This window comes from Diplotaxodon limnothrissa, linkage group LG6, assembly GCF_057381915.1.
Source record: "Diplotaxodon limnothrissa isolate DT_005_m linkage group LG6, D_limnothrissa_male_GT1.1, whole genome shotgun sequence".
In the NCBI taxonomy this organism is placed as follows: domain Eukaryota; kingdom Metazoa; phylum Chordata; class Actinopteri; order Cichliformes; family Cichlidae; genus Diplotaxodon; species Diplotaxodon limnothrissa.
The window spans coordinates 29598720-29742898 of record NC_140601.1 but is presented as its reverse complement, the minus strand read 5'-3'; the positions used below and the strand labels follow the sequence as shown (position 1 = coordinate 29742898).

The 144179-nt window shown below is 40.6% G+C and overlaps 5 protein-coding genes and 1 non-coding gene across 6 annotated transcripts in view; 3 read left to right on the top strand and 3 right to left on the bottom strand.

The window, feature by feature from the left end:
* cygb2 (cytoglobin 2) overlaps window positions 1–9196 on the bottom strand; it is a 34832-nt gene extending 25636 nt beyond the window's left edge. The window contains exon 1 of the mRNA XM_085356117.1: window positions 9003–9196. Coding sequence (XP_085212243.1) covers window positions 9003–9196 — 194 coding nt within the window. The remainder of the gene's footprint in view (window positions 1–9002) is intronic.
* Window positions 9197–26236: 17040 nt separating this feature from the next.
* Window positions 26237–91397, top strand: LOC146630812 (myosin-10-like). Its single transcript, XM_085354970.1, has 45 exons — window positions 26237–26380; window positions 32192–32573; window positions 38699–38855; window positions 54048–54075; window positions 58706–58808; window positions 59569–59598; window positions 59796–59810; window positions 61178–61195; window positions 63608–63700; window positions 64269–64332; window positions 64618–64716; window positions 64956–65099; window positions 65851–65946; window positions 67645–67763; window positions 68552–68704; window positions 68855–69028; window positions 69513–69686; window positions 72043–72157; window positions 75100–75293; window positions 75406–75527; window positions 75987–76056; window positions 76976–77136; window positions 78419–78527; window positions 78908–79039; window positions 79198–79404; window positions 79921–80058; window positions 81608–81731; window positions 82140–82311; window positions 84502–84714; window positions 84868–85012; window positions 85108–85314; window positions 85402–85506; window positions 86051–86203; window positions 86570–86818; window positions 86902–87114; window positions 87256–87468; window positions 87584–87745; window positions 87832–87960; window positions 88056–88144; window positions 88286–88409; window positions 88729–88818; window positions 89373–89491; window positions 89584–89692; window positions 89784–89956; window positions 90905–91397. Exons 2-45 carry the CDS (start codon window positions 32229–32231, stop codon window positions 91050–91052), a joined length of 5997 nt encoding a protein of 1998 aa, XP_085211096.1. The 5' UTR covers window positions 26237–26380; window positions 32192–32228; the 3' UTR covers window positions 91053–91397.
* A 6714-nt stretch (window positions 91398–98111) lies between these two features.
* ubn2a (ubinuclein 2a) lies at window positions 98112–120634 on the bottom strand. Its single transcript, XM_085354968.1, has 17 exons — window positions 120066–120634; window positions 119135–119251; window positions 117499–117600; window positions 116545–116655; window positions 114524–114627; window positions 112388–112940; window positions 110846–110916; window positions 110419–110548; window positions 109313–109419; window positions 108679–108789; window positions 107983–108126; window positions 107627–107677; window positions 107465–107507; window positions 105455–106942; window positions 105168–105375; window positions 103879–103947; window positions 98112–102227 (listed from the first exon to the last, which is right to left on the bottom strand). Exons 1-17 carry the CDS (start codon window positions 120366–120368, stop codon window positions 102181–102183), a joined length of 3759 nt encoding a protein of 1252 aa, XP_085211094.1. The 5' UTR covers window positions 120369–120634; the 3' UTR covers window positions 98112–102180.
* A 3130-nt stretch (window positions 120635–123764) lies between these two features.
* On the bottom strand, window positions 123765–138167 carry ift56 (intraflagellar transport 56). The gene is made up of 18 exons (XM_085356622.1): window positions 138090–138167; window positions 135831–135974; window positions 134539–134631; window positions 134291–134405; window positions 133287–133336; window positions 132128–132273; window positions 130444–130615; window positions 129979–130053; window positions 129695–129797; window positions 128391–128446; window positions 127858–127911; window positions 127708–127771; window positions 127536–127624; window positions 127204–127287; window positions 127047–127116; window positions 125558–125664; window positions 124031–124164; window positions 123765–123879 (listed from the first exon to the last, which is right to left on the bottom strand). The coding sequence occupies exons 1-18, from the start codon at window positions 138165–138167 to the stop codon at window positions 123765–123767; spliced, it is 1749 nt and encodes a 582-aa protein (XP_085212748.1).
* Window positions 136928–137000, top strand: trnar-ccu (transfer RNA arginine (anticodon CCU)). Its single transcript has one exon. It is a non-coding gene; the product is annotated as a tRNA-Arg (tRNA).
* A 4886-nt stretch (window positions 138168–143053) lies between the features above and the next one.
* On the top strand, window positions 143054–143449 carry LOC146630808 (dromaiocalcin-1-like). Its single transcript, XM_085356621.1, has one exon. It carries the CDS (start codon window positions 143054–143056, stop codon window positions 143447–143449), a length of 396 nt encoding a protein of 131 aa, XP_085212747.1.
* Window positions 143450–144179: the final 730 nt, after the last annotated feature.

Below are 144179 nucleotides of genomic sequence, written 5' to 3'. Positions count from 1 at the left end.
ATGACCAGGACAAAAACTGCATTGTTCTGAGGTTCAACTAACAGACGGACTCTCTTTTCCAGTACCCTGGTATAGACTTTCCCAAGGAGGCTGAAGAGTGTGATCCCCCTATAGTTGGAACACACCCTCTGGTCCCCCTTTCTTAAAGATGGGAACCACCACTTTGATCTGCCAATCCAAAGGTACCACCCCTGATCTCCATGCAACGTTGTAGAGGCATGTCAACCAAGACAGCCCTACAACATCTAGAGCCTTCAGGAACTCAGAGCGAACCTCATCCACCCCAGGGGCCCTGCCACCAAGGAGTTGTTTAACTGCCTCAGTGACCTCACCCCCGCAGATAGACGAGTTGATTTAAGGAGGTCCTCGAAGTACTCCTTCCACCTTCGGCAATGGAGGTGCTGAACATGGTCCATTCTGACTTAATGTCCCTAGTCTCCCTCAGAATGCCATTGAAGCTCTGTCGGAGGTGTGAGTTGAAGATCTTGTGAACTAGGGCCTCTGCCAGGCGTTCCCAGCACACCCTCACAATATGTTTAGATGCACCAGGTCTGTCCAGCATCCTCCCCTGCCACCTGATCCAACTCACTACCAGGTGGTGATCAGTTGACAGCTCAGCCCCTCTCTTCGCCCAAGTGTCCAGAATATATGGCCGCAGGTCTGATGACACAATTACAAAATCGATCATTGACCTACAGCCTAGGGTGTCCTGGCATCACGTACACTTATTGAAACCCCTATGTTCAAACATGGTGTTCATTATGGACAAACTGTGGTTTGCACAGAAGTCCAGTAACAAAACACAGCTCGGGTTCACATCCAGGAGGCCGTTCCTCCCAATCACATACATCCAGGTCTCACTGCCGTTGCCCACATCTGTTGAGTGTTGAAGTCTCCCAGTAGGACAACATGAGTCCCCAGGTGGTGCACCCTCAAGCAGCCCGCCCAGGGACTCCAAGAAGGCCAGGTACTCTGAACCGTCATTTGGTGCATAAGCACAGACGACAGTCAGGACTCGTTCCCCAACCCGAAGGCGCAGAGAACAAACCCTCTCATCCACCAGGAGAAACCACAACTTACAGGCAATAAGCTGAGGTATACTAGGGTACCCACCCCAGCACGCCGCCTCTATTAATGTTATTTACAAATCAGTAGCTATTATCTATCACCTACTCTAACATAATGTTTGTGTAATCAAAGTGAACATCTGTAATGCTACCCTTATGTGATTTTTACTGCACTACGAACTTTAAGTAATTTTAAAAGAACAAAGAAAACAAATTAAATATATACAAAACACAATACTATTCCCTTAAAAGTAAATAATGCTCAAAGCGAGCTGCTTGCAGAGGTGTGCTTCTGGTGTGCTTTTTGTTGATTTTCTTTTTTTTATTTACACAAATAATGTTTATATCTAAACAAAAGTTATTTCCAGACTGTGACTAAAAGTTATTTCTCAAATCCAGGAGATCAAATTACAAAGAGGTAATTTCACAGTGCAAAAAAGGTTTTAAAAAGCAAAAGAGGGGTTTTAGAAGATTTATGGCTTTATTGCTGGTCTTTTTGTTTTCCAAAAGAAAGAATATTAATATTTTAAAGTGTGAATGATTTTGGGTGTCATGGTTATTTCTTTTTGCTTTTTTTCAGGGGGGAGGGTAGATGACTTTTAATTATAGAAATTAAGGTCAGATATATACAAGAACTACTTGTAAGCCTGTTGAGTCAGATACACGGTCTGTGGACTTTATACTTTTTACTGCTTGCACAGTCTGCGTAATGTGTAAATAAATAAACTAAACCAAGAAAATGATAGCACGGCTGAGCTTTTTCCTTTTCTCTTCATTAGTTATTGTAGTTAAAAACTACAACCACTTCCTAAAATACAGCAGAGCAATCACCTACAAATTTAGTATACATACAAAAAAATTTGTGAAGTTAATCAAATGATACCATCTTCTTCTTAAGAATGAAAATGTCATTGATTCCTCCCATCAGCACCATACCTACAACAATGCTATGCGAGTCAACGCACTCGGAGTCTAATTGTATTCACAAAGCTGCCATATGCACTGCTCTGACAATGCCTGGGGCGCTCTCACTTTTTGGTGCAATTGCATTTGTACGCACTGGTGAGATCAGCTGAGGCTTTTGTCGCTGTCTGTTCACTCAATGCAGCCGGGCAGATGGATTGACATGAAAACATTAACTCTGTGTTCTCGTGGCAGATGTTGTGCACTGCTCACAACAAGAAGATTTCAACCGCCCCAAGTGTTTGACCCAAGCCGCAGACTGCATGCCAGCTATTGACGATTTCACTCTTTTCTGTCAGGGGAGTTTGAAACTTGAAAGTGTCTCTCATCTTATGGACTGCTAATAAGTCCACTCCCTTGGAAGAAGAAAGGAGCTCCTAGTGTTAAACTAAACTCAAAGAAAAAGGACATGAGCGATGCATCGGACAGATCTACTAGTCACTGAAGCTTCATCAGCAATAGTCTCAGTGGAAGAGTGGATATCAAGACGCAAAGAACAATGAGAAACAAGGAGAAAAAGGTCAGGAGCAAGTATTTAGTATTAGTATTTAGTATTTATTTATTTATTGTCATTGTCAAGAACAATGAAATTGCACTAAGAGTTTGCAGCAATCTGTGAAAAACTGTGGAGGCTCTGTCGGGGCTGGGGAGCTTGTTAAAATGGATCCAATCATGAACCCCGTAAGTGCCATCAAATTTTTATCCACCATGTAATACCATCTGGAAAGCATCGACTGACAATGGCTTCATTTTTCAACATGACACTACCAATGCAGTAAATGCATACCTGGATAGAAAAAGACGGACAATAGAGCACCATCAGTCATGGACGACTTCAACATTATTGAAGCAGTGTCGGATCATCTTGACAGAGAACGGAACAAAAGGACATCCAACATGCAAAGAAGAGCTTTGAATGTCCTTCATGAAGCCTGGAGAACTGTTACTGAAGACTACTTAAAGAAATTACAATAAAACTGAATAAGAGTTTAGGCTGTGTTGTCAAATACAGATGATCATACCAAAATGACTTTGAAGCTCATTAAAACTGTACAAACTCTGGTTTTGTCTCTTATACTGTATTTCTATGGATGTTTGTACAGTAAATTTAACTCACTTCACATGTTCCTGTTAAAGTATAAAGAAAGGTAGCTCAAGAGTTTGACACTGTATATCTGTGCAGGTCTGCTTTTTGTTTCTTCTCTCAGGTTGTTTTCACTTCTTGATTACTTTCATCTGTGTCTTGCTCTCCTGTGTCTCATCATTAACTATAGAGTTTATCCACTCCTGTCTCCTGTCTCTATTTCTTTGTGGGTGTTAGCTTGTCATGTTACATTACTTATGTAATGTGTTTATGCTGTGTTTTTTTCCTGTGGATATTTTTGGACAATATGTGGCTATTTTTGATTCTACTTCAGTCTGATTAATTAGACTGAATCTGTATCCTGCATTCGGGGTCCTCTCTACTCATTACTGTAAGTTTACATGTTAATTAGTCCTCAGGTCATTCTGTAGGTTTGTGTGGATGTGAGAGTGAAAATTTCATCTCTATGGAAGAAAAATAGAAAAATATTTGCACAAAATAATTTTTGATAAAAACTATTTTTACATGCTTCCCAAGTTGAGTATATTCTGATCCTGTTTATATGGCAGTAAATTAACACTTTATGTGGGCTCTGCTGTTTCTAAGCTACAAGAAACGCTAAATTGTCAGTATATTAAAAAAAAAAAAAAAGAATTCGTGGACAGGTGATGTGCCTGGCAGCTTTGACTTAACGGATTAAATGGTCATCATGGTTTAGCTGAGATTTCAAAGGAATACCCATGTCACCTTTTAGAGGGGGAAAAAAGTAATAAGAAATGAAAGGAGCGACGTCAAGGAGAAGAGCTCTGCAGAAGCACAGAACGAGGCATTCAAGCGCCAAAGCCTGTTGCTGTCATCCACAGATAAGAGCACACGAAACACACACACACACACAAGATGCTCTCTGCCCCATCTGCTCCCCCTCGGGGGATTATCGTCACCTCCAACCGAAAATCAGTTTGTCGCAGTCACATCAGTCTCCTTGTCTACGACTCGCTGTTCATTTTAACAAGCCCTTAAGGTCTCAGTGACACTGAGACAGTTTAGCTGAGGATTTAAATAAATTAAGCCTCTCTTCTTTGATATATATTTTTTATTTATTTATTTTTTAAATGGAAAAAGGAGAAGCGCCGTTAGATCCTGTTGGTCTGCAGCTCTGTAGAGTGAAGCATTACAGAAGATTGTTCGATCCTGGAAAAATGTTTAATTTTCACATGACTTAAAAAGACAGCAGCAGTGAAAGAGAGAAATGTGAAATAAAATATAAACAAGGTGAGAACAGGTCAAATTTAAGGTGCCCTTTTCACAGTTTTCACTTTACTTGTGAGATGATGTGGTGTATGGAGCCGTCTCAGCATCTTAATGAGTGAGGAACTTGATGTTCCCTCCTTTCCTGCACTTGTCACAGTTCAGTTATTGTTGAGAGGCTGAGGGATTTGGTGCAGAACATGGTGTGGGTGTGCCTGTTGTGGTGAAAAAAATCTGTTTGTGCCGTCACTTTGGGATCTGCCTTCCTTCTGGGGAAAACCAAGTTCTTATAGCATAGCTCATTACATCTGGAGAGCAGACTGCAGGCTCATAGTTAGAGTTAAGCGTCTGGGAAAGATGAATACATGTGTGCTTCTGTTACTGTCTAATACAAAAAACAACATGAAAGCATTAACACAAAGTATTAATTCAGTACTTTGTGTTAACTGAGACACAATAGGGATTAAACAGAAGTTTTTGTGCATCATATCAAAGAGACCTGAAAAAAACTGCATATCAGAGCGATACGTGGTGCGATGTCTGGTGCGATGCCTGGTGCGTCACCACGTGCATTGCAGGCTGAACAATGCTTCAAGCTAAATATTGAAGAGATGCTACAACAGGCTGCTGCCGATCATCGAAATGATGACATCCGTATCTGGTACCATACAGACGCGAGCCTATTTAGTCCGTTGTGATGGCAGGCCAACACAGTGATGGCAAGGTTTACCCCTTCTGGTCTGCTTCCAAGTTTGTTGTGCCTGGAAAAATTCCAGAAGGATTTATCCAGGAGTCATACTACTCACAAGTCTGAGAATATGGATACACTGTCTTTGCACTTATATGAATTTGAGTGTAATCCCATTCTTAATACGTAGGGTTTAATACGATTTTAACCCATCTTTGGCAGCTATAACAGCTTCACCTGTTCTGGGAAGGTTTTCTACAAGGTTTAGGAGTGCGTTTATGGGAATTTGGCTCATTTGTGAGGTCAGACAGTGATGTTGGAGAACATCACAACAACAAGAAGGTCTGGCTCACGGTCTACTTCATTTCAGAGTTGTGCTAACCCAGATTTGTCCATTGGATTGGCAGATGGAAAAGTGTTATTCATCACTCCTGAGAGTGTAGTGGTGATGTGCTTTACACTGATGTATCCGACGCTTTGCACCTCACTTTGTGATGTAAGGCTGGGATGCAGCTGCTCGGACATGGAAACTATGAAGTTCTCTACACACTTTTCTTAAGCTATTCTGAAGGCATCATGACTCTGTGATTTTTACGTGGCCTACCACTTCATGGATGAGTTGCCGTCATTCCCAATCATTTCCACTTGGTTATAATGGCACTAACAGTTGACTATGGAATCTTTAGTACCAAGGAGATATTCCGACTGGACTTGATGCACAGGTGGCATCCTATCACAAGCCCACACTGGAGTTCACTGAGCTCCTGAGAGTGACCCATTCCTTCAAAAATGTTTGTAGAAGCAGTCTGCATGCTTAGTTGCTTGATCTTATATACCTGTGGCCATGGGAGTGATTGATACATCTTAATTCAATGATTTGGATCGGTGAATGAATACTCCTTGAAATGTAGAACATCTCAGAATAGAATATCTATTTCTGAGTCTGAACCTGTTGAGGAAAAGGTTTTCAGCCACATTCATCTGCAACCTTATTGTTTCGGCTTCCCAGACATGCCATGAGGGAGGGAACCTACAGTGATGGTAATTCGAAGGGTTTGCTTTCCAGCTCAGCTCTCTTCAGTACAAAGTTTGGAAAAAATGCCCGCACTAGTTCACTGGTCCCATCAACAGGCTCTCAAAATACTCGATCACCCTTGCTTCACGCTAACCCACAAAGAGCAGTGCACCATTGTACTTGAGTGTTAGCCACCTAACACTGAGGGTTACATTCCAGGGACGCCAATGGAGCCAAAACAGAGTGAATCTCATCCCTACCCGTCCTTTTTCACTGAAGAGCTTTTTGTGTACCTCAGCAACGTCTGTCAGGAGATGAGGTGAGGCCACCCCTATATCTTCAAACTGCCTTCGAGACTGAGGACGTGCTCATCCGGTTCAGGAGCACCTCAAAGAGCTCTTTCCACAATATTCCAGTAAGGCTCAGCAGTTCTCGTCTCTGACCAAAAGCTGGCCTGAGGCTGAGCCAAGTCTGCTTTTCTTATTTCCTGCTCCTGATTCACCAGACAGTTTGCTAGGAGCCATCTGAAAGTCCTTCTCACTGAACTCTTCCCAAGCTTGAGATTTTGGTTCTGCCACAGCAGACGCGACAGCCCTTCTGACCTTTTTTTGGTACCCAACGGCCCTTTAATAGTTATCTATTCCAGCTGACCATTAGGTGTTGATCAGCTGACAGCTCTGTTATCCCTACTGCGTCTTGTCTCCTTAATGGCAAATAATTGTCCTTGAACTTTCTATCATTATTATTGTTATTATTATTTTATAGTATTGTTCTGTTTATTTTTATCCTCCTGCTGCTAAACTAATTTCCCCTTGTGGGACAATAAAGAAATTGAATTGAATTGAAATTGAATTGTTCCTCTCTTCAAGAGTGAAGAGTGTCTTGGCAAATACATCAACAACACAGATCAGTGACCTTTCGGTTAAGGTTATCCTGGATCAAGTAAATTAATGCGTGACATTAATTTGTGTCTTTTCTTTTCCAGTCGACACTGTTCAGATTTCTCCAGTCTCTGGATGGGACACCCCCCAGGATCCCACCCAGAGACTGCAACAAGCACGGGTATTCTGAACTGCTGTTTGGTGGATAAGCACAGACGTGATCCTCAAGTTTGGCCAGAAGCTTGTTAGTGTTGGCTTCATGTTTCTGGTCCAAAAGGTACATCCAGCCTTTATACACAGTCAGTATTCAAACCCGTGAGAAGAGCAAAGAAAAAATTGATTAAAACTTCACATTATTAATGGAAAGCTTTTTGGTGGAAATATTTTTAGCTTATGTAATATCCTGCTGCTTGCAGTAATCGGATGATTTAGGATTGTTTCCAGCATCTCAAGATAAAAAATGTTGGTAATTCTTAAAATCTGCACCCACCTAAACAGCCAGTACTGTAACTTCTGGTTTGCTGAGACCAGAATTATTGACCTTTATACATTAAATATGCATGAATGATGTTAAATCTCTGTTTGATATTTCCTTATTTAGGTGAATTTTATGGTGCAAGGCGATTAAAGATTTGTCCAGATGTTTCCACCTTTTGAAAAATATCTTTACTTTGTGTGTTTTTCATTGTGATTACAAAATAAAAGAATGACAAGAGCAGAAAACAAATGAGATCTTAGCAAGAGCATCTAAATTGTACCATGTGTTCTTTCTTTTTCTTTTCTTTTTTTTGGTCATGTCTCAGATGATTTGACAGTTAATTGGAAGAACAACAATCAGACAAACTTGCTAGCCTGCTGTGCACCCCGCTTTAGTCTCTGATCAGCTAACCTAGCGGAGCAGAGCATCTCGGGGCTTTACTCGTTTCTCTGTAAATCTGAGCCATGTTGAAGAAGACTGAAGTGGCGAACAGCTGGATTATACAAACAACGGGGAGAGGAGGGCTCATTAAACCGCAAGTCATTTGTACTTGTGGTTTTGGTTATTTAAGATGATCCAACTTTCTGCCTTTCACTGCTGCCTGCATGTGTGATTAAATTAAGGTCTAATGTCTCGTCACATTGCACCATGTTGTGATTTTAATTAAAAGTCCTCCTATTAAAGGTAAAAAAAAATGTCCTGATCACTGTTAAACTGCAGATCATCAAATACAGCAGCAGTTGGGCTATAACAAAACAATTTATGATGCTATTTTGTGAAATGTCATATTTAATTTCTCATCACTTTAAAATGAGGCTCCGAGGCGAGGGTGTCTCATTTGGTTAAACGTCTGTTGTCTCGACTCCTCTCTCCTCGTGTCCCTCCCTCACCTCCTAGTCACCTCAATTCCTCCTGACATGTCTGGTGGGAGGGGCTAAGAAAGGGGAGGACAGGAGCTGAGGATATGTGGTGTGGGAGAACTGAGAAAGGAAAGCCTCTTTCAGGGCTGTGAGAGTGAAATCAAAATATTTAATACATCTGATAAACCATAATCACGGTTAGTTAGCTAAAACTAAACTATAACTCAGTGTGGGAAATTGTTTTAACTGAAACATACATAAGCTTGTTTTTTTTGGTTTTTTTTAATTGAAATAATATCGTGCATAAAAAAATATACAGGAAAACATTTTTCGTTTGTCAGGCTGGTGTTGTTATGAGTTCCAGGGATGATTAGGGTTTTTCCAGTTTTCATTATTTTTGCACTGTAGTTTTGCATTGTGTATTCGTGATATTTGATTTTGTTGTTGCTTTCTGTTATTTCTTAGTGTTTACCTGTCTTGGTCTTTCCTTTAACTGATTCAAGTTCGTGTTAGGGTATTTCATGGCTTCAATTCGGTGCAGCAAAAATGTTTTCTATCAGTGGTCAGCGGGATGTTGCTCAGGGGAGCAGGAAGGTTTGCATGTTCGAGCTCAAGCAGCAGGAACACTGAGCAGTGTTACATCAAAAGACACGAATCAACCTTGGGATCTTTAAGCGTGGAGACTTTCTAAGTTCACTCGCGCTGACGGAAAACCCACCTTATGAGAACAGACACCCCCACATCCTCACAGTTCTTGTAGACGTGCCCCCACGTGTCCTGGACGATCTCCCTCTCGGTGTCGGACAGCGGCTCCGCGCGCTCCGGATGGTCCTCGCACTCCACCTCTCCTCTCTGCACTCCCAGCAGCTGCGGAGGTGGCGAGGGTGGCGGCGGAGACTCCCGGCGCGACATCCTCCTGCGGCGCAGCAGCCCGGAGGCTCCCAGCAGCGCCCGGGGGAGGTAGGGAGCGAGGGAGGGGGGGAGGGAGACGGAGAGCTGAGACCCCACGGCGGGAGCTTGGAGGAGAGACGGGATGAGAAGAGAAGTAGAGAAGAAGAGGAGGAGAGCGGGAGGAGAGAGGAGGCAGACGGCACTCAGAGCCAAGAAAAGGAAAGGGAAAATGAAGCTCCACTGCCACCCACCGAGCTCTCTCACTCCAAACTCTCACTCGCTTGTACTCCCTCTAACTAAAAACTTCTTTCTCACACTGTTCTGCTCTCTCTCCCCTCCTCCTCCTTCCCCCTTTTCCCTCCCTCTCTCTCCCTCTCCCGGTGAGGGAGATGCTTGTCGGTGATGCTGATGTTGTTTTCCCGTCACTTCTCCTTTGCTTCTCTCTGATCCACTCGCTCTGGGTGGAGGAGATGAGGCGTGCTGAGGCTGTGTTGTGAGGACCTGATGGAATGAGAGCAGGGTGGGGAGACGACAGGAGAAAGAAACAGAGGGGTGGAGAGACCAGGAGAAAGGAGGGGGATGAAAGAGGAGGCGAGAGAGAGAGGAGCACATATCTTAGTGCATATGTGGACACATGCAAAGAGTGAGGACTCATTTCTGTCTACATGGTATATTTTCTTCTACATGCCATCAAAACATGTAAATATATGATTATTAGAGGCAGCAGTGCAACGTTAGCGCAGCAGAGAAACCTTTGCTCTGCATGAGTCTGTGTGGGACTAACAGGATCCCAGTGTCTCAGCATCTCTCAATGATTTAAAGCCAACAACTTTATTCTTTTGTCACTCTTTGCACAGTGCTGTCTTTTAGAGAATAAACGGTGCTAATGAATGAACACAATCTCCTCAGCAACAAACAGAAAAGCCCCTTTATTAGATACAACTTGCTAGTACTGGGGTGGACCCCTTTTGCCTTCAGAGCCACTGCTTCATGGCTGAAGCTGCTTCATTCATCAAAGTGCTGGAAGCATTCCTCAGACATTTTTGGTCCATGTTCACGTGATAGCGTCATAGATTTATCAGCTGCATGGTGTGAATCTTAAAACAATGTTCAGGTAGGCTGTGGTATTTTAATAATGCTGAACTGTCACCTAGTGTTGTCTTCTGCTGCTGCATCTTACCTGATTCGACGTGTTGTGTCTTTAGAGATGCTCTTTCTCGTGAATTGATTGTAAGGAGTGGTTATTTGAGTTACTTTTACCTCTGGATCTGCTCAAAGCAAATCTATCCATGCTCCTCTGACCTCTGATGTCAACAAGGTGCTTTTACCAGCTCACTGGATATTTTTTCTTTATCTGAAAGTTCTCTGTAATCCCTAGAGATGGTTGTGCAGGAATATCCCAGCAGATCTGTGAAGTACCAAGACTAGGCCAATTACATCGTGTTCAAATTCACTCAAATCCCCTTTCTTCACCATTCTAATGCTACAGGTTAAATGCATTGAGTTGATGCAATATGATTGACTGATTACACATTTATGTAATCAACGCCTATTCAATGAGTAGTTGAATAGGTGTACCTAATAAAGTGTCCAGTGCAAGTTTTTCCACTTGGGAGCTGGTGGAAAAATCAAAAGCAGAGAAAAAGAGAGCGATGTTGGGAATTCTCAATTGTTGCTAAATGTCTGATGCTTGTATATAAAACTGCTCACTGATGCTCTGTCATTTTAATGCCTGGTAATTCATCCACTTGGGGCCTTTTTAACCTGGAGCTGGTAGAAAAAATATGAGCAAAAGACATTTCCATTCTGAAACCAGTTAATTAATAACAGTCTTAAAAACCCAGACAGCCTGGCGTTCATATACATCACACCTAAATAACCAGTCTGTCAGCATGCAGGGTGGGGTTAACTTGCCAGATCTGACATTTATCTTTTACATTTTTAACATGGAGCTGTGCAAAAAGCACCATGAGTGTGCAGGGTTGTACAGTGAGCATGTGCAATCCTGCACAGCTTCCTTGTATAAAGCTTGATTTTGCCCATGTGAGAATAAGACAAATAACAGTGCTGTGTCTTTTTCCTGCCCACTCTATGCAGAAAGCCTGACCTAAACCAAGTGATGTCTTTCCAATGAGGATGCATTTGAAGCGACTTCAAAAAATGTCAGTCTGATTCTCCCAACATTATCTAGAGGTCATGTGTGAAAATGGCATTAGAGTAGTTTTACGAGCTCCAGCAAAGAGGCAGGAATTAATTTGCATACCTAGAGATCCACGCATGGAAAGAAGCTAGCAGCGTGCAAGGCCTTACATCAAGGCCATTTAAGACATTAATGGATTATAGTCATAGTCAAAAATAGTTCTATAAATGTATTTTGATAAACTGAGCTTAGCTTTTAAGGGTTCATTAGTGCCAAGTCAGGAAGTTTAAGCTGACCTTGCTAACACCGTTTTTCATAGTTTTCTTTTAGAAAACTATGTTGAACAATCTCAGTAAAATTAAACTGTGAAGTTGATAGCCATGAACGTAAAACAATAAAATATTCTGTAGAGTCACTGCTGTCGATCCAAGATTAATAAAGGAACAGAACCCTTTCACATTTAATCCGTTTTTCCAGAAATAATAACGTATCCTCGTTTACTTCAAGCTTTGAAATCAATCTTTGTTCTACTGCCTCAAAGTGGATTAGGAAAAACTGCACATTCAAGCTCCCTCAACAATCATAAAATGTTACCTGAAAATAAAAGCAAGGCTATTAAACAGATCCAGAGAGGTGGATGATGAGGTGCTTTCTACTCATGTGACCACAAATTGCTCACATCATCTAAATATGTAAGATTTAAAACAAAAAAAAGACAGAGAGAGAGAGAGAGAGATCTGACACTTCTTCTCACTTGTTTTCGGGATTATAGAGGTAAAAATATCAAAAAGCTGCTCCCTCCACTTTCAGCCTGCCAGGTTTAATTTACCATGCTTTCATCACTGGAGATAATTACACTTACCACTGCTTTCTATACGGTAAAGCTGGTTGACCTTCCCTATCTGAAAAATCTAATAACCACCAGTACTCATACAATGGGATAGAAAATTGCCATCTTATATTTCATCTTTGCTACTGCTGGGACTGCGACACATATTTAAACCATTTCACTGACTGGTTTAATGTATCAGGAGCCCTGAACCAGAACCGATGTAGGAAAGCCTGTCTTTGCAGTTTGAGCAGCAGTCTCATGGATAATATACCACATCATGTCCCCTCTCTGTACCTCAACAAGCCAACAACAACCTCCACCTGCCTGCGATTCCTTTACAAGCTTGTTTAGTGGAATATGTCTGCTCTTATTGCTTTTGTAAATGATGGCAATTTAATTCAATTCTGTTTTATTTATACAGCACCAAATCACAACAAACGTCACCTCAAAACACTTTACATAGTAAGGTAACGAAAGAAATCCCACAATCACATGACTTGGGAATAGTGGGAAAGAAAAGCTCAATTTTCACAGGAAGAACTCCCAGAAGAGCCTAGTTCTGCTAGAATGCTCACCTAACAACTTGTCACCTCACATAAAAACAAAACCAAAAAACACATTTTAGAAAAATTCAAAAATTCACATTTTTATACCCAAATTTGAGTATAAAAGATTACATTAAAAAATTTCTGGATAGCAACAATAATCATATTTTTATATGATTATTTACCATTTAAAAATATCATTTTAATTAAAGAGCTTGCACCTGCTGGTGGATTAACCAATACAAGGACGTAAAAAATGATTTTGGTCGTTTCCAATACTGTTAATTTAGGGTATAAATCTTAGATTAGGTGGTGGTCTACCACATTAGTTAAGCATTGGAAATGATGATAATAATGAATATGATCAAAACTGAGTCCTGTTTCAGAGCTTTGTCTTGAGCATTTTGGCTGCATCACAGGTCACTCGGCCTTAGAGAACTCCTTTCTCTATATTTATGAATTAAATTTAAAACAATGACAGATATGTTGTAGTCAATAGAACTTGAAACTTGCAGCTGAGGCTATAATATCATCAGGAAAGTGTTTTAATGAAGTTATATGTGAAGATACCCAGGTACTGTTTTCCTATAGACTTCAATATATCTGACCTTTTTTTTAAAAAAAAAAACACCAGAAGAGTCGCCCCCTGCTGGCCTTTAAGAAGACTGCAGATTAAAGGTGCTGCACATTCAGTCTATGTCTATCATATTTATACAATCACCATGGCAGCCTGTGGCTACATAATGACAGGATATGATGTGATAGGAGTTTCCTGTATGTTCATTTTGTTATCATGGTTATTTTATTATTATTATTATAACACTGTGAACATTGTATCCTCAAGTAGCCAGTTAACAGTGTTATCTTTAAACTGTCAGGACTTAGTGATAGATTTAATTCGGTTATATTTAAGCAGAGGCAACTCACTCATAAAGCGCCACATTTTAAAACAAACAGTTCATAATATTCCCCAGAGCCCAGGGCGAGAGATGAAGTATTCAGATTCTGATGTTTTACACATCAAACAATCATATTTACCATTTCTACAAGAGCAAATGTCTGAAGTTTTGCTTGTAAAATTAGTGAAACTGTGACAATACTGTTTTTTAATTAAAAACAGCTACTGTTTAAAGATCTCCAGACTGACGTAAATGATCGTCTATTTTCTTATATAACCATTTTGCTTGCTCTCGTATTGAAAAAATAAATATATTCACTTTTCGTGGCAATAAACAGAGTAGGGCCAACTTATTATTGTACAGATGAGCTGCAGGGGCTATTGTCAGAGGGCACCAGCATAGAAATGAGTCATAATGTAAAGATGGCATTGAGACAAAGAAAACAGTACATGCTTTAAAACTCAAGGAGAAGGTTCTGCTTATACACAAACTCTCTCTGGACATTGCAGTAGACAGTTGAGCAGGTCCGGAGGAAGCCGAGAACAACATGGCCCTGGAAAGGAAAGAGACCAGACCAGAATGTCATTAAAGTTAATGCAGGCTCCTGCATAATCACCATTTCTTTCTCAATCCTTCAAATAATATTCGAGCTACTCCGAGTGCTGCTCCATCATGTTTAAAGCCTGTAAATGCCTGTTTTCTTAGATGTGTGCCACCTGTATTTTACCGCACAGCCTTCACTACGGGCTTTCGGTACAGTCAGGTCTTTTAAGAGGGCCTTCCAGATCATGACCTCAGCGTCCTGGAAGGTGGTTGTTTTCAGGAGAAGCTTTGTGTTCGTGAGTGGTAAGAACTGCTGCAAAAATGGGACTGAATAAAATAAAGAGACTCGACTATAAAAATATTTCAGACTCATTTGTGTGTGCTTTTTTTTAACTATTTAAAAAACTGTTTTGATCCGGTGAAGAAAATTTGATTTTCAGAACTCAGTGATAGAGAAAATTGCTTATTAAGATGTAGATTTTTGCAATGAGCAAGCGCCAAGAGAGCACATCAATCTATATTTGTGCAGAAGACTGAAGGCTGTGCCCGAGGAGGAGGTCAAACATTTATCTCAATCCAATCTGCCATGGTGGTATTGAAAACGCCACATTTGGCATTCCTTATTTAAAAAAGAAAAAAACTACTAAACTGCTGTCTAGACAAAAGCAGCAGAGGGGTGGTGGAGGACGATGCTGCTGACAGGTCTATTATGCCACAGAGGCGACTGGAGAAGCCGACAATCGAGAGATGGAGCTGTCACAGCATTTTTCAAAATGGCAGATTTCACTGCAACACCAAAGGGTGTCACTCTGTCACTCGTCAATGCACGATGCAATAACTGCCTCAGACGTCTTGCATCTGTCACAGCTATGCTGGTGCTCACTATGTAGCATGAAATATTGAAAAAGAAGAAAACTGCTATGTGTACTGTGTTGTGAGTGCCAAAGCTGTGTGCGTTGCACGACTGGGACATTTATGAAGGAGGACAAATGGATAGAAAACACAATCAGAAGCCTGACAAACTCCCCTGAGCATGAAAATCACCATGGTCAGTCTGTCTTGTCTCTGCTAGCCAGCTAACTAGGCCTCTTAGTTAGCTAGTTTAGTGTTTTCTGTTAATTTATGTTGTAAATTTATGTTGCATGTAGCACCTTGGTTCCTGGAGGAACGTTGTTTCGCCTCACTGTGTACTGTTAAACTGTATATGGTTGAAGTGACAATAAAGCCAACTTGACTTGACTTGACTTGAAGTGTAGTTTTGACAATACATAAAGTATATAATCATGTATTTGTTAAGCACTACACAACTCAAAGAGTATGTGAGTAACAAAGGCTTTAGCCACTGACTTCAACTGGACCCATGAGGCTCAAAGTCAGCAAAGTTTTAGTTTATGCAACTGCTGCCCTCTACTGTCTGCTGCACCCATAGTAACATGAGGCAAGTGTACCAAAGACTTTGAAAGAGAAAATAAGCTGAAACCTTTGACTTCTTTCCAAAAGACTGGAGGTCCACACTGAGCTGGTCTGGTCTCTCTTTATTTTAAAAGTCCCTTGATGAAGTTGGGAAAAAAATTAACAACACTACAAAATTTACAATATTATATTTTTAAAAATTGTAGATAAGATAGTATTTACAAACACTATGAAAATAAAACTCAAATTTAAAAAGTAGACTATATCATTTTGATCCACTGTCAAATACTTTAGTATTTTTTAATTTAGTTTTTTTACAGTAAGACGGTATAAATGTTAATAACTTCAGTAAATACCTAAAGATTTTATTTATTTTTCATTCATTTTATTTATTAGCATTGAGATTATTGTTGAGAAGTATAATTACATTTATGATATGACCTTAAAAATGGTTAGAAAAAAATATTAATAAAAGCATGAAAATTTACTCTGAATCCTCATGTAGCTAACATGTTAGCAAGATGCTACATGAATAAGATACAACTTTTACTGCTTTACTTGTATGTCAGTGCATAGCTGAGTTAGATATTAGGCTATTTTGGGCATTTCTAGTTGGTGTTCTGTTAGATAGTTTGTGTTTACTGCCGTGCTATGGAAAATAATCTGGTTTGGCGCTGTTTTATTTATTTATTTGATGCTAGGTTTAGCCTTAATAATGTTTAATCAGGAAGCACCAGCTGAGGCGTGATTAGCTTTGAATACGTCACTAAATTTCCTGCTCTACTTGGCTGACTCAAAGTCTTCATATATCACTACAAACTCTTAATTCTGTGATTTCCAGACCCGGTCTGGGAAACTTTGGGACATTTTGTAAAGTAATTTGTATCAGCATCTCTGATGAATTTCTCAGGGTAAGCACCAACTCTCTGACTCCATCTTGTGGTCAGTTGGTGTTAATGCAGAATGAATAAACCAGGCTCTTCACCAGTACTGAACAGATGCAGAGAAGCGCAGTTCCTACAAGACAAACATGCACAATCGTATAGGTCGTTTTTCTATTTTACCACTTAGTAGTTTATTATAACAAACTTTAAGAATCTGTCTGTGGAGCAAAGAGATTACAGAAGAAGTGAAGAGGCACATACAATATATTTACACTTAAGTATTTTTTTTAAAAACTAAATACCTTGTTTTTGTTTCACTGATTTATTCAAATATTTGTATGTGAAGCAAGTGTTTACTAAGACAATGTGGACTTTTTCTTAACAGACGTACTCAGTTACTTGTGCTTTGTTACGTTTTTCTTTACTTTTTTCTTATGTTTTTTTAAATACTGGAAGTGTCCACAGTCAGCTCACCAACTTAAAGTTAAAATCTGCACTCTTTCAGGATTGTACCTGTGGCAAAACATCAGTTAATTCCACCTTTAGTTATTTCTATTATTAATTAATATTATGTTCAGCGGTGCTAAAGTATTACTCTTATTTAGTTTAATTTTTTTAGTTTAGTTTTTTTTTTTTTACTTCTCCAGATACAAAAGGAACAACAGATATATTTTTTAAACCATTTGGTTTGACAGATGTTCATGAAGGAATAGTACAGGTGTATTTGGGATAATACTGGAAAATTATACCTGAGGGAAATGCTAAATTTAAAGCAATTTTTTTTTTTTTTTTTTTTTTTTTAAACGTATGTTTATTTGTTTTTTCAACAGTATCAACACCAACATAAAATGAACGCATGGCAGTCATTAAAATAATAATAATAATAATAACAACACTAATAATAATAATAATAATAATAATAATAATAATAATAATAATAATAGTAATAACGATAATTGAAGTGTTAATCCTAAAGGGTTCCAAATAAATGCATAGTTAAAAAAATTAAATTAAACCATACAAATAAATACAATTAAAAAAAATAAATAAATAAAAATAAAAATAAAAAAATAAATCATAATATAGGTTACATAGTATATTCCCAACAGCAAGTCAGACATTATTCATTATCTAGTTGTCTTATTCACTCACCGCCCCCCCCCCCACATCCCCACTCCTCAGTAGATCCAAAAATATCTTCCAGATGTTGTAAAATTCAGAAGCCTTCTTTCTAACAATATAGGTCAGTTTCTCAAGAGCTAAACTCGATGTTAAATTATTTAACCAGTGGTTAAAAGAGGGGCAACCAACATTCTTCCAGCATAAGGCGATACAGCGTTTGGCCTGTAGCAAACAAAGATCGACCATTATTCTTTCCTCACAAGACAGAGTACAGTCATCTGGATACAAGCCTAAAATGCATAACTTAGGGCAAAGCGGTACAGGAGAAGTTGTGATCTGAGAGATATATTGTAGCACAGAGCTCCAAAATTTTTGGATCTCTTCACATTTCCATAGGCAGTGATATAGTGTACCCTGATGCCTATTACACTTATAGCATAGATCAATTATATTAGGATCAAATTTATTTAATTGTACAGGGGATATGTATGTTCGCATTATCCAATTAAATTGTATCATTCTCAAACGAGTGTTAATGGTCTGAGTGTGTGTTTTTGAACATATTTTACCCCATTCAGTATATGAAATATCTTCTTGTAAGTCACTAATCCACTCCCGTCTTTTACTATCAGAGTTATCCTTATGGTGTTCAACTAACAGGCTATAAAACTGGGACACCAGTCTTTTACCAAAACAGTTTTTTGTAACATGAGTTTCTAGGATGGAGAGTGGGGGTTGGTGCACTGAATTGTTTAAGTGTGCCAGAATAAAACTTCTAAGTTGCAGATACTTAAAAAAGTGTTTCTGCGGTAAATCAAACTTTGCCCTTAATTCACTGAATGACATTAGAGAATATTCCTCATATACGTCCTGTAGTTTCGCAATGCCCTTGTTCAGCCAAGCTTTAAAGCCCATGTCATTCTTAGCCGGGGCAAAGAGTTCATTACCCCAAATTGGGGAGAAACAGGACAACCCAGAAGAGTCATTCAACATTTTTTGTACTTCATGCCAAACAACAACAGTGTTTTTTACAAAGGGATTAGTAGTAATTTTCTTTAAAGTTTTAAAGGGTGCTGAGTATAAATAGCTATTTAACGACAGACCCTTTGAGGACATTCTTTCAGTTGCTAACCAGGGAAGGGAAATATCGTTTGAAAACCAAAACATAGTGGTCCTCAGCTGAGCAGCCCAATAGTACCATTTTAAATTTGGAAACTGTAGTCCTCCCCTATCATATGGTAAATACAAGAGGGAGAGTCTGAGTCTTGGCTTCCTATTGTTCCAGATGAAATTAGAAAGAAGCTTTCTGGTCTTGGAAAAAAAAGAAGGAGGAGGGGCCAGCGGAATTGACTGAAAGATATATAGGAATTTAGGTAATATAGACATCTTTACTATGTTTATTCTTCCCAGTAAAGAAAGAGGCAACGATATTAATCTAGTGATCTCATCCGACAACCCTACCACCAGGGGCTCATAATTGGCTGAACTAAGATTGCTTATCGTTGGGGTTACTCTGATGCCTAAATATTTAAATCCCTCTGCGGCATTCACAAATGGGTGGGATACAACTGGTTTCAACCTCTCGTTCATATTTAAAAACATAATGGATGATTTTTCTTCGTTCACTTTGAACCCAGAGAAACTGCTAAATTGATCGAATAGCTTCAGGAGAGATGGGATTGATTCTGCAAGGTGTGATAGAAACACAACAGTATCGTCAGCGTACATTGCAATTTTGTGTAGCATCTCCCCGATTTTAATACCATGGATCGAGGGATGTGATCTAATTGCTATCGCTAAAGGTTCCATGGCTAGTACAAAAAGCAGAGGTGAAATCGGAGACCCTTGCCTGGTGCCTCGAGATAGCTCAAAAGGACTAGAGATGAGATTATTGGTAGATACCATTGCAACCGAATCAGCAAGTAAAATTTCAATCCATCGGCGGAAGTGATCACCAAATCCAAAACGCTTAAGCACCTCAATTAGATAGGGCCATTCAACTCGATCGAACGCCTTCTCCGCGTCGAGTGATAGTATTGCAGTATCAGGTAACTCTTCACATTCGTGGATTATATTGAGAACTCTCCTCACATTGTGGAACCCCTGGCGATTTTGAACGAAACCATTTTGATCTCCGTGTATAATGGCTGGAAGAGCCCTCTCCAGCCTCATAGCCAAAGCCTTAGCTATGATTTTGGAGTCAGAATTTAACAGCGATATGGGTCTGTAAGAACCCCTTTCGGCTGGCGCTTTGCTCGGTTTTAGAATGAGAGTGATCAGGGCACTACGAAATGTAGCAGGGAGGCGACCTGTTTCATAGGATTCCAAATAAACATCTAATAATGGGGGAATTAATTTTGCTTTAAATAGCTTGTAAATATCTATCGGAAGCCCATCAGGACCCGAAGCCTTACCACCTCTCATGTTCGTAATTGCATCAGAAACGTCATTGAAATTTATTTCTCTCTCCAATTCATTTTTCACATCCTCAGAAATACAGGGAAAGATCAATCTATCCAAGAAAGCATTTTGGCTTATCAGGTCCAGTGGGCTGTCAGATTTATATAGGGTTTTATAATACGAGACAAAGGTGTTATTAATTTCTGTGGGATCTGTAGATAATTCCCCTTGATCGTTCCTAATTATATTAATGGCTCTGTCAGATTCAAGTTTCTTTATCTGCCAAGCTAGTAGTCTACCCGGCTTTTCACCCTGATCATAAAACGTCTGTTTCAATCTTATTAAACCATCTTCAGCTTTAAGCATAGACAGCTCCTCGTATTTAGCTTTAAGAGTCAATAACTCCTGTTTTTTCTGTGTTGAATCATCTATGTTACCTTCTCTCTCTAATTCTCTAATTTTATTGTCTAATTCGTTCATTGTCTGTTTGAATTTGTTAAATTTAGAACTGGTGAAACTTATCATTTGTCCTCTAATATATGCCTTAAAAGCTTCCCACCTAACGGCTGCAGTTGTTTGAATTGTATTAATTGAGAAGTAGAGATCAATGTGTTCTCCTACAAATTTCATAAAGTCAGAATCATGTATCCATTTAGGGTGCAAGCGCCACTTGTTTGAGCGGTTATTCACTTGTTCTACCTCATAAAATAGTGAGGTTGGGGCATGATCTGACAACACAATGCTGTCATATATACACTTAGTTATATTGGGTAGCAAAGATGAGGAAATTAAAAAATAATCTATTCGGGAGTGGGATTTAAATACTGCTGAATAGCATGAGAATTCCCTTTTATTGGGGTTTTGAATTCTCCATGGATCACAGAGGTTCAGATCTTTCAAATATTGTTGTATTTTTTTTCTTGTTTGAGAGTGTGAAGTGTCTATCCCTGATGAGCGGTCAAGCTTCGGGTCCAGAGTACAATTTAAGTCACCTGCCAATATTATCCTACCAGGAAGGGTAGCTATCAATAGAAATAAATTCTCAAAAAATGAAGGGTTATCATCATTAGGGCCATAAACATTAACTAAATTGAAATTCTCTTTCAAGAGAGTTCCTTGAACCACCAAAAATCTGCCAGCTTTATCATAAACAGTGTTATTTACTTGGAAAGGCACTGAATTATGAATTAACACCATAACCCCCCTCGCGTGCGAAGGGCAACAGGATGCTAGCACTTTGCCTGGCCATCTCCTACGTACTTTCACCAGATCCTCTCTGAGTAAATGGGTCTCTTGGATAAACGCTATTGATGACTCAAGTTGTTTAAGCCTGGTAATAACCTGTTTTAGTTTAACCACTTTTACCATTCCTCTCACATTCCAAGAAGTAAATTTAAAAGTCTTATATGAAGTCATCTATTCTTATTAATACAACAGATTGTGCAACATAGTATCTTCATTTGGTTGTTGGTAAACCTTTCAGTATCTCTAACTGTTGTGGTGGGAGTAAACCAGTAAAAAGCAACACGTTGTGAAAGATACAAAAACACAAAGAAATAACACAAAATCTGCCATAAATGAACCCCCTTAGCTGTCAACCTGAACCGGACAGCCCCTCGCCCTACCCCGCCCTCCCCCTGACCTTGGGGTGCAGTTAAGTGCACACGCTGATCCAATGTAAACAAGGGAGCAGCTAGACCAAACCGAGCTGACATGGTCAAACAAAACCAAACCACCTGGACAATTGCGTCTCCTGACGAAAATGTATATCCTACATGAACAAGTATGTATACAATGATCATTACAAACTTTCTTGTAGCATAACTCTCATCCCGGAGAGCCGACTGTATGTCGAACAACCAGTACTCCAAGACACAAATGAAAGCCCAATCAACAAGTGGGCGTGGCTAGTTATCTATAAGGGATAAATAAAATGCCCAATACAACTGAGGAGAACGAAGGAACGGTAAACCAAAGTAAATACAAAAAAGAAAAATACTCTCCCCAAAAAATTCAACAGTAAGGCTGAGCGATATTGACCATTAAATCCAACAATTTCAAACTACAGTTGTTATGGGCAGATAGTGAAGGATTCGGCAGTCCCCATCAGATAATCTGCTAGTCCTCTGTATTCTGCAAACCTCGGATGAACTTTTCCGCATCTGCTGGGGTCTCAAAGACATGCGTATGTCCACCAGATGACACTCGTAGCTTCGCCGGGTAAATTAATCCGTAACGTACGTTCATCGCCCTGAGCTGCTGTTTCACCCGGTCGAAGCCCCTCCTCCGTCGGTGGAGATCTGTAGAAAGATCCGGGAAGAACATGACCTCTTGACCCCCGCAGATAACTTTCCCTTTGGCCATAGCTGCCCGCATCACCCGAACCTTGTCTTGGAAGTTTAAAAACTTCACGATGAGGACTCTCGGTGAGGGTGGTCGGTTGGGTTGCGTCCGGCCGGGCAACCGGTGAGCTCTTTCGATGAGAGGTTGTCTCGGGAATGTTGCTGGTCCCAGCGCTTCGGGGAGCCACTTCTCTAGGAAAGCCACCGCGTCATGTCCTTCTATTTTCTCCGGCACATTAACTAGTCGTAGGTTGGAACGACGAGAGCGATTTTCGAGGTCCTCGAGTTTGTTCGTGAGGAGAGCCACTTGTTTAACTAGCACATCTATCTTGCCTTTCTCTGAGTTAATGGCGTCCTCCACGCTGCTAATGCGCATCTCTGCCCCATCCATGCGCACCGAAAAGTCCTGCACGTCTCTTTTAACATCTTGGATCGCTGACAGGACCACATCAAGTTTTGTGGAAAAGTCATTTCTGATTCCGTCGAGTATTTGAATAACATCCATGTTATGGGCCATTCCAGTACTCACGTCCAGGAGACTCCCAGGGCTAGCATCACCTGCAGAGTTAGCTTGACTGCTAGCATCAGAGACGACGTCTTCCTCACTCAGAGAAAAGTGTGCCTTAGATTTATTTTGTGCTTTCTTAGCCGGCATAATGTCGCGGATAACGATAATAACTCGTTACAAGCAATAGTTCTCACTGTTCACGCAGTTAAAGGACAGTTTTCAGGAACTTACTAAAATATCGCCAGGAGCTCACAAAAATACGTGTGCCTAGTTCAGCGCCATAACCACGCCCCCCCTTAAAGCAATTTTTACTAATAATATCCTCAAGAATTAGCAAAATTCTGTGTGGGTGTTGTTGCTGTTAGTGCTGTGAATAATATTGCCATATTAATTTTGCACACATGCAATGAGTTCATAGTCAGATTGTTCTGATTAGTTGTTTTGACCGAGGCGTTTCCTGAATCTTTCTAATGTATATATATAAGAATTTTGTTTGATATACCTAAAGAAGGTCTGATTGACTGTACTTTAATAAATATACCAGCAGTAACTTGGCCAGTAGGCGGGAGTTATGTTTAACTGTTTTTATGAGATTTCTCTGTGTGGGCTCATGTGTATTTGTCAGGATGGAGCTGAGCCTAAAAATAAAACATTGAGGTGAATGCCAACAGTGTAAGTTTATCCTGCTGCTAGACTACAGGAAACAGCAGGAGGAGAAATGAAAAGCAAAGTGTGAATTACGAATTTCAGCTTGTATTAGGAACATAACTGCTGTTGTGGTGGTACATATAAAAAAAAACAGAATAGAAACATAGCTACAAGTTTATAAAAGAAAGAAAAAGGCTATCCCACAAGGCCTGTCTATATAGGTAAGTGCATTTATTTATATTGAGTATTTCAAGATACAAATCATTGGGTGCTTCACAAATAAAATCATAGCACTTTAACAATTTTTTAGGGGTTTTGGGGTTTTGTTTTGTTTTGTTAGGTTTCCCCCCTCATTATTGTGTTATCTTATTTTCATCTATAGATTACGGTTTATTCATTATTGTGCATTTTTATTTACCTTGACTATATTTTATATTACATTTTATAGCTAGCCTTACTTTATATTATTTTACTTACATATTTTTACTTCATTTTTTATTCGTTTTCCCATTGTTTTTCATTTATGTACCCTTACTTATCGACTTTATTATTTTTTCTTATTTTATGTTGCTTATTAACATAACTGGTTTTGCTTTATTCTTTTTCTGTCTTACTATCTGCTTGTCAGTCACCTGCAAAGCTGAAAGATGGTACAGAAAGTCTGATTGATTGAAAGTTTGATTTCCGTGTAAACAGCAGCTCCAGTGGCTCTACACAAGAATCTGACTGAGGCCAGTTCAGAACTGGTTAAAACCAGCAGGTAGACACATGGACATCAAATAATATATGACTGGGACTGGGATTTATGTGATTGTTATGACCGATCACATGAATCACAGGTGGGCAGTATACAGCTGGCTATACATACAACTTTCTGTGCTATATAGATGTCTATAAAATGGCATGGTCATTTAATGGGCTTAATGTGTAATATGAAAAGCAAAATATTGTATATAGCTACATCTCAATGTAGGTGAAAGTGTGTACAAAGCATGAACTCTATGAAAAGCTGAAGCAACAAAAACTATGCAGATAATGTCATAGAGCAACTGTGTGGACGTCAAATTTAGTTCACAAATAAAGAAAACAGACACACTGCTATGAACTGCAACATGACAAAAGGCAATGGGAGAACTGAGGCTATGAATGCACTAACTACAAGAAGTGGACACACCTACGGAAAAAACATGGGTTAAAAAAAAATCAGGAAGACAGAACCAGACACAAGACACAGGAGATAAGTATTACCAAAATAAACAAATAACTTGAATACAGAGGTAGATACACCTGCACACAGCAACTTTAAGCTATGGGAAATGTGGGCGAAGACTGGGAAACCTGAACAAGAAACTCAAAGAAATTCATGCATCAGAAAAGCTCCAAGTATTCACAAACTCTTTCTTAATAATAACAAGGTGGTTACCATAATGACTGCAATTAAAACTAATAAGCAAATAATTCATGCAAGATACACTTAATTTTAAAAGTTACCCTACGTTAGAGCCAGAATAGAGCCAGTAAAAGTTAATGAGTAAAATTATGAGCCAGTAAAAGTTTGAAGTAAAAAACTAAACATTGTTGTTCTTATTTCCCTCCTAACATTCAAAACGTTAATTATATAAATCAGGAAATATCAATTTTCTGTCTTTTGCTAGTCATCAAAAAAAGAAAAGAGCGGCGACATGAAGACAGGACAAAAAAGCATCTATGTACATAAGGTGATCAAGCGACGAATGATACACCCTGTAGTAGTAGTAGTAGTTTTTGTTTTCCTCTGACATCGTCTAAGCAATGGCACTATCTTTTTAATGCAACAGGGGGCGCAGTAAACACAGCGAATTGTTCCACCACTCTGAACAGATAAGACAGAGCACACAGAATAAATCTAACTATAGTAGAATAACAAGCTTACTCGATTTGACTTGGTTATCAGTTTAAGTGTTTGATTATTTAACAAAAAACAATAAAACATGCCATAAAAAGAAACAAGAATGACACACATGTAGCCAGAAGGTTCTGTAGATACTGGCAAGCTAAACGTTATGATATTACTAAAATTTAATGCAAACAGGATTTTAAAAGGGCAAAGTAAATATAAAACACAGGAGGAAAAAAACTCATATCCAAGAAAGATTTCCATAATTTCTGCATAATAAACACTACAATACCACTACAATACACCACTACATGGTGTATTCTATGTATGAATAAACAAAAGAAAATACCATTATACAATAAATAAAAATTGTACTTAATCAAAACCGAATATTGTTGCTTAAAACACTGCAACACTGATATAAAAGTAAATGAATATATATATATATATATATATATATATATATATATATATATATATATATATATATATATATATATATATATATATATACACACATAGGAATTGCTTTGTCACAGCGATAGAGTGTAAACAGGTTAAAGGTGTTGTAGCTCGGTAAAACCAAATACATAGTGTATTTAATGAATACACATAAATGTTCCAGATTTTTTTTGTCTTAATAATTTGATATGGTTCTACTACATCCCACTGGAGCAGCATCCAACGGTCTGCAGGTGTTCATTTATTGGCCACAGACAAATGGCATTTGGGCGGCAGTTGTCGACTAACTAAGCTAAAGTTTCGGCATGGGGAATTGTTTTTTCACCAATCGCATAGAGGCATCAGACTTTGACAGCCAATCATATTCCTAGTAGGCGTTGCCTTAGAGGAGTGCGGCGGCGGCGGTCGTGCTGTGCATCTTCTCGGGCCCGGTAGAGTTCGGTTGAGCGGATGCTGGATGGTGGGGGAGTACCACTGATGAGAGAGAGCGGGCCGGAGAAGGGACTGTTTAGCACGTTTCGGGGGACTATTGCTATCATCTGCTGGACACTGATAAACACTCGGGTCGGGTTTCTTCGTCTATTGCGGGAGGTAAGCAGAGCAGAGAAGCCGGGGACGGGAGTTTTAGTGGGGATGTGGTGGTTAGCAACAGTAACCGTTAGCTAGCGGATTATTGTGGCATGACTTTCTAATGATGGAGGACCATCAGCTTGGCTAATGCTAGCCGCTGTCCCGGCGCCCCGGACCCAACATACTGTTTTTGTTCACATATAGATGAATGTGTTGAAGATTTTCCGTTTTCAAGTTTGATCTTCAAGGGTTTAGTCTGAAACAGCGTGGTCATTGTCCGCCTGCTTTATCCCCACCCAGACGTCTTTGAGCCACCCACACCCATGATGGGATTGTGCCTTAGGAAGCTGCACAGTTCATCCCTAAAACTCCCATTTGCGCAGACTATTTAGGAATCTCTCTTACCTCATCGTCTTAACGTTATAAGAGCAGCGGTTCAAACCAATTCAATTGTGTACAGTTGGCTAAACAGAGCAATGAGTCCTTGTAGGTATCTTTTTTTTTTTCCAGTGGGTGGGAGGTGAAGCACAGCACGCCAACTTTGAGCTAATGTTAGCGAGCTAATCTAGCCAATGCAGCTGTTTGGCCTGGCCCGGTACATATTTGCAGCCCTTTACGAGGGGGTTTCACGGCTACTTGCAATTTCACAGCTCTTTATCTTACCGGACATGATGAGGACAGGATATTGCCAAGCTGAATGAGAGTGACTGAGGGGATGGAGCAACAAGGCAGGCGCACTGATCCCGCTCCATCCCGTGACCTGACCCAGATTTGGCTGCAACAGCGCCTGATTTAAGCATGGGACTAGATTGTTGTGTAAATATCTTTAGGAATACATAATTTCCTCGGGGATTAATAAAGCATTCTAATTTAGCTGAGGTTGAGTTAGATTAATAAGATGCATCCAGACTTGTCTCCGCGTCAGCTGTTGAAAGCATCCAGTGCCAAGGTTTACAGTTATCCCGCTCTCTTTCATTTCTATCTTGATGTTATTTTGTGCCCACAAGATAATTGGGTGCACTTCTGAAAGATTTTTTTAAATTATAAAAATATAATGAAGTTGAGTTAAAAATGTAAAAGATATAAGATCATTATAGACTGCTGCAGGCATGTTTATGTGTTGAACTGCAGCTGATGATTATTGTAATTATCTAATTGTCAGGTGATTGTTGAGTGTATAAAATTATAGTTTTTTTAGACTTGCAATGATATATCTGCCCGATATTGGTATGGACTGAAATGTAGCCAGTGGGCAGTAGTTTACTGGCACAGCCTACATGGTCAAAAAATGTGAAAAGAGCAAAAAATATTTTTATGTCAAGCTACTTTTATTCATATAAAACATGTAAATTAAAAACAACAGGATCTGACCCAAAGTCCTGTCCGGTTGTGTCATACGTATTAAGATCAAATCTCTAAAAACAAATCACAACACCCACATTAACAACATTGTTAAAATGTAATGAGTAATAATAAAAATGTTATAGGTCAATGTAATGTTAAGTAAAAATTTCTTTTTTCTTTTTTAATTGTAAATAGTTGAGTCTCTAGAGCTGTACTGGACAGGTCCTTATGTGGGATAGCAGACTGTTTAAGAGGCTGAAGGTAACAACGGAGAAAGCCCGGTCATCTTTGGTGTTTCAGTGAGAGGTGACCTTGAGGCAAAATGTGGAGTTAATAGATCAATAATATGTTGTGGAGCTGACCCAAAGAGGGGTTTACAAAATAAACATTTAGGGGCAGATATACTGACTTGTAGCAGCACAAACTGGGTAGAGTTGGTATTTAGAAAGAGATTGCAGTGACAAGATTGTGTGTCAGGTATGACTCAAAATGTTGCATATGCATTTCTGCGACTTCGTTTCTCGAGGCAGAAAATATAAAATGCTCAAACTGATTTAATGTGTTTGCAAAATAGCTAATTGTGCCTGTATTTAATGCCAAAAAGCATGTTTTTGAACTTGAAATTGAAATGAACTGAAAAACTAAGCATAACTATTAGCGCTATTTGGGGATTACACTCACTTGATATTTTGCACCATTTAATATATTTAACCCTTAAAATCAGTTTTATGTTTCACAGTTAGGCAGCGAAATGTAGCCAAAACAGTCTGGGTATTTTTGTTTTTGTTGACTTAAACATTGATTTCCTAACTTAGTAAATAAGATTAAACAAATGCTTTCATAAATAGTCGAAATAAAAAAAACAACATGGAAGAAAATATCAATAATCATGATAACATTTTAAATTGTGATTTAATAACCAAATATTCAATATAAATATAAATATTTATTACATTTTAAAAAAGACAACACACCTGAATCTTTTTGAGGAAAAAAAGACCTAAATCATAAAACTTTTTTCTCAGTTACCAAATCTGTTAACAGGCAAATATTTTTGCTCTGATTATATGGTAATGGTATTAAATTATTTCATTTACTTAATTTTTCTATCAGACAGAATAGTCAGGGTTTCTCGTTTGCTTTTGAAGCGGCACAGATAGTGACGTTACTCTACATGTGGGCTGGTTATACTCAGGTAGGAGGCTTGACACTCACACACAATCTGTCTGAGCCTCCTGCAAATGATTTGGAAAGCCCTAAATTCATGTGAATAAAGTAACTTAAACAAATTAAATGGCAGAATAGAGATAATTCCGCATTATAGGTTCGTATAGTTTAAAATTCTCTCATTAGAGTATTAGACGCTCCCTCTCATGATTTAACTGTATCTTTTTATAGGTGTAGATGAATCACCCCTCTATATGTAAATTGCTCTGCACTAGTATTTAAAATCCATTTTGTTTTCTTTATTGTCGACAAACTGTAGAAATCTAAGTGTTTTCTGATAGGTTATACATAATAATAATAATAATAAGACTGGCAATCATAATTCACAGCAAACCTATGACAGACAAGCAGCAACATAGACATTAACAGATAATGTGTTTTTTATATTTTAATTCTCTGATTGTTTAAACTGATTGATCAGTGTTTCCAGTAGAGGTCAGTCATTTTAGCTTTTCCCGAACCAGTACACACGTAGTGATCAAGGAGACCGATAGCTTGATATCAAAATTCATAATAAAACTAACCTTTGCTTAAGTTTTTAAATTTTGGGTATTAAAAAAAATGTTATGTCGGTAAATCTGTTATTCAGTGGTTATTGAATATGCTTATTCATTGTAATTATTTATAAATATCTTAATATGTGCATGCTAATATAGTTTTTTCTACTGTCCATGAACTTTCGTATGCTTAATTTATCACAGGTTTTTTTTGTTTTTTTTGGGGGGGGGGGGGGGGGGGAGTTTTTTGACATATGACATATAGTTTGCATATGTTTTGTTGTTATTCTACTACTATTTGTTGATCAAGTGCTTGTGTGCATTTCCTTTTTTCCCTTTTTAACAATACATGCCTCTATTTGGGGCTATAAATTAGCCTGTATTGCTAAATCTGGCACTTGTACAGACCTGAGTGTTTGTATTACATAATGTGCACTGCCCCACCTTAAATAAAAGATAGCATCACAGTGTCACATGTTTTTTTATATATGCTCCTCTTGCGTTCTTATTCCTTGTTCCCATTCTGTCGCTTTTATTGCTCACTAAACAAAAAACATCTTAAAATATAACCCGTTAGGGTTTTTCAGCAACCTTTTACGTGTAGTGTTATTTGGCTTTTAGGCTTTCTCGTTAGTGTAGTCTTATGGCCTGTTTATTCCCGCTGTTTTCAAGCAATTGTGGCGTCACTTTTGACGTGGAGCACACTTTGGTGTAGTTTCATCGTGTGGTGCACCTCTAGATTTTTATGACCGGCCATGTACACCCAGTGTACGAGTGCATTGGTCCATACTGTCATTTCACTGTAGGAGCTCAGAAATCTCTAGTTTATAGAGTGGGAGGTGCTGCAACAGCTTGAAAAGATACAAATTGCCTTGCTTCCTGTTTCTAGCACTTGTGCTCCTATATTATGGTAAATGGTAAATGGACTGATTCTTATATAGCGCTTTTCTACTCTCCCGGAGTACTCAAAGAGCTCTATACAATATTAGCACTAATGGTATAGGATAACAGGTATCAACTTGGAGAATACTGTAGCACGTCAGACAATGGTTATGGGGCTGTGATCACATCACGGTTGGCATGTGCAACAACCAATGCAGTGACTATAAACAGAGCTTTAGTCACTGTGATCCGCTTTCCTTATTAGAGCTCATGGATTGAGCTTGTTGTCCAGTTTTTGCAAGACGGGTGTGTCTGCTACAGACCTGTAAGTCAGTTAACACAGCCTGACAACAAGCCTGTTAACAGTAGCTTTGCTCAGACTTTACTGTTTGCCACAAATTATTGTGGTATTTGAGCTAATTGATGTAACTGCACAATCATCCATATTGTCCTGACTGAAGTGTTGATTGCAAGATTGTGTGGTCAGGTAGTTATCTAGCCAAGTTCTTTCTCTAACACACCAGATTTGATAGATGTCATCAAACCACATAGGTGTTCCCTATCCTGTCCAACTTTGCCCTTAACCTATTCAGTAAATCAAAATTGACAACAAAATAATGTTGTCAATTTAAGTTAATGTTAAAAATTTAACTAACTGCTTGTTTATAGAGTATTTAGCTTCACATTGGCACAACCAATCATAACCACAAACCAAAACTGTAAAATGTATTATCCCAGTAAAAGCTACTGTTACAAATCAGAAACAATGACATAAATTATTAAGAACACGGCTTTGTTTTGAAGAAGCTGATAGCTGTTGTTTTCAAAAGGATTCCAGTCATTACCATCTGAGCTTGCTAAGAGCCAACATTTAGCAGCCATTACAAAAGCTGCATCATCCGAGAAACATTTAACCACCGCCAGCACTCAACTATCTGAGTTACATCTTGATGGAATCATGTCATAACTGAAATTGTTAAAAGTGAATGTTGATGTGACGTTATATCAACCATCTTTACCAGTTTTAGTCATGCTAAGTTAGTGTAAACTGGCTTTACTCACATACAGCCGAATTGTAAATGTTTATGATTCATATCACAAGTGAAGACCCATCATTATGCACAGCAATCCATAACACCACTGACTCTAAACCTAATAAATGCTCTCATAGCCCTCATTACAGAAACTGCTACAAATGGAAACTGTTTGCCTTACTGCCTTACTTGTTTTGTTAAATTTCATTGCTAAAGTAATAGATTACTCTGTGAATTTTATGTCATCCATAGTTATTACTCTTCTGCTAACAGGGAGTCAGCATTTATGCTGCATTTTATATCTTAACTACTACCAGGTTTTTTAGTTTTATGGCAAAATCTAATATTTGGCTTAAAATTGCAACTCGAGTCAACTTGGTAATAATCTGATTTGAGTGAAGTCCTACGATTACTACTGAAATATTGACGTAGCACAGATAGATGTTTGTTCACAGAAGCCATTATGGCTTCTCCCACGAGGAAAGGCAAAGGTGTAAACAGCGATATTGGTCAATTTCTCGTTAGCTCACCTGTAGTGTTGTGCATGTTCAATTTCAGTTTCTGCCACACTGTCATGTCCTACTGAGACCTGCCTTTTGTAACATGTTTTTAATAGTTAATTGTTTCACATTCAGCTAACTAGCAAAAGGTCCCTGGTTCAACTCCAGGAGGCGGCAAGTCCTCTGAGCAGCTAAAAGTAGCTTTTCCTACTAAATTCAGTTATCTGCCTGAAAAATGGCCTTGGTGTTTGAACTTTTCACAGATCTTTAAGTAAGGGTACTAGTCACAATTGAGTGGTGAAATTGGTTACATTTTGATGAACTTCGTGCTTTGCTTGCTCTCTACAGGTGGCCTAGAGTGCTCTGCTTCTGGTTTCCAGCAGCAATGACACAGAGGAGTGGACAGGAGGACCCGGAGCGGTACCTCTTTGTGGACCGCGCTGTGGTATACAACCCGGCAGCACAGGCCGACTGGACTGCCAAAAGGTTGGTATGGATTCCATCAGAACGCCACGGCTTCGAGGCTGCAAGTATTCAACAGGAGCGTGGAGATGAGGTGGTGGTGGAGCTAGCAGAAAACGGGAAGAAGGCGGTGATCAACAAGGATGACATCCAGAAGATGAACCCGCCCAAGTTCACCAAGGTGGAGGATATGGCTGAACTGACCTGCTTGAACGAGGCATCCGTGCTTCACAACCTCAAAGACCGCTACTACTCCGGCCTTATTTATGTAAGTATTTGTACGTTATAAAGAAGTTATATTCATAAGAAATGTCTTCTTCAGCAGTTCAGTTGTCATAATTTGACATGACATGACTTACTTTACTATGACTTGTCAGTATAGGTTTGGTTAGGTTGGTTAATATTACTGTAATGTTAAAAATCCCGCAGAGATAACATTTTAAAACTGCATGTAAGTAGGAGAATAACTATAGTCAATTATTTTTTGTGATTATGATCAGGTGCTTCCCACTTTCTTAGCAAAGAGTCATATCTATTCTGTGTCGCTGACATGTGAGTCTCAGGTGATAGTTTTGCTAGCCAAAACCAGTGGCGTTTAACAGTGAGAGAGAGGGTCAACTGGAATACCTAGTTCCATTCATTTTACAAGGCTTTAAACAGAAATGGTGGATTCCTGGTAAAAACTTTCATGGAGAAACATCACTACCCCCCCCCCAAAAAAAAAAAGCTTGGTATACAATAACTTTGCTAATTTAATGTCTTAGAAGTTGTTTTACTGGGTTCGTTATATAATAAAAACAAAGATTATTAAACATGTGGTTCATTTTAACCAAAACAAAGAAAAACTATACTTCCTCTATTTCACACTTGATTTTCTTAATTCAAGAGTCTAAAAAACACATTTCCTTCAATGGGCAAGCCTTCGTGTCCCATATTATCTGCTGATTTCCCCTGTGATTATTACCCACTTAATGATACGCATTCCTGGAATAGCACAAATGCAGAGGTTGTGGGCCACCTGAGACCCAGGAAGGAGGTACAATTCGGCTGCCATGTTCACACTTGAATGCGTGGTTAGAAATTGGAGGTATTGTACTTAGAGCAGAATGTACGTTTGTGAAGGTTCTCAGTCATCCAGGTCATCGTAGTCAAAGGAGCTTGCAAAGAAAAGCGTCTGGGACTCTCCACCATTTGACCTTAGAACTGAAGAAGCTTCTCGGATGAGAGGTGAAACGTCTTCAAGCAACTTAAAGAAGTCCAGACGCTTTTCTTTGCAAGCTCCTTTGACAGCAGAATGTAAGGCTTGTGCAATTGTGTTTTTTTCTTTTAGTTCATAATATTTTATAATTTACCTTGAAATTATTTGGTTGAAAATTATTTCAGATTGTTTGTCTTGTTTTGAAAAGTGTAAGTGTAGCTGAGACTGCTTTCGGCTCAGCGATTTGTCCCTTGTATTTTTTGGGCTCCGATATGTTGCAGGAGTGACATCACATGGTCATGATCACTTTCTTTCTCTAAATCCGATCTGCTCTGCTACTGAAATTTGGCACCCATTAATTTAATATAAATCTGGAATTGGCAAAGCCAATTTATTTGGTCAGTAGCCCCAAGAGTACAGAGGTCTACCTAGCCCTGCTAAGCAAAAAAAATCAATCAATCAATCAATCAATCAATCAATCAATCAATCAATCAATCAATCGTTAACTGAATTGGATATTTTTCCTTCAGCTATTTTGGTGTATTTTATTAAGTAACTTGTTGGCAATAAAATGCCTTGACATTAGTGTATGCTGGGAAGGATTTAGGATTATAAGTTTTGCCATGTGTTTGGACAGCATCAGACCTTATGAGAAAAATCAAAGGACATTTTCTAATGCAGATCATATGTAATCTCTTTGTAGGTCACTAAAAAAATGAATAATCTGTTCCAGATTTTCACTCTGTATGTGCTGTAAAAAACAACTCAGTGTAAAGTGTGACCTAAAAGGATAAAGTGTAAAAAAAAAAAAAAGCCCAAGTGTAAAAATAAATAAATAAAAAAAGCAGAAAACTCCAAATGCTCTTCTAAAAAATGTGTTTGTATATTTTAAAGAAGGCTTATGAGATTCAAAGAAATTACCCAGGCCTCATGTCTTTGCTCAGGGATGATCAGTGCTGAGTCACACTGTATCCAAACTGCCTTAACAGAGCTCTTTCTGTTTACTGATAAGCAACATCTGTGCGTTCAAATAACTGAAATTTCTTTTACTGTGAGAAAAGTGACTTTTAATTAACAGCCAATGTGCGTAAGCTTTTTGCTGTTATTGCTTGTTCTGGAGGCCCATAGAAATGCCTTACTGTTAATCTCTGTGGTACAATTTGTGTTGCTAAGTTATCATTTATTTTTGATTTTTCCACAAGGCCAGTGTTCCCCAGTGTGAAATTAATAAACAAAGGGTTTGAAGAGATTTGAGTTGGATGCATGGGGCATTGTGTTTGTCAGCTGCTTTAGCATTCCTGACTCTGCATGTTTTCCCGTCCTGCTTTTGAGGATTGTATGACCTTTTAAGTCAGGCCAGCATAGCATAGCGCTGACATAAACCTCTTTGCAGAATGTAAATGAGATAATTCTGTGTCAAACATGCTGCCATGGGGCAATGTGGAAAGAGCTCAAGAGTGTGTGGACTGAAGGAAGGTTGCACGCTGGAGATGGCATGCTAACATCACATACGTGTTTCAGTTACTCAAATTCTGATAAACGACCCGCTCTGCCACGTGAACCACAGCCACCGCTCGACCCTAACAGATTCATATTCACATCACTACAGAAGTGTAAACTAATGGTAGCTTTGCCTGGATTCCAATTTTAGCCAGTTGTTTGGGTTTTCTCCGTTAGTTGACCCAGTGCCTTCCATAGGTCTGCATGTGGATGTTTAATGAGATATTTGTGGTTGTTGCCTCTTACCTCCTTAAGACTTATTGTCTTCTGTGTCACAAGGTGACTTCAGCTATTATTCCTCACATTTTTATTTAGGGGGGGGGGTCTCAGCTATCACTGTTGCTTGAATGTAAGTTAGCCCACAGATTCCTATATTTTAATCAAGCTGCTGAATGAGATTAGGAGCACCTAAAGATTTAGAGCACACTTAAATCTTCTATCCAGACACAAATGGTTATAATTAAAACATGCAAATGCATTTGCTATTTTTTGTGTGAAGTCAGCAAAGACTAGAGCCCAGTTTGCCCCGCTATGTCAGAGTGGAAAGCTGAGACGCCAGAAATCTTCTCCCTTTTTCCCACCAAGTCAGATCCTGTTGCTAAGCACTGCATAGTTCACAGAAATTCATCTGGATGTTTCTGAAGAGCCAGAAAGCCCTTCAGACTGTGTTTAAGCTTTCTCTGTTGGCCAGAGTCTCTCAGGGTACTGGGCACAGTTTATGAACACTACAATCTGAGATGCATTAGTTATGGTTACCCGATTCTATACAGGGTTGTTTAAGTGATTGAATTTTATTTTCATTTGTACTTTTAGCTTCTTTTAGCCCTTCCATAAAAGCCCAGATCCACTCTTAGCTAAGCTGTGGTGGTTTTAGTTTATTTTGATAGTTTATTTATTCAATGAAGTGTTGTTGGTTGTGTAGGCAGCCAACCCTTTTGCCCCTGAGCCCCACTAATCTTGCATATACCCCCTGAGGTCCACCATGAAGGACAGCCAGCTGAGTCATCCCTCTCCCCACTGCCTGTGGACCACGCTGGTCAGGATCACTGATCTGTCTGCTTGGCGCTGTGCCCACTGTAGGGGGTCTGCGAAGTGGATATAATGACTGTTTCCCTCAAATACATCCTGTAAGCTCAAGTTACCTTTTATAGTTGATGGCATTTAGCAAAGTATATAAGTGTTAGGTGGAGGATTGTCAGTGCCAATACTGTATAATAATGTTGGTGTTCAAATACTGCTAATGTTGCCAGAGAAACAAATCTCTCGTTGGCCAGATTGTAGCAGAGTTGTGTCTACAGCATCTGTGCACATAGAGTAGGTGGGGAGGATGGGTTGTTGGCCATCTGGTGATGTTACTCCACCCTCCAGACACATGGGCTTCAGTGATACTGTGTGTAAGTCTCAGGGGTGTTTGCATTTCTGGGCAGGTTTTAGTTTTGACTCTGTTTTAGCAACTTTAGCAACTCCATTACCAGCAGTGTTTGAATTTAGTGTGTGCTAAGTTGTGCCAAGATCTTAGGTTCAGTGGCTATTTGGGCAATATGGATCAGATCTTAAATCATAATAATCTTTGGTATTCATATGCATGGCTTTGGTTTATGAGCATTTCCAGTGTACTGTACAAAATAATACTTTAAAGAAGTACACTTGTTTTAACTGATAATGGGCTGTTGAATCAGACTAGGGCTGATTCATTATGGCAAAAATCCTAATCAGAGTCATTCTGGCCAGTGTTGACATCATTATTATCCAACATGATCACTTACAGGCTTTCTGTAAATTTATTGAATTTCAAAAATGGTAAAAATGGTAAATGGCCTGCATTTGTATAGCGCTTTTCTAGTCCATAGGACCCCAAAGCGCTTTACACTACATTCAGTCATTCACCCATTCACACACACAATCACACACAAAAACAAGAGGTGGATCTCGATTAACTCGAACTCCAATCTAACTTCAGAAAAAAATTAAGTAAATGTGAACACTGTCGGTTTTGCATTTACATGAATGTGTGGTGTGAAACTCCAGCCGAGGGGAAGGCTTTCTCTCTCTCACTGACTTGCATGTACAGTCCAGTCTGCACCCAAAACATGCTTTGCTTTCATCAGCGTTGTTCCACTTCAACAACTGGGTTAGCGGGGCCACAGGCTGCTGCAGACAACATCATTTAAAGAGTGTGGCTTCTCAGCCCAGCCAAGCGCATACATTAGAAAGGTAAAAGAGACTCAAAGTACAGAGAAAAAGGAGTAAAAGCTTAAAAAGGGTTGTGAGGAGGAGAGAAGAGAATAAAGTGTCAGGCAGGAACAAAGCCGTATTGTTACTATCTTTGCAGCTTAATTTTAGGTTTGATCAGGACTGATAGATAATTAATCTGCTTTCATGTGCTCTTCACTCTGTACCCCACACAGTTTTTAGTTAATGTTCTAGCAGCAGCAGCAGACATGTCAGGGATTAACCCTGCTCTGGCCTGTCTGCATTTTTTAGCTAAAAGGCAGATATTCTGTTGTGGATTAAAATCACCTCCCGCTGCCTCTGATTTTTGTTGTTAGTCAAAGGATTTCTGGGTAAACCTGCCACCAGTTTAATGCAGAGAAAAACATTATTTCTACGTATTAGAAAGAAAACTGGGAAATCTCCAGTTGTATACCGTTTTTAATATATGCACCACAGTGGGACTTTCAGGACATTTTGTATGTTTGTTCTTAAGTAAAATTGATTTTTAGAGGATTTGTAGTATTCACAAATTGTCTGATAGGAAACATTGGACTAGATCAGACTTGTATGTTCCCATTTGCAAAAAAACCTGCCTGTTAATACAGGGAAACAGTTATTTAAACAATCACATCTTTCTCTGAATAAATTGTGTGTTTTTATCTTTCTGCAAAATAAAAAATCAACATATTGAGCAATGTAGGATTATGTTAGCAAGCATTATGGCTTGACAACCTACTGCTGGTTACATTCCTATTGTAATAAAAAAAATCCCATGCAAGATAGAATTTCAGTTCTATATCTCTATATAGACCCTACAATAATTCAAAGCAGAGAAAATAAACATATCTGAATTCATTCCATGTACTGGTACTGTACAGTACTAATGGAAGTATTGCACATCACAAGAAATAGAAAAAATAGAAGTCTGTTGATCTCTATGTTAAACTGTTAATTCGAACCCTTAGCTCAAAATGAAGCTAACTTTGGTTATGCTCATCACCACAAACAAGAAAAGCACATCGCCTTATGAACAGGTGGAGCTCATGAGCGTAAAGGGAGTGAATTATGAATATGCTGTTCAGACAAACAGATTTTGCCACTCAGACTAAAGAACCAAGTTATTCATTAAAAATACGTAACTTCATTAAGGTTAGGCATTACCGTCTACTAGGTTAGGTTCAGAAAAAGATCATGGTTTGGGTAAATATGCAACTATTTCAATTTAAAGGTCTGTTCTCTTAGTTGGCATAGTGACGTGTTCCTGCTTAAGTGATGCGGACGACACATGTACTGCAGACACAAAATATACTTCCTGTTGAAGCACATTACTTACAAATTTGTCCTTACATCCAAATCCTTGCCCATTTACTGCCCACTCTAATCAATACATTTAAGGTAATATGATATATTAATCATGTCATAAATGTTGCATTAGGGCTGCTGAGGAATTAACACTCGACCATGTTTTCTTTTCTTTGTAGACGTACTCTGGTCTCTTCTGCGTGGTCATAAATCCCTACAAAAACCTGCCCATCTACTCCGAAAACATCATTGAGATGTACAGGGGCAAAAAGAGGCACGAAATGCCCCCTCACATATACGCCATCTCAGAGTCTGCATACAGATGCATGCTCCAAGGTAAGTCTTCTTATCTACAATCCACAACCCTTACAGAAAATACCACTTTACTGCACTTTAAAATGTCATTGAATGTCAGAGTGTTACTTCTAAGGATGTCTGTATGGTTGGAGCTTTTTTTTTTTCTTTTTTTGTTAGTGCATTGAAAGGTCACATCTCCTCACAATATGTTCAGTGTCAATCTAGAGATGGGATTATCAGTATTATCACTTGTGATTTTTAAACTTTTACCAGCCTTCACAAACACAGGAGCTTTCTATAGCCACAAAATTGCAATTAAGTTTGTATTAAATAAAATCACAACAAACACTAAGCAAAAAGCTTGAGGTTATGTCTTGAGACAAGACAATAACACTACTAGAAAGGTTTCTCCATAAACACATCTATCAGATTGTATTTTTGTCCTTGACATAGTTGACAGTTTAAATCGTAGGATCACAGAATCTTGTGAGTGACGGCTGTCCAGGCTCAACGTTGTCTGAGAAGATCCTTGTAGCTGGAAAGCGTCCAGGCTCTATGAGCAGTGACTGACTAGGATCAGACCAGCGAGAACAGAGAGGGTGACCCCATTGTGCTCGACAATAGATCCTTTGTGTGATTGCGAGGGCTGACTGGTGGGGGTGGTGACAGACTGGACAGTCCCGTCGGTCCTTTTAGGCTTTGCTGTGTCTCCATGTTGGTACACAGAAAGCGTCAACAAGCAGCTCTGCCCTCTTTGAATAAAAGAACATGGGAACATCATCATGCTGATGTGATTAGTGACAAAGACATTTTTTCTTTAAACCCCAGATGTTTTTATGTTTTTTTTTGGGGGGGGGGGTTAAATGACATAAAGGCTATGGGATATTTTCAGTCACTTCGGCAACAATCTGTCATTGAGCCCAGCGAGTTTCTTGTGATTGAAGCCTTTTCTTCACACCCTCTGTTTCCTAAAAACTGTGTTTCTGCTTGAGTGGGCGTGGACGCATGGTGGTATTTCCCCCTAGATTGACTGCTTTTGGAGGGGGGGTGCAGTGGGGGGGAGTAAAGGGGTGTTTATTTCACTGTGGGCTTGCATCTTGGGGGTTACAGCTGTAACATTATCAGCGCAAGAGCCGCTAGTACAGATATTTTGGGCTGACTTTGAGATGGTTGCGGTTGACTCAAGATTTTTCCACATTTATTTTCAGACAGTTTAACATTTGTTGGTTTTTGTTGTATTTAGAGAGCGAGCAGAGAAACTAGTGTGATAGTGAACTGCAGTAAAAACTGTCAATGAAGTGAAACAGGTGCACATAAATTAGATAATTAATATGAAATATATATATATATATTTATTTGTAGAAGGAGAGGGCCCAGTAACACCCTAGGGCAGTGGTTGGGGATGGGTTACAAGACAAGTCAATTAGTAAAGCTTTGATTCTGTCATATTTTTGTGGGTTAAATGAGGCAGTTGCCCCGCTAGCATTCTTGCCTGCTTTTACTGTCTGTGTCTAAAGCTCACAGATGGGGCCTGCAATTTTTAATGCTAGTCCAACCCATTTGTGTTCATATCAGAATAAACAGTTGTGATTGAAAAGGAGGTTTGTAGGTTAAAGATTAGTGAAAGCCAGCTGCTGTTCAACCTTGGCCCTGAGCATTTCGGCAGCCTGGTTAATAAAAGAGAATTTCTAGCTGTATACACTAGATTAGGATGGGTGTTTTTCTTCTTTCTCTCTTCTCCAAGCTGGCAGGAAACTGTAAAGTGGTTTATATTATCAGATTTCCTGGTAGGAGCAGGCAATATGCATGAAATTCCCAACGGGGTGTTTATACTTTTTAAAATCTGAATATAGACATATTGTGAAAAAAATATTGCTGAAAGTCTTCCTTTTTTTTCTTTTTTTTTCTTCTTTTTTTTAGAAAAAATATTTAATTCATCAAATAGCAGGAATGTCTGTTTTGGTTCTTTCATTGCATGATGCAAAAATCATAATCCAATATTGCTGACATTGAGTACAAAGATCAGATGAGGACATTTAGAGCTTTTTCTCTTGAATTGAATCCCCAGTGGTTAATTAAGTCTGGGCACAATGAGGGAAAATGTTTTCATGTTAGTTGATATCAATATATATAACATAACATGACATGAATCAAGTGACATGCCAGGATCAGTGATCAGTTTTGGCTTAAATATTTTTCCGGTAAATGTGAATATAAGTTGAATTTGAGAAGTGTACTATAGATTTCTGTATAACATATAACACATATACTTAATGATGATTTGTTAACTGTAAAAACACGTTTTAGACATTAAGTCTGGATTTAAAAATAGATATAAGTAATGAAACTATTCTGTGAAAGGGAACCAGTTTCTCCACTTAACTGTAATTTGTTTGAATAAAAATGTCAGGTGCTGTGGTCGGTCTAGATGCCACCAGTGGGCAAAAATGTCTTTAGAAATACAATCAGAAGAAGAGCTGACAATGTTTCAAATGACTGAAGCTATTTTATGCAGATATGAAAACAGCTGTGTCAAGAAACATATATTAGCAAATTGGTATTAGATGTCACTTCCAGCCTCTGTTATGTCAAATTGATTTATTGAAATTTCACTGATTTACACCCAACCTTTCACTTTTAATAATTATGCTTTGCAGTGGCAGAACAAGAGACAGGTGAGAAATCATTTGTTGGGTGTAATTTATGACCTTTGGAGCAGAGCTTAGTGTCATTAACGACTCACGGTTGTCTGAAGCCTGTCATTGCTCAAATGGGAGTTTAAATGAAGTGTTATCTAACAAAGTCGGTGCGTGCAAGCTGACCTCTGAAACTCACTGCACATCTGTCATTGATTACAGGTCCAGATATTTTACATAACTGTCCTCTTTTTCACTCTTGATGTTGACTCACTGATGTTCGTGAAGCTAATTTTATTATTTATTTATGTATAAATGTGTTGTGAGGAAATATTGGAAAAAAACACATTAAAGAAAGAAAAAGCTGTCTTACATTTCAACAGTCTCCATGCAACAACACCACTCTAAGTGTCCCAGGTGGGGTTACGAAACAGGAGGTCTTTGTTTCAGTGGAAATGAAGAAAGACCCCGTTCTTCAGTCCCTCCCTGGTGTTTAATCAGGGCATTAGGTCAGCTCTAGCTAGATCCATCTTGGCTTATTGAGGTTTTTCCCAAAGCGCAGCTCTTTGTTACTCTTTAACACAGGTCAGTTTTATAAAGAAAATCAGAAGTTTATAGTAAGAAGTGCTTATTATAAACCACAATGTCAAAAATGTGTGATAAAACCAGCTCAGTAAAGTTTATAGTGCCGCAACGTACAGTCTAAATGAATGTAGTTCCACCTGACATTGATCAGATCTGTAGCTGTAATGGCTTTGGTGACTTTGTGATCTGAGGCTTGATGCTGGATTCTTTCAACCTTAAACTCCTTTCTGTACATATCAGTCCATTTAAAGCAAGTGGGAAGTATTTGCTCATTATTTTTAATCAGTGGTCCAAAACATCTACTAAAGATGCTCTTTTTTAAAATCACAAAAATTGCACTTTTATCCCATTTAAAAATGCACAAGCAAATGTGTTTGTGAGCACTGAAACATCTAACTCAGGTTTTATCCTAAAGGGTTTTTTCACAACTGCATCTATAACTATCACTGCTGTTCCGTCGATGGTTGCTCTTAAATGTTCTTGTTCACCCTTTTCAGCAGAAACTAGAAAATCACTTATTGCACTTTGCTAGCTTATTGCTCTTTTGTTGCATAGTTGTAGGTCCACTGTACAATATCATTTTTGGCATTGTCAGCAATGTGAGTTACGTAATTGTCCACTATTATTATGAATCTAGTATAATGAGTTAAAAGAGAACTGATTTGTACTGGCTTTTTCCCCTCCTTTTTTCCATCCTTTAGTATGTCTTATTTTCCCTTTTACTCTCACTGATTTCTTGCTGTTTTCTTTGCTTTCTTTTATTTCTCTTTGGCTGCCACTCTAGCTGTCTCCACTGATTTATTTTGCACCTGATGTGCAGACTACCTGAATGATTTCCATTACTTCAATTTGTACGAATACTTTGAATAAAATTCTAAATCTTCTTGTCAGTTTTTCCCAAACACAGTAAATCTTCCTTTCGGATTTCATTACAAACTTCCCTTTTCAGAAATGCTCCATGAAACCAGACTCTCAAAAACTCATTCGATTTGTTTCCATGCGTAAGTCCTTGGCTGAACCATCAGCCCCAGTTCTGCCCACAACAGAGTCCTTTGCCATAATAGCCCTAAAATGGTTTGAAATGATTGATTGCTTGGATGTTTTGGGTTTAAAAAAATTTACTGTCAGATACCTCTGTGCTAAGGGATACCCTGGTGCCTTTCACCAGTAGTAAATGGTTACCTCATATTTACAGGGTGTACTCATGATGATAGACAACATTTGGTGCAGGGCACTGAAAGCAGGACTCAAACTTTTTAACGGTCTGTAAAAGTCCCTTTGGCGCCTCGTCATAATTATAACTGCTCAGAGGCATTGAACTAATAAACAATGAAAAGCCCCTTCTGTGTTACGAAATAGCTTCCCATGCCAAACGCTGCAGTGTTCTTCAGAATCAGCAATAATTCAGATGTCTATTCTGTAGTTATAGCTCAGATTCATCCCAACACATGGCGCCATCCAAGTCAGTATCATCCAAAAAGCAGATCCTATAGTTTCCACACGGGATGCAACCCAACTACCTGAGTTTAACTGGAAAAGTAAATATGTGATAGTGAATATATAGTCGTCATATTGTTTTGGAAAGGTTTTTCTGTCTGGTACTGATTATTACAGACCTAAACCACTGCATTAAATGATGACAGAAACACTGCATTTCAAGGAGCTGGGTGAATTTGGAGTGGTGGTAGAAAAAAAGGTTAGAGAGGCAGAAATGTGCCTAAAAGGATGGCTGCTTTATCCATTTTCATCCTGCTGGTCTGTGCGTTTAGCAGAAGCAGTTGGATGGAGGTGTTGTAAGGTCAGACCATATATGTTATTATTACAGGTGTTACTCTTCCTGCGGTGTCAATTCTTCATAGACTGCAATTTTTCAAAGTTAGGAATTCACTGGCTGTTAAGTTCCAATACAGTCTTTCATTTTCGATAGGTAATATTTGACTTCTCTTCTGGTCCGTGTCGGTTTGAGCCAGTTGTGAGTGGCATTTTCCTGACCCTTCTGATGGTCTTGAGGTCTGTCGTCTGGTCGTCATGGGCACTGGACAGAGCCTTTTAATTGTTCTAATAACCATTTGAGGTACAACCCGGTACTAGAGAGCAGTGTAGTTCATAGAACTCAGATTTTTAAGGTCATTTTAATGCCTACTATGGAGAAAGCTCTCAGCATAGGAGAACATTTGAATGATGTAGATGGACTGTGATTGGTCCACAGATAAGTGTTGTTGATTGCCCCAGCAGTATTTTTTTTTTTTTTTTAAACAAGTGTAAACAACGGTTAAATAGCCATGTAACCTAATATACCTAAACCTAAAATAATGAGAAGTGATCTGACAGTGAGGTTCAGGCTTTGTTTTGCTTAAATGCAGCGAGGAAATACAGTGAGATATTGACTTCAGCCAGTCCTGTGTAACTCACAGTTGGGTTGGAGTCTAAAGAGTTCAGCCTAAAAGACGGACCGAACAAACTGTGATGTCACCCACTGGTTAGTGAAGCCTTGAGATGAGGGTTTGTGCCATCGACATCTTGGTGTTTTATAAATGGATGTGATGAATGAGGAACAGAGGTGACTGAAACCACATGCTCAACTTTCTAGTCACAAGTCACAACCTATCTTCTGTAGCGCTTCACTGTGATGACAACCTGTAATTCGGTAACTCAAATGTATAATTAATGTGTTTAAACCTCGGTTTTCAATATTTACTTATACTGAAGATATAAGGTACATGATAGTCAGAGCTAATTTACTGAAATTTGTTTTTACTGATAGATAATGTCTACTTATCTACTCTGTTAACCTAATATATCATAACATTATAGCTTCCTTTTTCTTCACAGACAGTATAGAGACATTAAGCATGCACTTCCTCCTGCTAATGAGACAGCTTTTAGGTTTGCCTTTATTACCTTGACCATTCAGCTAATGGGTTTCCCTCCTTATACCACTGTGATTTTGTCCCACTGTGACACTTCAGTAATGGCTTGATTCCGTTTGCAGCCCTGGTCTCAGAAGTGAGTTTATTGCCGCTCCTAAATACAGGCATTAGTCCTCGGTGATGGTCGCTGGCCCAGGCCCAGCATGCCACAGCATCACAATGAGCTCACTGTCGGGAGCTAAGATCACCTCCCGTTCTTCCCGTCTCTCACTACAGAGTGAAACGCCACATGCAGAGTTTCTGTTTTTGTGTCAGTGCTACAAGACATCGCCAGATTTTTCACTGTCAACAGTTTGTAACGGAATCAATGCCGACCTTTTCAGGCGTCTAATTGTATCATCGTCAGTGTAGTTTATTGTGCTTACGTAATATCTTAAAATCTTTGGATTGAAAACACTCTGGCTTTTCTTTTTTTGTAATCTGATCATTTTCCCCTCCATAATTCTAAATCAAGCATTCAGAATTATTTTCAAACTCCTTTACTTAAGCTAATAATATTATATGTCCTGCGGGAAATCTCCACTGCCTTTCATCAGCATGGAGTCATGTGAAGTTGGCAAGGGCATCAGTAATCATGCGAAACCCACAAAACAGTTCTTATGACCAATAAGTAATGTCACCGAAATAACAGCCGCTGGTAGGGGAGGTCTCATCTGAACAGACACAAGTCCATACCGAGGCCTTCCCAAAGCAGCTGAGAGATGTAAGCACTCCAGGGTGTGCTGGGTCTGCCCTGGGGCCTCTTCATGGGAGGACATGGCTGAAACAACTCAACTGTGGAGCCTTTTGATGTGGAGAAGTAGGGAGTCTAATCTGACTCCCTACTGGATGATTGAACTTATTCTGTCACTAAGGGAGAGCCTAGACACCCTTTGGAAGAAGCTAATTTCTTCTATTTGTATCCATCGTCTTATTGTTTGGTCACTACTCAGGACAAGTGAGAGTAGGGTTCGACCAGTAAATTGAGCTTTCATGCTCAACACTCTTTTTTACCACAACATGCTGATACAATGTCTGCATGACTGCAGATGCAGCACAAATCCATCTGTCAGCCTCATGCTCCACTCTTCCTTCACTTGTAAACAGGATCCAGAGATACTTTATTCTCCACTAGTTGCCATAGAGCAAGAAGCAAGCAACACAATGGACAGGTCAGTAGTGTGTTGTTGGGCTAAAACAAAAAGACAAACCACCATTTACACCTCTGATTAACCTAACCCCACTAATTGTATGTTCTTTGGACTGTGGGGAGAAGCCAGAGTACCTGGAGAGAACCCAGGCAGCTGCAAATTCCACACTGAAAATCTGCTGCCAGATGATGGATTTGAACCCAAAGCCTTCTTGCTGTAAGGCAACAGTGCTAACCGCCATGCCACTGTTATATTTATAAAATTAGATTGCTTACATTTTTGATGTATTTCAGCTCTCCATATGTCTCTGGCAGTAATCAGCAGTTCACAGTCTGAGAAGGTTTGCAGATCACAGCCCAGCTGTTAACTCAATGAATGTAAGCAGGCAGCCTCACGGTGGATCATATCTTTCCTCTGTGTCTGCAGCCAGTCTGATAAAGGAGACACCCCTGCTTTCTGGGGGTGTTCTCTTTGTGTCTAGGTCAGATAGGGATGTGAATGTAAAGAGAGATGTGTGATAAAGGTAGGCACTAACGAGGGATTGTATCATTGCAGTTAACTTGAACACATGAGAGATCCAAAAGGATCAGTGTAGCTTTAGTCCATGTGCACATGGCCTGTTATCCTTGTTGGAGTCTATTACTGCAGGAAGTTTCTGGTCAAAGCCAGGAAACCCAGGTTGTCCTTGATGAGCCATCCAGCTGTGTCCTCAGTCAGATAACCTTCCACCATTGTACCCCAAAGGAACGCAGTCAGCACTTTAGGAAACCTTCACCTCTGGCACAACAGTCCAGCCCAGGACACAACATGGACAAAACGAGTCGGGATATTAACTTTCATGGATAGTGTAAATTAGAGTTCTAGAAGTCTTAAGCCAAAGAAAAGCATCTACAGTTCCATAATTGTGTCCCTGGATTTGGGTATACTTTTCACCTTTTTTATAATTAACTCCCCAGCCCTGGAAGGCTGATGAGGTGTTATCGTCAGCTCACCAAGCGGGCAAGCAGCGTGGACACCCAGTTTGTGAATACGATAGGTCAAGAACAAAGCGAGTTTAAAATTGATACCAAAGGTGCATCTATTAAAAATCTTTTACAAGATTGAGTGTCGGTGGCTTTGACTTTAAGGTCAGACGTCGAGTTTTCTGAACATTTTTTGAATGGCAAACCTTGAACAAAATGATGTAGGAGTTTCAAAATAATAATAATACGTGTATCTGTCTTGTAATCTCGGACAAGACAGATACACAAGGTCAAGGTCAGAGGTCAAGTTTTCTGAAAATCTTGTAAATGCGATAACTTGACAACAAGGCAACGTAGGATTTTGAAATTGATACCATAGATGTATCTACTAGGAGACTAGGGTTAACACTGGCTACCACCATTATTTATTTATGTTAATATTCTCAAAGGTTATGTACAAAATATGCAATAAAGAGCAGAGAGCCATCATATGAACCATGTGTTAATAAATTAGGCCATCATAGTGGACTGTTAAGTAAAAAATGTGCTCATTGTTGTTGCCCTCGTGTATATATGAGAGCAACACATCTCGGTCTTTTGCCATCACAAAGCATTTGTTTCCACCCACAAGGGGAGTGTGGGTGGGAGGACTGTAACATATGACTGCTGTCCTGTACACGGATGTCCACTAAAAGTCATTAGGAGGCAAAGAATTAAAGTGAACAGTCTCTCTTTAAAATTTCTAAATGCTTTGTTGGAGCATGGATAGTACATTTAAAAAATGTCAAAAAGTAACACGAATCAGTGTTTTCATCTAGTTTCACAGACAGTGTTGCTAAAATAACAAATTTAGAGAGTGGGATCTATGGTGTAAATTATTCTTAGTGCATGTAGTTTCCATTTTAAAGTCATTACTGCTGATGTGCTTTGTGGTAGGGTGTGGTTTTGGTTGATTGCACAATTTCTACTTGCGTGAGCGGTCTTGCTGGCCTATGTACACAATGGACAAGCTGTAGACACTTGTCTGTGACTAGGTCGATATCCACAGGCATCTCTAAAGTATGCATAAAGATTTCCAGATGGCACGTCAAATTTCTTCAACAGTTGGAAAAGAAGGACAAAGGAAAAAACTTCTAATTTGTCTTTTGCTTTTTAAGGGGTGTAAATTGTTTCTCTTAGCAGCAACTCCTGTCCTTATGAAAATGCTACAAAAAGAACAAAAGGTTATGATTGACGTCACATTTCTCTTTTGCAGTGTTGGATTTTTCCAAACATTGGTATTGGTTTTAGTATTCAGTGTATTCATGTACGAGAAATTATACTTTAATATTGTGTTTTCCTGCAATGTGCTTAGAGCAGTCACATTATGCTGCTGAATTATTTCAGAGAAAACCTTTCTTCGGATAAGCCAGGGCCAGCTCATTCAGTTAGCTGTGGTTTAACTAAAAAAAAAGATTAGTCTTTCCCTGAGTTATTGATGGCTTTCTTCACCCAGCTCAATCTCCTAATGGATCAGCTGCCAATCATCAGTCAGTGTTAAGTCCTTCATTTAACAAACGTGCAGACTTTGCACTTCAGTCACAGAATTAACGACCTCAGAGATTGGACCCTTTAATGAACAAGTTATTGCTCATCAAGAGATAGAAGAACGTACCTTAGTGAGAATGAAAGAAGATAGAACAGTCTTCTTCAAACTTTCAAACCAATCAGCTGATAATGTTTTTTCTGCGCATGTTTAATAAGGTGAGATGTAGTTTGTGGCCTTATAGTTTGGTACCATGTTGTGATTACATCATTAAAACTTCTGGATTATTCTCTTGTTACATAACTTGGATTAGTCTCATTTTGTTGGGATAAGCATTCCAAGCAAAAATATTCAAAGAGTGCTCCGAAAGCCCAAATGACTGGATAGTTATGTTAGAGTTATGATGTGTGAGCATTATCTGGTGCAGTTATTGGCAATGGCAAACAGTTCGTAGGTGCATTTCAAATATAATAACACATTAAGCACTACCAGGTGCTAGGAGAAAGACCAAGGGAAGACAGTAATGGCCTTGGTGCTGGCCCCAGCATTAGCCTTATGACATATGGGTCATCTGCTTGCCTCAGGGAGCTAAACCAGAATTTCGAAATCAAATTTTTAAATTGTAAATTAAAATTAGAGATAGTGTTTGTCAAATTAAATTTGTTCCAATATAATACATCTGTTTGCCAAGGTTAATAAATAATCTTTATCCTGCTATTTTCTTCATTTTTGCATAACAACCTTTGGTGATTGTGATGTCAGTGACGCAGATTTTCTGGGTTTTAGTTTAAGTTATGCAGAAACAACACACCATGTCTGAGTCTAGTGACTCAAATCTAAGCCTTGGACTTTAAGCTAATCAGACAACAGTGTAACTGGAGAGGAGACTGTTTCCCTAAGGAGGCACTGATGGGAGGACAAAGTAGTATTTCCCCATGTGTTACGTTCCCCCCGAAGGGGTCTAGGCATGTGAGAGAGGGGACCAGTAACAAATGAGTCCGGAATCAGAATGAAAAAGGAAAACAAACAGAGTTGTTCTGCATCAATAAAACTTTATTACAAAATGGTACAGGTTAACATTAACTTAAAGGGCCGGCAACGCCGTCTTACCAATAACGCCTGGAAAAAGAGAAAAAGGGTTGCAACAACAAAGAACACAACAACCAAACAAAAACTCCACACCACGAGGAGGTACTTCCAGGGGCCCACAAGCTCACCCTGTCACTATCAGCAGCTGGCTTTACTGCTGCCAAGGCCCACAAGCCCACACTACTCACGCAAAGCAGCTATGCTGTTTCCACAACTCCACACTTTGAGCAGGCAAGGCTCACAAGCCCACACTACTCACGCAAAGCAGCTATGCTGTTTCCACAACTCCACACTTTGAGCAGGTTAACCACACACACAACACAGAGACACCAGAAAACACCCCACCCCGTTCACAGCTCATCCCCAGCTTATATGACCTCCGAGAGGTGATTGCTGACTGGGCCCAGGTGGTAAATGAGTCCAATGAGCAGCAGCTGTGTCCTGGGGAGAGAGAAGAGCAAGAGAGAGACGGGGGGTGGAGCAAAAGAGGAGGAGGCGGAGAAAAACACCACGCCCACACAAGGGCAGTATCAGGAGGCCCAGCTAGGGCCGTAACACCCCCTCCCATAAATACAAACCAGTGGTTTGTCATAGAACGTCCTACCCAGCTTTTAAACATATCACCTACCATCCACCATAATAACGGTTAGGCATACCCTGCCGAATCTGCCAAGACCTTTTTGATGGGTTGAAAACACTGCACGGGGTTGGCTCAAGTCCCTCAACATAGTGTCCCAAATGACAGCCAAATGTTTTTTGAGCCATCACATATGGAGAACCCATCAGGCAGCTAGAAGGCCTTACAGCAACACTTCTCTGACGCTTCTTCGCTAGGTCATGGCAAAAGGCATGCTGGTTAGCCAGAGGTGCAGGTTGAAATGGTTGTGTCACACACAATCTATCACACTGTAGGTCATCTGGACCCGAGAGACCGTCATCAGGTGGCAGATTACAATTAGTTGATCTCTGACAGTGACCAAATGACACCACTGAGCAATTATGCTCCAACTGTTGCCTAGGACTGGCAACTTTGTCGGTTTGTGAACCACAGTTCACTCTTTTGAAAGCAGATCGATTTTGCTTTGAGTTTTCTTTCAAACAGTGAGCAATCAGGTGGCCAGGTTTGTGGCAGAAGAAACAGAGCTTTGTTTTGGCTCTTGAAACCACGCCTGTATTGACTTTGTTAGCTGGCACACTCCTAACTCCCAAGACTGACTGTTTCTGTTTGTAGGCCCCACAATCTGCTATTAAATGGCCAGACTTTAAACAGAAAAAACACTTTCTTTTTGCCTTGGAATGGGACACAAGTACCTCACCCTTTGGGTACTGTCTAGCTGGCACATCACTAACCTTCACTAGGTCATCGCGTCGGTCGTGCTTAATGACACTGGTTTTATGGATGAGGGCAAACTCATCAGCCAGTGTTGCAGCCTGCTGTAGCGAGGAAACCTTCTGTTCATTAATATATACCGCGATGCGCTCAGAAATGCAGTTCTTAAATTCCTCTATGAGCATTAGTTCCCGGATCGAAGCCAGGTCAGTGGCTTTGCAGGCCGCACACCACCGATCGAAAAGAACACCTTTTTCCCTGGCGAAATCAAGATAGGACTGACCCTGACCTCTTCTCAACCCCCGGAAACGCTGCCTATAGGCTTCTGGGACCAGCTCATAGGCCAGCAGGATAGCCCTTTTCAGCTTGTCATAGTCCAAGCTGTCCTCAGCTGACAACGAGGAACAGACTTCTTGAGCCTTACCCGCCAGCTTACATTGGAGCAAAATGGCCCACGAATCCCGTGGCCAGTGCAAGGCCGTGGCTATTCGTTCAAACGACTCGAAGTAGCTATCGACCTCAGTGTCACGGAACATCGGAACCAGACGACTGTTTTTCCCTACGTCAAACGGGATGTCCGCCTGACGAATGGAGGCGGTCGGAGGAAGGGAAACCTGCCGGAGTTCCAGCTGTCGCAACCTCACAGCTGTCTCTGCCTCCACCTCCACCTTCCTCAATTCGACCTCCCTAGCCCTAGCCAGTTCCGCGTCCAAACGCCTAAGCTCTAGCTCCCTTTTCAGCTGGAACTCTCTCTCACGCTGCTCCTTCTCCAGCTGGAGACGAGCCAGGCGTACACGGAGCTTAGCATCCAGCTTCGAGCCTTCACTTGATTCAATGGAGAGGGGTTCGAAGCGAGGCACTGTCATGGGTTTGTCCTCAGGCAGCCCCTGATCAACAGGTGTCGACACCAATGGACCTACAGCTTGAGCTGGCGCCTGCAGAACGGGCTGAGACGCTGCACCACGCTCACCCTTAAACACTGCAATATCAAAGGTAGCCATTGACTCTAAAACAAAAACTACCTGAGGCTAACAATAACAACAAAGAAGCACCACCTCCAATACACAAATGAGAAACAGGCGGGAAAAGTGTGGCCACAGGTTAACCAATAAATAAAAATACCGCCAACCCTCTCCCCAGACCTGCCTACTAAAATCTTAGCCTAGTTAGCTTCTGGAGTGTACCAGGCTCGAGGCAACTTTAAAGGCTAAGCGTCAAGTGCACAAAGCACCGACAAGCCTACCCCCGACAGGGAACTAATCCCCACCCGGGATTACTCCGAAAATAATAAAAGAAAAATAAAAAATGAGTGCCTGAAGGAGGAGCTTACGCTCAGCTAGACACTCCCCTTTGCTAACTGGAGAGAGAGCGCAGCAGATACAATACAACTAAACAAGCCACCGGCAAACAACTCACTAAAACTCAATTGCTGTTCCTTCCAGTCATATCCCGGACGAGCCCCCACATTGTTACGTTCCCCCCGAAGGGGTCTAGGCATGTGAGAGAGGGGACCAGTAACAAATGAGTCCGGAATCAGAATGAAAAAGGAAAACAAACAGAGTTGTTCTGCATCAATAAAACTTTATTACAAAATGGTACAGGTTAACATTAACTTAAAGGGCCGGCAACGCCGTCTTACCAATAACGCCTGGAAAAAGAGAAAAAGGGTTGCAACAACAAAGAACACAACAACCAAACAAAAACTCCACACCACGAGGAGGTACTTCCAGGGGCCCACAAGCTCACCCTGTCACTATCAGCAGCTGGCTTTACTGCTGCCAAGGCTCACGCAAAGCAGCTATGCTGTTTCCACAACTCCACACTTTGAGCAGGCAAGGCTCACAAGCCCACACTACTCACGCAAAGCAGCTATGCTGTTTCCACAACTCCACACTTTGAGCAGGTTAACCACACACAACACAGAGACACCAGAAAACACCCCACCCCGTTCACAGCTCATCCCCAGCTTATATGACCTCCGAGAGGTGATTGCTGACTGGGCCCAGGTGGTAAATGAGTCCAATGAGCAGCAGCTGTGTCCTGGGGAGAGAGAAGAGCAAGAGAGAGACGGGGGGTGGAGCAAAAGAGGAGGAGGCGGAGAAAAACACCACGCCCACACAAGGGCAGTATCAGGAGGCCCAGCTAGGGCCGTAACACCATGACATCATTATCATCATTAATTTCTCTTCTTTTGCCTGAAGCTGTCTCACTCAGAGCTCATGAGACGCTATAAACTCGCACAACCCCGAAGGTGTCATTTTATTTTACTGCCACACGACCGCAAAGTACAGACTGACCTCAGCACCATGCAAATTAATTGAAGCTTAGGTTTGGACTTTTCAGGTTTTCTTAATGTGATTCAAATCCAGCTGCAAGTTTAGCCACGAAGCACATTCATCTGCAAAATGTCAGTGATCTTATTGGTGTAGATTAGAAATGAGCTGCATCGGTCTGACTTTGTGTAATGGGGCTTTATGCAGTCAGTCCCAACAGGCCCTGCTTTTTCTGGTCACTTTGCTCATAAATAGCACCTTAATTGAGATTTGAGTATAAATATGACAAGTAGTTTTTCTAACCATATACACTATTTCATTATAATATGGTTTGTCTGAACGTCTTTATAACCTGTGGTTACTGGGACACAGTTGAAAAGGAGACATTTAAACTCAGTGAGGGTTGCCTGGTTGAAATGTCAGTTTCAGCTCTTGTGTTAGACTTGTGATTTTTATGATTTTCAGCTGGCACAGTTTTATAAAATAACGCAGTTACAAGTTTGCTGTTGGGTTCACCTGGTAGGTAGTCTGCTTCCAACTCCCTAAAATTTCACATTCATCTATTTTTATTGTTTAAATGTGGTCAACAGACAGTTTGTGAGGACTTTGAATTTTGGAAACTCATGTCTGTCTCAGAGTGAAATATATTGTATATTTAATGATAATAATAATAAATACTATGCAATAAATGATTTCATGATATTTTCATAATATTTTACCTAGCATTCATTTATGTGTCATGTCCCCCTTTTTCCCCCTTTGTCTCCACAGATCGAGAGGACCAGTCCATTCTCTGCACGTGAGTAAACAGACCATTTAAGACCATTTGGCTGGTCTTATTTCAACACGACACATTCTTCTGCAAGGCAAACTGAACCACCTGGACTAAATTAATGTCTCCTTTCCATTAGGAGACATGGAAACTGTCTTGCAGTGTATTTCTCTGTTGCTTCTTTTGCCTGAATTAAATGAAACGGACAATAATGCATTTACTTGCAATTACATGAGTTGAAAAGGGCAGTAAAAGTGAGTGAGTTGCTTCAGGGTCTGGACACTTTTTACGTTTCTCACAAGACGCAATAGCCTGCTCAGTGTCACTGAGAAGCTTGCTTTAAAAGAAGTGTGGGTCTGAGAAATGCCTGACATTTCTGCTTCACAGTCCTCTGGCGTCATTTCACTGACAAGTGCCTGCTGATGACAGGAATGAAGCCAAAGAAAATGCCAGAGAAGGTATCAAGATATAAGCCACGCAACAAGGGTTTACAAAACTGAACTGAACTAAAAGAACTGTAATTTACAAAGGCTCTCTGCAACCTTAATTCCAATACAGTATCGACAAATTACACACCTCGCATGGTTTGGTGTCATAATTGTTCATTCAGCTGCTGCGCAACTTACTATTTTCTACATTTTGCGTTAGTGAAGAGAGCAATTCTATAAAAGATAAGCCAAGTCTGAAGTTGCCACCCTGTCAATCAGTTCATTTTTTATGTACAATAATTTTACTTTTGCTCTTTACTTTATAAGATAAAGAATCGAAAGTAATGCAGGGAATAACTGTGTGATCCACAGACTATAAACGGGCAACAGTGTGGAGAAAAAAGCTTCCTCTTAACAGAAGGAAACATCTGGCTGTACTGGGATTATGGAGGGCAACCGTCTGCTGCCAAAGAATAACCTGAAACAACGATATAGTCGGTGTTATATCAGCACATTCCTGAAAATAATCATCCATCTAACTGACTCCCCTCAATGAAGTCAAAGACAGTTGATCTACCTCAAGTTTTAATGAAAGGCATTTTGTATATTTGTGCAATTCAACAATGATTTTTATTTTTTGGAGTTTGCTTGGAGACAGACATTAAAATGTGCCGCAAATTGTGGACAGTGGTAAAGGTTTTGACACTTGTATGCATAATAAAAAACATGAAAATCTCATAAGCTACTGTTAGGTCAGCAGTGGGGGGTTTTTATTGTGGAGGAGCTGAGAAATATCACACCCAGCGGTCCAAGGCCAACAACAAGCACACTGACGCAATCTCCCCACGATTACTGTCTGTTCACAGCAGAGGTGTGGACTCGAGTCACATGACTTGGACTCGAGTCAGACTCGAGTCATTAATTTTATGACTTTAGACTTGACTTGAAAAAATGTTCTCAGACTTGTGACTTGACTTGGACTTTTACACCAATGACTTGGGACTTGAATTGGACTTGAACCTGTTTACTTGAAAAGACTTGATATTTTACCCCAAATATAAAATTTAACATGCATATTATATAGAGATTGAAAATGTGACGTCATTCACGGGTAGAACCGCAAAGGATTCTGGGAACTCGTGGCAAGCGGTACTAGCGCACGCAGGCTTTCAATTAAAATCAGTTATACAGCGATAAAAAGAAACACAAAAATGTCAAGAAGCTGTTGTATTATTAACTGCAATAGCCGGTCGCATGACAGCCACGGGAAGCCGACGGGTAAAGAGATCGGTTGTTATCGGATTATGTCGTTGAAGAGAAATTGTTCAAGCCATGTTTCCGAAGTAACAAAGACGCGACGGATGGCCTGGATTGCAGCCATTCAAAGACCAAATATAACGTCCCAGAACACTCCAGCTCACAGGTTAGTCTGCTCCAAGCATTTACACGAAGGTCAGTGTTTTTTAGTAGTTAATACCTCATTTTCATAACATAATTAGTGATATAGGTTACAAGCAAGTCTGGCGCTGAACAGAAAGGGTCGCGCTATGCTCCTTTATTTATTGTGCATAAATAGTGAATTGTCCTGACACAATATTGCGTTTCGCTTATGTTATTATGGTACATTGACAAGAACATATACTTTTATTCACAGGATAAAACAGGTTTTTTGTATCACTAATTGCCCAGTACGATTACAGCATACAATATTATTGTCACTGCTACATTTCTGTGATGGGTACCAGAAATTATTTCCACTACTAATTAATTACCGTTGAGCTCAAAGGTCCTATTAATAAACGGTTAAGGAATGTGTATTTATGATGACGATTTGTGAGACTGGTAAACTTATGATACGTACGATGGTCTTTACTTTCTACATGGTGCATTTCAAGGTCCTGCACCCATCCGTCGGTAAACTGTACCTGGGCTTGTTGCAGTGACCTGAAGTTACTAAACTTCATGAGTGTATGCACTCACTCCAAGAACCGTATGATTATAAATATGCATATAAATATGCTAAGATGAGATAGCTGACTTCATCTAACTAGCAAATGTTGTCCAGGCTACGTTGGTGATACAGTTTTTTTTAATGTGTATGATATTTTTGTCATGCGATTTTAAAGCTGGTCCTACAACCGCATCCAAGAATAACATGCAGCTTATCTCAGAACTGTCGGTGAAAATTATTCTTGGAGCTAAGTTTAATTGAGCTGCATTTTAAAGAGGTGCAATTTCACAATTTGTGTATATTTTCTAAGTTCACTATTTTGTCATGTGTTGAGAAAAACACAGATTTTAAAATTACATGGTCTAATATTTACATTTAGCATATAACTGCAACATTATTTTTTCGTTTTGTTTTTTTTAAAGACTCGAAAGGACTTGAAATTCAAAGTTTCAGACTTGTGACTTGACTCGGACTTTTACACCAGTGACTTGAGACTCGACTCTGACTTGCCTGACATTACTTGAGACTTGACTTGAGACTTGAGGATAAAGACTTGAGACTTACTTGAGACTTGCAAAACAATGACTTGGTCCCACCTCTGGTTCACAGTACCTAACAAGACTGACAAGACTTACCCACTGCTCTCTCCCCATCTCCCAGCCACATCGCGCTCGCCATGTCTGAAAGGAAAACTATAGTTTTGTGCATACTTGGTTTTTGCAGATTTGCACTTACTGTAAAACCTCAGGTATGCTCTAAATCTAAACGGCTCCCCAAAGTTTTTGCAGCAGCTTTTTTTCTTTCTTTTTTTCCCCTCGTTCCATGGTAGCTGTGTGATAGAGCAGTGAAAGGCCTGCCAGCAACCACAGCTGCTGAAGTGGACTGATGCTTAAAAATATAGTTTAAAGATAAACAGGAGTACTTATGTAGCAGTGTTTAGTTTAGTCCGAGATTATATTTGTGCTGTTGTAGTGAAAAAGAGTTCTTGTCTAACCTATTAACCACGAACACTCAGCTGTGCACAAAACGGTCTAAAGTGCACAATTTTTATTTTTGTAGCGCTTATCAAAAGTTTTACAAACACACAATATCCAGACAAAACTAATTAAAACAATTTTTAAAAAAAAGAATAGAAACCAAAATTTCAAACTGTTAGCATAAATTCTAAAAGTATTGAGCAATCATCTATTTTCTGCTTCTTATCTGGATTGTGAGAGCAGGAGAGATGCCCAGTCCTCCCTCCCCCAGCCACCTCCTCCAGTTCCTCTGGTGTGTCTCTCCTCCCAGTTAGACATGCCTGACACACCTCACCTAGGAGGCACCCAGAAGGCATCTTAATCAAATACTTGAACCACCTCAAATGGCTCCTTTTGATGTGGAGCACTCTTATCCCCTCCCAACTGACCGAGTTCCTCACCCAATCTCTAAGACAGAGCCCAGACAGGAAGCTCATTTCTTATTCTTTTGGTGATTACCTAGAGCTCCTGGGTATAGATAAGGCCGTGCACATAGATTAAACAGTAAAATGGCATCTTCGCATTAACACTCAGGTCGGCTTTGGCATCACTGCTGTTGCTAACCCAAACTGTTGCTGCTCCAATTATGTGCAAAAAGCAGATGATGTTATGAAAATACAAACAGAATCTGTAGCAGCTCTAGCGGAGTCCAGCACCCAACCCAACAAGTCAGATATATCGCTGGTAATGTGAACCAAGCTCTCGCTATGATTGCAGAAGGGACCGAATGGTTTGAGGGCCTGAAACATGATACCGAAGCGCGCCACACAGACACCCTGAGGAATGTGGTCAAATGCCTTGTCCAGATCCACTGACCCTTAAATACAACAATATTAACAATTCCCATGTCAATTTACATTTCAGTGAGTTCATGGAGAGTTCATGGTAGACTAAGTATTAACCCTCTGAGGTCTAAATCTTCAGTGACCCTGATAAGTGCCCCTAACCCTAACGCTAACCCTATGCAAGTAAAATATGTATTTTAAGTTATTTAAAAAGAAAGAAAGCATGTGGCCTTGACCCGATTTTAGGTAGCAAAAGATCTATAAGAAAGCCTACAATGTAAAAGTACATCTAACAGTTATTTAAAAGAAGAAGCAGACAAAGCAAGCCAGAGTTCAGCTGTCTTGCTTTGTTTGTCCTCACAAAGCAAACATTTGGTTGCCTTTTGTCTTTTATAATCATCAAATGACCGCACCGTGACAGTTTTAGTTTTTCTGGTTACTCTTTTATTTGTATCGTCTTGTTGCTTTGCTTTGCAGAGGTGAGTCGGGAGCCGGTAAGACAGAAAACACAAAAAAGGTCATTCAGTACCTGGCACATGTTGCCTCCTCGCACAAAGGAAGAAAAGATCACAACATTCCCGTGAGTATTAACAAGTCTCACCAATTTTGTAATTCTTCTCATGCTTCTTTTTAGTCCTTAATTAAATGAAATACAACTTTAAATCAGGGGTATCAAACTCATCTCAAAAAGTTATTCTCTTTTTTATTGGGCAAATGACAAACTGAGTTCACATTTTTACACCCAAATTTGAGCCGGCACACTAGACCTCTCTGAGAGCTTGCACAAACAGGTGGATTAACATAACAGATGATTTTGGTTGTTACCAGTAGTGTTCATTTAGAGAAGCTGTGGCATAAACCTTACATCAGTAATTTGTTAACCACTGAAGATTATACAGATGGCAGTTGGAAGGTGCAAAAATTTCACATGTAGTTTTGCAACTTTTCTGCAACTTTTTTGGTTCAAGCAACTTATTAAGATCCAGAAATGCTTTTAGGTTTTGACACATTTTTTCTCCTGGAATCGCAGCAAAAGTCCTTTAGTGCAGTTTTCATATAAAGCCATCTAGTGTGCCGAATGGATCACATTGGTGCATGTTTGAAACCCCTTTTTTAGATTCTGCTCATAAAGTGGATTTTGATTTTTTTTTTTTTAATTAACCTACAAGGGGGAGGGAGGGGTCATTCCACTGCTATCCTACTAATACAGTGCTAGAAAAATGCTGTGATTGAGGTAAAGATGTTTTTTAAAAAGTGGGGTTGTTGTTGAGGTGCTTGTGATTGTAAAGCTTTTGTGCACACAGTCTAACAGTTTACATTTGTTTATCTGTAACAAACAGCCAGAATCACCCAAACCAGTGAAACTACAGGCAAGTTTTTATGCTTTCTTACACTCCATGTTCACATGCATGCCACACTAACCTTTAAGACAGTATTCACTAATCTAATAAAATATCTGAGTTCATCCAATGGTGTCAGCGATTTTTACTTTTCACACTTATGTAAGCTGCCTGGTGTTAACACTGAAGATATCTTATTTAGCAGATATTTTGTCTCTCTCTGTCAGGCACAAAATGCAGTTGTAAGTAAACTTTAAAAGTGGCATGACCATTCAGACTTCTTTAAATGTGTTTGTTTGTTTTTTTTGTGCTTTGTTTTACTGTGATTGACACTGGTTGAAACATTGTCACGTGTATGTGGTGTTTATTTGTTGTTGTAGCCAAATAATAAGCCTTGAATGTCATCTTGTCATATTTAAACATTGTATTTCAGTTGTATTCATATGTTTACATAGTTAAAAAATATATGTCTGTGTCTGCTTTTTTAAGAAAGAGCTGGAGACCTTCCTCATTTTTAAAGGATGTCACCATAAGAGCTTATGATTAGCACATTTACCAAAATTACTTGATTCTCTGACCTGGTCATCATGACCCAGACAGCCTGCAGATTGTTCATGTCCTCGTGTCTTTTGTGACTTTGTTCCAAAATACCAGACGTTCAGGTCACAGCTGCGTCATTCCATGTAAAATTAACCAGGAAAAATGTTCTCATCTGAGCCGCTCAGAATCAGCTGATTTACTTAGTTATTGTGTGCTGTGTGTGTATTGTGTATTTATCCCAGCACTTTTTAGCTCTCCTAAATTTATGGGTAAAGGAGATGACGTTTTCAGGGCTAATAAAAGAACAAAAAACATAGTTAAGGTAAATTAAACTGAACCCACATCAATTTTACCACCACACCAAGTGGGACAGTCGAAAGCTTAAGTGTTTTTGTTTTGTTCAGCACGATTTCATCTACAGCCAAATCTGCACCAGTTTAATATCTTTGACATGGAGCGACAGAAACGAGCTCTGGTTCTTTTATTTGCTTTTCTTATATTCAGTGTAGAGAAGATCATTAAGTGCATTTTGGGTAAACTTTCAGAATATGTTATAAACAGGTTATAACTTATAAACACGAGCCTCCTTTTTTATCTACATTTTGATACCAAGTTTGTCTTCTTCCTTCGTTGTCAAAACGATTTTCTAATATAGTCAAATGTAACATTCGCAATTGTGGAGCCTTCAGTGCGTTTTTTAAAAATCTTTTAAATACGACTCACTGGATTCATATAAATATCATATACTAAATATAATACTTGGCTAAAACTCAGACACTACTCCTAGAATAAAGGTACATTTGTGAATGGCTTCTTGCTATCATAATACAGTAATCAGCTGGTTCTGAGGGGGTCAGATGGTCATAAATTTACTTAAATTAAATCTTTTGAACATCAGCAGTACTCTGGGTCTCGAGAGCCAGGATAAGCTATCATGATCTGTGCTGCAGCTTTCATCCATAGACTGCAGTAGGTTGTGCATAGATGTGCCTATAACATTAATAAAATGTGTTATTTTTTTTAAATAAATATCATTAATATAACTACTGAATTTCCCCATATCCTACAGAGTGGACCCCTGTTTTATGTGAGTAGTATGTAGTTTCTCACCTATTTTACCTCACTTACAAAATAAAAGGGGTGCTTTTCCCACTCTGTTTCCACTGGCTAGATAAACCCACTACTAACTAAATATTCCCTGAGGCTGTGCAGTAGATGCTTTCCATTAAACCTTCACTGAGCTGCTATATTTGGATACTTTTAACCTTCGCATTGCATGAGCTCAACTGTTTTGTTCTTACTAATTTAGCAGCTTCTGCTTATTGTAACACACATGCAACATTTACAGTGCTGACACTGTGAGGACATTTGAAGTGGTTCACTGGCTTTCAAGTCATCTCGTCTTATCACTGAACTAGCGGCTAGCACAGAACCTCTTCTGACCTCTTTTCAGCCTAAGAATCTGGTCCAAATAAGTTCCCCACATGTACGGTGTTCTCGTTGTTGGTGAGAACAGGAACTTGCAATATTTGTCTGGCCCTGTGACCTCCAAAGCAGATGCTGAGCTGTGGAAACATAGCCACAACTGGCCTCTGCCCCAGAAGATTTACTGGGACAGTTGCGACTGATCCTTTCTGAGTCCACTAAATCTCCAAAGTACTGAGCCAAAGCACACACGGTGAACTTTTTTTATTTTTAAAAAAGATCTCTTATTTTTTGAGTGCTGGCTGATTATGGGTGACTCATTTTATCAAAATTATGCAGTAAATGGTCATTTAAAGTGGAGGAGCCAGCTCCGTTGGCTGTCAGATATCACATGTGCTCACTTTATAACAGGAATGTGGGTCAGCTCATAATGCTGCTGCTGGACCCCCACTGATGTTTGTAATCTGCACTTTGTTTGTGTGTGCAGACCACACAGATGTAAAGGCTGCCAGTGAACAATTTTAACTACTAAGTTGCACCACACGCTTGTGTTTATATAGAAACAAAGGCTTTCGGTTTGAACCCTGTGCCGTCTGTGGGCTGCAACGCAGCTGATGGACAGAGACCAGGTTTATCCAGTTCAGCCCTGCTTCATTCCAGCTGCTCAAAAACTCTATTAAAAGCAGCACATTTAACTCTTAGGCCAAAGATCACATTACATGTCTCACATTCTGAGCGCAGTGCTGATTCCTCAATTCTCTTCAGTGGAAAATGGCCTCAGACACACTCAAACCTTCAGCGCACGCAGCTATTTCTGTCGTAATGGGAAAATATTCCTCTGAGCCACAAGAAGAGAAATAACGTTGCAGAAGAAACTGTCTTTGGCTCCTTTAGACACGACAAAGCCAACAATATGGTTTGGATGGAAACACAGTGGAAACACCTGTGTAAACATCTGCATAAGTCACTTATTTATTTATTCAGCTTCCTGAAGTGTCCAGCTTGACAAAAAAGAAGCAAACCGTGTCTGCTGTGTGTTGTGGACACATTCTTCCTGATTTGATAAAATGGCTTTCTGGCTTTCGTCAAAGCAAAAAGATAAAACGTCTCTTTCGAAAGCTACAGACACATCAGTCATCTTCAGTTCCATTATTTGAAGTTCAAACTTACTTTTTATCTGCCTAAGGCTGTGCAAAAAGTCCAAAAGCCTGAGTGTGACCTCATAACAAAGTGGTTAGGCTGCATACCACATGTCAGCAGAGACTCTGTTGTTTGTTTTAAACTATTAAAGGTTTTAAATGCGACAAAATAAAAGGACTTTAAAGGTGGAAGTATTTGAAAGTAGCTTCATTAAGACTGTATTATTTAAATCATTGTTTAATCTATAAAATATCACAGCTGATGTTTAAGCTGGTGCTTTCATCCAGAACTTCAAAAATGTGCATTTATAGAGTAATAAACCAGAAAAACTGTTTAATTAGAACTTTTTAACCAATCAAAGAATATTTAATCTAAAACATTAGAGCTGGTTTATTGACTGAGAACTGGTATGAAAGCCATAAAAATTACTAAATGGAAAAAGTGATTTAGACTTTCTGTCACGTATGATTTTATGTTTTCATGTGGTGGTCACATTGTGTCTTTGTGATAAAAAGGGATGAAATGTGACCTAAATTCACCTGCAGTTTGAAACTTTTGGAAACTTGTATGGCTCCGTGTCACCGGGCTCATTTAGTGCGGACAACAAAATAAATACAATTAAAAAACCTTTTAATTCAAAATGATAACAATTTTTTTACTTGATTCACTTTAATTTTCTTTCATTTCTTTTATTTTTAACCCACCACTACATTACTTTTATTCTTTTTAAAGTCTAAGAGGCAAAGAAATTACAAATTACCAGACACACGAATAATCATCTGTAGACATGTTTCTTTTGTCCAACCGGACATCTTCTGCCTTTGTCTGCATGTCTATGTTTGACTTTTCATCGTCAGTGGAAAACTTCTCATAAGTTTATACGTTTTGTGTGTTGACCTTGATGTGGTGACAAAAGATTCCTTTTTTATGATAGGGTGAACTGGAACGGCAGCTTTTACAAGCCAATCCCATCCTTGAATCTTTTGGGAATGCAAAGACTGTGAAGAACGACAACTCGTCACGTTTTGTAAGTACAGAAAAATGATCAGCTAAACTGATTTTTTTCCGCCTCAGGACCACTTTTACTGATCCTGCGTTGGCACCTAGATGAGTTTTAGCAAATGTGTTTATGTCTTGTAACGGTAATTTACAAGACAAGGCCATTTATCTGGATACTGTTGCCTGCTAATCGTTTAGGAGACCTTTGTTATACCGGACCTGCTGGGACTTAAGGCAGCTCTTATTCAGTTATAGACAAAAAGGATCAGTTGTCTCATGTGTTTCTATAGCAGATTATTTTCTCAAATTGTTTTTTTTTTCTATAATTAAAATATAATTATATATTATTAGAGAAATATCAATGACGGCCTGCATTGCTTTCTACTGGATAAAATGTAATAATCAGCCTCTCAGTCTAAGCATTACTCATGCTTTTGAAGGATTCACGCTGAGTCCTGGTACATTATTCTGCTACCATCAGTGCAGATTCTCACAGCCTCACTGTGCGTTATAAAAGAGCCATTATGTAATCGATTGAATGCCACTCGTGTTGTTTTGTGCACTTCCTGAAAGTTATCTTGTATTAATCTCGACAGGGGAAATTCATCCGGATCAACTTCGATGTCACTGGATACATCGTTGGGGCCAACATTGAAACCTGTATCCTGTTTTAAAACAGAAGTATTCATGTAATGGGGAATTTTAAATTCAGTTTTTTTGGAAGCAAGAATACTTTTGTTCTGTGATCTCAGCCTGGACCATAGAAAAAGAACTGTATAAAATGTTTAACTTTTTCATGTGCTATACATATTCATTTAGTTTAGCATGTGTTTATTTATCTCAGCGACTCCTTTTGTCAACCTTGGACACCAGATAATCCCAAAGCCTGATATGTGGCATGCTGACCCACCAAACAGATCTGGTTTTCTTGACTTTCTGTGCCAGACTTACTGGAAAAATCCAGAGCTATTCGTCAAGCCAAAGATGAGCGTACCTTCCACGTTTTTTATCAGCTGCTGGCTGGAGCCGGGGAGCACCTCAAATGTGAGCAGTCCGAGTTTCAATAACTCTAAACCATGGCTTGTTTTTGGATTGTATTTTTGTGTAACGCAACCATAGTTTATGCTATTTTACAGTACATACAGCATTAAAATTAGACACCTTATTACGCCTTATTGTTCCTAATGTTATCAGTAGCTCTGTCATGGCCTAATTTTGTGTGAAGTCCATGTGAATCATTTTGGGGGTAAAATTTGTTTTGTTTTCCTGTCTTGTGACCACAGCGGACCTGCTTTTGGAAGGATTCAACAACTACCGCTTCCTGTCCAATGGTAACATCCCAATCCCAGGCCAGCAGGACAAAGACAACTTCCATGAGACCATGGAGGCCATGCACATCATGAGCTTTGGCCATGAGGAGATTCTGGGTATATTTTTAATAACCCAATAAAATAAACATGCATTAAAACTCTCAAACTAGTTAGTTTGCCTTTGCTTGATTGGTAAAGCGATAATTTGGTTCAAGGTTTAAGTTACAGTGAAACCGCAGCTCTCTTCAGTTCTGCGACGTGAGGGTTCAGCAAATTAAAACAGTTAAAACCTGGGTTACTGCAGATTAAGCTGCACATGATTTTCCCCTCTCTTAGAAATAATCAGGAAAGAAAACATATTTTGGCCTAGAACCACTGGAAATGTTCATGTTTGCTAACATAATAAACATGTGGCTCCTTCTGTGGTATTGTACTTTTAGCTAATGGAAAAACCTTTTATTGGATTAAATGACGTATTCCTTCACATCAAATAAAAACTGACTTTAAGGTTAGTATTAATGTAATAATTCTATATAAAAAAGACAAATAAGGTATTTTTATGTTAAAAAATATTCATGCTGTATATTATAACAGATACTGTATTTAACTCAAATTTGGACAGCACAATAAATTGATGAAAGTAAGTTGCCTGGTATAACTGAAGTGTTGGATGTGTTCAGCCTGTATTCCACTGTTTAGGAATAACAGTCATTTTTCTGCTGTTTGGGTGTTATTCATTACTAGTTTTGTAAGTTATCTGAGTCTTCTTGCCCTTTTTTTTTTTTGTTAACTTTCTAAATATAGTTAATGAAGTAAAATGATGTCATACTCAAGTAATTTTGTTTTCTCTGGATTCTGATATTTGTAGCCATGTTGAAAGTGGTGTCCTCAGTCCTTCAGTTTGGCAACATCGTCTTTAAGAAGGAGAGGAACAGTGACCAAGCTTCTATGCCTGATAATACCGGTAAGTATCCCAGAATTGTGTACACACACACACACACACACACACACACATCTGCTCTATAACCTCAGGGGTCAGGTCACCCTCCTCCTCCTGCTGCTTTTCCTCTTCTCATATATATTTCAGCTCTTCTCCTTCACTGTGCACCTCCCTCACGCTGTGCCCCTCATCCACAGCTCAGAGGGGCCTGTGATTTATGTCTGTTCGCTCCCTGCGCCTTGTCAGCTTGCCATTAAACCACATCATTGAGAGGATTTACTCCTGAAGGAAATGGGGCACAGCCTTCCAGTTCCTCCACATGTGGCACTGCATATTTGGCACTTAACAGAGCGATACGGGGGGAGAGGATGAGTCTGATGCCAATGATCCAACTCAGTTAGATATTTCCAAATTCAACAGCAGAAATCAGGACTGAAGCAGATGGTTTTTTTTGTTGTGTTTTTTTAAATAGTCAGTTTTGGCTATCTAGAACGGATTCTGCTTTTTCTAATTTTCCACAAGCTCCAGCCACATAAAATATAACACTGTTCCAGAAACATTTCTCATGAAAACTGTAGTAAATCTTAATATTAGTCATTAAAAGAAAACAGCAAAGCTCACCTATGTTTTTTCACAGATTATATATTCTGTTTATATATCAGTTAGATGATCTAATACTCAGACAGTGCTGCTAAAGTAGTTTTGGGGAAAAACCGTGTCTCATTCGAGTAACTCTTGAAAACCAAACTTTTTTTCCTCTACGCATTTAATAATTTCTGCTTCATGTTTGATTTCTATTAGGTACGAGCCACAGTTACACAAATTAAAATACTGTGGGAAATATAGGTTGTGTATGAAAGCCTTGCGTTGGGAATTGTGGCTGCCGACTTCATGAGAAAGAGAGCGGGGAGCATATTTGGGTGAATGGATGAATGAAGTACTCTGTTATGAACTAATGCTCTCAAGCTTGGTGAGCAAGTTGCATCCACTCAGGTGGTGCCTGCTAATTAGTAAGTAAGTAATTAGCAAATAACATAAAAAAGCAGTGCTACAGTGTCACATACTATTATAGATAGCCGCACAGCTAGCTAGATTACTTTTCATCTAATTCGAGAAAAAGGCTGTAAAAGTAACTGACACCACAAACACACAGGTTCAGCTGGTGACACAGCTTAGCAGAGTCACTCACATTAGTCATGATCCTAATGACCTGAAACTTTTAGCCTTTAATACAGTTTCACCAGGTTATCTATAAAAACAATATCATTCATTAGCAACAGAGAACAAAACTGCAGTTTTCCTGAATCGCCCAAGTCCATCCACACAGATCAGATATCCTGTCGGTGAAAATGCTCGAATTTACAGCAGAAAGAAACACGTTTAGATGGCAAACAGTCTGAGTTGCACCTTTCTACTAAGCGTGTTATCTACCATGATTCTGATTCACCCAATCACACGTTCATAAAGTGCTTTTTATCAATAGCCAAGCACTTTACTTAACATTCACACAGTTAAACTCCACTGACCTTCTGATTGGCAGATGACCCACTTTTAACACCTGAGCCACAGCAAAGAGCCTAGAGCCTGATACTATAAATGGTTCCTACACATTAAGTAATTTCTGCTTTCTGTTTTATATCGTGAACTGTTGGTGCATGCAGGTTGAAATCCACTGTAGGACTGATTTTCTTCTGATGTAAATGAAGTTGTTTTGCTCTCCAGCTGCTCAGAAGCTCTGCCATCTGCTGGGGATGAATGTAATGGAGTTTACCAGAGCCATCCTGACTCCCAGGATCAAAGTGGGGAGAGACTACGTCCAGAAAGCTCAGACTAAAGAGCAGGTCAGTTTGCTTTGTTTTGGGGGTTTTTCTATTGACTAATGTAATGTGTTTCCTCTTTTGTTCTTGAGATCTTTGGTAACAGATTAACTGTATATTGATTGTTTAACTAAAAAATGCATTTGTGTTTTTTCTGCTAGATAGCTGCATAATACAGCTGTCTTGTTAGATGAGTTAAGGGGGCATCCAGAGCTCATGCGGTTAAAATTCTGCTTCAGGTTGTGTGTACAAAGTGTTAGATGAACTGTACCTGGGCCTTTTCCAAATCATTGTTACAACAGCTTCCTCAGTCTGTGTGGGTCCTTGTCTTAACCCCTTGTAAAGCATAGTTTCAGGCTGCTTCTGCATACTAAACGTTGTAAAACTTGTAACTTATGTTCCTTATGTGCAACCCCAGGGCTCTCTCGCTGTGAGGCATTGGTGAAAGCACTAAGTCAGGGAAGTCAAAATAACGAAAGCTTATAGTCAAAACAGTTTAAAAAAAAATAAAAGCATAAAGAATGTTATTTTGAACTTTTCTACATTCATTTGTTAAATGAAGCATTGGAAATTTAAAGTGCAGTAGTCCTGCAGACTGATACAGATCCAGCTGTCATCCGAGCATTTCGGATAAAAAGTCTCAGAAAGAAAACGTGAGTGCAACTAGAAGTGTGTTTGTAGAATTCATTTAGTTTCAGCCCACACACACTTATGTCTTTTTTGTTGTTGTTGTTGTTCCCGTGCCACATTCAGCTCTTTTCTCTGTTTATTGTTTTGTCACGGTCTTCTTTTTTCACACTTTCTCTCTGCAGGCGGACTTTGCTGTCGAGGCCCTGGCTAAAGCTACGTATGAGCGTCTGTTCCGCTGGCTTGTCCATCGCATTAATAAAGCCCTGGACCGAACCAAACGGCAGGGTGCCTCCTTCATCGGTATCCTGGACATTGCTGGTTTTGAGATCTTCCAGGTCTGAATTTAAATCTTTTAGTTCTTTAATGACAAAGTTTATCTATTTATTTTTATTTGCCACGTGGTTAGTGGTTGTCAGGTTGTGTCATTGGTAATTATTTCCAGTGATGATGATGTTCTTGCTTGTGTCGATCTTCTTCTCGTTCAGCTGAACTCGTTTGAGCAGCTCTGCATCAACTACACCAACGAGAAGCTGCAGCAGCTCTTCAATCACACCATGTTCATCCTGGAGCAGGAGGAGTACCAGAGGGAGGGCATCGAGTGGAGCTTCATCGACTTCGGCCTCGACCTGCAGCCCTGCATCGACCTCATCGAGAGACCGGTCAGTTCCATTATTAGCTTTTGTCAATTAGATTCATTCTCCTTAGAACTGAAGTTGGAGAATGTTTTAACTTTAATCTTTCTTTACTTATTTACCAACTAAATTACAATAGTTAATATTTCCTTTTAGTCATGCACTGCTTCATTCTATTTAACAAATGTCCTTTTTATTCCTGTTAATGCCTAATAAAGAAATAAAGCTTGAAGTCTAAGTCAGAAGAATAGTGGCCTTTTTTTCTGGACAAAAAAATGGGGGGGGGGGGGGGGGGGGGTAATAATTCACGTAGTTGTCCTGGTGTGATATCATAAAGATATCATGAAGAATATCACACCAGGAAAAAAATGGCTCATAGTTCAAGCAGTGCGAGACACGTGTTTCTGTTTTGAAAACGAAATGAGATCCGTTGTCTTTGTGTGTCGATGCTATATTCCTGTCCAGCCTCTCTGCAGTCTTAACGTCCTGTCCTGTGTTATGACTCCTCCAGGCGAACCCTCCAGGCGTGTTGGCTCTGCTGGATGAGGAGTGCTGGTTCCCTAAAGCCACAGACAAGACATTTGTAGACAAGCTGATCCAGGAGCAGGGCACGCACACCAAGTTTCAGAAGCCCCGGCAGCTCAAAGATAAGGCCGACTTCTGCATCATCCACTACGCCGGCAGGGTATGCTTGTGTTTTTTGTGGGGTTTTTGTGTTTTTTTTATCTCTATAAAAATCAGCCGGTTCCTGTTGCTGCCTCCCTGACTGTTCAGGATGTTTGATGCTTGTTTTTAGGCCATGATAAGCTAGCTCTTTTAAAAAGAATCCCTCAGTTCAGCCACACAGGTGAGAAAGTAATCAGAGTGACAGTCACAGCTGCTACAGCTGATATCATCACACTTATGCTTCAGTTTACCATAATCCTCTTTTCTGAATCCCTCTTTCATCCCTGAAAAGTCGCTGACTGTCAGAGGTCACATAAAACGCTGACACATACTTCTCCTGTGGGGGGATTTCAGGGAAACACTGAAACAGCTTGATTTATATTTCATCGTGAGGGAGTGGGTTTGGATAGTCCGTGGTGTTCCGCAACAGAGCGCAGCATTTGTCTCGTAGGGAGACCCACAGAGTAGCACATCTGCTTATCATTGTGTGGACTGTGTTGTTTCACGCCTCAATATTTCAAAAACTGAAAGATTCCAGCTGTAGGAACGTCTGCCGTGGAGAAAAATCTGTAGCACGACGAAGCCAAACGCTGCAAATGTTGTTAACACAGGTGTGCACAGAGAAAAACGATCTCACTCAGAGTGGTGTGGAAATGTTTCTTGATTTTTACACTTCTACAATCAGAAAAGATGAAAAGTCTTGTATGTGTTTGGTTTTTAGGGAACATGTGATTCAAGCAGTGACAGATGATGCACAAACTATGAAATGGAGAATTTTTTGCTAACATCAGACATGATGTTAGGTTGTGTTGCTCTTTATTGAACAGCATCTTTGTTAGCTTCAAACTGCACAGATGGGAAATTAACATTTTTATAGTTTTTGCTTTCAAGCATGAAATATTCTGACTTACAGGTCTTTAAAAGTGAATGGATCCTAAATAAATGGGGAGTTTATTATATAAATAATGACCAGCAAACATTTTCACGTTGAATTACCATCTTGACGTCTAGTCTGGGTTGTAATATATCTCCGAAATAAAAGTTGTGCCGACCTTGGAGACATAACAAAATAATATTGCTTGTTGAGCGTCACTTGGATGTTCAAGTTGGATTTTCCAGCTACGAAAAAGCTTGTGTTGGAAGAAAAACCTCTGTACCGAAGAATAGTAGTAGTTGTCTTTTATCGACTACAACAAAAAAACACAAAATATTCTCAAGAGAAGAGTAAGAAAGTGTACCATGAAAGGTAAACTTGAACTGTTCACCTCTCGCTCTGGAGTCCGATTCTCATCCAACTGTGCTAAATGATCCTGATACAGAGTTTATAAAGCTGCAGGAGGTAGAGAGGCCTGTCCCATGAGGTCCGCGCTTCTCCAGTCTAAATGTTTGGGCAAGATACTATCACTGCGTGCATGAAAGCACCTACATAGCTCTTTAAGTTGGTAAAATAAAGCACTGTGAATGTGGCGTGTACGTTTTTAGAATAAAAAACACCTTATAGGTCATAGTGACAGTTAAATTCACCATGAAGTTCACAATGATTGAGACAGAATTTACACATAGATATACGTTAATGGGCTTCCAAATGTTAAAAATGTAATAGATTACATTTTGGTTAACCATATCATTTATGTATACCTGTCAGCGATGATCATTCAGAAATGATCAAATCTTTTCTGTTAGAAAGATACAAATAAATGAGATAAAGTTAACAAAATAAACTTTATTTATCCCAAAGGTGGGGAATTAGTGTCTGAGCAGCCAAATATTTTAAACTTTGAAATAAAGTCGTTTTTTTCCTTCATTATACATTTGTTTATTTTTGGGTGGCTTTTTGTTATTTTTCAATTATAATATAAAAAAGAAATGAAGCAGAATGTCAATAAAGCAAGACAAACAGACAATATCAGAAAGATGGAACGATACTGTACGAATGAGCGCACTTACATAAACAATAGAAAAAAACTTAATTGAGTAACACCTAACAAATTTCCTGGATCTGTGACTCTGCACAGACACTCGATCAGTCCACGCTCACCTGTCTCATCCTTAATCAGCTCACTGAGCTCGTCCATATTGTGCAAACACCGGCCGTTCCCCGTGATAACCAGCTGTGAAACTCTGTCCCTTCCACCGTGGTTTCATTGGCATCAATATGTTTTGTAAAACAAAACAGCCACATCAGGATAAAGCTAGGAACATGAGAACATGAGAGCTTTTGCAACAGGTCACCACTCATCATACGGCCTGGAAAAAGTGATATTTTTATTTTATTTTTTTCCTTTCTGTTTTTAATATGAGTTAATGTTAAAAACCAAAATGTCTTATAGATAATAGTGCGTTTTTCTGAGCTATACCTCTAATTACTCTTACAGGTGGACTACAAGGCAGATGAGTGGCTAATGAAGAACATGGACCCTCTGAATGACAACGTGGCGACACTTCTCCATCAGTCAACTGACAAGTTTGTGGCTGAACTGTGGAAGGATGGTAACGTACCAGCTACTTATCTCTGAACGCTTAAGTCAGCTGTAACAACTACAACCAACTGGTTCTATTAATACTTCCTGTAGTTCATTATGTTTGTACCTGTTTGCTTTTCTACATCTACATGTCTGTCATGGAAGCCTACTAACAGCAGCAGCTGTCTGCCTCGTTTACCCTTTTCTAAGAGCGCCCCATCCTTGTCTCTCTCTCTCTGTGTTGTAGAGATTCAGACCATTCAAAGGGCCTCATTCTATGACAGTGTCACTAGTCTGGATGAGCCGGCAGGTGAATGACTGGGTCGTGCTGGGCCAGAATCATAGTTGAAAGTGACCTGTTGGTACATTTCCGCCCAGATCTGGCTCTGTGCTTCATGCTTCAGCCAATGTCCGTCATAGCTGCAGTGGCTCCCATCTGCTTCCAGGCTGCATGGCTCCCTTGTCTCAGCCAAAAGCAGTAGTGCCCAGTTCCTAAATAAGCTAGAGTAGAATATAGTCATTGTCTCTCTTTAGTCGAACCAGTGTGCTTTAATTTGTTTCGGTGTGTTAGTGGGCTGACATGGGGTCTTGTGATCTTTGTATGTCCAGCTGCCCTGAAGCAAGCAACAGGAATCTAGTGCAGCTGTGTCTGAGTCTGATTGCTGTTTATTCTTCCCTTTGTCCCCCATCAGTGATGTGAAACATCCACAAGCAAATGAAGGATTTGAAACTCTACTGAAGAATATTTAATAACATTATTTTCCCGCCTTCCTCCTGTCCCTAGACACAGTGGCAGAGAATTAAAACCAGATGTGGAATTTTGCTTTGGCTCTGAGCTCACATATCACTGTGGAGGGTCCAGAAAGCAGGTCGTGTATCACCTCGGTTAAACTCAGGAGTCTGTGATTGTAATTATGATTTAACTGCGGGGGCATTAATAAATAGTGATGGGGGGAAAATATCAATCACAGCATATTGCATCCCTCCCTCTTGCAGTGTGATTATTAAAACTTACAGGCACTCTAAACTCGTTCACCCTCCAGCCTGACTTATTTACTGAATAAACTGAAATGACACATTACTGAATAATATTACTGAATAATAATGAGAGACAAAGGTATCTGTATAGAATAAGTAATACTTGCTTTTTGTTACTTTTCCAGTTTTTAAGATATAAGTTATTATAAATGTGTTTTTTCTTGTTACATTTTGTAATGTAGTATGGTGAGCTACTTATGACACACCCCTTTTTATAAGTGACATATGGGTCAGTCCACTTGCTCCCACCCCCTGATAGACTTTTCCAGTACTGTTCCAAACAAATCAGCTGACTCTAAGGAGGTCACCTGTTATATGAGATGACCCAAAGTCTGTGTTTAATCAGGTGTTAAGACTTACAGGTTTTAGGTTTTGTCAGTGAAGCTTGTGTAAAGTTGTCTGTTGGAATTACTGTTGATCACATCCTGAGGTCCATCGTAACAGGCAGAGGCAGGGATGTCTCACTGCTAACATGAGTCTGAGTCTGTTTAACAGCTGGTTTCAGGTTTAGTTCAAATCAGTATTTCCTGTTATACTGGAGGTTTTTTAAGCACAGCAGGCCGTTAAATGATAATATACAAGAGGATAGTGATGATGAAGGGTTTAGTTTGTTTTTGTTTGTTTGTTTTGTTGAGGTCATTCAAAAGCAGAACGTGATGGTCAAAATACATCATGTTCGAGTTGTGGGTCTTAAATGAAGTTCAGACTCACAATAACGTGTCATAAAGTTACCTCAGCTGCTCAAACCCACAAGCAAGTAGATCTCACAAGTACAGGTCGTCCCACTGCCGTGGCCCTAACCTCCGAAAAGTTATTGTTTTTTCTTCAAAACCTTGATTTTTTTTTTCCACAATCAAAAGCGCTTCATCTTAAGAAAAAATCACTCAAAAGTGCTCATGTTTATACTTAGGTATGTTCCTTCACAAGAGCAACTCACACTGTAGTTTATTTTAAGAACGCATACACCATCCTGCTCTCAGAAATATCTGGTAGAGCACCAAATCCACCACAAAATCCACAGAAAACTGAAAACTATATTAATCCAGCTGTTTTGGATCTAGCTGTTCCCTCTGTTTCCCACACATATATTTTACTGAGGCAGGCCACTCTAATATATTTTCCCATCCCACTATAAAAAGAGACAAATTTTAGCATTTTTTGTTTCTATTTTTTCATCATCTAAGAAAATAATACCATCCATGATCAGTTTACTGACTGACAACCCCCTCGCTCTTATTTAGAAGGTTAAGTCACTGCTAACCAGCTACCCGTGGCGTTTCCCATCTCGTGTTTCCCATAACGACTCGCTTGTTGGCAAAGTTGTTGTTGTTTATGTTGTTGTTGGTGTCTTCAAAATCATTTGGCAAGAGGATCTCTTAAAGAGGCGGCTGATTATTACCGTTCAGTTATTTATTAATGTAACAGGTGTAGTTCTCTCTTATTTTGCTAGTCATGGTTAACCCTGAGTTAACACTGAGTGATGCTTTTTAAAAGAAGTTATCAAAAAGTATATGTACTGTTTGCTGTCTTATAGTTACGAAACTTTCTTATTATAACTTTAATGTTATTATCTTAGCAGTATGAAAGTGCAGTTGTTGTTTTTTTTATCAAAGGCACTGAAATATTGAAAAGCATGAATTTAGCCGCCATCGAACACCCACAGAAAGGTTCCTCTCACCACGGAGTCGTGTGTGTACAGTGTTTAAACTAAGAAACAGTTTGGCTAAATGTTTCATCTCCACCTGCAGAAACAAGCGATACTTTTAGACTCTTGACTGCTGCTTTGGTAGACTGCCTTCATTTGATAGTTTTCATTCATCTGCACTCGGTCATGTAGCCACATTATGCCACCGTGCTGCTACCACTTGTTCCTGCGGTGACCATCTCAGAAATACACAGACTCACAATAATATGTTCCCGTCACCCCTCCAGTCGACCGCATCGTGGGACTGGACCAGGTGGCAGGAATGAACGAGACGGCGTTTGGTGCCACCTACAAAACGAAAAAGGGCATGTTTCGTACGGTGGGACAGCTCTACAAAGAGTCACTCACTAAGCTTATGGCCACACTGAGGAACACCAACCCCAACTTTGTCCGCTGCATCATCCCCAACCACGAAAAAAGAGTAAATACTTTTACTATCTAACTTAAGTGGGAAGTCTGGGACTCCTTTAAAAAAATAAAATATGGTAAAGTTTCTGTTTCTGTATTTAAGAGTGTATCATTTCCTCCTTCAGGCTGGGAAACTTGAGCCTCACCTGGTTCTGGACCAGCTCAGGTGTAACGGAGTCTTGGAGGGGATTCGTATCTGCAGACAGGGCTTCCCCAACCGCATCGTCTTCCAGGAGTTTAGACAGCGGTGAGAAACATCACCACTTTTTTTTAACTCCCAAAAGGTTGATTCTGTTCATCTGGACGTAGCGTTTTCATTTGGAGAAACGTTTCATCACTCATCCAAGTGACTTTTTCAGCCTCAGCTAACTGCAGGTTTCCCCAGTCTGCACAATGACTGAAACTAGTCCACTGAATGAACAATGGGCTGTGAGGTCAGTTCCTTGATCATTATTATGCAAATTGTCATGAACATTGATCAACAACCATTGATCAACAACCAATGGCCCTGAGAACCATTCACAGAGAGGTGGGGAACGGCTGCAATCACAGCACGGAAAGTGCTACGTCCAGATGAACAGTATCAACCTTTTGTGATTTACTTACCTGGATGATTGAGCATCCAAGTAAATAAATTTTTAACTCTTTATTTTTTCTTTTCAAGAAGAAAACTCACTTATTCACACTTTGTTCTCTTTGCACACAGATATGAAATCCTTACACCCAACGCTATCCCCAAGGGTTTCATGGATGGGAAACAAGCCTGTGAGAGAATGGTAATGCTATCTTTCCTGATCCTGTGATGGTTGTTGGATATATACACCACTGCTGATAGGAGAACACTTCTGACACATCCAAAAACAAAGTGAAACAGACTTCAAGGCTCAATCCACACTGATTGAAGGAAACTTTACATTTAACCCATAAACAGAAGCAAAAACATTTACAGGTTTGAATATGCCCAGGACGAGCACTGACTGGACAGTCAACCTGGAGGGGCTGTCAAAATGTTAATTTGTCTTTTTAAATGTCTGTGAAGGTTCTCAGTCATCCAGGTCATCCAGTCAAAGCTCCTTTGACTGTCTTTTTAAATGTTTTCTAAACTTGACTAGACAAGAGTTCTCATTAATACAACAGCTTTCAGTCTTAAACAAAAGAAATCAGGCCACATACCTCAAACCAAGAGTGGAAATTCCCTCCACACCACATATGAATAGAGTTCCTGGGTCCAGAACGATTTCTGGATCTGAAAATTTGTGACATTTTCTTGGAAGCCATCAAACTACCAGTTTTCATTTTACCCCATTTTACCCCTCAGCCATAGAAGGCTGATGGGGTATTGGGTGACATGGACAGTTTGTGAATGCAATAACTCAAGAAGGACGTCATCTAGGATCTCCAACCTGATACCATATGTGCGTCTACCAAAATGCTGAGGGGTAGCACAGTATTTTGTTTATTTTTATATGCATTTGTGTATATGTCGCCTGAAATGTCCAGCCTGACCTCATCTTGCAATGGTAAAGAATCCTTCCAAAAAATTCCTTCATCTAGATCTGGATTGACACTAAGAGTTAGTCAGGCCTGACCTACGCTAAAAGTTTGTAACTTGAATAAATCTATTAATCTCTGTGGTAGAGGTTGTTTAAGCCCGTGCAGTTTATTCATCTACAACTTACTGTGTTCCTTTTATAGATCCAAGCCCTGGAGCTGGACCCCAACCTGTTCCGGATTGGTCAAAGTAAGATCTTCTTCAGAACTGGTGTTCTGGCTCATCTGGAGGAGGAGCGAGACCTAAAGATCACTGACATAATCATCTACTTCCAGTCCGTGTGCCGTGGATACTTAGCCCGCAAGTGAGTCTTTATATCGCTGTATGTGCTGCTACATATGGGTTATTCCCATATAATAGTTTACATCCTACAGTCTACAATACTCGGTCGTTTGCGCCCCCTTCCTTTCCTGTACTCTCTGGCTGACCTTCTTGTAGTATTGCTAGTAAGTCACCTGTCACATGCTTAATCAATCAGAGCCTCTAGCGGATTCTTGTACCCCAGTGTATTAGTTTTTACGACTCCCTGGAGAGCCTATATTTTTGAGTTTCTATGGTGAGAACAAATGTAAAGGTTTGAAACCCAGAGTGCACTTTGGGATGGAGATCCAGCTGCTCAAACCAGCCCCCGTGGTGGTCTGAGGCAACTGGTTCAGCAAGTGTAAATGTATCTGTGGTGTTTGTTTGCATGTTTATCTTAATGCTTCAAAATATTCTGCCATGTTTTATTAAGCCCGGGGTATTCAACATATTAAGAAAATCAAATAGAAGTGATGTGCAGGTCATCGTTTTTATTGCTGCGCAAAAGAAGAAGCATCACTATTATTATTCTGTTATCATTCATGTCTAAAATACAATGATGAAATGCGCAGCTGGAAAATGAGACCATTCGGTAACTGTTGGTAATAGATCTGGAAAGCTTTTCCGCTTTAGGGAGCGTTAGAGCGAGTTTGAGCTCTGCGTCGATTTTACCTTTCCTGTTTGATTCACTCACTCTGGATGCGGACGACCTCTGCATCTGCCAAATGGTGATTGTTTGAAAAATGCTCCGAAATAAGGAAGGGAGAATGGAAGCTCACCGGGAATGGAAGAACTGTGAAAAAATCAAAAACTTCAGAGATCGGAAGATACAACATGAGAGGCACAACAGTGGCTGCAGTGGACACTGTTCACTGTTCTTAACATTTCGCTCTTCTCCGCGGCTGGCTGACGGCCCAACAACAGCACAAACAAGAGTGGCCCACAGGCCGGTTGTAACACATACTTTGTACACTCCCTCTCCGCAGATGGGACATCCCCAAAGTGCCAGTGGAGAGCAAACATGCCACCATTGCTGAAACATAAAATTCTGCTTTAGGCTGCAGGAGGCTCCAAAAACGCATCATGCACTGCTCAGCACAAAGTTGCACTCTTAACCACATACGTGCACTTACGGTCTTGTTTTTTTAACCGGAAAGGTGGTGATATGTCAGTGCACCCTAACATACAAATTATTATTTTAAAAAAGTGGTCAATTGATGTCGCTCGGCTATAGTGCAACAAAAACAAAAAAGCTCAGATATTGATCTCTCATTTTGTTCTCTTAGAGCCTTCGCTAAGAAGCAGCAGCAGCTGAGTGCCCTGAAGGTCCTGCAGAGGAACTGTGCTGCTTATTTGAAGCTGCGACACTGGCAGTGGTGGAGACTCTTCACCAAGGTGAGAACCACGACACCAACCTCTGACAGCAAAAGATGGCTCTTATATCGCTCGTATCAGCCCTCCAACTCTGCTAAAGCCCTAAGGCCCTACTTTTTCAGAAATCAGTGTTCAGATTTCTCTGGCAGAATTTCTTAATCCAAACAGTCTGTCAGTCTGTTTGATATAACTCGGCTTGGTCCTAATCATGTTAATCCATTAATTACATTAGAGGGAATAATTACATATGGCAGGAAAGTGCTGATAATAAGAAAAATGCTACTTGCTGTAGTAAAACTACTGGCTTTCTACCATTAACCGGCCAGTATGACCGTGAAAAAAAAATTGTATTCATTCTGTTTAGTATTTAAAATGTCTAATTTTGTTCCTCTCTCACTCAGGTGAAGCCGCTGCTGCAGGTCACCAGGCAGGAGGAGGAGCTGCAAGCCAAAGACGAGGAGCTGGTAAAAGTGAAGGAGAGGCAACTTAAGGTGGAAAATGAGCTGGTGGAGATGGAGAGGAAACACCAGCAGGTAAAAATATCTCAACTTATAAGTAAATCTTTCTCCTGAATTATAATTTATTAAAATCTATTGATGACGGCTTCAGGGAAATTGCACGTTCATAGTTTTTGGAAGGACTTGTAGCCGTGAAGGTGGTACACATTTTCTGAACTGTTTCTTCTCTCCAGCTCCTCGAGGAGAAGAATATTTTAGCAGAGCAGCTCCACGCGGAGACGGAGCTGTTCGCCGAGGCTGAAGAGATGAGAGTTCGTCTCCTCTCCAGGAAGCAAGAGCTGGAGGAGATCCTTCACGACCTGGAGTCCAGGGTGGAGGAGGAGGAGGAGAGGAACCAGAGTCTGCAGAATGAGAAGAAGAAGATGCAGTCGCACATCCAGGTTTACGTCATCTCCTCTTTATATAGTTTGAAACACTCTTATTTTTCTATTTGATGCTTCAACATCCAGCTAAGTGTTTACACTGTAACAATGACGGATGCTCATTAAGTTTCAAATACTGAGGTCGGCATACCCATCATCTGTTTGTGAAAGATGATTTTTTTCATTTGAATATTAAATGATCCTAAAGACACTTTTCCTTGCTTTATTTTTTAACCTTTGATTATTTTAAATGAGATATCTCTTTTGTTTGTGTTCTTCAGTTTGTATATTGGATGAAACCCAGAGAAGCTGATGAATCAGATTAACTCTAAAGTGACTTGAAGCATTAAAAATGAGGATGTTTTTTTCCTATTTTGCTTCGAGATCACTTGGTCATAAATATTTAATCTGTACAGACGTGGTTGTGATTTTGGGCTTTAAAGAAATGAGTGTGTTAAACTTCCATCTGTATGGAAACTGCAGATTTTGCCATCTTCATGTTACAAATGTTTGTGTGCCGTGTTCTTCCTACAGGACCTGGAGGAGCAGCTGGATGAGGAGGAAGCTGCAAGACAAAAACTGCAGCTGGACAAAGTGACCGCTGAGTCGAAGATCAAGAAAATGGAGGAGGACATTTTGCTGCTGGAGGACCAAAACTCCAAGTTTCTCAAGGTGAGGCAATTTTAGCTGAAAATGAAGGTTCAAACAAAACCCAGAAAGTAGAGGAAGCTCTTTAAGGTGGAATCATTAAAGGCTTATCGGCGCTGGATGTTCTAGCCTGCATGCTAAAGCATGCTTGGGCAAGATGTTGAACCCTGAGTTGCTCCTGAAGCGTTCATCAGAGTGTGAGTGTTAGATAGAAAGATAGATAGAATGCTGCTAGTGTGAACGAGTGAACAAGACATGTTGTATAAAACTTCATGTTAACTCAGTGAACATCAGAGACAGCAGTAAATTACACTGTATGCTGTTCTTTAAACATCTGAGCAAAACATTTAGAAACTGAAGTCTGTTATTACAGACTTCTTAATAAGTGAACAGGGGCCTGATGCTGGACAGAAACAAGTACAAACTCAGACTGAGGAAGGCCTTAAAACTGATTAGCGTCGGCTGCAGCTCTTCCTCTGCCTAACGGTGACGCGTCGCCTGCTACCTTCAATAGCTGCCTGTGCAATGAAGGGTGCTGCTGTCTACCATCTGCTTTCTAATCTCATCACAAAGCTAAATAGAGGAAATGGTTAGCTGTATGGCACAGTTAATAGATGGTGCTGGTTATAGTCCCACCAGTTAATAAGACTTTGAAGCTCATGACTGTTCCTCCTCATTGATCTGTCTGTTCTCTGTAAAGTGTAATGATGCAACTCAGATAAAGTAGAAGATCCTGCAATTTTTCAGTCAGTGATTACAGTTTATTATACTAGATTCAGGTAACTGGAATGTTATTCTGCAGTTTATAAATGTGTGTGGAGAGCTGTTTACTTACGTTTCAATCAATTTGGTCTGTAACCAAACTTGTAAATGTGTGCAGAGAGAGAAGTCTGTAACTCAAAGGTTTAGTTTTCAGTGTCAGGCCTCTAAATACCACCACAGGGAACCTTTATATATGATCGCAGTGGTGGATGCTCATGTTAAACACGGCCAAAGGTTCAAAGAATGAGCTGAAAGATAAAAACACTCAGTTTCAGATATTTGTTTCTACTTTTGGGTTTGAATTATGTCACTGAGAGAGAACCGCTACCATCTCATCATTATCTCAGCCACACAGCTGCAGGCATCACTCGCCTGCCTCTTAATCCTTTCTCTGTTTTTTTGAGAGGAGCAGACAATCAGAAGAAAGTTTGTTTGAAACATCGGGTTAGCTAAGCTCTGCCTCAGGTTCTGCCACCTGAGGCAGAGTAAAAGATTAAAAATAATGATGGGAAAGCAGCCTGCAAAACGGTATTAAGGTAAAACTAATGAGTTTTTCCTTCCCACTGTCGCCAAATTCTTGCTCACAGGGGGTCGCCTGATTGTTGTTTTTCCTCTGTATTATTGTAGAGACCTTGAGGCAACTGCTGTATTATTTGATTGACTTAATTGTGGGGATTTGTTTGGAGGCTCTCAGTATTTCAGTAGTATCCATGGACTGACCCCCTGGCAATAAAGTACTGAGACCTTTTCGCGTTTATACAGCAGTTGCAGGTCTTGAGTCTTGATTTTTTTGGTTTTTTCAACCCAACAGGAGAAGAAGCTGCTGGAGGACAGGATCGCCGAGATGACCTCCCAGCTGACTGAGGAGGAGGAAAAAGCAAAGAATCTCAGCAAGGTCAAGAACAAGCAGGAGATGATGATGGTTGACCTGGAGGGTAAGACGCTACCAGTAGGCTGTTACCAGCTCTATGTGGGGTCCAAAAAAAGGACAGGCACAAAACAGGGGCTGTGTGTAAAGGGTAGACGGGGGTGGTGTTGGAGTTTAAATAAGCCAGCAAGTTCAAAACTTCATAAAAATAGAACAGCACAGAGGTCATTTGGGACATGCAGTATGACTGTTAATCATTTAGTGTTTACAACTGTACAGCGAGTTAATTAGCAGCTAATATGATTACATGTTTGTGTTTTCACACCTTCTAAATGGCCTTTTTCTTGTATGGCTGCTGCACAACTTGTGAGCTTACTCAGTGATGGAAAAAAAAAGTTTAACTCCAAACAGAAAAGTTTGTTATGATCAGTGACCACCTTTGTATTTGTGTTTCTGTGGTTGTGCTTCCCTTTAGAGCGTTTAAAGAAAGAAGAGAAAACACGTCAGGAGCTGGAGAAAGCCAAACGCAAGCTGGACGCCGAGACGACCGACCTGCAGGACCAGATTGCGGAGCTTCAGGCACAGATAGAGGAGCTGAAGATCCAGCTGGCCAAAAAGGAGGAGGAGCTGCAGGCTGCTCTGGCCAGGTCAGTGGTAAAAAACATTAAAATGAGTGTGTCACACAACCTCCACGAAACGTAAACACTGTCCCAGCACAAAACCGCCTCTTAAAAAATATTTTTAAAAAGCCAATATGAAGATTTACTGAGAGGTGCAGCTCAGCAGCAGTGAGTCAGATTGTGAACAAAGCTCGCGATTTAGTTTTTTCGCCACATTAAAAAAACAAAAAAAAAAAAAGCAACTTTTTTGCTGAAGTATTTTTATAGCTGCTCTCTGCAAACCTACGCTTGTGTGGTAATGTGTAACTGCTAGTGTTGCTCATTTCAGGAACATAAATCCTCACGCGCAACTATACTGCACTGCTTCCCGTTTCCATGACAACAGCACTCCATCGTTAGTCTGAAATAGCCATTCAATAACAGAAACACGTGCAACTGCGAAATTAAAGCAGCGAACGTGCTTCAGCACTCAGGCACTCTGTGGCGTTTCCTCAAGCGACGGCGGCTCGGACCTTTCGTCTCGGGGCAGCCGCGTCTGATTACAGGCACACTGATAAGATAAGATAAGATAAGATAAGATAAGATAGAACTTTATTAATCCCTCGGGTGGGTTCCTCTGGGAAATTCGACTTCCAAAAAAAGCACAGCAACGACCAAAGTTACAGTTACATGTTACATGATGTTGATTGATGTTACATGATGTTGATTGATGCGCTGCGTGCACAAGGAGTCAAGAGCGAAAACGGGCTGTCATCATGTTTTAACAGCTCTTAAAGCACATGATACCACACAAGACGTATATCACACAGGCAGATGGATATATTCTGTTAATATTACTTCTTCTCTTAAGATGGATCACGAGTCGTATGGAGTGAATATTAGCTTCTCATACTTTAGATGTTGCATCTCCTCCACCTGGTACTGTTTGCATCTAACCTCCAGCTAAATATTTTCTTTATGTATTTATTTTCCACAGCGGTTAAATGTCCACATTTGCTTTTATGTTTGATTTGTTTTCCATATTTATCCTTCATAAAACTGCTAATGAGGTAAACAGCTGTGGAGGTGTTTTCCTCTGAAGGTCAGCTCTGATCACTTTAATGGGACTTCTCAGTGCTCCCCTCCGTTCAGCAGACACGGGGTTTGATGGTAAACATCTGCCCGACCAATTTCACACACAGAAATCATCGGTTTAGTCACAGCCGCACGTAATTAGGCTTTCATTAAAGCTGATGTGCTTCATTTTGAGTTCAGCAGCTATTCTGAGAACAATCCTGTCATCTTTGACAGATTGGAAAACGGAGCATTGCAATTATATGGGAGTCATTAGTGCTTTTAATCAAAGCGGTCTCACTGTGTTAATTATAAAACTGAATCATTTTGACGTTCGGTGTGTTTAATCAGCAGATTTCTACATTAGTGAGGAATGTCGCAGGAACGCACATCCAGCTGCAAACAAATCAGCAGTCCCATCACATTTTCCTCTTCTGATGAGGAACACATACACTCACACACAGCTTCAGCTGTAAACAGTTCGCCACACTGCCACCATGTGTGCACAGGTGGCTATCTCATCCTTGAAAGGACAGCAGGGACTTACCTTTCATTGAATTCACTTCATTTTTTTTTTCCTTAATCAAACTCTGCACACAGTCATATTTGGTCATATTTGTTGTTCTCAGTGGACTTTCCAGCTCATCAGTTGGTGCGAAACAGCAAACCACTGACAAGAAAAATGATTGCTTTCACTCAGTACTTCACACATTACATTAACCAGTGAATTTTGCTGCGATGAGCTTCTGCGTCACTGTCGTTGTTTGACGTCTGCATACATGTCGGTTCATTGTAGTGTTGTGTCTGCACCAACAGGAAAAATAACATCCACCTGGACCCTCAAGCTCATCCTGTGATGATGAAATTTACTGAACTCAAACCCAAAAAGGGGCCTTGCACACTTACGAGCATGAAAACATTAAATGCTAAGGATCTAAATTGTGTGAAGTGTAAAGAGCAGTGAAGGATGTTCGAGTGAGGAAGTCTGTTTAATGTCTTCTGAATGACGTCTGAATTGAAGATACAAATGTGATATAGAGAGAAAAAAGGAAATGTAGAAATGCAGATCATCAGTTGAAGGTTTGAGAAAATGTTTGAATTTTATTTAATTCTCTGATTAAGACCTGCTTGGAAAAACTGACGTGTTTGTGGGTCTCCAACTAGGTGTGATGAGGAGTCGGTGCAAAAGAACAACGCTTTGAAGCAGATTCGGGAGCTGCAGGCGCAAATAGCGGAGCTTCAGGAGGATCTGGAGTCTGAGAAGATGTGTCGAAGTAAAGCTGAGAAACTCAAGAGAGACCTGAGTGAGGAGCTGGAAGCTCTGAAGACTGAGCTGGAGGACACACTAGATACCACGGCCGCCCAGCAGGAACTCAGGTGCTCATTAATGCTCATTTATCAGTGATGAGAAAGTGAACCTCACAGTTGTTATACGTCAGGTAGCACTCTCTGTTCTATAGACTTCAGTCTGCGTCCATCTTTATATGCAGTCCTGTGTTTTTAACTGTTTCCCACGTGGATGATCTTCAGGAGCAAGCGAGAGCTGGAGGTGGCAGAGCTGAAGAAGGCCATTGACGAGGAGACCAAAAACCACGAGGCTCAGATCCAGGACATGAGGCAGAGGCACGCCACAACGCTCGAGGAACTGTCCGAACAGTTGGAGCAGGCCAAGAGGGTGAGCTGCTCAAACCTTTCTAACCTTTAAGGTCTTCAGTTTACCTTCATACATGTCACTAAAAGCTTTTTTTTATTTTTATTTGATCTGTGCAGTTCAAGGCCAACCTGGAGAAGAACAAGCAGTGCCTGGAGAATGACAACAAAGAGCTGGTCTGTGAAGTGAAGGCTCTGCAGCAGGCAAAGACTGAGTCGGAGCACAAGAGGAAGAAGCTGGAGGCTCAGCTGCAGGAGTCATTGGCCAGGGCCACCGAGGTGGAGAGAGCCAAGGGAGAGCTGGCCGAGCGCTCCCACAAGCTCCAGGTAAATGCCAACTCATTGTTGGGACTGATTTTCCTTTTTCGTTTTTAAGGGAAAGTTTTGTTTAATGTGTTTCCATTTGTTTGTCAGACGGAGCTGGACAACGTGTCTACTTTGCTGGAGGAGGCAGAGAAGAAGGGCGTTAAGCTGGCTAAAGAAGTTGAAAACCTGAACAGCAAACTGCAAGACTCTGAGGTACGAAAGACCATCAGCATCAACGTTTCTGCCTGATGATTTCAGAGCTGCAGGAGACGTGTTCAGAAATCATCATTTTACCTGATAAATCCTCTGTGGAGCAAGATTATTATGGTTAATAAAAAATAAGCAGAAATAAAACCACAAAAACATTTAAGACAAGTAAATTGTTTATATACCTGTTATCAAAAAATGACAAATACGTCCATATTACAGTTTTGAAAAGTAAAACAGATACTGAAGCTAAATAAACCTGAACTGACTTGAGAAATAAATAAAAACTAATTTTAAAAAAAACTTTAAAGTATAATAATAGTTTAATACTTTTGGGTGCTGGTGATGTGTTTGTGCTTTTTAGACAGACCTCAGGTTAATCAACATTAAGCTTTCTAGTGAAGCCAATCAGCTTTCGCCTCTGTATTTCTCACACACATCCAACGAGGACAGCCTCTGCTAAAGTATCAGCGTATTAAGACTAAAACTGGTGTAACTGCTTTTCGTTTGTCTTTTGACCATCGTTTCTGATCGTGGTTTTTGCGCGTAGGAGTTGCGGCAGGAGGAGACGCGTCAGAAGCTGAACCTGAGCGGCCAAATCCGCCAGCTGGAGGCGGATAAGAACAACTTGCTGGAGCAGCAGGAAGAGGATGAGGAGGCACGACGCAGCCTTGAGAAACAGCTGCAGACCGTGCAGGCTCAGGTACATATTCACAGTAGGGCACATCTGACGCACACAAACCAGTCAGGCAGAAACACCTTCGAGGTACCGCTGAAGCCGAGTGCCAGGAGAAGGGCCCGGCAACCGTTTCCAGCTGTTTACCTGCTGTGAGCACCTGTAGCAGCAGGTGCAGCACAGCGTGCAGACAACTGTAACTCAGTGAGGCTTCACAGATAAATGAAGAGAAAATCTGAGTCACTTCAAAACATGTGGTTTGGATTAATAATTAATAAAACTATTATTAGCATCTTCAGCATCTGCAGGTAAACCTCAGCTGATTATCTCTCCAGCACACACTGATGGGCCAGCAAAGGTCACGTCACAAATATTTTTAAAATGTCTTTGTAGCTGTTTGAGACAAAGAAGAAGTTGGAGGAGGATGTGGGAGCAATGGAGGGTCTGGAGGAGGTGAAGAGGAAACTCCAGAAGGACATGGAGCTCACCAACCAGCGTCTGGAGGAGAAGACAATGTCTTTGGACAAGATGGAGAAAACTAAAAACCGACTGCAGCAGGAGCTGGATGACCAGATGGTGGAACTGGACCTCCAGAGACAGATCGTGTCCAATCTGGAAAAGAAGCAAAAGAAGTTTGACCAGGTACCGGAGATCAAACAGAGATGAGATATTGAAGGTCTCTTACGGTTTGTTCAGTGTAATGAAGGCTCTGTTATCTATGTTAGATGTTGGCTGAGGAGAAGACCATCTCTGCTCGTTACGCTGAGGAGCGCGATCGCGCTGAGGCAGAGGCCAGAGAGAAGGAGACCAAGGCTCTGTCGATGGCCAGAGCTCTGGAGGAGGCCTTGGAGGCCAAAGAAGAACTGGAGCGGTTTAACAAACAACTTCGTGCTGAAATGGAGGACTTGATGAGCTCCAAGGATGATGTGGGGAAGAATGTGAGTGACCTTTTGACCTCTCCAGTGACACTGCTGATTAAGATATGTTCACAGAAATACCTGAGGACCTGAAATCTCAGGATTTCATAAGTTTATTGTGCAGCTGTGTCACATTTTTGCCACTCCTCTGGCTGCTCACAGGTCCATGAGCTGGAGAAGTCCAAGCGTACGTTGGAGCAGCAGGTGGAGGAGATGAGAACACAGCTGGAGGAGCTGGAGGATGAGCTGCAGGCCACAGAAGATGCCAAACTCCGCCTGGAAGTCAACATGCAAGCCATGAAGGCTCAGTTTGACCGAGACCTGCAGGCCAGAGACGAGCAGGGCGAGGAGAAGAAAAGAGCGCTGGTCAAACAGGTACAAAGTGGCCGATGATCTTGAAGGACTGACGCCACATTTTTAATGTGCAGTTTATCTTCATTTACATCATCAGAATGACAGTGTTTGCATTAAGTTGTTTTTTTTCTTGCAGGTACGTGAGATGGAGGCGGAGCTGGAGGACGAGCGGAAGCAGAGATCTGTGGCTGTGGCAGCCAAGAAGAAGCTGGAGATGGACCTGAACGAGCTGGAGGGTCAGATCGAAGCTGCCAGCAAAGGCAGGGACGAGGCCATCAAACAGCTCCGGAAACTACAGGTACGCAAATGTTTGCTTAGTGTCTGTCCTGATTTTCAATTATCTCAGTCTCTAAGCTTGTCCGTATCACGTTGCTGCTCCTGCAGGCTCAGATGAAAGACTACCAGAGGGAGCTGGAGGAGGCCCGAGCCTCCCGGGATGAGATCTTCGCGCAGTCCAAGGAGAACGAGAAGAAACTCAAGAGTCTGGAAGCTGAAATCTTGCAGCTTCAGGAGGTGAAGTTCTGACTTTTGCCTTTTGTGGTGATAATCAGAGTTATTTGTGTGTAACGTCTGAAATGCTAAATGATCTCGTGTGTGTGTCTGCGCAGGACCACGCAGCTTCAGAGAGGGCCCGTCGACATGCTGAACAGGAGAGGGATGAGCTGGCTGACGAGATCTCCAGCAGTGCTTCTGGAAAGTCAGTATGAACATGTAGTTTTTCCAAACTTCATATTAATAATTAGCCAGGTTTTATGTGCCCCTCAGGGATCAAATGATTTGTTTTATAGTCTTACAATCGCTGTAAATCAGTAGAAATTTAATAGAAACTCTGCGTCAGGTCGTCGCTGCTGGAGGAGAAGCGGAGGCTGGAGGCTCGCATCACCCAGCTGGAGGAGGAGCTGGAGGAGGAGCAGGGCAACATGGAGCTGCTCAACGACCGCTTCAGAAAGGCCAACCTGCAGGTAGGCACACTAAATAATCAGCAGTGTCACAAACTTTATCTGGATGTGATTCAGCTACTGGTTGCTAGGGAAAAAATTTTATTTCCTAACTGGCTGTCAAGTGTTTCCTGGAGGTTGGTGGGTGAAGCGAGTGACACAGAGAGTGATGTACCAAAAACCTCTTGATTGATGAGAAAGGATAAGACAAACTTGTGGCGTGCAAATGTTTCTTTTAAACACTAAACACAGTAAAATTAAAACACCCATCAACGTGTTTGTCTGCTCTCTCCTTTTCCCACAATCCCTCTCACCTGCCTGCCGCGCTCTCTCTCTCTCTCAGGTCGACACCCTGAATACTGAATTGGCAGCAGAGCGCAACACTGCGCAGAAGAGTGAGAACGCCCGCCAGCAGCTGGAGCGACAAAACAAGGTCTCGTAGACTTGAAGCTTATTACAGTGTTTATCTTTCTCATTTCCCTTCTGTTTACACCCTCCTGTACTACAAGCTGTTCTCTTTTTCATTCCCACACCTCATCTCATGTTTTTGTTTCTTTGTTTTTAAGCATTTCACCTCTCTTTAGTACATGTGAGCCCAGCCCGGGAGCTGCCACCAGTCTCCTCCGAGGTCTAAACCACAGCTCTATTCTTCCACCATCTGCCATTATCTACTACAAATCCTGTCAAATCCTGCCAGGCCGATTCTGGCCCCCGGGCCTTATGTTTGACACCCCTGATCTATACTAGAGGCAGCAGATCAGGACACAAGCATTTCGTATTTGGGGGTTCAGTAGCACAATGTGATCCCCAGATTCAGTTTCTCTGACCCGCAGCTCTACTGTAACTCTGCTGCAGATGCACGTTACAGATGCACCAGTGGGATCAGGAGATACGCGAGAACATGATCCTTCAGGTGCATGAACAGGACCTCCTGATCACAACTCTAAACTAACAAACTGAATATTTGCTCTGTTACCATGAACACAGGAGCTGAAGGCCAAGCTGGCAGAGCTGGAGGGGGCTGTCAAGTCAAAGTTTAAGGCGTCCATCACTGCTCTGGAAGCCAAAATCCTGCAGCTGGAAGAGCAGCTGGAGCAGGAAGCCAAGTAATCCAGATGTTTAAGAGCAGATTTTAGATCCTTTTGAGTAGACTACGATAATTTGGTCATGTTTACGTTTTCTGCTATTAAACCTCCAGGGAGAGAGCGGCAGCCAACAAAATCGTCCGACGTACAGAGAAGAAACTGAAGGAGGTGATGATGCAGGTGGAGGACGAGCGTCGTCATGCCGACCAGTACAAGGAGCAGGTACAGACACACAGGAAATGATTAGGCTTTGCTCCGTCTGCATTCACACTGCCGGTTCTCTACAACTTCTCACCCTCCATCTGTGCGTCAGATGGAGAAGGCGAACTCTCGCATGAAGCAGCTGAAGCGTCAATTGGAGGAGGCGGAGGAGGAGGCCACCAGAGCAAATGCCGCTCGCAGGAAGCTGCAGAGGGAGCTGGACGATGCCACCGAGGCCAGCGAGGGTCTCACCCGAGAGGTCACCTCACTGAAGAACCGCCTCAGGTACAAAGAGGACGGCGATTAACCGGTTTTAAAAATAACCCAGAACCTGAACTAGATACCGAAACAGTGCAGAGATAAAAAACACAGAGTGGAAACAGCCTGACCCAGTAATAATCGTGATCATTATTACTGGGTCAGGCTGTTTGCCAAAGTTTTGATCATTTAACTTATTATTCATTTTAAGAATCTGCTAAACTCACTTCACCAATCCTCCCACTACACCCTCTACACCCTCATCATGTTGACAGCTCTCATTCCTGCATGTCATTCCTCCAATATGGTGATGGAGCCGGGAGGCGATTGAGTAAATGGATTGGTACTTATAGATCACCTTTCTACTCTATTTTAGCACTCTCTGCCACAAGTCTAATTCAACCTTCTTCCAACCATCCACACTGATGGACGCTTCGGGGGAAACTCGGGTCCAGGGTCTTGCCCGAGGATACCTCATCACACAGACTGGAGGAGCCAGGGAGGCTCCTGTCTGACTAAACTGTAGTCAGACAACTATGTGATCTCATTTAGTTAATATTACTGCAGCTCTTTCACTTTGTTCAGGTACACAGCGCCAGTGATTACACTGGTACTATTACCAGACTGGTCAGTCTTAAGGTTTTGAAGCTGTGGCTGTCATTGCAGTGTGTTTACAGTCTGCTCCATCCTCCATCATAATGAATGAAAATGCAGTTACCGGTAAATGTGATGTTATGTTATGTTAGCATGTATTTGTGTCAGCAGCGGTCACAGTTTCACTTTTATAGTTGATCTTAGCGCCCGCTGGAGCTCCTGAGAACCGCATACGTCTTTCAAAATAACAGTTTTCCTGCGTTTAAGCCAATCACATCACCTCCCGGCTCTTCTTCCACCACAGTGGTATCTCGTCATCCCACAATCTATGTTTTCTGAAATGTTGGAGGTTTAAAGCTTTCTTCTGTTTGTTCTGCCCAGGCGTGGCGGTCCAGTCAGCAGCTTCTCCTCTGGCCGCTCAGGCCGGCGCAACCTCAACTTGGACGGCGCCTCCGTCGACATGTCAGACGACGACGCAGACAGCCGCTCCGGCGACTTTAACGAGACGCCAAACACCAACGTCGAGTAACCGCAGCAGCGACCGCCTCTTTCCTCACCCCACCCTTTTCCCCAACTGTGTCTCCCCCACCCCCAAAGTCCACATGGACTCATCTCAATCCACTCAGAAGATCAGAGCGATGAGAGGTTTCTATTCAAGCTGGGCGGAGCATGCCTGACAGCCCTTTTTTTTTTCCATCCGTCACATCTGCAGGGAAAATCCACCACCCTCCTCAAGGAACGCCTCCGATCTGGAGTGCCACAGGACAAACGGACACTTCTGCCTTACTCCGTTCTCCTCTGACAAGCTGCTAGTCCTGGCTCGTCCGTCAGCATCATCTCAGCATCATAACCCTTACACCTGCCCCGTCCCACCCGTCCCATCAGAAATCATCTGCTCTGCTTTTTAGGTACAAAGTGCTTTTTATACAAACGAAACTCTGCGTGTAGGCAAAGGTTGTGAGGTGTGCGCACATCACGTCCGTCATGTGGCCGCAACTCATACTGGAAATGCAGAACTACAAGGAAAAGTGTCTGACTCTGGTGTTTTAAGTGTTCTGCTCACTCGTCATGCAAAAGCCATCTCTCACCTGACACGCTCCCTCCATCCAGTGTTCTGAATGACTAAAACCTAAAAGCCCACACAAACCAAGGTCACTGTGGCCTCCGGACGGCAGCGCCGGCTGCTTTTGTTGCATGAGTCTCTTTCTGACGATGTTTCTTTTTCGGCTTTTACACTGCAGCACTTATGGGAACAACTAACATCTCGGGACATGCAATAGAAAAACACAGACTCTCAAGTGAAAGTATATTACTGTGAAAACAAACAAAAAAAAGAGGTATTATATTTTCTCTGTGGCTTCATCTCAACATGTAATAAAAGAATGTCTCGCTGGGTTTTAACTGGTTATCTAAAGCTAACGACCTGTCCTGTGGATTGGCCCGAGCCGCGAATGATGCACCAATGCTGGAACATGCACAGAGAATTCAAACTTAAAGCCAACAAAGAGGAAAGAAGCTCAAACCGGAAGCACTAAAGCTGCACTCAGTACGACACTAAATGGTTGTAATCACGTGCTCCGATTAGACGCGAAGATTAAAACTAGTCACCTTATCACCACATTTACAGTGTTTGTGCTCAGCCTTGCTTTGTATTACCTTTAAATTGACTTTATGCTATGATTTGGTAAAACATATACTGTAAATAAAACTGAAAAATTCAAGATCGCAGACGTCAACATTCAGCAAGCATTAGCTTTTCTCTGATCTTTAAGAAGCAAAGGTGTGATTTAACAACACTCGACTGCTGTTACTGAAACACTCACTGTCAGCTGAATGGAGAAATATTAACATTTTTAAGCCAGCACGGACAAAAAGTTTCAAGTGCCTGAGACAGATGTTCGTCTGCCTGGGCCAACCCAAAAACCTCATCTCTCTAGAGCGTCACGGGTCAGCCCTGGGGTCTCCTCCAGGAGGACACGCCCAGAACACCTCAGCTGGCTTCTTTATACGTGGAGGAGGAGGAGAGAGCTCATCTGAGAATCTAATACAGGCCAAATGTGGGCAAAAGTCCCATAAGGATGGCAGCAGGAAGCTTGGTTGACATGTAACCCTGAGTATTAATGTCGCCTATATTAAATATGTGAATGAAACAGGCATTACAGGCTGCTTTCAGCGCAAGACAAGTTTAAAAGTGTAGATGGAGTTGGAACAGAGTCTGACTCTGTAGTCTACACTCCTCTCTGTATTGCAATGGTTAAGTTGCATTGTGGGTAATGTAGGCACCATGAGGAGTAATGGTGGTTTTAGTGCATCAGTTTGGGTCCATTTATTTTAAAGACATCAGTCGAGTTCCCCTTAAATACTTCTTGTCTGCACCGGTTTGTAATTCCAAATAAAAACAGATCTCAAAAGTTTAAAGAAAATATTTTTCTTTCTTCAGCAAAATGATTAACAGAGTGTGCTGGAAAAACCCCTCAGAACAGCAGTGAAACACAAATCAGCAGATACAAACTATATTTTGCGACTTTAATCCCAAATCTTCAGACCTCTGACAGATCCGATCAAGCACTTGTTCTTCGTTCATTACAGGTTGTCTGAATTCAAGAGGTTTTTTTCTTAGTTCTGCTTTATCTCCAGCAGCCTCCACAGTGTGAAAACCACACGCCAGGGCTCCCATATCCACCACCTGTGCCCATTAATGGCAGACTCCTGTGCCCCCCTCCCTCCTCAAACGTCAACACTAAACAGTATGTTTCTTTAAAAGTGCCTTAGACACTAAATAAGAACATAAGCGGGCAAAGCTTCCTCACAGAGGTGTAACAGGTACATCAAGAAGAAGATACTCAACACTTCATTTTGCTTTCTTTTCTTTTGTATTGTCGCCGTGCTTCGTATCATCATATCCACCGTGTACCTCTGCGTTTGTAATATCATCCTAGCTAGAGCGTGTGGGTCAGAGTCAGTATTACAGTATTATGATTAAACTAACACGAGAAGCGGAGCCCTCTGCGGCCTCATTTCCCCACGTTACTCTCATGCTAAGCTCGTTTCTCCCCCTCAGGCGAAGGCTTAGCACATTACTGTGGGAACTGATGCGCTGCACAGGATGCAATTTGGTTGGAAGCTTTAACATTCACTAGTAGTCAACTCTGTTTTCTTTTATTATTATTATAATTATTATTACTATTATTATCACCCAGCTGGCTGTTGACAACCAGGCGTTCAACTGCAAATACTCTCATCATTGTTATTTCTTGTATACCTGTATTTCTAGACGGTGATTTTTTTCTGTTTTTGTAAAAGGAAAATAAAGCATATTCATTGTAACTGTTACTCTGCTCTCGTATTTTCTGTCTCCTTTTTAACAAACTGGTTATTTTTAGGCTTGTGTCATTAACCCTTTAGCGTTCTGGTCAACCAATTGGTAGAGCACATTTTCAGGCCCTATATCTAACTGAGGCTTTCACTGAAATTGACCTATCTTGTTGAGTCTTTTCTACCAATTGGTTTTTCATCTGTAATGCCAAAGAAATCCACCAGAAGGCACTGTGAACGGAAACTGTTGGCTCTCCCAACCAGGAAGTCAGAAACAAAAAACCATCCAACATATTGTGAATGTTTTTGATGAAACTAAGGTAGGAAGATATAATTTTTTGATATATGATAGTGTTAGAGGACTTACTAAACAGATATATGTCACTTGACAGCATTAAAAAAGTGAAATTAAGTGTTTAATTTATTTTTTTTTAAAGTGGTCAACCAAACGGTTGATTTGGCCCTTTATGGTGCTAATGCTAACATAATCAATTTTAATAACATTTAGGTTATTAAACTTGATTATTTGCCATAAAATCAGACCATTAGACCCATTTTGTTTATCCATTGCTATTGATAAATCACATTAAGTGTTAGCACAGCAAGAATATGCTGAAATAGTAGTAAGTCATTTTTGTAACATTCTGAGTTAATATTAGTAAATATTGTAAAAAAAAAATCAAGAATAACGTAGGAATCACAAATATCACAACTGATTACCGTTTAATCAAATTACAGTAGCTGGTAAATTAATATTAAGTTTTCAAAATTATAATTTCATGTTGAACAAGTACTATATGGACGCTAAACAATTATATGGCTAAAAATCACATGGTCCTGTGGCATGATACTCATGATACCATCCACCTTCAACCACAGTGTGTTTGAGGTCATGGTTTCGTATGAAGCCACAAGGGCTGGCACTCTCCACCAGTATATTGCCAACAAACCAGATGAGTGAGGCTTTAAATTGTTCTGCCAAGCAAGTTCATCTGGCATCATCCACAAATTGCTGCTGTATCAAGGGGGGTCTACATTCTTCAATGCTCCCCTGAGTGAAAAGGAACAGAAGCTAGGGCTGGGCCATATTATACCGTTCACGGTAATACCGGTATAATGTTAGGCTACGATAGGAAAATGAAATATCGCGATAGAATATGAGTAAAACGCGCATGCGCAGTGCCTTTGTTTTCATACGCACATGGCCGATTGTTGAGTGAAACAGATGAACCAGAATTGGTTTGTAAAAATGGTGCAACTTCAGTGATGTGGAACTGGTTTGGTGTTTGTCCGTCAGATACACGACAAAGCACATTTTTTTTGCAGAACATGCAAGCGGCCGTCGGACTAAGATGCCCTTAAATCTGGGAGTAATCTCGGTCCTAAACTCCGTATGCTTCAGGTCAAACGAACACTGCAGCATCACTAAGAGTTAAAAACTGTCTAAATTCTTTCATCTTTAATAAAACGATCAGCATTGCTGCTTTACCAGGTGTAACTATGAAGTTTAACTTCCAGGCATCCATGAAAACAAAATGTATTACATTTAACGGAGTTAGAAGCTAGCAGGAAGCTAGCGGAAGTTAGCTCGCTAGTTTCGCTAGTTACCTAAGCATGATATAGCATGTTCTGACTGAGAGATTTCTGAAAAAGATCAAACGTACAGCTCTGCTATCACTTCCAACATAAATGAAGACAGGAAACTAAACAGCAGTGACGTTTGTAGGGTTACTGAAGTTGGGCTAGCTGGTATATAATTATGTGCTACGTGATCGCTAGCGACACAGCTATGTTAGCATAACATAAACAGTGAAGCTGGAGGACGAACACTAACACTTTTCCACTTATAAAAATTAACGTGAAGGTTCCTCATGGTTAGAAACAAATGCAATCGCATGGCAGGATGCTGTAAAAGGACCAATCTTCAGTCAGGAGAACAACTGAGATAATCCATCCACAATACGAGGTTAGTCATTAATATACTGCAACAACATGGGAATAGAGCAGCTGCCAGAGAATTCAACATTAATGAATCAATGGTACAGAAGTGGAGGAAGCAAGAAGAATGAGTTTAATAAAGTTTGATTTATCTGACTGCTTTGTTTCGCTTAATGTGCCTTATAATCCCGTGCACCTTACGGTCCGAAAAATACGTACTGCACACTGCAGTTTAATGTTGCAAAGCACCTCTTTTTAACTTCAGTGGATATTATACATGGTTATGCTCAGGATATGTCAGCCCATTTCTACTGGAAATGCCTTTTGGTTAAACTTTCAGCAAGGAATTTGCATTTGCACTGTTACATTTTTATAAAGCTTTAATGTACATAAAAACCAGCTTCTTGTTTAAGTGAAAATAAATGGAAGGTTGTCTTTTTGCGCTAGTAATGTTGTGGAGTTGTATTTTGTCTCGCATCAATTATATCGTCAGTTATATCGTTATCGCAAATTTTCAAATATATATCGTGATAAATATTTTTGGCCATATCGCCCTGCTCTAACAGAAGCTACCTCTCAGGGGCCAAAGTTGTAAAAAACAGTATGCAAACCCATAAAAGAACCTCCGCGCTTCACAAGTTGCAGCTTGGTCCAGAGCTTGCACACCTCATTGGGTGTCAGGTGCATTGGTACTGTATGACCAAACTGCACTGGTACTGTATGACCAAACTGCACTGGTGGAGCTCCCCTGATGGCAGACAAAGACCTGATAAAGAAGGGCCATGGAGCCTGGTATTACAGGTCTGATGAAGGTCTGATTGCAATGAAATAGTTTGACAAGAAATGTGTCAACCTCCTACACAATGCCTGTGGGTTCATGCCTCTTTCATCGGTCAAACGGGGAAGCAAAGAGTCCAATGCAAAGATCACCATTCCATGCCCATCACTCATCCCTGTATATAATTAGCATATGGGAGAAATTAAACTTTCTGATATGCTATTACACCTGTAGAGTTGGACAACCATGATTCAGCTCTCCAAGACCACAAACTAAATGCTACGCCCTAAGACCCCAACGACCAAAACAGCAATGTTCACTGGCATGCTACTAGAAATAAACTGTATCCAATGCCCTGGATAGTTTTTGTTAATAATTTAATTATAATTTCAACCGTTTGGTAGAGATCAATATTTTAAAAACTACGGGGTCTATTGAAAATAAAATTATTGATTGCATTTCTTATTGATTTGGGTGAGTAATAACCACAAACAAACAAAAAATTCCATTGCTTTTTTCTTGGGTTAAAAGCATTACATTGTTTGCTTGTAATTTTAGTAATGATACAAAAGCAACTCTAAAGGGTTCCTGTCTCTGTGTTTTTATATTTTTGATTTAAACAGTTAAAACTGATTGCACTCTACTTAGAATTAGTGATAATCTGCGAGCCTGACATCATAAATACTATCAAAAACACATGTTTTTAATATTGAACCTTATATCATCCTTATTCATCTTAATCTTGGCTTTGTCCAGCCCCTCAGTTTATCCCTTTTTATGCTCATCTCCGTTTTGATTAGCTGCCCAACACAAGCAAAAAGTTTCAACAGCAGGTGGGAGAGGTCTGACATTGGACAGAGATCACTTTTCTATGACATGACAAAATAAAATTTAACACCTTTACAGGGCTGCTCTCTGATCCGCAGGTATCAAGCGTACCTGCTGTTCCTGAAAAGTACATGAATTAAGGTGTAGAGGTACTCAATGTTGCTCTAGAACAAAGGTGTCAAACATAAGGCCCGGGGTCCAGAATTGGCCCAGCAAAGGCTCCTATCCAGGCCATTGGACGGCTTTGAAATTTCCAAAGGTCAGCATGAATGTTGTTTTGGAATTTTTCCTACTGTTAAAGGCCTCACTCGCAGCCACTAGCAATGACAGAAAAGTCGTTTTGTTCACGATCAAAATTTGTTTCCTACAATGAGTCAATATTTGACAACTAAAACTGTAATTTTACAAATTTTCTCACAATTTAATCTGAAAGAGTTGGGCCAGGTCTTTTTCTTTGCTCCAGCAGCATTTATGATGTAGAAAAACTGAGCCACTGTTGAAATGTACTTTTTCTCATATTAAGATACTGCAAGATATTAAATGTGTAGTTATTCCTCCTTACTCTGACAGAAAGGAAAGTTTCACTGGTTCATCAAAGTGGTACAGCCCATGAAATAAAAACTGTTTGACAGCGCTGACACAGCAAAAACCTTGGAGGAAGACAGGAAGTGGGTGGGGGGAAAAAAAAAAAAAAAAAAAAAAATCTGGACACAACATTAAAACCACCTGTTTTAATTTCATAATGGACACAAAAATAATCTACAAAAAGACCAACTCAGATAACCAGATAACCACGAAATGTCATTTTTACCCCCCTCATTTAAAATTAAATAAATGTCACCCACTGCTCCAGTCACATGACTTCACAATGACAGGCATGGGTTTACATGTCGGGGAAATAACCTCACACATACACACACAGACCAGCAGCACCCCATCAGGAGGAGCTACACAACAATCTTTGGCGTCGTTCTCGGTGCAGCCGGTCAGCCAGACACAAGTGGAGGAGGGCAGGGAGCCGGTGGGTGGAGGAGAGACTCAGGAAGAACGGTTTCGTTAACGGAGGTATTCAGCTGAGGGGAGGTTTCACTAGCAGCGTTCAGACAGGGCGAAGCTCGTTTTAGTCTCAGGGTGTCAGCCAACTTTTCACCGTTAGCCTGCTGCCAGTTAGCCTGCTGCTAGTTAGCTGGTTAGGACTGGAAGCAATTTGTGTTCAGCAGCACATCAAAACAGTTCAAAAACAGTGGTATTTGTTTGCTATTTGCATCTATTGAGCTTTTACATTTTCACCTATGTACTTTAGTTAAATTAGAGTTGTCAGCCACAGCGCTTATAAAAGCTTTATCATCCATACTGCTGCATTCACATAATGGCAGCAGAGTCATTGCAGACTGATGGATTTAAGCAGGTTTTAGCTAGCAGCTACTGAAAACCTTATTAAAAGGTCATAAATCAGCTGTAGTAGTTTTAGTATTTTAATTTAGATCAAATATAAAACAATCTTGATGCTTAATCTAAATTTTAATGATGTACGCAGCTGTGTGCAATAATATTGTACATTTAGCTTTTTTCTTTATTTTAAAGAGCCTTACTAATGATTTATTTAAGTGTGGAGCATCCAAGAAAGAGTCTTTATATGCACACATACGGTAGTTATTATTATTAATATTTTTTTAAACCTGCATACAAAACTGTTAGTGACCCCACAAACAGTTATTGGGCTTCCTCCAGGGGCGGGGTTGAAACACTGGTAATGATAATTAAAAATACACAACTCACCATTTTTTACTAAACCATAAAACACATTTGTTTATCAAATGTACAGAAATAACAGACTTCTGTTAAAGTAACAGAGTCATTGCCATAACTATACACGCACACCGAGGACAAACCCTGAGATACTGTAAAGGGGAAATGCCATTGTAGTATTTCATAAACTGTTGTCCAGCTTATTTTAATGACACCACCTGACCAATGCTACTCTGCTACATGTGCTGCAGACAGTGCTGCGTGTATTGCAAATAGTGGACAAAACTGTATGATGATAACATTTTAAAATATATAAATATATCTATGAGAGGCCAACACTGGTCTGTGTATTGCTTGGCTGTGTAAAAATAAACTGCGGCTAATTCAGACTGGAGTGTTTGCTCTGGAGGGGGTTGTAGTACAGCAGTATTGTTGCCAGATGTGATATTTAAAAAAAAAAAAAAGTGATATCATGTTAATATAACACACATTTGCTAATATTTTCAAGAATTACCACCAGTAACTGTCTGGTTAACCTTCCAGTAGCATTGCACTTTAATGTTGGTTGCTAACAGTCATAAATCAGAAAAAGAGCAATAATAACTAGCCAGCTACAAGAAAAAAAAAAGTGTATAATGGAGACTTTATGTACCTTTTCATTAGTACATTTATAATTTATATCATAAATCTGACATTAGCAAAAATATAAATAAATGTATTGGAGTAAATGTTGTGCCCTTGTTAAGATTGCATACTGCAGTTCATCCACATGCAGACAGCTTTCATTTTAGCTTCTTGTTAAATCGGCTTTTAAATCAGTTGTCACTGTAAAACAACCCCGTGGTGAACAGGAGCAGCTAAAAGGTTCTTTTGTTAATTCTTCAACTATGTGTACAGGTGATTTAATGAAGGGGGAGTTCAATTAGAATTTCATGTGAAAACGCTGACTGAAGGGAAAACAAAAACAAAACACTCTTTAGACCAGGGGTGTCAAACATAAGGCCCAGGAGCCAGAATTGGCCTGGCAAACACTCTGATCTGGCTCAATGGACACATTTAGAAAATGTGGAGAAGGAAGGAAATCTTGGATTTTTAACAAGTTTTACAGCTTTTCCTACCAATAAAGACCTCACCCACGGCCATTCATAACATCCCAAAGTAATTAAGTGATAATTTTGTTTGTTTGTTTGAGTTGTTTACAATTACAGAAATATTTCTGTAAAATTAAAAAAAAAAAATCTACAGAAAGTTCTGTAAAATTACATTTATTTATTTATTTATTTTTTAAACAGAAAATATTTCTGTAAAATTAAGGAAAAACTACAGATTTTTTTTCTGTTTATAGAAAGAAAAAGAGAAAAAAACCTTACAATTTGAGCCCAAGAGTTGCACCGAGAGATTTCTCTCTGCTATAGCAGCATTTCTTAATCACATAGAAAAACTGAGGCATATTGTTCAAATTGCCCTTCTTTTTCTTATATTAAGATATCTTAGGCATTAAACGTATAGTTAAGCTACTTTGCATTGACAGAGAGGTGAGTTTAAGTGGTCCGGCTCATTTAAGATCAAAGCAGGCTGTGTGTAAAATGAGTTTGACACTCTTGCTTTAGACTTTTTAGAAGTGTCACAGTCACTGGGGCTCTGCTTGCCCCAGGACTGGGTACTCGTTTTGTGTACCATCTTTCACGTTTTCCCCACATTCTTCTGATTGTGCGCATGCATGCTGTCTTTGCGTTTGTGTATTATCGCCCTGCACCTAAAACTCGCTTTGCTTTCTGTCTGAACGCACACATTGGGGAGGAAAACAAATATGGAGTCTCAAGTGACATAAAGAGCATCTACAAACATTCAAACTCCAGAAATGCACTGACAAAGTTGAGTAGAGGTTGAAAGCCAAGCGACGACTTGCACTTTTGCATTGAGCGTTTACAGTCCTGCATAGATCTTTTTCATATATTTTTTTCAATACAAACTAAGGCGTCTTGTTATATTAAGTTGGTTTGAGTCAATAAGCAGATAAAGGAAATCAAAAATCTTAACATTTAAAAAAAAAAAAAAAATTCAAGTAGACTACAATCTTGTTTCTCCCCCTCTCTCACAGGCAATTCCTCTGTCCGCAAGAGGAGGCCAAAACTTTTTCAATTTAAGTCTTTTTTTTTTCCAAGGAAAGGTCCAGTGTGATCGTTAACAGCACCAAAAACACACCGAGCAAGAGAGGGGCGTCACACTTAACGCTTGCTCGTTATTGTGAGAGGGGAATACACGTCTTTACCCAGTCATACAGAATAATCTGGAAAGAAATTAACAGTATATTGTGTTTCTTATGTACATACACACATTTAAAATTAACCACATCACAGTCTCTCTTCCTCTCTCTCACACACACAGACACACACACACAGACACACACACACAGACACACACACACACACCCCTTTGTCCCTGTGTAAATTACAAATAATTTATCAATATTAATTTAAGCTACTACTTAACAGTCATTTGTGGGAGCAGAGGTGACCGACGATAAACTTCTACAGACGATTCCCACGAAAGACAGAAAAACAAAAGTTCATTAGTCAGTCTGTTTCTTCTTTTTTCCTTTTCTGTACTGCAACAACGAGTCCTGTTACTCCACATGAGCTTAAATACAAATTATATTATGTAGTGTACTACTACTCTCATCTGTACCATCACCTCGCTCACACTCATTCCACAGTGATCAAGGTCAGTCATATGTAAACATGTTGACAAAGAGGAGAAAAGAAAAAAGGCAGAACAAAAACAAGTGTCCTCGTCATTCACGCCGTCTTGTTCTCATACCCGGTTTGTTAGAAAATACAGTTAAATTAAATCCTTGCCACTCGTAGCGGAGATAAAGTCTTTTATGTCCTCTTTTTGTTTGTTTGTTTTTTTAAAAGGAGGCGAGGGAGCAACACCCCCTCCCCCCTTCATACCGCATCACGTCAGTCAATCAAGCCGAAGAGTCTGTTGGTGGTTGTGGCCAGGAGGCGAGGATGTGACGTCTGTCTGTCTCCTGTGCTGTTATTGTTCAGTGGGATTTCCTCTTCATGTCTCCACCCTGGCTTTGGTTCGCATCTGCGTGGAGAGGGTACATTTTTAAACAGCTGGACGATGAAACAGATCCAGCAACCTGTGGCACCAGATCACTGAAGGGCACCTAATGCACTGTTTCTCATATTCTGTCATACGTGCACTGTTAAACCGAGGGCAGTGCGTCTACATGCATCCCAAAAGGTTCTAAACACTTAATTTCAGATGGTTTTTCTTGGAGTCGCCCCCTGCTGGTTATTAAAAAGAATGTTGGTTTCAGGCACTTTGTTTCACTTTAGGATCGAGAAAGATGTGAACAGACAATCAGGTGGAAAACAAAGATTTTTGATTTATTTAAACAAAATCCAATGTGGCTGCTGTCAGTGACTGATAAAAGCTATGGAAGTAGTCAGGATAAGTCTGTCTCAGTAAGAGGCAGACACAGCTTTCAACACTCAGAAGGGTTGAAGACTGTTTCTTGGTCTTTACTTTTTAAATGTTTATTTATTTGTCTTTACAAATGGAAATACAGAGATTGGCAGATAGCCAGTAAAAGACGATAATATTAGCCTGCTAATAATAATCAGGTTCTCTGTTACTGGCTAGACACAAGCAGAACATCTGTTACAATGTTTAGTTTGTCCTTTTCCTTACAGAAAGATTATATATTACTAAAATGTCAGAAAGGACCATCCTCCTTAGGGTCAATCTGAGGTCCTTAGAATACTTGCTAGAAAGCCTGAGTTGAACTGGTGCAACAGGCTGCAGCAGAACGATGAAAAACATTGTCTTATGAAACATGAAGGGCCGAGTGTGTGGGTGGTTCTTTGGCTGAAAATGTAAATTACTAAGCATCTTTAATTCTGGCAAACTGAGGTACACAGACGACTGGCAAATTCTGAAATTTTGGGTCAATATGAGGTTTAAAATGAAAATCTGGCTGAAAGGTGACATCTTGACGTTATTTATATAATTGTGTTGTCTTTTGAGTTTACTATAAAACTGATGGCAACTGAACTGAAGTTGCCACAGGAAGTGGCGACAGAGACAAGCTACGCAGGCCTGGTCCCTGCGATTAATTAACAGGAGTTACAGTAAATCCAAAGTGTGGATTTGCTTGGAAATGATACAGGACGACCCAGGAACAACCAACCTTAGTAGGAAAAGACATTTCATTCATCCACCTTAAACTCAGCTTATCATTTAAAACGTGCCAGTAGCTGAATGCTTGGTTTTTCCTGCTTTTACAGAACACCTGTTAAATTATTTGAATCTTTTTTTTTCCCCTAAAAATAAAAAATGACTGCTGCTGACCTGAGTAAACTTTGACCTATCAGTGTTTGACCCTTTTATCACTGCATCCATATGTGAAAGCACCAGATAAAACGCAAATTAAACTTTTGATTAAAAAGGATCAAAAACTTCTAATATGAAAAAGGTTTAATTGTTCATAAGTCAACCAGTAGGTTCCAGTTTTTGTTTTTTTTAAACAGACTTTGCTCAAAAAACGACATATCTTCGTGTTTCTACTATGCTACGATCAAACCAGAGGCATGCTGAACACCAGATACACTACAGCAAACAGAAAGTTGGAGAACTAACAAGTAACAGAGCAGCTGAGCCGACTGCAACAAGTCAGCCTGACACAGACAGATGGAGAGGAAGGATGAAGAGGAGGTGGAGGGATGCAGATTACCTGAAAAAGCAAGCTGCAAGTGAGGAGGTAGGGCAGCCTGTGACCCTGACTGGAGACTCTTATACAGATCTGAGGAGAGATGGAGGGTAGGGTGGACAAATGAGAGGAAAGACAGCAACAACCAGGGAGAACTGGGAAAAGATGACACCGTTAAAATGTGAGACCAGCAATAAAAGATAGTTGAGGATCAAAGCTGTCAGCGAGGCGAACGAGTACAAAGGGCTGAAACGACAGAGACTGGTGCAAAAAAAAAAATAAAAAAAAAAATGGTGAGAACAAAGGAGGGAGACTGGTTTGTAAAAGAGAGGGTCATGGCAGGGGAAGCACTGCTGGTTTACAGAAATACACAGTGAACCAGTAATATTTAAGGAGTCCCATTTAGTCTCTTACAAAGCAAGATTATTGTAGTCAACTAAAACTACATGTGAAAAACATTTTAATTAACCAAAATAAAAATAAGTATTTCAGAATAAAAATAAAATATCCTTAGTTTTAGTTCTTGTTAGTTTGGTAAAGATGTTATTAAAGCTTCATGGACGCGTTTATTGAGATTCTGGATGTCTACAAGACTGAGTCAACTGCATTCAAAGAGTTATGCGTCTTTATTGTTACAGCTGTACTGATTTTTCTAAATCTTGGCTCTGACATCTGCTCTCCATACAGTAATAATTAAACAGACTACAATTGGCACTGAACATTTAAGTCCTAGGTGACTTGCTTCTTCAGTTATTGCACTGAAATTCAAACTCATCTGATATTTTTAGCAGATGCACCTTTGGTAAGTTTTTCAAAATCCTACATCGCTTCGTTCTCAAGTTATTGCATTCACAAACTTGGGAGTCCACCCTCCCAACCACACACCTGGTGGTGTCAGGACAATATCAGATTAGCCTTTTACGACTGAGGGGTAAAAACTAAACTGAAACAAGAAAATCTATAATCAAATCAACAAAAACTACAACAATTCTGCTACAGTTAGTAGTAAGTATTAAAATACTTTTAAAGATGCTACTAGTTAAATTCCTATATCTGTGAAAAGGTTACCAGAGTAACTCATTTTCTTAACAGAAACCGCCAGTATAAATCCTGTACCATCTTATTTTTTGTGTTTTACCGCAACCCCCACTTAATATAACGTAGTTGCAAGTTGTAATAAAAGGCAAAATAACTTCCTAAAGTCTAACGTGTTATTGATATAGGATATCAAAGGCCTTTTATTTTAAAAAGCACAGTAAAGTCTGTCTGTTGGCGATAAAAGATGCAGGTCCCTTAATTAAGAGCCCACTCACCCATTAGGTCGCTCTGTGCTAACGGGTATCCTGAGTTGGAGCTGGGTGCTGTGCCCATTCCAGCCGCCCCGGAAGCTCCAGGAGGGCTGAAATTGAGCAACGACGGAAACTGGAAGGGTAGCGAGACAGGCACCAGACCTCCCAACATCCCGAAGCCCAGGGACAAAGCAGAGGGGTTGCCCAGGAGGGGAGTGCCTGCAGTCGATACCTGCAAAGGAAACACAAAATATATACAAATATATTCAAAATAAAACTCTAAGAGTGACTTCCCGTTGGTGGAAACTAACCTGTGAGAGGTGTGACGTTGTGGAGGATGTGGCCAAAGTTCCTGAAGCCACCCAACCATTTCCAGCCTTTGAGCCGTGGCTGGCCCCACCCACTACCCTCTGCCTCTGCCCGTGACTGGCTGAGACTGAAGGTGATTGGGGGGTTTTGTCCGGATGACTGCAGACTGTCGAGACCACTCCCTTGTTGTTAGAGTTGTTGTTGATGCTACTGTTGCTAGTGGTGGACTGAGGTTTCTGGGCTCCAGTGAAGCTGCAGCCGCCCTGTGTTTGTTTCACCTGCCCGCCACCTGATACACTGAAGGGGGGCCGGAAAGTTTTGGGGTTTTTGGGAGAGAACTGGTGTTGCTGCTGTTGGGTGGAGATTATTTGATGGGAAAGCGGATTTGACGGTGAGGATGATGGCGAGGGGGAGGATGAGGGTGGCGGGGTGGGGGCGGGAGGCCGAGGGGTTAGCTTGATGATGGGAGAAGAGTTGCTGCTGTGCGAGGACTTGGTGAGGGTGGCCTGCATGGGTGTGATGAAGTTGGGCTGGTGGTGGAGGTGTGTGTGGGATTTACCTTGAGCGGAGTGTGCGGTATGGGAGGTTGGCGAGGGTGAGGAGGTGGCCGGTGACGGGGGGCAAAAGGACTGCAAGCCATGGTGGGAGGTAGAGTTGGAGCGGGACTGAGGGGAAGGGGAGGAGGAAGCTGTGACGTTGCTGTTGACAGCGCTGCCATTGCTGCTGGATTTGGTGCTGCTCTTTCCCAGTGCGTGACTTGCTCCCATTGTTCCCAGTATCCCCACCGGGCTAGCAAAGCCTTTCTGATGGGGGGGCAGCAGAGGGGAAGCTGTCGGAGGAGGCCGATGCTTTGGAGGAGAAGGGGAGGGGTGCGGATGCATCTTCCCCATCACTGTGCTTGGCCGGTGATTGGGTGACGCCATGGTAACATGTCTCTGAGTCTGGGTTTGGCCCATGACACCAGATCCTTTGATCGGGCCATAGTGACCGTCTGCAGTCCTGGAGGCTAACGCTAGGCCTGCTGCCTGCACGTGAGCAAGGGAGGAGACAGCCGGGGACGAGGAAGAGGAGGTAGAAGAGGAGGTTGGTAGCGTTGTTGTTGGCAAGTTCACAACAGATGCAGCTGTCAGCGGAGCACTCTCCACTTTAGACAGGGAATGGTGCTGCGTTGTCTGTGCTAACGAGGCAGAAAGCTGAGAGCCTGAGGGGTAGTGAGGGGCGACGGGTGGAGGAGAAGAGGTTGGTATTTGCAGCGGTGGGGGAGACAAAGGGCTGTCTGTGGGACCCTTGGATGCATTGCTGAGGAGGGCCAGAGCGTGGGAGATGGAGTCCAGAGAGGGAACGGTCAGATCTTCATCCAGAGAGTCTGACAAACAGATGGGCTCCGAGGAGGAGAGGGGCTGGCGGTTGGAGGTCAGAACAGATGTGGAGGTGGGCTGAGATGGGGTGGAGGTCATGCCGAGCGATGGTTTGTGGAGCCAAAGGCCCTCCTAAAGAACAGGAGAACACAGTCAGTATCACCCAAGCTCCACAAAGAAACCAGAACTTATTTCTAACCGCTTCTCTTCATAAAGTACAGCTCCAACATTTTACCCACAAAACACTTTTTAAACCCTGAACGAAACTCATAGGTTCCTTCACACAACTCCTCCTTAACATTTGAGCTTTTACTGTGAAAAATGTCAGGAAGCGTTTTTGTTTTGTTTTTTTTAAGCAGTTTAACAGTGGCTTTATGATTCTGTGTCATACCTGTCAGACCCTTCTGAGACCTCGCCCCGTGGCCTGACTGCACCGCCTATAAATGTTACTACACCTGGCTGTATAAATCCTACAAATCACTTGTTTTTTGAGAGATACACAAATATGATACAGCTACAGTTGTATTAATGCACAAAAGAACTTCAGCCAGTGGGCTCAAATTGAACGATTCATAAAACTGCTGTAAAATAAAAATACACACACCCTTTTTTCTTTTTGATATTTTGCAGTAAATAGTCTGAGCTGTCACTCACCTTGGGTTTAGCCTTGGGTCCAGGCACCATTCTCTTTTTCACTCTGTGTGGAAAAATACCAGCAATTATTCACCCTCTTCAGCTGACATTTTACATTGACGCTCAGTCCCAGTAAAATTCCTGCATGCTCAGAGTTACGGGAGAAACAAAGGACACACTTACAGGTTTCCAGTGAGGTGATTGTGAACAACAAGGCTCTCCTTGAACAAGATCCTGAGAAACAGGCAATAAACAACAAAGTCAGCCAAAAATCAGGGTCACTGACATTAAGAACGACATCACCGAGAAAAACGGAAAACACATTAAAGTTGGATACAGTCGGTTCCAAAGGTTCCTAATGTGGATGGATTACTATTGTTGAGGGTTTACACATATCAAATAGACTTAACTGCTCTCATGGCAGCAGCAAATTTATAGTACTTTGACAACATTTAAAACACAGTTTGCATACGTTGTACTTTTCCGCGGATAAGTGCCTCCTGCTTGTAACGAGCTGAACACACAAAAGCAGCACAGACCTGGTCTGCATCCAGCCCTTGGGCCACAGTGGTTTGACCTCATTCTCTAAGAAAGCCTTGAGGTAGTCCTCCACAGACAGAGAGCACTGGTTCTCCATCTCATAGCAGCTCAGCTTCACTCGCACTAAGCTGCACAGCAGGTTCCTGCACAAACACACACACACTCCACTCAATATTAAGGTGAAAAACAGGCTGCAGTCTCCGAGCACAAAATGACAGAAGACACTGATATGCTTCAAAGAGGCAGAGGTATTCATTTATTTTGAATTAAATGAATAAATAAATGTCTTTGTAGTACGATGGAGAAAATTAATGAGCACTTATCAGCAGTTTTATTCAGACACCATTTCTGACCTGTGGGTTTCCTCGTTATTCCTCACCATGCAGGAATAAAACTTTAACTTCGGTTTTAGTGAAATATAAGTAGGAAAAAAAAAAAAAAAAAATGGAGAATGGTGAAAAGTAAAAGCTCTTTCTCCAGGATGTGAAGTGTTAATCCTGCAAGCTCTGAACGGACATAAATTGTTTACAGCCTGTATGAGCTCGGTTTACTAGATTAAACACCAGCGGTGGAGAACAAAGGGGAAGATGAAAACAAAAAGAGACGAAGAGAAAACAAATCACTCCACACAGCAGCACAAAGACGCTGAACGGCATCCGGCCGGCTCTTCCAGCAGGACAGACTCGGATCATTACCTGAGCTTGTCGTCCCAGACAAACTTCTTCCGAGGTCCCACGATTCTCTTCCCAGGTTTCTCCTCATCGTCCTCCTCTGAGCCGTTCTTATCGCCCTCCTCTGACTGCTGTCTGCAATAAAACACAGATATAAAAGTGAACATAAACGGCTTGAATAAACCATTTTTTCCTCAAGAAATTAAAGTCAACAAGATGCTTTTATGCATTTTCCATCCAAGTTTTTATATGCGTTATGCTTTGAACGTCGTACGGTAGCAGTACGATGTATCCACAGGCAGCATTTTTAAGACTTCTTTTACATCAGTGTAAATAAATGGATGTTTCTCCCCTGCTATTATTAATAGTTTTGATATTATAAGTCTCCCTCCATCTCAACTTAACTGACAAACACAGCAAGGGAAAAAAAGCTGCTTTGCACTGACTGGACTTTGAGCACCGTTAACTCTGATCTTCATACGATTTGCATAGAAGACAAATGCTGCCAGTGTGAAAACGGCATCGGGAACTCCGATGACATGGGTGGATGGAAAAAAGATTATCAGGAGAGTTCACATATCACTTCTTTTAAAAGAGCTGTCCTCAAACTGCTTTCAGAGGACTGCTCACCTTCTGGAATCAAAAAGGACTGACTTACTTTGCAACCTTAGCCATGCACTCCATGTTATATTTCGCTATCTGCTCAGGCATCACACTGCACACTGCTAGCTTCAGCTTCAAAAGTGGCGTCCGCAGTCGATCGTCCTGAAAGAAAAAGCAGAAATGGATGTAATGACAAAGGGAATGAGAGGTAGAGAAAAGAAAGAAATTAGGAGGAGGGAAGAAATTAAGGTCGGAGTGAGGGGAGTGGGGAAAGAGAGGCAGCAGAAGTGAATGAAGACTCAGAAATGAAAAAGTTAAGAGACACAAAAAAAGGCGAGAAAGGGGAATAATAAAAAAATATGATGGAGAGTTAAAGAGCGAGACAGAGGGTCGGGGTATGTAGATTTATTTTGTCAACAATCCAACATTAATGGCGCATGACAAAGAAGACCTTTGGAAGCCTGTTTTCAGCTGCAAACCTCTCTGCGCTAGTCTGCCCACGCTGAGATCCCTGCACGTTATTAACGGAAGCACCGAATACAGCTAGGGATTAACCGCTGCGTGAAAAAGGCAAACGTGACAGGGACGAACAAGGGGGGAGTTCTGGCGATGGGTAGGAGCTCAGAAATATCTCGAAAGAGCTCAAAAGAAACAAATAGAGTTAAATTTCAGCATCTCCCTGATGTGTTGGCTGTGAAAGAAAAAGCTAAAAGCTCAGAAAAAGGAGCATGAAGCTGTTAAAGGATCAAAAGATATTCATTTATCACAGAAGAGTAAAAAAAAATTAAAGGTCAAAACCGTGTCATCTTTGACCAATCCAGTCCTTTGCTTTATGTCTCTACACTAAACATCTAACAGTAATTTTTGATCATTGCACTCTTTATGGGTCGTCTGTTTTAGGGGCAATTTTTGACTTTCAGGAAAAGAAAAAACTGGACACCCACCCAAATCACACACTGACCTGCAGGATGTGTTAAAGAAGGCCAGATTTGAGCCATGCTGCGTGGTGAGATTTTCAAAGCCCCTCCTGAATCTTTTAGTGGCCACAGAGCAATAATAAAGGCTGAAGAAGGACACCCCCCTCCTCCTGCACTCAATCACTTTTTAGATCAGAGTGAGGATTCACAGCTTCCTCTCCTCCACAGTAAAGCTTTAACTCACCTGGATGTTCAGGCTGAGCTTCTTCAGGCGTTTGAGGAGCGCCTCTTTGTTGCACGGCACAAACGCCTCCATGTGGGAGTAGATTTCTGAGCGCACCTCGGGAGGCTGCTCTTGGACCTGCAGCTCAATACTGAGAGAAGGGAGAGAGAGTCCAGATTGTCAGAAAAGCGGTAAAAAGAAACAAAAGAGACGAGACAAGAGAAAAGACGGAAGTGCCAGAGGAATGAAAGCAGGGTGATTGAAATGAGAAGCATGTCATTACTGAAGAAAATGAGAGACGGACAGAAAACAAAACACTTAAAGATGGCAGCAGCAGAGGTGACGAGGGAAATCTGCTTCCAAAAAAGAAAAAAAAGAAAGAAAAAGGGAAATGGAGAAGAGTGTGCTGGGATTTGGCTGACGGTGATTTAAAAGCTGTCCTACTCACTCCAGGAGAATGTTATTCATGTCCAGGGTGAAAAATTTCTTCCTGCCCTCCTGATCAAACTGCCGCGAAGCCTGTGGGAGAAAGGTTGAGTCAGCATAGAGCACTGTGCCATACGCTGTAAATACATATACAACACTGCAGTGTGCAAACACTCCTCTACCTCCACACAGCTATACATGACTCTAAATATAACAATAAACCTGTAAGCAATTATGGTTAAAGTGGAATTTGAGCTCAGCTGAAAAGTGTCTGTGTAACTTTAGCACAGACCAAACGACTAAAAGAACAACATGAAGAAGAGTTACACTTCCCAAACAACAGCATGATTTGGTGTCATTTTTGGCCTGTATTCCTTGTGTTTAGAAAGTGTACAATTTACTCGATCAATTAAAAAACCAAAAAAACCTCACTCTTGCTGTGATGTTACTGCAGAAAACCTCTCTTCACTGCCCTGCTTCTTACTTTTCAGTATTAGTTATGACACCAGATTCAGCTGCAGTCTACACTAATAATGCTCATAGTCTGTTACTTCTCTGCAAGCCTGTGTGGCCACCAGCAAAGGAAAAATAAAATATGTGGGTTCAATTCAGTTTTAATTATTAAGCACCAAATCACAACAGCAGTTGCCTCAAGGTACTGCATATTAATAATACAGAGAAGATGACAACAATCAGATGAGCCACAATGAGCGACAGTAGGAAGGAAAAACTCCCTTTTAACAGGAAGAAGCCTCCAGCAGCACTGGGCTCTGCGAGGGGCAACCATTGGTAAGAGCTGACTTCACTATAGCAGCTTTACACTGGGTGGCTTGCTCCTTAAGCAAACTTTCTTCTGATTGGCTGCCCCTCACAAACAGGTCTAAATAGCAGGTAAGTGAAGCTTGTGTGCCATATAAGGGATATCTGCTCTTTCTGACATCAAAAAGAGCCAAGAGCAGAAAAAAATATTGAAAACAGTGTTTGGAGCAGTGTTACAGGGATTACTTGGACATACTGATCTCATTATTTGAATCTTTGGCTATGTTTTTAAGTGCTGTCTGTGGTAACCGTGTGTATAGAAAATTTAAAAGGAAAGCATAATAGGTCCACATTTAAAGAAAATACTCCCCTCATGTTATCTTTGAATCAACAACAAAAACAAATATATTTTACCACTATTTTTATTTTTATTTCTCCCCTCTGGCTCAGTCTGCTCTTCTCCACCTCTGAATCCATCAATCCTCTCCATTGTTTTCCTACCTCTCCTTACATGTTTACCAACATCTATAAAAAGATGGGCGGCTCTCAGATATAAGAGCAACGAGAACATAAGTATATGTTGAAGAGGTAGTGGTGAGAGGTCTGCTGCTGTTTTAGTTACATAAAACCCCCTCAGGGCTCAGCCACATTTCTCCAACGCTTTAGAGACTTTTCTCTCCGGACTAAACAGAAACAATAAACATCCTCTGCCACTTCCTCAACTGAATGGCATTTGTGTTTAACTTCAGTGAAGAGGTTTCACAGGTAATTGCAGTCGCCCACTAACAGCCTACAGCTGACTCACCACCCGCAGGTCCTCGATGCGTTTAATAAGAGGAGCAGGCAGTCCATTGGGAAGCGGAGGCGGCGAAAACAGTCTGCTGGAGGGCCCCGGGCCACGCCCTTGGCCACCTCCTCCTACCGCTTTATGAGTTGGCACACCGACTCCCAGTATGCCATTCTCTCTGGCCGTCGCCATGGCGTGCTGCTGGTCGGTGTCCAACAAGCTGAAGTCCAGGTCGCCCAGGAGGTCCTGTAGCTCCTTCTCGTTGGCTGAGCCCAGCAGTGACATCACAGCGGGGTCCGAGGTGAGGTCTGCCAGTGAGAGGTCGTTGGCGGCTGTGTTGTCCTGCAGGTGGGTGGAGTTAGAAGATAACAGGTGGTTCGTTGTATTGCCAGAGTGGGGCTTGTTAGCCACGCTTCCTGCCAGGCCAGAGTGAGCCATGTTGGGGTTTCTTTTCCTCATCTCTTCCTTCTCGCGGGTGAAGCGGCGGAGCATGGTCGCTAGATACAGAGAGTCCTTTATCAGCTTCTTTCTCTTCTTCTTCTCCGGTCGGTGGAGGCTGAGAGCTGTGACTCTGTTGAGGGAAACGAAAACATGATGACTGCAGTGCTTCTTAAAATTTTCTTTCATTCAGAGCCCAAACAGGTCACGCCTACAATTTTCAGTCAATCATTAAAAATAAAGATGGACCCAAGCTGAATTTATTGAAGTGAAGGTCAGCGACGTTCATCTTTTTTCTTCTTGATGAATCATTGACCAGTTTCACTCCATTTCCCCCTGATTGTCTATGCTCCCTCTGCCGTGACTCTGTGCCCCACATCACTGTTTCAGAGCCACTGGATTACATCCACATTTGTATCCAAGACATAAAGAAGAACTCAAAGAACTATCAAAATCAGAAAACTCAATAAAATATCCATGCTGGTGTCATTTGCAGTGGCAAAGGCAGCTTGCTCAGGTTTCTCAAACCTTGAATACAGCCTCATCTGGCTGATTTACATTCACAAACATATCAGGGACAAAGTTAATCAATATCACTTTAATTCAAAAGTTCAACATTCACAGAAAATACCTACAAGTTCAAAGAGACAGTCAAAAAAAAAAAAAAAACTTTCCAAAGCCCAATTCCTTATTCTCAAATCTTTCTCACCTTTACGCTGCTTTAACAAAAGGTCATGAAAGTTGAACAAAAGTCATTTTAAATTAAACTTAACCATTTTCTTGTAACTAGTTTTCATTAATGTAGCTTTGCAGGAAGATGATGCCCGTGCTCTTAATCCCACCTTCTAAGCTCTGATTAGCCAACTGCCTCTCCAGCTGCTGCAAACAACCATAAAGGGGTTGCAGTAAACCCATCTGAATGCTTAAGCAAATCTGAAATGTGGGCGGCTGTTTTGAGGTCTGAAACCAGGCGAGTCCACTCCATTTTGAAAAATCTTAAACTCACCGGCCCACGTAGGACAAGGCACCAATAACGATCTTTTCACAGACAAACTGAGGCATCGACACGTGCTGACAAAGACAGATATGAGGCAAAAGTGTGGGGATTCAATGGGATTAACCTGCAGTCTGCTCTCAAAGGTCTGACACACATACACTCCCATATATAACATCATCCATTTAGCAATGGCACAATGGCAATAGCTGTGGCTATTTTTAGACGTAGTATTCAGGATGGAGGGGTGTTGGAGTATTCGGCATATACGAGCATAGATAATGGAGCATTTCCTAGAAGGTGGCTTGCTTGTCACAGCAGCTGCGAGCAAGTCTCAATAAGCACCCCTGCCTCGTGATAGACGTACGAGAGCGTCCACAGAAAGGCAGAGGGGTGTAATGTCACACAGCGTGGCGGTTTGTTAGAGGGGTTAAGAGCACACAGATGCCTCGTTGCATATTTGTGGTGGCCCACAAATCACTGGGTGTCTAAAAAGGTCAGGAGAAACAGCCTGTCCATATATACAGGAAGAGACACATCTTCAGAATAAATCACCTGATTAGGAATATTTTCTGAGAGCTGCATGCAAAGCGATGTCCTTCAATTCAAGAGTTTTGGCTTGCTCAGCTTTTCATAAGCCTCACATTGAGCTTAATAATAAAAACCACACAAGCCCCGACACAAACGGACAGGGAGTAATATTACACAGCCACGGTTCTCACCCCTGTTTGGGTACTTTATTCTTCTTCGTGCTCTTCTCCTCCAGAGCGTTTCCTTCTTTCTTCTTCCTCCTCTTGATCACCTGCTCGCTGTTGTCATTCAGCTTCTGAAAAAGCCACAACAACATACGCTCATTAATTCAGATAAACAGCAGACAATGACTGATAACGAATTCGGTGTGAGCAGCGCTCCGTGCGGATCAGTATGCTCTTATTGATGTGTTGAGTGATGCTGTCAACACTGTATCTTGCTAACCCAGATGAAAAACGGGCTCTTGCTGGATGTTAGGACTGCAGCGTCACATGGTCTGATAAGTAGAGTTCAGTTAACGGGGTTTAGCTCAAAGTTTGAGCACCTTGCAGTCGCCCTGGGTCATTAAACTTGGTACAGGCAGATTTGTTTTGTGTTTGGGAAATAAAAAAATAAAAAAATAAAAAAAACATTAAAAGCTACATTCTAACATCATCACACCAACATGCTGACGCGAACCAGGTATGTTCGTTTACCCTTTAAATTTCATGGCAAGAACAACCTGGGAACCAGACAAAGCTGACGTTTCATTTCCTCTGCCCCGCCGCCCGCCCGCCATGTTTTTATGGTGACTGACATCTTGGTGTGCTGTAGTACATTTGCATTTTTCCATCACTCTGAGTTACGTCATGCATTTCGTTGCCGTCCTGATAACATGAGACTCGTGTCTTTGTCCATATTAATTGGTTACGGTACGGATTTTAAATCAGCCAATCAGAATGTGACTTAAGTGCAGACTTTCAGTTTTAATTGAAGGGCGTTTACAACATGTTTAAGTGTTTATTAATTAGAGAATTTTTTTGGTTTATACAAAATCCCCATTATTATTATTATTATTATTATTATTATTATTATTATTATTATTATTATTACTACTATTACTTTATAGCTTTTCACTTTAAGAGATGTGAGTATAAGTAAGAGAGGCCATCATTAAGTGGAAAAAAACAAATAAACCTGTCAGACTGGTTTAAAAAATAAAATAAAAATTTAAGAGCAGCCAATCTACAATACAGTACAAAGGATGAGTGCACTAACCAGCCCAGCAACACCAGAAGTCCTGAAAGGCCACAGAATTATTTCCATGGTCAAGAAAAAGAACTTTGCAACTTCTAACCAAAGTCAAGAAAAACTTTCAAGCTGGTGTTTGAATCATTGCTAAGATCTACAATCAAGAGATGCCTTCATGAACAGAAGATGCAGGAAGACCAATTTTGACTTTGAAAGGAAAATCTCTGCACTGCCTGCACACTTCTGAAAAAGAAGAATTATTAAATACAAAACTGAATGCCAAACGACCCACAAACAGCAGTAAGTGAAGGGGACTGCAGGAAAGGCCTAGCAGAGCATCTCAAGAGACAAAACGGGATTTGGTGATCTCCATGGATGTTAGTTTGTTCAGTTACTTTTGACTTTGAAAAAAAATCAGAAACACTTTAAAAAAGTGTCTGTTGATCCTTAACAGTAAATGCTAAATTTGTGTTAATCCTCTTAAATCAAACTTAAGTCACATCCTGATTGTTTGGTTTAAAATCCATTGTGGTGGTGCACAGAGGCAAAACCCAAAGACTGTCCAGCAGGTTGTGGACCTAACGCTATGTTGCAACTGAGTTTCTTTCTTTGATGCTTCATGTTTTGATTTTATTTGAATTGATTATCTGCACATTGTTCTTTTTTTTTTTTTTGCTATCAGCCTGTCAGTCACCAGTAAAGCACTCTGAACTGCACGAAACACGCTACAGACAAAGTTTACCAGCGGAGTGATCCAGCCAACTTTGAGGCGTAAAGTTAGTCTTTCTCTTTTAGGTTTTAGTATTTATTTAACAGTTTATTGTTGCATCTGGATTTTAATGGTGAGGGTGTATTTATTGTGCTGGCTTTCTTATCTTTAAATTAAGAACTACTGAAGGTCTTAATTTATCACCCTTTGGAGTCGAATTCCATTTAACTGACTCAAACACCGAAATATTGAAATATGCTCAGGTAGTCTCACCTTGTCCTCCTCTCCCTCTGATTCAGAGGCCGCTCTGAACTGCAGCGTGCCAGTGTTGATGTAAAATCCCCCCAGCTTTGTGGTGAGCGAGGCGGGCACCAGCTCGTCATACTGAGGAAAACATTAACAAAGGAAGACAAGCCTCAGTGTGAATTTACACGACTCTGGTAAAGAATAATGCCACTTGCACCGCAGCTGTCTGCAGCTTTAAAAACATTTTGAGTAACTGGTAATGTGTCACCAAGCAGCTGCTGGTCAGTGAAACTGAGGGTGTTAACTGTGAGCCAGAAATAAATAAATCAGTAAAAGAATCCCAATCCCCTCCGGGCCACAGATGAAAACAATTTTCCCATCATGGCACATATCAAAACAAAAAGGGGGAAAGAAATAAGTCAAACAGTGTGCAGCCAATTTGTGAGCAGAGAGGATACCTATTTAAAAACACCAAGACAAATATCATATAATGGCAGGGAATCCATAAAAGAGCATAATTCTAGCTATTACAGCCAGACAGAGAGTGACATCCTCCGAATACTGAGTTATAAACACTGAGACAACAACAACAACGTATTCCTGTTTGGACACAAGGAGCACGGACGTCTTCATGAGTCATGAGGACTGTTTTAGACTGCAGTCTCAGGTTGGTTTAATAAAGGACAACTGTCTATCTTTAGAAGTGCCACTGAACGTACCAGTTTGGAAACATCAAGGCAGGAAATAAATATTTAACCACAGAGGGATAATGTCTACCTCCACACATCGAGACCAAACAGCAGCAGTTCAGGAGCGTAACGAGGACATCAAATAAATCAGCAGATAATAAGGGAGCGAGGAGACTAGCATGCCACATTATTATAGAGACAAACTCAGACACTCCACTACATGAAAGTCTTAGAAAACAGACACACGAGAGGGAAAAAACACCTCGTTAGTCATGAAGAAAGGAATACTCACAGCCTCAGAGTTGTCTATAAAGGGGTCTGTCTCATCGTAGCCAAACCCAATATCGATCAGATCTTGCATTCGATCCTTCCTCTTCTTCTTCCCCACGTTCCCCTAAAACGTTTTTCATAGAATTTAATTTTCATTTACAAGCAGAACACAACAGTTTTCTTCTCTGTAATCCTCACATAACCCAAAACCATAAAACATTAGCACAGTGAGAACTGAGGAAATATTTGTAATACTTTTGTTTTTGGGACGTTTGACGCTCTGATGAGTGCAAACAAACACACTTGGACCCCCACAGAAACAAATCCAGTCTGATGGATAAATCACTTCACCTAATTATTTTAAAAATTAAAAATAACAAAATCAACGGATAATTTGTCTTTTAAGTTACTTAAAGATATATGGCACAAACAGTAATAAGCATGAATATTTCTGTACAGTTTATTGCTTAAATATGAAATATCTGCCACAAAGACCCTGTAGTGCTGAAACCTTAGATAGAAGCAATAATTCACTCGAGGTTTGACAGTTTTTTCATTACAAAACAAGAGTCTGGAAATACCAAGCATCCCATAAAACTTTTGGAAATAAGTGTAGCTTAACTTAAACTTAAAAACCATAAGTTATTAAAACTAACACTAATATGTTTAACTAATAAAAATTAGTGACCATCAGCTTATTGGCACACACATATCTGTGCGTGAGCCGTTGAGCTACAGAGCAAGAAAAACATTATTAAAGTGGACTTATGCACGAAAACTTATTTACACTACTGAAAGAACACTTTGCTATCCATAAGTCATAAATTTAATGTTAATACCTCAAAACTTCAACTCTGCAATTCAAAATGTCATTAATTTCTTCTAAGTTTAGAAAACCCACCTGGACATTTTAGGTAACAACCTGAAATTTTGATTTATACATGTTAAACGTTTATTTCAGTGGCTTGAACAAGCTTTGATTTCCAGAAAACTAATTTTCAGATCCATATTTTTAGCGCTAGAGTGTATAGTAGCTTAGCATGATTCGCAGCTCAAAATAATCTTTGCTTATCCTTCCCACTTCCCTTAACCCAGTGGTTCTCAAACATATTCTGACATTCAGCAGCCAGACAGTTTGTGCTCCACACCACAATTTTTATTAATCAGTAATATTTTTAAAAAATCCAAGATTTTTTGTTAAATTAAAGGTCAATGGAGTAGGATCAGCAAGCTCTTTGGTTTTTCTTAATAAATAAATAAATAATTAATAATCACAATCATTCACTTCATATTTGTCACTTGGTTACCAGCTATACAGCCCATTGTTCAAGAACCACTGCTTTAAGTCGGCTTTCTTCTGATTGGCTGTCATTGACAATCAAAAGGTTTGAACCTCAGGTGGGTGGAGCTTCTGTCCCCACAGAGTTGTGTGGCTAAGGTGACCACAGTAGTTTACAGACACGTGATTTTATGAAACCTGTCCACATTTAATATCAATGTCCATGACTGTACGAGCAGACAGTATAATGAGGCCCTTTAACATTATTTAGAAACCACCACTAATTTAAAGATTTACTTTTCAGCTGTGAAATTTGATCCTCATTGAAAAATCCTACAACAAACATGGAATTTTAAAAAAAATTAATCAAACCACTCACATATTTATTTTCAAACTTCTTAGCCAGGGCTTCAACCTGGAGCCGCTCTCTCTCCTCATCATTGAAGGGGTCATCGGGATTGCGGGCTGAAGTCAAACTTGGAGCATTATTCTTTGCCTGGAAGAAAATTTGAACAACAAAACAGTGAACAGGAATGATCGGACCCCTGGGGCAAAGTCAAACAGTTGCAGTGACTCAGTCCAATCAGAAATGTATCAACATATTATCACAGCAGCCTTAAATAAGTGAACAGCTGCAAGTGAGTGCTGGTACAAATGCTCAAAATATTCCCAACACGGTGCTGGCAGGACTACTGTTTGGCCCCGAGTAAGAAATATTTAATTAACTTTTGGTTTATAAGCAGAAACCAGATGATCCAGATGTGCACAGATTGACAATGTGGCGAGCTTGTCTTTGATCTCACTGCTGACATTTGCCTCACTCCCATGTTACATCCTGGTACTTCCATCAGCAATGCTCTCTCATCTATCTATCAGCCGCTGCCAGAGGGCCAAACTGCATGTGGCATTTCCAAGTGCTGTAATGGCTGTGTGACTGGGCTGTTGCTGGGCAAGCCTGAGTGGAAAGGACACAGGTAGCAAAGCAGCACAAGACCAGCTTCATCCCTCTCTACATGTGGAAGAGAGGCGGGGGAGGAGGTCTCCCAGCCCTCTGATTTAAAAAGCTAGAATCTGTGAGAGCTCAGCAGAAGTTGGACGTGTTGGATTAAAAAAAGAAGATGAAGAAATGCTGCTCTCTTTTGTGCTGGTCAGTTTCAACCACGCTATGCCATCGAAACACAAGGTGCACCCCCCTCTCCAGCTAACTTAGCAAACAAGTCCACACAAACACTTCCAAGAGCGATAAATTAACTCCGGCTCCACTCTCTCTCCCCCGGCCTCGTAATGCTGCTTAAACTCGGAGATCCTACCTGGAGGTTCTGGATGAGTTCCCCGTAATTAAACTCGGCGGACGAGCGGTCGTCAGGCTCGGACAGGGGCAGGTTTAGCCTCACGGTCGCCCTCTTTTCGGCTGCAGCCTTGTCCCTGTCGCCGGTTTTAACGAGGCGACCGTTGCTGGCGGCACCTCCTGCCCCGGTCGCTGCCTCGACCTCCCCGGCTCTGTCGAAGTTGAAGTCGGCCTCATCCTCCAGCCGCCGTTTCCTGGACTCCGCGGCGGCTCCAGCTGTGAAGGCCGAGAGGGTGACAAACTGCACTTTTCTCGGTTCGGCCATTTGGATGAGCTGCCTGCCTGAACCTCGCTCCGGACAGACAGCGACAGCGAGGAGAAGAGCTACTTCGCGAAACTACTCCAAATTGGTGGATTGAAGGCGGTTTCGCGGAGCTCCGACGGCTGCTCGGTGCCTACGCGGACGTTACAGCCTCCTCCGCGGCATACGGATTAAACTCCAGGGGATGCGACGCTCGGGGAAAAGTTGTTTTTTCGGCAGCTACTCGCATCCTCGATTTGCTATGGGACTGAGACATTCACAGGAGCCATCTTGGGTTTCGGGAGTAAATAAAAATCAGAAGAGAGAGGGGTCGCTGCGCCTGCGCGTACGCACTAAACGGAAGCACAGTGCCACAGGGGGGTCATCGTGTCCAATCAGCGCGTGGCCCGATCCTAAACCCGCCTCTGTCACAACAGGCTATAATCACAACACCATCAGTACAATAATGACCTTTATAAAGTGTGTGAGTGAAGGACAGGCTGTGTGGGGACTCTGACCGCGTGCCGTGTGCTGTGTGCCGTGTTTGAATCCACAGCTCTCACCTGGACCTTTTCATTTAGTCTATTCAGGGGAAAAAAACGCTGAATCGTGCATTCTTGCACGCGCTCACTCTCAAACATCAAATCGTAAAAGGGAAGAAGGCGAGCCAGATGATTGGCTGCTTCAGATAACCATCCTAAACCAGCTGATTTATCCACCTGTTGATGCACACTGTAAGCAGAATCCCAATAAAACGCGTGTTCACATATACTCTAAGAAAAGTATTTTCCCCCTTCCTGTCAAAGATAAGAGTAAATCTAAAATGCAGTTTTTAAATTATGATTTAATTTATCAAGGGGCCCTGTGTGGAAAAAGTAACTCCCCCCTAGTCAAAGGCCACTCCAAAACTAAAACTAAAATAATGTGGGCCATGATTCCTCCACAATGATGAGAAGCATTTATTGCCAGAAACACTAGACTGCAGTTCTTGCTGCCAAGGGTGGCACGAACAGGTATTAGGTTTAGGGCAGGGATACTTTGTCACACATGCCAGGTAGGTTTAGCTTTTAAAATATGTTTGATGAGCTGAAACACGTAAGTGTGACAAATATGGGGGGAAAGTAGATAAAGTAGATAAACTGTTTCAGGCCTAAAGAATCCAGGTGAAAAGAAAAAGTTCAATCATATACATATTTATTTTGTAGGTTTGGCTTCAGCCAAATTCCTCATAAGGAGTCACTGTGAGATGAAGTCAGAGTTTGAAAAATATTCTTTGCCTAAATAATAAAACTGTAAATAAATGAACACCTTTTAAATCAAGGCTTTGTGTCTTCAACCTCTTAACCCTGTAATCCTGTATGCTTTTCCTGCATGTTTTAATCTTTTCGTTAATTTTTAGCATGACTATAATATTTATAGTTTTATATTTCTCTGCCTGTGAAGCACACTGAATTGTCTTTTGTCCTATACAAATATATTCGACTTGAATTGTCTTTCACATCAACACAATCAGCCTCTGCAGGTTAAAGGTGTGGTATGGCTTATGCAAATGGAAAACTTTTTATTTGAATGCAATCTTTCAAAGTCTCACTAAGTAAATGCAGTAAAGAGTAAAGTTTTTGTTCTTATACAGCAGTGTTTGTACTCTTCTGTAATCTCTGATAGCTGTTAATTCAGCTGCTTTTCTGTCTGCTAGTCATCTCTGGCTTTCCACAGGGATGCCCCCGTAGATGTGCACATTAGTTTGTGATCAACACCTCTCACATCTATCTTAATAAGTTTTTTGACTTGACTTGACATGTGGTCACATTTGTAAACTACAGCCAATCAAAATCTATGACAAAGTCTACCTACGACAGGGGGGTTAGGGATAAAAATGCACACGGTTACTGCATGGAAACCACGTCTCAATTAGCCTGCTGCAAACCCCCCGGGTAAAAGTTTGTTCCCAGGTCCCTGTCAGCCCCTCCCCACTTTTCTCACTCTGTATTGGAGGGGGTTGGGTGGTGGTCCTGATAGATTGCTTTGTAAAATTTGCAACTGAAATGGCACCTCGCTGGTTTTCACAGAGACCAGTTCAATGGTCACTGGTTTCATTTTGTGCTCTGTTTAGAGGGAGTAGCCCTGATTTTGTCATTCTGGTCGAGATGGATCTGAAAATCATCACAGGCACAGAATAAAAGAAGAGTATGTTTAACCAACTGAAAGTAGCTTAGCAGCCCGACAACAGGCGAGGACTCGAACCTTAAAAGTTAAAAACTTTTTGATGCGTCTTATCAAGAACTTTCTTTTTTTTTGTGCATTTCCTGATTTCAAAGGCCTTAGTGAGCAATCAGCAAAAGCCCCAAATCCCATATTGTGAAAGTAAAGTGGTAGAGATTAGGGTTAGGATCTGTGTTATTATCATTGAAGAAGACTCTGCAGAGGCAGGTTAAGGTTTAACTACTGACATTTCCACACGCTTACTGCATGTCAAAGATTTGATGTCACTCAGAAAACTGATTTTCCTTTTAAATAAAACCAGAAAAACAAAACCGTGCTGCAAATGACTGATGAACAGAATAATTAATGATTTTAATAAAAATGTCTATTCTGGTCCAATACTGTAATCTATTACACGTTTATCATGTTAACAGAAGATGTTAATGAGGAAACTGGCCAAAAAATGGGCACCACTCTTTTTCCTATTTTAACAGGAAAAATGAGTGAAGGAGGTGATGTCAGACAGACTGGTGTGAGTCACAGAGACCTATCAGGCCCTTACTGCAGCTTCATTAATAGCACATGAAAAGCACGTATTTTACCCATTTCAATATTTTCCTTTTAAAGACAGGTCTCAGACGAAGGCCAGGGTCATAACAGCTGTATAAAAGTGGAATACTGCCTGAAGTGAGTGCTCCTTTAACTGTTTATACGTGAGCCCATGCACACCATAGTGCAATGTGGAAATACTAGTTGTGCAGGTAAAGTGTACTTCAAATGGTGGACCTTTATGTAACTTTAAAAATTAAATTGTAGAAAACCTAAAGTATTTTTTCAGAGTTAATACTAAGACTGGAATCCTTCCTTCACTGGTACAGAGCACAGCTTAGCAGCTATGCTCAATAAACTCTTAGGAAATGTGCAACGTTTAGAAATAGCCACTGATGTTTATAGATGTTGACAGTATGAAGTGTTTAGTGTGTAATTTATGGTATGAAAATGTTTACACACTGACATTTGTTTTAAAAAAGTTTAATCCAGTTAAATTATGTGTTAAATTTAAATACATGTACACAGAACAGCACAAAGAACTAGAGTATAGTAGAAAAATACAAATCCTTCTTGATGTGGGATAAATCATCAGTGCTGCTGTCTGCATCCCGGCAGCTCTTATCGTGGGCTTGGAGTCTTCAGTTCAGCACTGAAGGCTCAAGGCTGTCACGAGAGGAGGACTCTGTTGTCTTTGGCCCACTTCCTCATAATTCGGATGATGTACTCAACCTGGGGGTTTCCTGAATTTCGCAAGAGGGTCAGCACCTCTTTAAGAGTCTCCCTAGGGTGAAAACAGGATATGTGAGGATACAAGATTACGTAAAGAATGCACAATCTCTCATGTTTACTTTGCTTAAACCTCACACCCATTCCTGCAGACGGCACGATGATCAAAACTAAAACCACCCCACAGGAAAGAGAGACAAACATACTTGGGCTCCTTGTTTGCCAGTATGAGCTGAAAGACGCCGACACACGCCCCTCTTTTCCCCTCCCAGTAGTTGGAGGCTGGGTCCAGCTTCTCCAGTGCATCAAAGGCCTTCGCTGCGTAGTAGAACTGACCCATCTGAAACGACAGGCTGCAGTCATGAGCATCGGCACGCAAAGCCTGTTTACTAACTTCTTTAACTTCAGGTGGACTATTTATGCTCATTCCCAGCTCCATATTGTTGTTTTTGGACTTTAGAGTAGTTTTGTGTGATTCACGGCTTTTTTATTTCATGCCGGCCCCTTGTGCTGCCCCTCAGTTAATCCACTGTCTAAAACAAGCAGTTTGTGTCTCTTTGAGGCCCTGTGTCTTCTGATTGGCTGCCCCTCACAAACAGTAAGTGGATTCCTGTGCTCACAGTCAGAGCTGTGTCCCTGAGATGACCTTATTACAGATATCTCCTCTCTTTGACAGCAAGATGTTTAGAGGTAAGAGTCTGAAGTCTGTGAAGCTAAAAGTGAGTTTTTGACTCAGTGATGACCTCATTTATATGTAAGCATCCAGCACTCTGACAGTTACACACAGAAAATAAAGAAAAACACAGTAAGTCCACTTTAAAAAGATATCAAAATATTTTCGGTAAAGACTGCAGCTGCACAGCCTGTGAAAAATACCACAAAATCCAGCAGGCGGAGCATAAAAGGTGCCGTTTCTCCATTTAAGGTGACATTTGGGACTTCTAAAATACATCTGACATTTCTGAATTCAGGATGCAGGCATTCCTCAGAAATGTTACACAACTGAACTGAAGGACTCCTGCCTTCAGCAATAAATGAAGGCGTTTTAACAAGCGAGCTGCCACGTGTAGTCATGCAGCAGCCAGAATCAATGATTTACTCTCAGACAAACAAAAACATAAAAGTACTGTTGTTGTTATGAGGCTGAGTATTTGCTGCTTTTCTTGATCTGATACCGTGACAGGTTTTTGTCTTGTCTCCATCTATGGAAAATAAATAATCAGCAAGTTACTCAATAAAGTATCAAATCATTAGCTGTGGCACTTTGTGTAAATTCATCACAAAAGGCAAATAAATATTCAAAGCAGGGCTGCGACTAAATAATAGTTTTCATTTCTTATCATTAATCTTTCCTTCAGTGTTTGGAAAGGAAACCACTAACTAACCACTAATTAATCAATCAATATAATTGATTCGTTTTCCCTGTCTACTTAATCTCTTATTCGGGGCTATGGTGGAGGGGCAGGAACATATCCCAGCTGACTAACTCATTTTCTCCAAAATCTTAAAATGAACCCTGTGAAGTCGCAGTTATGAGCATAACCCTCCAGTTTGTTCTGAAGATGAGCAAAAAAGTATTTTTGGAGCAATGTAAACACTTTTTTTGTCCCCTGATTGCTGAGACTTCGTGTTCTGATAGGATTGGGGTCATCGCTGCTGATGAGTAAGATCTCACCGGGTTAAAACAGCCACCACATACAGTACAAGAGGAAGAGGAGGGAGGAGGATGTCACCTTGTAGCAGTCATTGGCAATGAGCTGGAGCAGATGGAAGGAATCTGAGGAGGTTCCCATCTTCAGGTAGAGCTCCCAGGCAAGCTGACCCTTCTGGTTCATTATGTCTGATGAGACCGAGATCAGTGTTCAATAACCCAACACTCACATGCAGTTTCAGCTCTTTTACATTCAAATATGGAACATTTTAAAGGCTGCGGGCAGGTTTTATTGATGTAGATTAAAGCTGAGAATGGAAGAAATTTCTTCCATCAGAGGTTTCTCAGAGCTGCTGAGAGAAACTCCAGCTGAGTGATGAGAGACCTTAAATTCTTTAAAGGCCTCAGGCTGGAAATGTTTGATTCGGGCCTCAGCCTCGGTGAACGAGTAAAAAGGGGCGCTCATTTCTATTTTCACTGTGTAAAGGTGTCTAAGAGCTTTTATGTGATCAGATGAAGATTACTGTATCCTTTTCATGTCTACCTAAAAAGGTTTCACAGATGTTTGTGCAGCTGGCAGCAGCAACTAAGAAACGGGATCATTTATGCTCCTCGTTTGGTTGTTACACACTTAGTTATAATATATGCAAAACTCCTCATCTTCATACTGAACAAACACCTTATCAGCAGAGTGAAATTAACAGATGGCGTTCTTGTGTTGGCAGCCGGCTGCAGTGAGGATTACTCTTACAGTTTTACTGATTATTTTTGACAGAATCAGCCAAGCCTCAGAAGCGAGGCTGCCATATCGTGCCATCGGCCCCTCTGGCCATCACCAGTAGGCGGTAGGTGAAGTGTCTTGCCCAAGGACACAACGACCGAGACTGTCGGAGCCGGGGCTCGAACCAGCAACCTTCCGATTACAAGACGAACTGCCAACTCTTGAGCCACAATCGCCCACGATAGCACCTTTTAATCCTTCTGTGTCAAAGTCTAGCTCAGAGTTGAGCTGCCCAGGACAGATTTTCTTCTGTTATGTTTTTGTGTGAATCCCTGTTGTGACAGATGCACTTTTTGTTTTATTGTTTAACTGGACTTTACCATTTACCATTTTACAAATACTGAACAAGCAGAGTAGGAGTTTGCTTTCTCAGGGTTTTCTGGGATGACCGCACACACACATGCATGACAAGTCTGCATAATAGTATGGCAATGAGTCTATGCTGCTGACAAATCAGCAGCAAGTGTTTGATTGAAATTGGGAAATTTAATTTGGCTCTGACTGAAATCTCATTGGAGGGAGGCAACACAAATTCCCCTAAGCAGGAAAAAACCCCAACTAGTGATACTTCACTGCACTCTGCAACAACTGTGTGATGCTGTCATGTCAATATGGATGGAAATCTCTGAGGAAATTCCAGCTTCTCACTGAATCTATGCCACAAAGATTTAAACCAGGGCTGAATAATGAAAGACCCCCTTATTATTGTAGTAGCAAAGTGTACCTAATAATGTGGCTTGTGACTGTAAATACACTGTATTACCGTTAGTATAACATTGACTATACATACAGCATCGTGCCAGCCAGCTGAGGTAAACGTAGTCATTCTTGATCTTTTCACTCTGAATGAGCAGAAAAACCTGTGAACCAAAAATTAAAATCAGTAAAAAGAAAAAGGCCAACAATTTATTCACAGACACATATAAATGGCTGCTCAGTTAGCGCACCTCTTCTGCCTCTCTGTAGTTGCCAATCGCTGCTTTTGCCTGAGCATAGTTGAAGTTGAATGTGTCATCGTTGTAGAAGTAACCCTGAAAAAGAAAAGCACAAAAAGGACGAGTGCCTACGTGTCCAGAAATAAAACAAACACACACACACACACACACACACACACACACACACACACACACACACACACACACACACGAATAAATGTAAAGCACCACTTGTCATCTGAAGTGGCACTTCTCACCCAGCGTGTGGGCGAGTGTCTTTTTTTTTTTACCTGAATAAAAAAATAAATAACACTGACTCTCCACTGCAAGCGAGCAACACCAACCTTGACCGAGTTGAGATAAATGAGAACGTCTTCAAACTGTTTCAAGAGAAAGAAGCAGGAGGCCATGCACTGTCTGCCAGGAATAGTATCTGAAAGGATAGAAAATGTAATACACACATGCTAACACACTTTCCTCAAATAATAAAACAGGTCAGATTTCTGTGGGGCGTACCGCACTCGCTCGCCGAGCCTCCGACCAGCTGAAAGAACTGCTGAGCAATTTTTAAGTGATCCCTCTGAAACACAAAAGCACAATTGCACATTTGTCTCACACACGGAGCCATCATTTTTGTTTGCATGTAACTCTTACAGAAATACTCACTGATCCGATTTTTTGTCCTAAAGCAGCGTTTACCACTCCTTTCAAAATGTACTCCTATTAAAAAAAAGAAGATCAGAGTGAATCATTTGATCCATTGTTTCATCGCAGCTTCAAAGTCCGTCAAAATCCATTCCAACAAGTAAGGGAAAAAAACAAAACATAAAAGGAATACAAAAGCCAAACACGTCATGAGTTTCAGATTGTTCAGATCCAGGAGACATTAAAGTGCTTTTGAAGATAAAAAAATAAACTGATCAGAGGAAAGAAAAATCTCCTCGAGAGCTCTTAAGTGGGAAGAAAGAAGAAGAGTTTTTGTTAGCAGGATTTATTTAATCTGCCGGGGTTGTTTTTGTTTTATTGGGCATTTTCTTTCCTGTAACAAGACCATACAGTGACTTTAAAAATACAAGCACTGACTCTAAACTTAACATCAAACTTTAACAAATATCATATTAAAGTGAAACTGGAGAGACTTTTGGAGTGAAACACTACGACCAAACATTTAAAAAGACAAAATTAAAACTTAACCTCACCTGAGGCGTGGTGGGGACCAAATCCTGAATGAGGTTATAAGCTTCCTCGACATCGTCTGTGAGCAGAAATGCGAGTATGTGAATGCGTCAACTCGATCAAAATCTGGTGATTAATACAGCTTTACATGAAATTAACATCTATTATCACTGAATAGTGATGCTGCACGATAAATTTGATGCTGCGAAAGAAAGAGTGCATCACGTTATGTTTGCCCATAATTTTTAGCTCCTCCAAAGGACCAATGAGCTTTTGCAAAGCCAAGGTGTACGTCACCCATTTATCCCCATTTCACAAGAATCGCTGATCCTCTCACAGTACTGTTCACTTGCACACAATTGTCTCCTAATCTTCACCCAAATTATGCTCATGGTCAGATTTGTCGCTTTATGGGCATTAACTTGTAAATTGCAATAGATTGTGAGTCAGAGAAGCTATTGTATCACTAATGTTTTGGTTTGTTATTAGATGAATGGCATAATAAGTTAGTATTACATAGTGTGCCAATAGGACTGTGTTTCAACATACTCATGACACATGTTGTTCATCTAGACCAAGAACATTTCTGAAGCATAAATGCAGTTGTGGTTGTAGCTGCATTATAACATGGGCTGGATTGGTCGGACAGGGGTGAAGGACATTGTGTCTCGCAATCTTGTCTCTGATTTTTGTAGTTGACAATTGCCCTCTAAGTGTGAGGACATTGTTCTCAGTAAAAAAAAAAGGATGGGGTGCCCACTCCAGGTTGGGGAGCAGTTGCTGCCACAAGCGAAGGAGTTGAAGCATCTCAGGGTGTTGTTCACAAATGCAGAGAGGGTGGAGACTTTATCTGTCAGGAAAGACAGGTTGATGCAGTGTCTGCAGAATAATAAGGAGTACAGGGCTATGCTGCTGATTTACTGATCGATCTGCGTTTCTACTTTCACTTGGCCATGAGCCCTGAGTAATGACCCCCACGGCTTCCATAACAGAAGAAGGACTAACAGATTCCCAGGCTTGAGGCCTCATCAAATCAAATCAAATCACTTTTATTGTCACATCACATGTGCAGGTACATTGGTACAGCACATGTGAGTGAAATTCTTGTGTGCGAGCTTCACAAGCAACAGAGTTGTGCAAAATACAATAATGTAAACAAGCAAAATACAAGAATGGCTACATCTGAAACTAATAAATATATTTACAATATATAATAGTATATGCATTTGTGTTGCACTCTGTACTAGTATACCCTGTCTAATCCCTTGTTTTGCCTGTATTAAAAAAAAACAAACAACAACAACGTTGCTGTGACGTGGCTACACACCTTGCCTGAGATAGTAGATGACCAGGTTGAGTCTGGCTTCAGGGATCACATCAACCAGAGGAGGCAGTACCTGCAATGCACCCTCCCCACCACGAAACACCACCTGCAGTACACAGGGATTCAGAGTGTTGAAGTGTAGCAGTCACTAGTGTGTACACACACACACACACACACACACACACACACACACACACACACACACACACACACACACACACACACACACACACACACACACACACACACACCTGCTCACTTACAGCTGAAGCTTGTGGAGAGCTTACCAGGTTGTGTCGGATAAGCTCCTTAGCAAACTCAAAGGAGCAGGAAGAGATGTCGATTAGGTTCTTCAACTCAGCCTAAGGGGACCAGAGCACATGCACACACGCACACACACACACACACACACACGCACACACACACGCACACGCACACACGTCAAACCTACTAGCTAAAATCATCTAAGAAATAAAAAGGGCAACCACTCAAGTGTAACAGAGCAAGTAATTTAAAAAAAAACATGAGAACAAGCAGCTCAGCCTCACACAAATGTTAGAAACTGTTGGACTTTTCATGCTACTGTAATAGCACATGGTGACATGTAAAATGGGTAAAGCTAAAAAAGATTAATTTAGACTTTTTATCATTACCCCTTAAACCTTCTTAATAATAACTCATTACACAGTTACATTCACAACAATAAAGATGAAGAACCACCAAAGTATCGACCAGGACATGCAGCTCGGTACCTCTGCTGCTTTGCCGTTATAAAGTCTGTAGTGGTTGCAAGCCTTGAGGTTGAGAGCAATAGTGGAGTCGGAGATACTCTGCAGGTACACGGCCAGCACCTCTTGGGAGACATCATAGTAGTCCAGCTTGTAGTAACACAGAGCCACGTACACTTTCAGAGCCAGAAAATCTCTGAAAAGACGAGATTTAAGATAAAAATGACTTTCTGGCTAATTTTGTCTTCTTTTTTTAACAAATATCTTAATAAATAAAGTTCTCACGATAATCATTATTATTAATTATTTTAAGCCTTCAAACACCAAGGCATGCAGACTGTTTCTACAAACATTTGTGAAAGAATGGGATGCCACCCGTGCAACAAGTCCACTTGGAAGATTTTAAAGGTTCTGTGATCAAACTTGCCAGCCGGTTGGAGTTTGCAGGTCCTCTCTGTTGTGGGGTTCCTCCCACAGTCCACAGACATGCTTGTTAGATTAATTAGTGTTTCTCAATTGGCTTTAGGTGAGTGTGTATAATTGTCTCTTTACGTGTCAGCTGTTTGGGATGTACCCAGCCTTTCACCCAGACATCACATCTATCCATCTGCACATGATCACAAAACAGCCCATCTTGGCAAGATAAAATAGTGCTCACATTACATATAGAAGTCTACACTGAGAGACAGCTATGCATTTCAAAACAACACATTTTCTCACACCTAGCAAATGACAGAAACTTGTTTTCTTGTGTCACGACTGTAGATATACATTCTCATTTTTAAATGAGAAAGTTGAAAAGGATATTTTAAGTTAACTGTAAATCTGAAAAGACTAAGATTTGAAGGTCTGTGGAGTGAAGTCTGTATCAAAGGGGTCACTCTCCCTTTGCACTGTACCCACGAACTATGTGGACAATATCCAACGGTAACATCTAAAAATGTTTAAATCAGTGAGATCAGACATTAAATGGACTTTACTCTGCCAGCTCCAGTACAAAATCCTGCAAAACAGCTTTTATCTTCCACATGTAAGAAAGAGAAACCCCCTGACAACAAATATTTTTTACAAATCTCTATTTTTCAATAATATATTTTTAGTGAAGTCAGATGGAGCTAAAAAGTCATTACAGGAACCAAACAAGCACAATCAAGGAAACACTTAAGACATGAGGACTGGATAAATGCAGTCCAGCTAAGCCAAATGAGGCACATCGAGTGTTTCAGAAAAGTCGATTCACGAATCTTCTCAGCACTAGTTTAAAATCTTTGCATTTCAGTGTCAGCAGTCAAAGGAAGTAGCGGTCCTCAGAGCTGCTGGCAGCTGGCAGATCTTTAACTGTCAACACAGTGAAACAAACAAACAAGCAAAAAAAAAACCCCCACCTCAGCTGCTCACATGTTCCAAAGCCATGAATACATAATAACTCTGCAAGAAGAGGCAGGAGATGCCTACTGAAATCAAAGTATTTTCTTTTTCGCATCTGGATGCTCCAAATACAGCACAGTGGTTGGAGAAAGAAGGCTCACCAGGTCTACTGCACCGTCAATGGCACTATCTGTGTGTCTGCACGAAGTGTCAAAGTCATAAAATCTAATACCCCTCCATTAAAAGACTCTCACCTTTTAAGGGGTTCCTAAGATGCGCTGAAGTACAGCAGGAGTGTGAAACAAATGTCAAAGATTGAAAGGGAAGGAAAGGCACAGACCTGTTCTGCAGCAGAAGGCGTTTATAGATGTCTATGGCCTCCTGATAGTGCGAGCGCATGTAGTGGATGGATGCCAGGCTCAGCTGGTCTTCTGTCACATCCTCCAGGTTCTGGTGGAAACTCATCAGCCTCTTCTCATCATTGAACTGAGACGATGATATGAAGACAACGGACACGAAGGGAACAGCAATCAGAGGTGTGATCGCTTCTGGCAGGTGTAAACCTTCATGTGCTGAGCAGATCGTTTTCAGACACGCATTTTCTTTTTACATCATCTCTATTTTTGGGGGGTAATTATTCCTGTGTTGTGATTGACCAGGGATTAAAGTGGGATCTGGCAGATCTGGAGTAGTAGTGCAGTTTTAGCCAAAGAATTGCTTAGAAATAACACTTGTAATTATTTATATTGTAACACTATTAATCACTGTTTTCTTTATATAGTTCATTTCATTACACATAAACTCATAAACTGTGCTTAACATAGAAGATAAAAACGGGTTTACAATGATTTGTCTTTGTGTTCAGACTGTGATCAGCAGACGTGTGCTACTCCAGCTCTCTGGGCTGGCTACTGGCTACTCCGGGGTTTAACGCTCTTTGTGGATCACTTCTGTGCAGTAGAGCTAGCAACATGCTCATCATTATACTAATATCTGTATGCATGAACATAGATGAGAACTACAGCGGGATGTAATAGGGGTGAGTGAGTATTCTGTGGCATCAGCTAGAAGCAACGCCAAGCAGCACACGAAAATCTAACTGGCTTTATATCATCCTTAGATTTATCTACTAATGGTTCCAGCTCACTATAACTCCTGGTTATAACTGGCTTTAATATCACTGGATTCAGATCACTGCACAGGAATCATTTCTGACACTTCATTACTGCCAGAGCCAAGCACACTTTCAGCTGTTTTTGAAGCTTCAATATATTGCAAAGGTGTGCTGACTGAGTAAAAACTGAGTAAGTGAGTGCCACTGATGACTGTGGTTGTAAAGACAAGGGAGAGGGCAAGAAAACATGAATCAAACTCACAAACAAATCAGATGTAGATGAAAAAAACTTCGAAATCAGTGTTGCGTAAAAGAATTAACATGGTAGTCAGACAAAGCACAGAAAATACATAAAAGTGTGATAATAAAGGGATAATTTTCAAACCTTGTGAGCCAAGTGAAAAAGGAGCCTGTTTTGGAGGGGGGACATAGGTGCTAGGGAGAACAAGAGACACCAAATTCAGTTAGACAGCAAACCACACCAGAACAAGGAAACCAGTCATTACAACATTACCTAGCTCTCAGTGGTTATATAACAACATCAGGACACAGAACTCACACAAAGAATGGGCCGTGGCTTAAATGCGAGGTAGTCTTCAATCACACAGGATAACTTATTAAATCTTATCAGTAATCTCTGTGTACATCAAGTTTACACTCTTCAAAATAAAAGCCCTTTTAAAAAAATCCTGTAAGCTTTTTTTTCAATGAAAGGCTTAAAATAAACACTAAAACACACAAATACCAAATCTTACACAAGAGGAGCATCTTTTGAGAACAAACTGGTGTGCGACACATTAAAATTAACTTGGTAAGAAACAAACAAAATAAAATGCAAATCATATTTATTGTCTATTGGATCATTATTCATTATTCACAGCTTTCTGATTGGCTGTCTGATGCTGCACAACGAGGTTCTCACACCAGACACTGATGTGTTTATTTAAAATAAAGTAAATACAGTAATCCTGAGTTTCCTTAAATGTGATGAAGCAAAGAAAAAAAACAAACAGATCAATGATTAGTCGTTGCAGTCTTTTTTTATAAAGCAATAAACTGCATCACCACTAAATCCTCACACGCTGATAACCCTTCTTGCTGCTGCAGGACAGTCTAGCTGAAGTATATTGATTTGGACACACAGGAAGGGTTTCAACATGTTAGATGTCACTAAACGTGGTCAAATTAACCTTGACTCTGTAATGTTCGATCTATATGCAATACCTTTGCTTTCAAAAGCTTGCCATCAACTGCTGAACCAAGTAAGTACACATTTTTATATTAAAGCAGTTGCTGCATGTCCCAGTCTGGGACTCTACTTGTAACAGTTCCACAGAATACTAGTGCACGTCTGCCCTTCAGTAACATTGTACACAAATATCTGCCTACCCTTGGATGCAGCCTCCTCTGCTTCTTTATAGAGCCCCAGAAAAAACAGGGCACAGGCCAAGTAGACCCAGACCTCAGCAGGACACTCAGGTTTGTTGGTCATCGACTTGTACTCCTATCAGGAAATGGAAAGAGTATAATGGATAATCAAACATTACCCTACAAAAGCGTTTTGATATGTGAATAAAGTATTTGGGGCTGTATCAAGGAAAACACGCGCATTCACACTCATGTACAACAAAAACTACCTCCATAGCTTTCTTGTAATCCCCCAAGTGAAAGGCGCAGTACCCAATCCAGAGGTCTGCATCCTCCTCTCTCTCGCCAATATTTTTCTGAAACTAGACATGACACAGCAAGACATGAGCAGGTGCAGCAACACCGTTTGACGTTTCACAAATCAACAGTCTAAACAGCAGCACTACTTAGCCTCTCATCATGGAGTTGTAAGAAACTAAGAATATACTGTATACTATATTCTAGTTTGATCTGCTCACACAGTCGTGACAATCTAATAATACTCTAACTTATCTCCCCATAGTCAGGGTTTGCCATGGGGGGGAAATGAGCCTTTGGAGAATAGCTATACACGCAGGTGCAACTGGTCAGCATACACTCACCAACATTTCATTACGTATATCTGTTCAACTGATTCTTAATGCAAATAATCAGCCAAATCACATGGCAGAAAATCAATGCATTTAGACATATTTAGACAGGCAGACATAGTCAACAGTTTCTGAATTTCAAACTGAGCATCTGAATGGTGAAGAAAAGTGATTTAAGTGACAATGAATGTGGAATGGTTGGTGGTGCCAGATTGGGTGCTCAGAGGATTTCAGGAATTGTTGAACCTTGAAGCAGATGTAGTGGTCTGCTGATTCTGATTCTCACGTAAGACCACACTGCACACACAGTGCAGGTCAGGATTCAGCTACTTTTGATTTAGGAATGCATAAAATCTCATAACTGTTCCATCTAGGGAAGGGTAGCCCTTGTGAAAAGCATTAAATATGCTGTTGATCCCACATGTGCAAGAGTTCGAATGGGAAATAATCGAAAATGAATCTACTCACATATAAAGTCCTGAATTATCAGGCCTTTGGGAGACAATGGATAGATATGCAAATCTTTGTGTGCCCATCTTCAATTTTAAAGGCACATTGTACTTACATTTGTCAATAAACTGACACAAATCAATAGTGCTAAAAAAAAGAGCTGGAGATGCAGAGAATGACAGCTGAATGGAGGGGATTTTTTTGTGTCTATCTAAATTAAAAAAAAAAAAAAAATGCGAAAAAGTTACACTGCAGGAGGTTAAAAAGTGGAGAGCCTCATCCAGAAACACATTCTTTGTGTATCTTATTTGTTTGTTTTTTCCTGCAAATGGGGAGTCCTTCCTCCCCACTGTTGTCAAGCGGATGTATATAGAGGCTCTTCTAAAGGTGGGGGTTCTCCCTCTATAACTGCAGGGTCTTTACCTTACGATATGCTGAGCAGAGGATGCCAAAAGATGTGTACTGAGTTTTTCCTTAAGTACCTCTAACAACGTCAAGGCTCCCAGGTAGTCTCTCTGCTGCAGGTATTCCTCCAATCGGGGGAGCTTGCTTTTATTTCTTTTGTTTTTCTCACCAATGCTCGTTGATGTCTCTCCTCCCACGGCTGGTTTGACCCGAGAGAGAATCTACCGAGGAAAACAAATTTACTATATCGAGTTATAGCACAGCTTCTACCTAAATGGTGGGGTTAGGGTTAATCGGACCACCAAAGGAACGGTTAAGCAAGGCAAAAACAAGCAGAAATATATAATATTATAAGATATCAGAACATCCCTGGCGTTAAGTTTCCAAAAACATCAGCTCACCATTTCGATAAGTCTCTCCTTAGCTGAGGCTTGATTATCACTAACCCAGGTAACGTTTGGTGTTAGCTACGTTATTGCGTCCGTAACCTTTTACCATTTAATGGTCACTGTTGGTTTAATTAGTCATTAAAACCTCACAACGGGGTAAACGACAACTAAATTCTCTTACGGCTCTGCCGTGATTTAAAAAACAAAGAGAGAGAGAGAAGAAAATAACAAGTTTTACGCTGTGGCGTGGTGTATTTTCTACTTAGATGTCGATAGCATTAGCTAGTTTGTCGTTAACAACGACATGGTTAAAAGTTTCCGCTCGACGACTTTCAAAATAAAAATTACGACCACTAGACTTCACAATTTAACGAGACTGTTTAACATCTATTCAACGTAAACTGTTTAACGGAGGCAGATTGTTTTCTCCTGTGAATAAGCCGAATACAAAGCTTGTAATATCGGGAAAAGGAACATAATACCATTTTGTATTCAATCCGAGTTTGCTGTTAAACAGGAAGCAGCACGGTTTTTCTACGTCTAGCTTGACACAATGGTTTGGTCTTAGTTGCTTAGTAACCGAGTAGCGAGCAATGGCTGCGCCGTTTCATTGAGTTGGATTTATTCAGTACGTTTATTAAAAATAAAAATAGAAACATAGATATGGATTCCAAACCAAACAGAAAAAAATCAACCACTAACTTATTTTTTTACTGCCTTTTAGTATGGTTTGTCACTTATCCTCAATTAATATTAGTGTAATTTTCTCGAGACGACTCGTGCGCGCCCCAGTGGCCTAATGGATAAGGCACTGGCCTCCTAAGCCAGGGATTGTGGGTTCGAGTCCCATCTGGGGTGGAACATTTTCTTGGTATTTGTAGGTTTATCGTTCTTTAAGATACGTTTCACTTTACACAGTCATCATTGAAGCTGAGTGCAAACATCACAATAAAGATGAGTCATTCTCACTGCTTGATTTTTCTTTCTTTCAAAGACGTACATACCCTTTATACAAAAGTATAAAACATTATAGTATATGTCATGAAATTAAGTTAAATGGATATCACTTTGGACCAATGAATCTTTAGGTTAAGTATATGAAGTCCAGTTCACCGTACAACAATCAGCATTATTCTCACTTCAGCTCAGCAATGTTTATATAATGACAAATCAAAGAAATAATCCTCTGAAAGCAGTTTATCTTTCAAGGTAAGGACATAACAACATTTTAGAAAGGAAGCTAACAACCCAGGAATCCCATAGTCAAACTTACGCACAATAAGGAAACATAAAGAACATTAAAAAAATAAAGAAATTACCTTTTAACAGTAAGAAACCTGCAGCAGAACAAAACTCAGGGAGGGGCAGCCATCTGTGACTGTTTGTGTGGGGATACAATAAGGATGTTAACTGTAAGACACAGCCGCATTTGTCCATGTGAAGCTGGGAAATACTGAGAAAAGAAAAAGTTATATACATCATAGAACATTGACTGGCAAACTCAATGAAAAGCAAACTCCAAAGCAACAAAAACACAATTATAAATGCATGGCTTGAAAGGCAAATAAGTTATTTTGTTTAAATCAGTCTCTGAAGGCTACCTAGGTAGGCAGGCAGGTAGGATTTGTTTGTCCTCCACAGTAAAAACAGCAGTTCAGACACTGAAATTCACCATAAAACTATTTTGCATGTCCATCTTGATATTTGTTTTGCAGAAACAAATATCAAGATGGACATGCAAAATTGTTTTATCATTGTGTTAATGATCCATGATCCACATCATGTTGTAGACGGATTGTACATAGATATGTTAATTATTCATGTCATTAACTGTGTCTCCTCCTTTATCAACTCGATCCAAGTGACAGAGCTCAAAAAAGACAGTCTCATTCCTCCCGTGAGAAGAAGCAGGACGGAGAAGATCGTCATTGGAGCGCTCATTCTTACCAGTGCCTGCAGGTTGGCTGCGATCCAGATTGATACCTCAGAAGACACGACCTTGTTAGAGGCAGAGAAAATGTGCATCAGTAAGGGTCAGATTCCTCGTATCAGCTTAATGTGGTGAAGAAGAAAATGACCTGGGAGGGGGCCATGAGGCACTGCAGACAGAGTAAGAGTATCCTCATCAGCCTGCTGATGTAGACTATTATAGAAATGAATTATAGTTTTTTTTTTTTTATTAGCAGTAGATCAGCTAATCTAGAATCTGACATCCAACTATCAGACTCATTGAAAAATGTGCAGATGTCTTAAAAATAAAGAAATACATAAAAATGTGTACAATTTTTATGCTGAGGGAACAAAATTTGTAGAAACAGTGGTGAAAAAAATATCTCAAACATATTTTCAGCAATATGACTTTTTCAATAATGATTTAGCTGCTTGTATTTACATGAATCTTTGTGTGTGATATCTGTAGTTGAAGCAGTCTCTTGTCACCAATTTTGCATTTGAAACCTTTCATAAATCTTAAATGGGCACCTCTTATTCAAAGATATAATCAAAGCAAATATTTGGTTCTGTGCATTTTCAAAAATATTAAATAGTCTATATATATATATATTAGGGGTGCAACGATATTCGTATCGATATTGAACCGTTCGATACAGTGCTTTCGGTTCGGTACGCATATGTATCGAACAATACAACATTTGTAATTTATTTTATCAACTTTCCTTCTGACGATGCTGTCTGTGTTGAGCGCTCAGTGAATCTGCGTTCGACTACTCCGCCTAGGCTGCACTGACGAGTGCAGATCCACTGAGTGCTCAACACAGACAGCATAGTCAGAAGGAAGAGCGCAGGGCAAGCTAGCGAGACAGAAGTTAAGCTCTCCAGATCTGGCGTTTGGAATTATTTTGGTTTTCATGTGACGTATGACCCTGAAGGTAAGCGAGTCATGGACTAAAGTAAAACAGTATGTTGGATGTGCCGTGCAATGCTCAATTACATGGGTGGGAGCTAGTGTGTTAGCGCAGTTAGCTCGTTAACGTGTTGGCCGTCTAGCCCCATGCACGGGGCGATCGGCGGTAGCTCGTTAACGGAGATTTGCCGTGTTGTGGCGTTAAGGTCATTTCAACGAGATTAACCTGAAAGCACTAGTGGGAACACAACGAATATGACTGCACATTTACGCCGACATCATCCTAGTGCAAAGACAAAAACAACAAGCATGCTACTAACTTTAGCCGAGTCATTTAGACAGCTGTTAGCACATGATTCTCCTTATGCTGCTGAGAATATAGCCCAGAAGAAGCGGATAGTATAGCTTTTATTTTGGAAAGAGACATTTCTCTGTAATAAACTCTCTTTTCCAAAGATGAGTGATTCCTCAATCAGATACAGGGCTTGCAATATCGCTAGCCCGACGTCCCGGTGCTAGAGATTTTTTTCAGTCGGGCTACCAAAATCTATCTCTTCCCTGCCCGTCGGGCTATTGTAGGAAGAAAAATATATGTCAATGCTTTTGCATTCTTTCAGAAATGTAGCTGGGTAATTATGTCATTGGCATCGGTGAGCCACTGTCAATATGTGACATATTGAAATCGCGTTTGAATTTGCGCTTGTTTTTTTGCTTTCACTTTGCAATCGCGCGAACTGTGTATAGAGAGCGACAGCACTGATCTGTGAGTGATGATAATTTGTGCACCAATTCCTCTGACATCGTCTTATTAATCGTTAGCTTACTATGCAAACATGACAAGTGAAATCTCCCGCAGCAAGCTTAAACATGTGAGAGGTTGATCGCGCAGAGAATTGCTGAGCTTATGTGAGTGCGTGTGTAAAAGCATTTCAGTTCTGCTGAGCCAAATAAGACAGGTCAGGGTGAAGAAGTGACAGCCAAAGAAAAGCTTACCACAAAACGGAGAAGTTATGACAAATCAGACTATAAGGCAAAAAGAAAGTGCAGCTTCATGGTTTCATGGACAAAAGAATTTCTGTGGCTGCAATATGACGAGCTAAATAACCAGGGGTGCACATAAGTGGTCCGCAGGTGCGCATTCGCTGTCAAAATAAAAAACGCGCACAAGGGTTAGGGTTAAATTTAAAAACTGTACTTTTGAGTTAAAATATATATTTATAATTTTAATAAATGACAAATTAAAAAGGCATGAACATTTTTTTTGTATCGAAAAAATATCGAACCGTGACACCAAAGTATCGAACCGAACCGAACCATGAATTTTGTGTATCGTTGCACCCCTAATATATATATATTTGCCTCATTTTATGCACTTCATTCTCCTGTCCAGCATATTGTATGACTTTGCAGACTCTTTAATGTTTTCTACTTCAACAAATTGTTCATTTATATTTCAACCAGTGATCCTGATCTTGAATTCAGTGTACAATAAACATCTGGCTTATTAACAACCAAATAATGGCTACCTGATATTTTATAACACAGTACATGTGACTGGGTCTCCCCTGGGGCCTCCTCCCGGTGGGACATGCCTGCAACACCTCACCCAGGATGCATCCTAGTCATTTGCCCGAACCACCTCAATTGGCTCCTTTCAGTGTGGAAGAGAGCGGCAATACCCTGAGCTCCTGAGCTACGAGCTCCTCACCTTCTCTCTAAGGGAGAGGCCGTCACCCTTCGGACAACAACATGACATAAAAACTTTATTTATAAACACTGAGCTCTAATACTGCTGCTGTGGTTGGATCAGTGAAAACGCAGCAATCACAGCACACATAAAAATATTTAGCTTATAGTTTTAAATATGCAGCGAGCTCAAACTTTCTATGTTTCTACATTGAAGCATCACACACACACACACACACACACACACACACACACACACACACACACACACACACACAGATGACAAGCTACAACTATGTAAAGCAGGCTCTTAGTGTATTGGCTCCTGGCTGGTTCTAGTTCTGATTGGCTCTTATTTTTTAACTTTTAGCTCCACCTCTTTTTGATCCTTTGTCTCACTCCTTCACTTTTCTGATGGCCTGCCTCTCCCAGAGAGCGAGAGAGAGACTCTGCACGTGCATTTTTGTGCATTTTTGTGACGCACACATAAAGACTCTTCTGAGAGAGCACACAGTTCGTGGTGGCGAGTCATCCCTGATGGGTGGACTCTGCGCCGTTAGTCAGGTCTTTGTTGTTCACAGCAGGCAACAATGACCAGTACATGTTGTAAACACAGCAGCCTGCTACACCAATCACACCACAGACTGTACCACACCATCCACATCAAGTCTCAATAAAAATGTCCTTTTAACACCTCATCAGGCAAGTTGTAATCAAATTTTTACCAAACCAACAATCAGTTGACACTGATTAAATCAAACCTGAGAACCAGAGTTATATAAATAAATTTTGTAGCTAAATTCCTCTATTTTATGTATAATTAAGAGAGCGCTACAGCCCTTTTCAGCCAGCTATAAAGACATGAATGGGGTCCTCTGATCAAATATAATTGTCGTTATTTTTAGTCTCCTATTTCATCCTAGTTTATGTTTATGGTTGCACCAGCCTGACATTTGAGAACAGGCTGTTTTACAAAATTGTACAACCTGCGTCCACAGACACGTTTTAATGCACAGATCAATCCATCTGGGTTTATTTGGGGCCACCAACAACATATAATCAAAGCTTTATAGTATCACATCTGGTCATTTCTGAGCCTGCTTTGTGTTCATTGCACATTAGAAAATGGTCTGACTGCTTATTTTTCTAACATGGCTGCATAACACACATTCAGTAGACCCTTTCACACCCCTTCAGTATATTTTCCTTGCCACTGTTCTTTTAGAGGCTGTTGGCAGGTTGTGATGCACACTGAGGCTTCAGTTTTGCCACAGAAAACATGAGGGAAGCATGTAGAAAGAGAAAATGACATGTGAGCTCAAACAGAACATTTTGTTTCTCAATGTGAAATGGAAATAAATTTACTAAACAAAATTATTCGGGAAAGTTTGTGCCGACTTCCATGACACAAGTTCATCCCTGCAATTTTGCAAGCAAAATGAACCCAGTGCTTATTTCAATTTTACTTTTGGCTTTGAAGCCTGACTACATTAACCACGTGCTTTAATGTTATGTCACCAACATGTCCTTTTAGTGTGAGATAAATCTATCAGCAGCTTGTGTTATAACTCTTGGTTAGTTTTAATATAGCCATTTATTTACCTTTATCTATACCCACATTAAGTGAACTTACCTGGGTGGTTTACTCTCCATTACAGACCACATTACATCAGCATAATCAGCTTCAGTATCACAGAGAGATAATGTGTACTTAACATGTATGAACTGTGAAGGCAACAGTAGTTTTTAATATTTCATGTGGTCTTTGCTGATGCTCTCAAAACTCACGTGAAACATGGAGGTGTGGGGGTTGGAGTGCATTAAAGATGATGGGCGGAGTAAAAATCCAGGGTGTGGTAATCAAATTGTATTTACATGATGTCATATGCATGAGATGCAGTGACAGAAGAATGAGGGAGTCAGCAGGAGGTGTTCCTCGATTTATTTCAAGCAATAACTGAGGAGGAAGCACAGGCTAAGGCTCATCACACCAGTCGGCTGAACCAGCATGAAGACCCTACTTTGGAAAATGCTCTTTATTGTAAACGCCTCGCCATACCTGACAGGGCAGAAATTTGGTAAACATGTGTACGTGCAAAACAGGTTGAACTGGTATGCTGCTCAACAGTACTGCCAAACCAATTACGCTGATCTTTCCCCTCTAAGTACAAGTTGGGAAGAGAAGCAACTGAGAAAAGCAACCCTGGGAAAAGTTTCTGGTGAGTTCTGGATCGGTCTCTACAAAACAGGCACATACTGGAAATGGTCAGGAGGAGGATATGAAACCAGCATAGTTTGGGATGAGTCCCAACCATCTACATATTATGATCTTTTTGTTCGTGTGTGCTGGGACGGCTGTACCATGGGGACGGGATGGTTTGCTTCCTCACCATTGAGAGAACTGCCCTTTTTCTGCTTCAGCACAACAGTGATGGAGGAGAAGATGGCTTGGGAGGAAGCATTGGAGTACTGTAAAGAGACACACGCTACGCTCACAAGTCTGACCTCTGAGACCGAGAACCTTTTGACCCTGAAAGAGATCCAGCAGGGCACCGTCACCGATCGGGTGTGGATCGGGCTGTGCTTCCTGGCTGATCGCTGGCTGTGGGTGGACGGCAGCCCTCTGATATACGAGGCCTGGTCAGTAGGGGATCGGGAGCACCAGTGTCCAGGTCGAAATTACTGTGGAGCTATAAACAAAAACGGAGTGTGGGAGAATCTGGACTGCAAAGAGAAACTCAGTTTCATTTGCGTGTAAATCCCAATTGCATTTGAGCTGTTAAAGCAAAGGTTTCTTTCTCAGTTTTTGTTTCTCTAGTTTTTGTGCTGAGATTTAGAGTCATCCGGTTTTTCTTTCATCCTATGTAGCGCAGAATGACAAACATACAACACGAATGTCTGTCAGCTTTATTTTTCTAAAAACAAATGTAGAAAAAGTGTGAGAATGTTTATTAGAATTTAACTTTGATGTAAAAATTCATTTAGAAACTTTTGCATGTGTAAAAGACTTAAAAATGGATTCTCATAGGTTTGCCAACCGTTTTGGTTTTTAATCTTTAGTGAAGTGGCATTACTTAACGTCATCTTTTAATGTTAGGCTGGTTCAAGAGAAAGGCTTCCTACATGCTGTGCTGCTGTATAAATGTTTTCCACAAAGAGCCAGAGAAGATCTGTTCTTTCTTAACCATATTCATCAATAACCAGCTGCTGATCCAGTGTGTTCCTCAGTCTGTGGAGGTACTCCAGTTCCACAGTCTTGGCCTGCAGCTGGTGACAGCGTTCATCATTCTACTCTGCAGCATTTCAGTTTAATCCAGGCTTATTTACATGGCAACAATTTTAACAACCTATAGTGGAAAGCCCCAACAATCAAGCGACCCCCTATGAGCAAGTACTTTGTGGCGTTAGACAGAAAAAACTCCCTCTTAGCAGGAAGAAACCTCCAGCCGAACAGGCTCAGGCAGGAGAGGTCATCTGCCATGACTAGT

Excerpts from the sequence above, each read along its gene's own strand:
- LOC146630812 (XM_085354970.1), top strand. The coding sequence starts at position 32,229 with ATGACACAGAGGAGTGGACAGGAGGACCCGGAGCGGTACCTCTTTGTG. Across the intron at positions 88,410-88,728 it reads TCAGAAAGGCCAACCTGCAG|GTCGACACCCTGAATACTGA; the intron begins GTAGGCACACTA and ends TCTCTCTCTCAG. Across the intron at positions 88,819-89,372 it reads AGCTGGAGCGACAAAACAAG|GAGCTGAAGGCCAAGCTGGC; the intron begins GTCTCGTAGACT and ends CCATGAACACAG.
- ubn2a (XM_085354968.1), bottom strand. The coding sequence starts at position 120,368 with ATGGCCGAACCGAGAAAAGTGCAGTTTGTCACCCTCTCGGCCTTCACA. Across the intron at positions 116,656-117,498 it reads TTATAGACAACTCTGAGGCT|TATGACGAGCTGGTGCCCGC; the intron begins GTGAGTATTCCT and ends TGTTTTCCTCAG. Across the intron at positions 112,941-114,523 it reads AATAAAGTACCCAAACAGGG|AGTCACAGCTCTCAGCCTCC; the intron begins GTGAGAACCGTG and ends TTCCCTCAACAG.
- ift56 (XM_085356622.1), bottom strand. The coding sequence starts at position 138,167 with ATGCACATTTTCTCTGCCTCTAACAAGGTCGTGTCTTCTGAGGTATCA. Across the intron at positions 127,772-127,857 it reads TAGGACAAAAAATCGGATCA|AGGGATCACTTAAAAATTGC; the intron begins GTGAGTATTTCT and ends TTTGTGTTTCAG. Across the intron at positions 124,165-125,557 it reads TTGCCAATGACTGCTACAAG|ATGGGTCAGTTCTACTACGC; the intron begins GTGACATCCTCC and ends CTGTCGTTTCAG.
- LOC146630808 (XM_085356621.1), top strand. The coding sequence starts at position 143,054 with ATGGGGACGGGATGGTTTGCTTCCTCACCATTGAGAGAACTGCCCTTT.